At 44.7% G+C, this 144,179-nt stretch overlaps 1 protein-coding gene across 1 annotated transcript; it reads right to left on the reverse strand.

Moving 5' to 3' along the window:
- Positions 1 to 23,783: 23,783 nt before the first annotated feature.
- CEP192 (centrosomal protein 192) lies at positions 23,784 to 111,072 on the reverse strand. The gene is made up of 42 exons (XM_079718011.1): positions 110,902 to 111,072; positions 110,096 to 110,221; positions 101,110 to 101,285; positions 98,521 to 98,570; positions 96,233 to 96,353; positions 94,614 to 94,762; positions 90,417 to 90,777; positions 89,849 to 89,992; positions 86,657 to 86,721; positions 85,251 to 85,460; positions 82,774 to 82,897; positions 82,048 to 82,166; positions 76,717 to 77,545; positions 76,503 to 76,629; positions 70,745 to 70,916; positions 68,614 to 69,490; positions 67,512 to 67,660; positions 65,849 to 66,079; positions 64,352 to 64,477; positions 64,016 to 64,159; positions 63,850 to 63,913; positions 63,289 to 63,428; positions 63,097 to 63,189; positions 62,426 to 62,544; positions 61,339 to 61,515; positions 59,801 to 59,891; positions 59,457 to 59,633; positions 56,351 to 56,611; positions 55,978 to 56,093; positions 54,338 to 54,447; positions 51,515 to 51,665; positions 47,198 to 47,373; positions 46,467 to 46,590; positions 44,923 to 45,028; positions 44,055 to 44,262; positions 41,713 to 41,792; positions 40,744 to 40,839; positions 33,791 to 33,910; positions 33,290 to 33,411; positions 31,712 to 31,838; positions 31,201 to 31,259; positions 23,784 to 24,225 (listed from the first exon to the last, which is right to left on the reverse strand). The coding sequence occupies exons 1-42, from the start codon at positions 111,066 to 111,068 to the stop codon at positions 24,087 to 24,089; spliced, it is 7,323 nt and encodes a 2,440-aa protein (XP_079574137.1). The 5' UTR covers positions 111,069 to 111,072; the 3' UTR covers positions 23,784 to 24,086.
- Positions 111,073 to 144,179: the final 33,107 nt, after the last annotated feature.

Below are 144,179 nucleotides of genomic sequence, written 5' to 3' on the forward strand. Positions count from 1 at the left end.
GCAGGGTAGAATTTAATAGTCATCAGCAGTGGTATTTTTGGAGAATATTTAAATTACATGAAAATATGTTCAGGATGGAATGTTAAGTTTATAAAAAGTATACAAGTTCGATGCATGATTTTATAATTAAGTCTGGAAAGAATCTACAAAACTGTAAATAGAGGTCATCTCTAAAGGTAGTGGAATTATAGGTAATTGTAGTCATTTTTATTTTCTTCTTGTTTCTTTTTTTTTTTCTCTTCTTTGTTTCATAGTTTCCTAATTATCTTCAGTAAGTATATAATCAGGAAAAAAAGGATTTCAGAGACTAGATCCGTGACACTGGTTTCAGCCAGGCCTGAAAGAATCTCTGGAATAAAGTCAGGTTCAAATAGAGGGTGGAACCCAGTCTAGGGCCAACCCGGGCCCCCATATGCCTGACAGGGGGACCAGACAGGAACTCCCCCAGGCAAGTGCAGCCCCCAACGCAAAAGGGCACCCGTCCAACCCCACCCCAGGGACCAAACTAGACAGAAGCCCAGCAGGCCCCACAGTGTGTGGCCACCACAATCCCCTCAGAGGGGACAGCACCACCCAGCCACTCAGGGGTGTGAAGGGGCCAGGTCCCACCTGCTGCCGTGGGAAGGTTTGCAAAGGGCTGGGGAGCCGTCCTGCAGGACCCCGGACATCCGCACCTCCTGGGGCCTCACTTCAGGCCCCATAACCTCAAACACTTAGGTCCATCCGGGATGAACACAAGAACTGCACGCCGATACATGTGGTTGATTAATCCACGCCCCCTCAGAGTGAGACAGAGAATCTGAGAGATGTATCTTTTCATTTCACCCCACTTTCAGGGACTTGCTGGGTCCTGCTGAGCGGGGAGGGCCTGGGCCACCTCAGTCCAGCCCCACAGGCCTTGGGTGCCCCTCGGAAGACAGGACCAACACCCGACAAACCTCACCCAGAGAAGACCAGCAGAGGTGGTTCCACAGAGCCCAGGACCACAGGCATCAACTCTCTGGCTGATTCCTCCTGGGAGGACGAGGTTCAACATGGACAAAACAGAGCCACCAACGGCCCAATTCTCGAAACCAAGGCTGTGACCACAGGCAGGACAGGCACAGGAGCAGGGTTTAGAAATGGGGGTGGGGCCCGGAGGTGGGGTGTAAATCAGAGCCATGGACAAAGGGAGGAAAGAAGGAGGAGCCCTGGGCCCTGCTTGGGACGAGGAGAGACTTGGTCTCCCTTCGCCCGCCGTGAGTGGTCCCTGAGGAAGGGCCAGCCAGCCCCAGGGTCACAGCCCAGGCCCCAGCGTGACGTGGCCACCTCCACCTTTGCTCATGAGACAGTGTTTCTTCACTCCGGCATTTCAGGCTTCTTGCTGCCTGTCTGTCAATGGCATGGTGGCGGTGCCCACGTCCCAGGGCTGCTGGGGGGCTTCAATCAGCTAATATAACGCTAAGGACAGCCTGGCACAGAGGCGGTGCTGCTGTCGCTCTGACCGCTGCCCGGGGGAGCCCTCCAGAGCACGGCCTGGCCTTCCGCCTTTGGAACAGTGGGATTTCACTCTCGAAATTCCCTCCCAACTCTGTGCAGAGACTGCTGGCCCCAGGACCATGGACCGACCACCAGAGGCCCAGTCCACTTCTGGGGAACCAAGGAGGCAGCGCTGGGAGCCTGCAATCCACAACCCCAGGGATGGGGGGGGATCACCTTGCCACACCCCACCATATGGCTGGATAGCGGGGTGGCGGGGGTAGGATGGGATGGGGCCTTTTTGCAAATTGGACAGAGCAGGCTTACTTTAAAGAGAAATTCTAGGTCCATTTAGGGACCATGTCGCTCACACCCACCCAATTCCTGGCCAGTCCAGGCTCTGAATCCTGTCTGCACAGAGAAGATCCTGCGAGTCATTTGGCCAGGGCCCAACTTAGGAGGTGGCTTTGTAATACAAGCAGTGTGTCCGCCAGCAACTAGAGCAAGACCATTAAGTTCATTACACCTGTCACTCTGCCAGCTGACTATCCACACGCCAGGGATGAAAGTACACTGTGCCCAAGGAGTGTCACCCAGCCCCCTCCCAGGCAGCTCACACACTTATGTCAGACAATTTGTTCTCAATGCCTGCACCTGCAGAAAGAACAGCAGCCAAAGTTTAGTTTTGTCGGAAGCTGGACCCTGGATGGAAGACGAGGTGCCATGTCCCCTGATGCAGAGGAGGGGAGACGTGGGGGTAAGGGGCCATCGAGGGGCAGGGCCACCAGGCCGGGAAAAATACAGAGCTGCTCCCTGGATTCTGCCGCCTGCAGCCCTGGTGAAAATAAAAGCAAGAGACACACCCTTTTTGCTTCCAAAGCAAGTCACAGAATTCCAGGCAGCGCGCAGAGACCTTCCACACACCCACGTACTGCACATCCTGCAGGTTCCTGGGTGCCCAAGGCCCTGCCCACCACCGCTCACAGCGGTAATTTATTTATCCCTGTCATGTAACGTGAGCAATCTGTCTGAAGCTTGGCAAGCACCAACTTGCACTGTCATATAAACTGTCTGACAAACTTAAAGTTTCATAAATGCTTCTTTTTTCCAGCAGACAATAAAGCATCATAAGAAAAAAAGTTATCTCCTTTTCTGTTCCTTTTCTCTCTTCCTCTTCCAAAATAAAGGCGGGCGGGGGCGGGGCTGGGAGAGAAAGAATGAGAAAAAAAGAAAGCCAACCACAAAAGAACTCATGCAAACAGAAATGATCCCTCAGCAGGATTCTTAACCTTGAAAGTCTCAACAGTTTTCCAATGCCAAGGAAATGAGTAAATGAGTGGGGGAGGGGTGTCACCGTGTCTTTTGGTCTTGAGGGGGTGCAGAGCAAAATCTGCAAAACAAAAGTACGGTCATTAAAAATTAATAAAGGGTGTGGACAGCAGCCTCCACCCGCTTCTGCTCGTGGGGATTTGAGCCAGACACTCTGCGTCCTCATTAAGTGGTGTCTGGCAGGCTGCCGGGGTTTTAGTGGGTTCTGGGAATGCCAATATATTAACCAGAGGACTCTTTGCAAACCCTTTAGAGTTTTTATTCTAGAAAAGTCAACCATTTGGCACAGAGCAGCCTTATTTTTGTCCAGGAAAGCGCTCTGCTGCCAATCAAGGGAGAAATTATAGCTATGTTCTTCGTAATTTCCAAGACCTATCTGGAAAACAAGCTTGGTGGAAAGAAAAGTCCTTACAAAAACAGCTTAAAAGGCCAAAGTACCATTTTTAGTGGAAATTCAAAGAAAAGCAATCCATACTCAAATCACATGGATAGGAGACAACACAAACATTATTGCCAAGTCCTCCTATGATAGAGAGAAAAACAGTATTGATGGGAAATACGAACCCAATATTTCTACAGCAATTAATAGTACAGGTGCTCACCTGTGTCCCCTAGCTGCCTAAAAATAAAGCTAATAATGCCACCAAAAAATCTCCCTAGCACATGGCAGGTCTTGTGGCCTAAATTTTCAGATGGAGTCAGAAGCTATACATTGCTATTTAAAAACTGAAGATTCACTTTCCATCACACCCATGGTATAGGTCACGGTGTAACTCTAAGCTAACAAATCCCATGTAGGCAGAAAGTCACTTTGACATGTGAAAATACTGGCTTCCAGGAGAGTGCTCTGAGACCTAAAAAAGGAGGGGGTGGAAGCAGGGAGAGAGGGCACTGGGGACCCCGTAGCATTCCACACCGTTTACATTGAATAGCCATAAATCTATATGAAGTACGTCAAACGTTTCTAAAAATTTTCCAGGTTAACATGGAATGATCTTTTCATTTCTTTCTTCCTTCTGCATTAACTCTCACCCAAAAGAATAGACACATCACAGAGACGCCATAAGCCCAGACACAGAAGAAAGATAGGAATAAACTTGCAAAGGGCCACCAGGAAGATCTGACCAGTCACAGTTGCCAGTGTCCCTGCCCTGAGCGCTGAGTGGTTGGTTTTACGTGATGACAAAAAGCCATGACCTCCTGCCCAGACCATGAGGGTGACTGCACAGGGATCTGGACAAGCTTAGGGGTTTCTGCTGGACCGCAGGCCAGGAACCGCACCCAGGGCACTAAGTCACCGTCACCCCCCTATGCTCCTGTCAGGCTGGGAGGCAACCCTCCAGCAGCCCTGAGGAAAAGCCAACCACGTCCCAGGAGTTGCGGGCCGCTATGCCAGGCTGCTAAGTCAACCCACACTGCAGCCCAGGCCCAAACTGTAAACACCTCTGCAGGCGGGCGGGTCCTGCTCTCAGCGCCAGGCAAGAAAACTATTCTTAGAGCACTGTCAGCATTGGGGGGGTGGGAATAAATATTTGTCTATACACTCTGGCAAGTGGGGGCAGGAGACTTTGACTCAAACAATACGCCAACAAATGGGCACAAAATCCCTTAATAAGCATCTGGCACTGGCTGGGTTCCTCTGCAGGACTGTGGTCATGCAAAGGGCCCCAGAGAGGATTCGAGAGACAGCCCTAATACCTGCTGGGAAAAGCCTTCTCCATCGTAAATACAAGCCTCCACAAACCAGAACCACAGCCAAGACTCATTCAAGGGTAACAGCAGAATGTTAAGAAATTAGAGGGGGCTTTTAAAACAAGGGAGGAAGGCAGCTACAAGTCCATTGCAGCAAATCCCTTACTGGCACTTACAGTCTCAGCCCTAATTCCTAACAGTGTGTTCAATGTCAATAGCAAAGTGAAGCTCTTAAAAGAATTAAGCTCTCAAAGATCATGAGGAATATACCCCCATGTTTTAAAAAGCACTTCTTTGCAAGAGCCATCAAAGAGCATCCAAGGATAGGAAACCAACTATTATAATTCAATACATGTACATGGATAATAATCAGATCTACTCCTTTGTACATGGAATTACTCAAATTTGACATGACCCTTCACTGAACATAAAGAACATGTTCAAGAGAACAGTGCAGAGTACAAGGGCAAATGTACAGGTGACAGTAAAGGCAACATAAGCCCTGGGAAGACTATAAACACTCTTATGCAAATGCAGACCTGACTGGATGCAATGGCAGTTTCTCAGTGCAGATCCTCCAGGACCTGTCCTGTAACTCACACTGTCCTGCAGCTTCAGGGGAGACAGACTGGGAGAACACCCTCTTGGCTAGCCAAACAGGCAGAAGGACCATTTTAAAAGGAATCTTCCTGGTCTAGCCCCCAGGGATGCACCAACCTCCATGCCAGCCACAGGACCACTTATTTCCAAGAGCCAGGGCAGCTCACCATCGCCACCCACCTCCACTGCAAGAAGCCTACTAACAGCAACTCTGGAATCAACACGGTGCAGCTTACCTCACCTCATCCCACAACACCTACACACAGTAGGTCATCCAAAAATATTATCACCATCATAACTAACATTTGGAAAGCAGCACTGAACTACAAGCGAAGGATCCAGGGATGCGAAGTTGCCAAAAAAATTAGAAAGGAGGAGAAGGGAGTAGATGGGACACAGAGAAAGAGAAAAGAAGCAAATCAGAATTATCCAATTTTAGCTAATTAGAAGAGTCTCTGGAGAAAACAAAAATTACGCTAGTTTATGTGTCCACCAGCACTCAGTAATCACTCCTGCGTCTGGGTCCCGGCTCGCTACGAGTTTCCCGCTGTGCCAACCCGCGCGCGCTCACCCGGGAAGCGGCCCGACCTACCCGCCTTCTCCAGGTGCCACCCACCCCGCCGCGGTCCCCTTCGTGCTCCAGAAACCTCCGCCTCATCGGAAGCCTCCTCCTTTACCAGTTTAAAAAAAAAAAAAAAGTTTAAAACCAAGCATTTGCCCTCGGGGCCAGCGCGGCGAGCTGCCCAGCACTGAGCCCAGGTCTCGGGCGACGCACTTACGGGGCGCGCCCAGCCCCCGGGGGGCCGGCGGGGGTCCCGGGAGGCGTCCTCTGCGCTGCGCCCCGCAGACCGCACAACAAAGGCAGGGCGGCCGGGCTGGGTGCTCGTCGCTTCCTGTTTATTCCGCCGTGAGGGTCACAGAAATTCTGCCCACGCCCGCTTCCTGCGGGCTCGGGGCTCAGCCTGAGGGCCAGCGGCGCCGGGACAAGCTGCCTCCCAACCGCCGCTCAGCGCGCGGGGTGCCCGGGACGCAGGGTGCCCGGGACGCGGGGTCCAGGGTCCCGCTGCTCCGCGCCTCCCTCCCCGCAAACTCTGGCAATGCCCGCACAACCTGCCCGCGGACCCCGTCCCCCGCCGCGGCGGCGCACAACCGTGCGGGCACCGGGAAGCAGACTGTGCGGTGGGGACCGCCCTCCTGCGCCCGCCCCCGGGAGCGCCCCGGGCGCCGCCGTGCCCACCGCGACGCCGCCGGGACTCGCGGGGGTGGGGGTCGGCCCGCCGACGGCGCGGCTCGCGGACGTCCAGTTCCGGCGCCCCGTCCTCCCGTCCGCGCCCCCGGTCCGCGCGGCACCGAACTTGGCCGGACGCCGGAGCTCTGGGTCGGCACCCACCTGCGGCCGCGGCTCTGGAGTGAGGCTGCCGGGGCGCGGGGCGCGGGGGGGCCGCTTTAAGGGCCGGGATCGGCCCCGGCTCCCCGCGTTCCCCGCCCCCTTCCACGCTCCCCGGACGCTCAGCCGGCCTGGCGGCGGCAGCTCCTCCCCGGTTCGCAGGAGATTCCCGGCCCGCCCGGCCGGCCGGCCGGTCCGCAGCGCCGAGCGGGGAAGCGGGAGACGGTGCCGCGGGCGCCGCCTCCGCCTCCGCGCCGTCTGCCTCGCTGTCCGCCGGCCTCTCCGCTCTCCCCATCCCCCTCTGAGCGGGACCGGCGGCGGCCAGGCGGGGCGGGGGCGGGGTGGGCTGGCCGGACCCCGCGCGGGCCGCGCTGACCTCCGCGGGCCGCGGGCACCGAAATGGGCGAGCGGGCGCCCAGGCCGCGGGACCCCCGGCTACGCACGCGGCGCGGCTCGGCCTCGCTGGGCGCGCGCCCACCGCCGGCCGGACGGGGAACTCCATCCCGGAGCCGGGAGACAACGGCGGGGAGCGGGGGTGGGGGGGCGCCGCGGGCAGCCGGCCTTCAGGCACTAGCCAAGATGCACAGTAGGGCTGCAGGGCCCTTAGTGGGACGGATGAATCCTCCTATCCCCACCTAGTCAGCCCCTTCCCAGATGGGGAGCTCAGGTGGATTCTTCCCACTGCGACCCTTTCTCCTTGGAGGACCTACATCTCTCCTAGGAAGGCCTTTGGGACTTAAACTCCACTTGAGTGCGGACATTATACGTGTTGTCTTCCAGAAGTACTAGCATTCACACTGGCCAACCTGACCGTGTTTGACAGGGGTTTGGTTACTGCCACAGCATACGGGCATTTTAACCCAGCTTTATTACAGCCACCAAAATTAGACAAATTAATTGCCAAAATTAACCCCCCTGCAGACATATCAAAATATACCAATCTGGGGTTTCAGGCAGGGTATAACAGAAGGGCAGCTAATTAAAGCAGCTAATTTTCAATGTCTCCACCTCCCCACCAAAAGTTGGCCAGCTCATGCTTCCATAATATCAGAGAAAAGAATCTTTTGAAATCTACATTAATTTATCAGTAACATTTTAGTTAGTGAAATGTTAGCTTAATTCAACTTCCTTTAAACAGTCCTCAGCTGTCCTCAGCTATGATGGTAACTGCTGTGTAAGATTTGATCCGTGCTCATAGGTGATACAATATTAACTACCATTTATTGTGCCAGGCCCTGTGCTAGGAATTTTACGGAGATTATCTAATTCAATCCTCAGGACAACTGTGGCAGCTAGTACTTCCCCATTACACAGATGAGAAAGTTGAGGCTGTGAAAGATTGAGTAACTTGTCTCCAGACCAAAATCCCGAACTGGTTATGCACAGTGCAGGAGCTGAACCATACTGCCACCTACAGCCGCGCTGACATCCCTCCTGCTCAGCTCAGCCCAGCTCCCAGGGAGTCCCAGGCCCCAGGCAAATGAGGAGTGTCTACAGCAGTGGGACAGCTTTGAATCTGGCCTCCACAGAAAACTTCTTTAAATGAGAAGTGAGCTGATCAGTGCTTAATACAGGTAATCTGAATCTTGACAAGCATCTACTTGCTAGCTTATATTTAATGTGCCAACTAACAGCAGCTATGGGGTTGGAGAAACTGTTTTCTTGCCCTCTTGAGGTCAACAGAGAAATGGCGTTTTCCTTCTAAACCTGAAACTGCCCATGGACAGTGGAGAAAATGTTTTTTCCAAGAACAGGAAACAATTTGTTCTTCTGTTTCACTTGGGCATCATTTCCTTGTGTACGATTTAACCCTCTTAAATTGAGACCCGAATTTTACATCTTAGCCTCAGCTTTACCATTTATGATGAATCTTAATTCATTCTGCATTCCCATTTCTTGCTGTCTTCCCTAATTTATAACTAGAAACTGCAGGTCTCTGTTTCTATTTCTGGAAAACAGCTATGGGAGGAACGCTGTCCTCGTATTTGTTCTGCATTTCAGCTACCCCCTCCCACAGCCCTGCACACACACACACTCGCCACAGCAGTGGCAGAGCCAGAGGCGTCTGGATGCACGTTTGCTCTCTGTAAAATCCGCCAGCTCACCTGACCATTAGTAACCTCTCGTGTTCCTGCCAAGGGCCCAGGCAGAGGCCAGGAGAGCAGCACTTGCTTTTGCTCTGAAGAGTGGAGCACATGTGTCTGTGGCGGCCAGAACTGCACCTGCTGCTTAGGAAGGGCCCCAGAGAGATTGGGGAAATGAATGGAGCCTCGTATTGTGATGGACAAGAAATAATATTGAGGTAAAATATCACTAAACTGGGTGGAAATCAACTGAAAATGGTTTCAAGGAGTGGGATGTGAGAAACATTCTTTGTCAGTATAAATCCACTGCAGTTTACCTGGTGTCCATTAAATCCCGACTGTACTTGGTCTACAGAAGAAGGTCAGTCATCCAAGGAGACAAAAATACAAGGGTAACCATGAGCAAATGTTGAAAAAAGATTCTGAGGGCCCCAACCGACCGCAAGATAAATGTGACTCGGAGAATATAATTCGGTTATTTGGATCTCATGTATAACATTTGGATGGGACTTAAGCTATCCAAAAAAGATCCACCCTACTCGTTGTACCTTTTAATTTAATAAGAAATGGAGAAGGAGTGAGAGATGCTTGCATTGAGGGTAATTCTGCTGGGGAAGTGAAACCCCATCCAGATAAATACGGGATGGGACACGGATGAGCTCAGCTCCAGGAGGGAGGCCTCTGTCCCGTGTGTCTCAGCCATGTCACGGGCACATTTCGTTGTGTTGTCTGCACCGTCAAACTGTCTCAGTGTCCAATCTGTAAACTGTAGATAACAATTCCCTCCTCACCTGATCTGCTGTGAGGTTGGCCATGTCCGCATCTCCATGCAAATACCCCCTCTGGGATCTGGCTGCCCCCACTGCTCCAGGACCCACAAACCTCACTCCCCCCTCTATGAGTGTAGATTTAAAATCACCAAAGACAGAAAGGAAAATATTTTGCAGGTGACTTCTGCTTTCAGCCTTGCTGCAGTACTCTCCTTGGGCCAAACAAAAAACATCTGTTCCCTTTCTTTGAAGGGGAGCGGGTATAGAAAAAGGAAGAATACGGCAAGTAAAAGATGTAAACAATCACCTCGAAGACTGTCCATCCAGATGCACTTAGGTGTGGCTGCTACGCATCAGTTATCAAAAATGATGGAACAACTCCTGAGCGATGAACGTTATTTTCAAACCACCTGCAGATAGTAAAGTGTAGTGAACTTTCCTTGGTCTGTTAAAGCCACAACAGTTCACAGCTTCTGCCTCCTCTGGTGCCGTGGTGACCCCCGCTCACTTCCCCCATGCCCAGCAGAGCCCCTCAGGGCTGGCTGGTCCCTTGCTGAGTTTGGGGCCTGCTCTCCGTTGCAGTGACCAGCAGCTGGGTAGAAGGTGGCTGCTGCAGCCCCCACCCTAGCACACTGCTTTCTGACACACAGTGAGTCAGCGGGGTACAAATGGCCAGTGAGTTCAGTGTTCAGCACAGGACCTGGCCCAAAATGTCCTCATTAAGTATCAGCTTCCTTCATCCTTTCTCATCCTTGCCAGCAGGGACAGGCTCTCCGGTGACTTTGTACTGGGTCAACTTAGCCACAGCGGGCCGTGCGCCCCAGAATTCCCTTCCTTGGGGTTGCAAGTGTTGAAATAAATTTCTAGGCCGAAGATGGAGACACTCATGCCTGGGGTGACCTGTCAGCACACCAAAATGTAGATGACTTTCATGTCCTACAAGCGCTTGTTTGACCAAAAATGCAGGGCATCCAGCCAGCCGTCCCCAGATGCACTACTAGATCTGGGCCTCCTCACCCCAAACAAGGCGGGCTCTGCAGCCCCCACTGATTGCGTGCTTCCTCTTTGTCTCTTCTTCGTTCTCTATTCTTTATCCTGTGAGAGCTTCTTGCCTTCTGCCCCATTTTGCAATTTGAAAGGTCCACTTCATAAAACATTAAAGTTTGTTTGTATTACCTGAATTGTCCTCTTTAGTCTTTTTCTAAGGCAGGTTAGGGATGCCATAGAGAAAGTTGTGGGCGACGCAGAAGGAGGGGTCGAGCAGTGGCCAGGACCTGCCAGGAACGCAGGGCGCCAGGCACCAAGCAGCCTGCACACCCCTGACCTGCTCTCCCTGTGTCCCCTTGTCCCCTTGTCTTGGGTCAGCGATGCGTTCACAGCCCCGTGGCGAAGGACGCCAGCACCTTCTGCCAGTCGCCTGTGTCCTTTAGGCTGAAGGGATAAAAGACAGACAGGGTTTGTTTGCTCTGTGGGCCCAAGTGGTGCTGTGAGTGCCAGTCTATCCCTGCCCCCCCTTCACAGCCAGTTTTCCTGCCCACCTGCCAGGTCTGCCAGGCCCTGATTCAGTGCCCTTCCGTGCGCTGCTCACTACCACTACTGCCTGTAGTAAGTACCGACTCCGTGTCACTTACAAATGTTCTGCTTTTGTGATCCAACCCTGACCAACACAGTATTGTGGGCCAGGGTATCTCCCCGTCTCAGCCAGAGATCAACTGTTTGTGGCGAACATAACCCCCAATCTAGCTTCTTTAAGGAAAGGTATCCCCCCAAAACACTCAAACTCTTTGAAAGGTACTTTACAAAAGAAGGTACGAAATAGCCAGTAAACACATGAAAAGGTACTCTCTCATTAGGGAAATGTAAATTAAAACCATAATGAAAGGTTTTAAATGACTGCAAAGTTTAATCCAAGGAGACTGATTAACAGGAAACAAAAATAAATTAATCTCTCCTTCTGACCTTTCAGGTGTCAGTAAACTGATTGGAAAGGTTCTTCGGCAAACTTCCCCACGTTCCCGTAATCACTGGGCATGAGCAGCTGCCCTTCTGAAGCAATCCTAAAATTCGTCTTAGTCCTATAAATACTCAGGACAGGGTGAATTGTAGGCTGAGAGGTTCATATTTCAATGGCTGACAGCATATTATTTACAGTATATCAAAGTGTCAGTGGGAAATCAAAGTAGAAGTTGGGAATTCTGGTAAGAGTCTTTGTTGTACAAGAGGAAGAAATAGGTCCATTGTGTTAAAATAATTCTGTGCTGATGCCATCTGTTGAGCACAGAGGCACCCCGACCAGAAGTTACATACTTATTTCATCCTTAAAAGCAAACCTTGAATCTCACGTATATTAAATGATGTGTCAAATCACACGACCACCACGTCCGGGGTGCTGGGTCCCGGTCCTTCTGCCACACCACGGCTGGAAGACAGCCGTCCACAGTGGCTGCCCATTCTGGCCTCTCCAACGCTTGGGTATCATTTCACCCTCACACACACACACACACGTAGCATAATGTTATTGGAAGAAAAAGCAGTTAAAACCAATAAAATAACTTGCTGCTGAAACCACTGTGGATGCTTCAGTATTGGTCATACACAACGAGCAGTGTCTGACTCCAGATCGGGGCCAGGAGCAGGAACATCTTCTGAGCCCATCATTTTAGAGCTAGGGCTGCAAGTCCAGTCCCTCCAGAGTCATTTGCCCTCACCCCCACCCCCTTCCCCATCCTCACCTCCTAGAGTCAGGCATGGACAGGGCCCGGCGACTGCAGACGGAGCAAGGAGCCCACGGCAGAGGACCGGAAGCATCCCCCACCCTGGGGTCGTCCCCACCTCCCTCCCCATCACCCCTCCCTTCATAACCACCACCACTGCCATATACTTTCCCTCCGCTGTGTCAAGGGGGAAAGTCTGAAGACCAACAATAATAATAAAGATACCTAAGCTGTAGGAGTATCAGTTTTTCCATCCAGCAAACTTCGTGACTGCCTCCTATGAGCAGAGGTCAAATCCTCAAAACATGTCTCATTTGACCTCCATTATTTTATAGGGTAAAAGTAGGAAGATTTCACCTAAAGATTTCAAATTTCTGCTTCTCTGGAGAAATGCGAAGACCTAGCTCCTCAGCCTTGCATTCCCAGCAGCGGCAGGGCCAGAGCTGGCCGCTGCTGCCCTGTGGGTGGGGTTCCCCACCCCCCAATCTCCTGCCTGGTTTTAAACGAGGGAGTGATGTGCAATGATTCAGGTTTTATTTTTCTGAGTTTTTATAGTTTCCCCTGGCTGGATTGTGGACTTAGTTTGGATGGAAACTCAGGTGGCTACATCCAGAATCCAAGTGCTCCTCAGCAGCAACCCACCCCCATCTCCCTCGTCCAAGCCACCGATTCTCCCACCAGCGGCCCCGAGCCTCCCCCTCCTCTCTGTGCTCAGTCCCCATGGGCAGCCTGACCAGGCCATACCAGGGGCTCCAGGGGCTCCCATCTCCCTGGGACCCAACCCAAAGTCCTGCCCCCAGCCCGGCACCCCGGCCCCTGGCTCTGGAGCCAGGCTGCTCTTGCCCAGTCCCCTCTCCTCTTCCCCTGGCCCCCTCACCCCTATCCTCACCCCCCTTGTGTTGTACTCTTCACACACTCGTCCCAACACAGTGGTTGGTTTGCTGTCAGCTGCCCCAGGTGCCCAGGAACCGGCACCATCCAGGCTCAGGCTGCTGGGTGGGGCCGGGGCCGCAGGGATGTGGCCGAGTGTTTGAGAGCCACCAGGAGAGGGGCCGACACATGGCTGGGCCAGATCACTGTGAGAGGGCCAGGCAGGGAGGCTGGAGCTCAGGCCCAGCTGGTGGACACTGGGCGGGAAGCACGAGCTACACAGACGCCCGAGGACTTACTATGCCACTCCAAGTTCCTTCTGATTGGATGCAGGGCGTGAGAGGAGCCCCAGGGCGATGCCGGGACCTCACCGCTGCTCCCCCTGCATCCAGAGTGCAGCCCCAAAGCTGCTCAGCTTAGAGAGGGCCAGGGGCTCGAGCTGCTGGTCCAGGAGACCCTGTGGCCTTTAACAAAGTGAAGATTTTCTTTCTCTGAACTTTGCGGGCAGGCCTCTTTGACAGAAACCAATTCAAAGCCTTGATGTGTCCACAACAACTTCGTGTAGGGCAGCAGGATAGGATCTGGAGAGTGATGAAAAAGGAGGACGAGGCTCCCGGGCAGCCTGATGCGGGCACTGACATTTGGGGGCTTCTAGAAGAGTCAGCACAGTAGGACCATAAAGATGTTTCCTCACACTGTCCTGAGGACGTGTTGCACTGGATGTGGAGAGATTAAAAATGAAAGCAAAGCTTGTCTCACAAAGCAGGCTGGGAGTGAGGGGAAGGGCCAGAGCAGAGGCTAGCGCAGCCCTGGCCATGGGGATGACCAGAACAGAGGTCATTGTGGCGTGGATGTCAGACCAGCCCCCACTCAGTGAAGCCAAGGATGTGCTGCAAACGACCCGCCTGCAGCATAAAATACCTGAGAGTCCTCCTCGATTAAGCCAGGGAGGAGGAGAGAAGCTAGAAAAAGCTTTACGTTTTCAGAGACTAAATCCTTCCCATAGACCACAGAAAACAGCCCAATGACAGAAAAATTTCATTTTAATGGCCACTCGGGTTGAATATTATCACTGTTGCCTGCAAGTAATTCTGTTTTAGTGTGTGAGTTAAGCCCTCTGCTCTTACAGACAAGGGTCCCTTCTGCCAATGAGCCGTGACTTGAGGCTGTGTAATTGGTGTAAATGTGTTGTAATTAATTTAAAAATTAAATTTACTTTAAAAGTTGACTTTGGGCTTCCCTGGTGGTGCAGTGTTTAAGAATCTGCCTGCCAATGCAGGGGACACAGGTTCAAGCCCCGGTCTGGGAAGATCCCACATGCCGCGGAGCAACTAAGCCCATGTGCCACAACTACTGAGCCTGTGCTCTAGAGCCTGTGAACCACAACTACTGAGCCCGCGTGCCACAGCTACTGAAGCCCGCGTGCCTAGACCCCATGCTCCTCAACAAGAGAAGCCACCGCAATGAGAAGCCCGTGCACTGCAACAAAGAGTAGCCCCCCTCGCCGCAACTAGAGAAAGGCCGTGTACAGCAACGAAGATCCAACACAACCAAAAGTAAATAAATTAATTTAAAAAAGAGGTAAAGGAGGGTATGATGCCATTGTCATATCAAATAGAAAATACCAATAAACAGATAGAAATTATATATTAAAAAAAGCAACCAAATGGAAATTCTAGAGTTGAAAAGTACAATAACTGAAATGAAATTTTCACTGGAGGGGCTTAACAGTAGATTTGAGCTGGCAAAACAGAGAATTAGCAAACTTGAAAGTAGGTTGATAGAGATTAGTAATCTGAACAATGGAGAGGAAAAAAAATGAGGAAAAATGAACAGAGCCTAAGAAGAATATGGGACATCATTAAGCAAACCACTTATGCATAATGGGAGTATCAGAAAGAGTGGAAAATATTTGAAGAAATAAAGAACTGAAAATTTCCAAATGTATTTAAAAAAAAAAAACACTCAACACCCAGGAAACTCAACAAACTCCAAGTAACATAAGCTCAAAGAGATCCACAAACTGACACATTATAGCAAGAATGCTGAAAGTCAAAAACAAGAAGAAAATATTGAAAGCAGCCAGAGAAAAGCGACTCTTCACTTACAAGGGAGCCCCAATGAGATTGACAGCTAACTTATCAGCAGAAACAATGGAGGCCAGAGGAAGTGAGATAACATAGTCAAAGGGCTCAAAAGGAAAACCGTCAACCAAGAATTCTATGTCTAGCAAAGCTATCCTTCAGAACTGATGATGAAATAGGACATTTCCAGATAAACAAAAACTGAGAGAATTTGTTGCAGCTGACCCACCTTACAAGAAATAATAAAAGAATTTCTTCAGACTAAAAGCAAGTAACCCCAGACAGAAATTCAAATCCACAATGTGAATAAACCTTGAAAACCTTATGTTAAATGGAAAAAGCCTGACACAAAAGGTCACATATTGCATGATGCTGTTTTAAAACGTATCCAAAGTAGGTAAATTCATGGAAACAGGAAGGATATTAGTAGTTTCCAGGAGCTGAGGGAAGGGAAGAAGAGTAACCACTTAGTAAGTACAGTGTTTTCTGCTGGAAAGATGAAAATAGTTTGGAACTAGATAGAGGTAATGGTTGCACAACATTGTGAATGTGCCAAATGCCATTAAATTGTTCCCTTTAAAATGGCTAATCTTATGTTATGTAAATTTCATCTCAACAAGATAATTGAAGCAAAATTTTTAAAAAATAGAGAAAAAAACACAGAGATGAACATGATGAAAAGTAATACGAAGGAAAAAAGAAAGGAGATCCAATCTATAGATTACAAGTTTAAGAAAGAAAACTCATTATTTTTTAAAAAAACTCATTTCTCTGGGATTTTTAAAATGTAAGTTCACTTTTTAATATTTCAGACATACCTAAAAATATAGAGAATATAATAAGGGCATATATACTACCACATGGCCATGTTTGTTTCAGAGCTTTTTCTTAAGAAATGAAATGTACAACCTCCCTTTGACCCCTCTCTTATTCGAGGCCCCTTCCTCCCTTCCTAGAGATAACTCTTAGCCTGAAGGTAATTGTCAAGAGTTATGAAGAATCTGAAATTTTACCCCATTTGTAAGCTGATACTATCGCCTGTTACAGTTTCTTGGATGCTGACAGAAGGCATGCGACTCCAGGGTCAGACAAGGGACCATTCATTGCCCACAGCAATAGCAGTATTAGCATTTTTGCACCAATATTCTGAGCCCCAATTCTCATAGGGCCATGCCAAGAGGGCCAGATGGCACCTGCCAGCACAGTGGGCTGTGTTACAGGAGAGGAGCTGAAGGAGACACATCTCTGTCTGGCAAGTCTGTTACCTACATGAACATCCTTCTAAAGATAGTGCAGAACACAAGGCAGGCAGGGCCTCGCCTGCAAGATGTGCTGACATGTAGAAGGTCAGAGAACTGTCTCTGGACATCGGTCCGTTCCTCTCCATCCAGGTTTTTATACCTATGCTGCATATAAACATATTCTGAAACTATATACATGCTTATATGGCTTTGTATGTTTCTAAACTTGATATAAATGCTATCATAGTGTACATTTGACCTTTTCACTCATTTAAGCGGTCAAAATTTATTCAAGTTGGGCTTCCCTGGTGGTGCAGTGGTTGAGAGTCTGCCTGCCGATGTAGGGGACACGGGTTCGTGCCCTGGTCCGGGAAGATCCCACATGCCGCGGAGTGGCTAGGCCCGTGAGCCATGGCCGCTGAGCCTGCGCATCCAGAGCCTGTGCTCCTCAATGGAAGAGGCCACAACAGTGAGAGGCCCGCATACCGCAAAAAAAAAAAAAAAAAAAAAATTTATTCAAGTTGACACATCGTTTTAGTTAATTTATTTTAACTGGTAATAGTATTTCACTACGTGAATAGATCATATTCTTCTTGATGACATTTAAGAGTTACCATTTTTTTCCACTCTTACTCCATTACTACAATCAACATCCTTGCTAACGTCTCTTTGCACACAGGTGGGAGACTTCTTAGTGTTTAGACACTCAGTATATAGACATTTAGAATGGGATTGCTGGGTCTTAAGTTATATTCATCTTCAATTTTTGGTTGCTTTTTTCTAAGCAGAACCTTGATGAAATTACATTTTTAGTGGCCATCTGTGTGCCTTCCTACCGGCAGCCCCATCTCCTTTTTGGATATTCTCTCATCTTGCCTGCTGCTGCCCTCCCACCCCATTCACCATGGGGGCGACACTTACCCCAGGTGAGGCAAATCAGATGCTCCCATGGGGCTTACATGCGGGTTTAAGGAAGTGGACACAACTGGACATCCAGTTCATCACAGAAGGGGCAGGTCTGCTGGGCCCCAGCTGTGTTCCCTGTGCCCAGGTCCCCCGTCTGTGTCCAAGCCTAGTTCTGGCTCCGCCATTGAGAACATGCACCAACAAAGCCCCCCTGTGTTGAGTGCAGCGTGGAGTCCTGTTGCTGGCAAATGAGAACTCTGGTTGATTGATTCTGGGGAAAACAGAGAGGTAAGGAGGGAAAAAGAAAGAGGAAGAGTGAGGAGCAACACAACTTTTGCTTTTTTTTTTTTTATTCAGAGAGCAAACTTTGCCAAGTAAGCAGGAAAAACGTCTCTTCAGCACTATTAGAAAAGCTTTACTGGCAAAGTTTTAAACATGTAAAAGGATAATAAAAACAAAGCAATTACAATGTACTGCCTACCAAATAACAGGCCATGTAGCTTATTTTGCAAAAAGAAGATTGTTGCCTCTGGTTATGAGTTTTTTTTCCCAAACAAATATCAATACTATAATACTTTTTACATAAAACTTAATAACCTTTTCCTTTGTTTCCGAATGTAAATTGCTTATTTGACTCCATTAGTAAATAGAGATAGATTTTTGGTTAAAAAAAAAGTACCTTAATGTGTTCTATAAAAAGGAACTAAATGATGTGAGGGAATAGCAGAAAGAGACTTTTTCCTTATAGAAACCAAGATTGCTGCACAACAAAGTACCCTAAAACATTATTTTGTGCACATATGCATGGGCCAGGAATCTGGGGAGTGCTCAGCCAGGATGACCCAGGTGCAAGAGGGTTTCTTGCTCACCTGTTGGCACTGCAGGGCCTGTGGCCTCTCTCTCCCGACAGGGCTCTTAACCTCCACAGCTTCTCACAGTAGGATGTTTTCAGGATACTGTATTTGCATCTCTTATGTGGTATTAACATACATACATATATGTATATGTATACATACATATAGCTATATGTAATGGTGCTTTCATTTTTATAAAATAGACTCCCAAAGGTTGATTGCTGGGTGAAAGGATTTTAATTTTTTGTAGGTATTTGTAGATTACATCCCCCAAATGTTTTAGCAGTTGCACTCCTACCAACAAAGAGTGTTTCATATTCGTTTTAATTTTTGTCAATTTCATGAGTTTTAAAAAATGGTATTTATTACTATAATTAGCATTTCCCATACCAATTTCCAGCAATTCACTCACCAGCAATGTAGGGATGCATGACACATTTTAATTTTCAATCTCACGGATTAAAAAAAAGAGTATTTCATTCTTGCTTTCATTTGCATTTTCTCAACCAATTTTCAGATGTCTACTAGCCATCTAAAATTATCATTCTGTGAAATGTCTATTTATGTTCTTTTATCCACATTTCTATTGGATTGGCTTTCCCTACCAATTTATAGGATTTCTAGCACTCGCGGTGCTAGAAATAAAGTGTTGTAAACGTCTTTGCCCAACATATGGTTTGTCTCTTGTCTTTATTTATGGTGTCTTTTTGCTGTTCAATATGTTAAACTTGTGTGTTAAAATACATCTGTTGGGAAGATGGAAAAGCCCTGGAGATGGATGGTGCTGATGGCTGCACGACAATGTGAATGTGCTTAATGCCACTGAATTGTACACTTAAAAATGGTAAGATGGTAAATTTTATGTTGTGCATATTTTACAACAATTACAAGAAATTCACCTGACTTTCCCTTATAACTTCTGGGTTTCCTTTCCTGCTTAGGAAGTTCACTCCCATCCAAAGTTACAGACATATAAAATCTAATATAGTTTAATCTTATAGTTTTAATTTTTACATTAAAATTTTCAATCCATCTGGAATTTACTTGTAAATATGGTATGAGGTAGTGGTATTCCAGCTGTTTGTCAATTATACCATTTTGATATTTCTCTTTATTTCCATTACTACATCTATTTTCCGGCTTTATTTTTATGTAATAACTAGAAATTGCTGTTTTTCTACCAAAGTCAACAAGTTATTTTCTCTGAGCACACTATGAGATTTCTATAATTGATAGGACTTCTAATCACTCCTTAGGAAAATAAACAAACACATACCTAAATACATACATAAATTAAATCATGCCCAGTGAAGTTATCCTTTAGATAATTAATTTGCACTCTTCTAAACAGATGAGGAAGAGTATTTTCCTAAAAGTCTGCACTTATGTAACCAAAATGAAGTTGAATTTTGCCAATTAATCAGTATGAATGATAAAAAATGAGTGTTGAGTCTTGGATTATTTACTTTCACTAACTTACAACAGATCAATTTTTACATTGTATATACAACATAATCACTCTTGAATATTAGCCTCATGTTTTAATTTTCTTCATTTCATAGTTTAACAGAACAAGATTAGAATTAAAATAATACAACTGTAGGTGTGTGGCCACGGCACACGTGTCCCATGTCTCTTTCCAGGGGCGCTACTGCCAATGAGCTAAGACTGCTTTGGGCATTTTCAGTGGACAAGGCTGGAAATATGGATTTTTAAAAAATCATGAGTGCAAGCTAATATTTCTGATTTAAATTTAACTTCAAAGGGACTTAATATCTTGACTTATCTTTGAATTATAACATCACATTTGTCTTCTACTAAAACCTTGGTTGCTAACAACCTCAATCTATTTGCTTTATCCTGATACGTATGTGTATATATGGAATTTTAAAAATATATTTAAATAAACCTATAAAATACAGAAATACGTATTTATGTTATATATTTTATATAAAATATTAAAATGGGCTCTCTTCATGTCCAGTGACTTCGGTGTAGAAACAGGCAACCCTCTTAGTGGCTTTAACATCGACATTAAATAACAAAGGGGAAAGCAAACTTGTAGTGGGACCGAGTGACCCCAAGTGAACAGAAGGCACAGGGCTGGTTAACCCTCCTCCTCCCAGAGGCAGGGCAGGTGTGGGCAGCAGCCCTACAGGTGAGGCTGACGGGAAACCTTCAGACCTCAGACCCGCTGGCATCTCCCCCACAAAGGCCCCCTGGGGGACCGGCCCTGCTTCCTGGACACCAAACTGAAACACACGTCACAGCAAAGCCAAGGAGGAGCGTCTGCTGAGAGGCCGCGACACCTGTAAGGACCTCGAGGGTCTCCACGCCCGAGCTTCTTCAGAAGGAAAGGTAGAACTTTACTGCGAGGTGTCATTTCAAAACCTTCTGAGAAAGACTACTGTCAATACCCTAATTAATAAGTGACACACTCCATTAAGTTTACTGAATATTGGCAGAAAAAGTGGTGGTCGGATTTTTAAATCTCTTATTAAAACAATTCCTTTGTTATGTTTACCTCTTTAAAACATTTTTTATTACAAAAATAGTTAATAGTTGAACCTGGTGGGAAGTGGAGACAGTCCAGTGGAAGGCAGGCCTCCTCCGGCCTCAGGGCAGGGTTGTGAGGACAGAGCCCAGGGGGCCCGGGCGTCACCCTCTGCCTGCCACTCCCAGAGCCATCTGCCATCCACTTTTGGTGTTCACAGGAAGGTGGGTCCCCTCCACAGGGGTCTCCTCAGGGCTCAGCTGCAGGGGACCCCAAGAAAGCGGCCTTGGGCAGGTCCACCCTCTTTGCTGGAGGCGCCCAAAAGAAGCGGGGGAAGGGTGGCTCCTGGCAGCCACCCGTTGCGCCTGCCTAGGTGGGCTCTGCCCCCAGAGTCAGAGCCAGCGCACATCAGACCAGACGCAATTACTCACTTACTAGAGTAGGAAAAGTTAAAGTTTGCTAACGTTGTTTTGGCAAGGATGTAGAAAAACAGGCAGGAGACAAGTCAGCAATGTCCACTCAAATTATACTGCCCCTGACCTGCCTTCCACCTGCTGTCCATGCTGCAGTGCTTCACCCGACAGGTGTCCTTGGAAATACGTGAAGTGACAGCTGCAGATGGAGAGTTTTAGTGTCACTGTTTGCAGCAGAAAGACTGAAATGGCCAATGTGTCCATTAAGACTCCCAGTTTGTCATTTGATTTTGGTTATGCTTTTTCCACCCAGAAAATTTTAATTTGTATGTGGTTGAGTTGATCTCTTCCTTATATGACTGTCAGCTTTTATTCCAAAATTAGAAATTAATAACTGATATTGTTTTCCATATTTTCTCCTGGGACTTTTATACTTTCATTGTTAACCTATGATTCACCCGGAAGCTAATCCGGGATAACCCATCTTTTCCCCACTGAGGTGCCACTTTTACCTTGCACTGAATTTCTGTATGTATTTGGGGCTTTTGGATCCATCCTGTACATGCTAGTCTCACCCGGCTACTTGCAGTCCTGTCGTTAGGATCTCAAGGGGTATTCGTGCTACAGAGGAGCACACGGTAGCAATGTGGGCACGTTACCCCCTGCCCAAACCTGCTGTAACCTCCAGTGAGATTTTAAAGTTTTCTTCACGTAAATTTTACACATTTCTTTATACGTTTATTCATAGGGGTTTTATTTTTTCCATTACTATTTTCTTATATAGAAAAACTGTTGATGTTTGTGTATCAGTTATGTAATCCAGTCACATTACCGAATTCTTTTTATGATCTTTAAAGGAAACCCTCTTGGAATCCCAGGTCGACAATTACATCACTGTCCCGTGCGTTTCACCTCCTCCCTATCTACCTCACTGGCCGCTGGGCAGCCCCAGGGCCGTGCCTCATACAGCAGTGGGCTGAGCAGTCCCGGCCTGATCCTGACCAGCCCTTCCAGCGTTTCTCCATTCGCACAACCTGCTTTTGACTTGAGATATAAAAACATTATTGTGTGAAGCAACCTGTCATCCATTTGTAAGACAGTATATTATCCATATGCTCTTGATATTTCCATGGAAATACTTAGACACAGAAGCTCAGTGGATGCATCCACTTGTTCAAAGCATGAACCCTCTCCCCCACACCCCCATACTTTACCCACTGAGGCTTCAGAGGTGAACCGCCTTTGGCACAGGTGCCCATCAGTCGGATGGGCACCTTCCCCGAGCACCTGGAAGGCAGGTATGGAAGGTGGCCCTCCCTCCACCAAGAAGGACAGGTCTGTGGAAGCACAAGGGAGGGGGGACCAGGCCAAGGAGGAGGATCCGAGCTGGCCCGGCTCCGGTGGCACATGGGCCTCCCCTGAGTTTAGGAAGATGGCTCCAGAGAAGCTGACGCAGAGTCGCCCTTGTGCCCGAAAGCACAAGGGCAATGGTGGCGGCTGTGGGTGGCGCCCTGGCGTCTGGCGTGGCGGGGTCTGCGTCGTGCCTGCTGGCCTCACAGCTCTCAGGGAGCAAGTCTCACATGCAGCCAAGTCCACAAGGTGGCATTTCCTCAGGCCGACCCCACAGAACAGCGGTTTTATGGGTCATCCCAAACGCAGGGAGAACCTCCTCAAGCGAGCAGCGTGGGGCTTCCCACCGACCTGAGGGCAGGTCAGCACAACAGTGGTCCCGGGCCTGGGTCAGCCTTGCTCATGGAGCAAACACGCAATCGCCTGCCTCCACATGCATCCGTGCACCTTCTGGGGTCAGCACCGGGCGCGGGAGAAGTAACGGTTATTACACCCCTGGGAGGATTGTGTTTCCAGCCGCACTCTCACCACTGGCCTCTCCTCACCTCGTGTCACAGCCCGTGCTGCTCCGAGATTGTGCCTGCCCCTGCGGGGCGTCCTCGCCGCATCCCTCCTGTCTGCACGAGCGTCCACGGGGGTCGGAGACGGGAACACGGCCCAGTGCTCAGTGGGCTCAGGGCACAGTTAAAGACTTACAGGATCCCCTGTCCCAGATCTTTCCCTGGGCATGAAATGAAAAATCTAAAGAGGAAACAAAACAGGGAAGTGTCCACTTTAGGAGAGCGGACACTGAAGAGAGCGGACACTGAAGGAGAACAGTTTTAATCACAAAGGGATCAACAGTTGTGGGACTGCCTCTACCCTTCACCTGTGATTACTGACCCATGTGGCAGACGTGTAAGACTGTCTTAAATCTGTGCTCAGGAAGGACAGTGTTTCTCTGTCGTGGTTGTAAATGCTGGGGGTTAGAGCCCTCTTGGCAGCTTTGCACACCCTCCGAGGTCCTTCTGCTCCATCGATAATACCCGGCTGCGACCCCCACGCTGCTGCACAACCACTCACCAGCAATGGCCACAGAGCAATTAATACACATGTCTCTCCTGGTAGAACCAGGGAACGTCACAGCAGGAGAGCGCTCTGTCCCCTCGGGAGGCTCACTGCCCTCACTCCCTGTGCCCCGGGTCCCTCTGGTACCTGACGGCAGTGCCCTTCTACACCGGATTCTGGAGTTGTCCCGCCAGCTTTAATTTCAATAAACGCCCTCTTAAAATATACCATCAACCTCTCCAATGTGTCTGCACAGAACATGGCGCCTGCCCCACTCCGGAGAAAGACAATTTCTTTGAAAGGAAGCTTTCCTTTCTACTCTGGGCAATTAGCTAAAAGACAAAGGAACCGAGAAGGAATTTCTTAAGGGAAACAGAACTATAATGGAGGAGAAAAATCACAGAACAGACCAAGGCGCTTGGAAATAATTAGCAGAATAAAGTGATATTCTAATGTCTACATGACAGCATATAAAAAAAACAAATTCAATGGAAATTAAGTTTATTTCTGGATATACCAACTAAAATATACACCATATTTATTCAGAATATCATAATCAATGCAAAAATAGAACTCTCTTCTCCCCTGTAAAAGTTAAATACAATACTATAGGATAGTTACATGATTGTTTTAGTCAGGTCTTCAGTATTAGCTTCTCAAAAGAACAAATCTATAGTTATAGACATCCAATTTATCACACAAAATATATACAAAGGCGTAACTGTAGTACAGAAAAAAATGAAGTCACCAAAATATAACTTATGTCATTTACTTTACACAAAGTGGACTCTATTTAACTTTTCCCAAGAGCTTCACCAATGAGTCGAATGGCGACACTCTTGCCTTCATCGGTTTGAACAACGAGCAAAGCTTCAAACTTGCCCACGGACCTGGGCTTGAACTGCACAGGCATGTTGATGTAGTGCTGGGCTCTGCAGAGAGAAAGGGGTGTCAACACTGAGGCCACGGCACACGGAGCCCCTCCAGCCTCACGACGCCTGGCAGAGAGCGAACACGGTCAAGGAAGCAGGAGCCAAGAGGCCCAGGGCCTGGTGCTGCATCTGTAGAAGCAGGAGGCCACCGGCCCCCCAAAGGTCAGGGAGCACGTGCCACCGACCGCCCCCGTGGCAGCGGGACCAACGTTTACAGGGCTGGTGGGCTTTGCGCCAAATTTCATATGAAACCTTCCAAAAGTCTTCTTGAAAACTTATTTTCAGATTCTATCGAGGCAGGTAATGAACGCCCTGTGTTTAAAAGTAGTACATGGCGGGGGGGGGGTTGGTTTTGCTCATAAAACGAGGTCCCAAAAGCTTCAAAAATACACCTTTATTCCCAGGGAATTAGACAAAGGCACTTTCCCACACCTGTGTGATGTCACCAACTTTCTGTCTTAATCGTTTTTGAGTGAAACTTTACAGCTTTCAGACTCTCCTCAGAGGGCAGGGGTCCCGCCCTTGATCTCGACCACACGTGTTCAGGATCAGCCATTGGATCTGACCTGTGCTTTTGTTTCCAGCATGTTTCCTGATGAACCCAGCACAGTGGGCTAGAAATTCAGAAAACAGTCTAAGTATTTCAAAGCCCTTTTCCTGCATGTAACTGATAATGCAGAATATACATATTTAAAGTCTGGGTCATTTCCCCCCAATGCATTTACCTCATTTCCCCACATCAAAGTTAAGGTGCCTTTAAAATAACTGGTACCTTTCGATGTCACTGACAAAGGACAATTTTCTCTTTCATGTTAGCATCTCAATCCTCAGAATGACGTAGTACAATCTGCCAACCTAAGAGGCCTTTTAACTTATGAATTACTAAAAGCATTAAAATACCCCAAGTAAATCTCTAGAGGATCCCATTACTAACATGGAATAAAGAACCCCATATTTAACTGAGGAAGGGTGTTGAAAAACATATTATGACAAACATGTATCCCCTGCTTTAGATTTACAGACACTGAATAAACGGGGGGTGCAACTTAAAAAGAACCACAGATTCACACAACTCCAGCACCAGCAGTGCGGCGAAGCAGTGACTGTGCTGTTACCAAGAGGGCTTTACACTCTCTCCACACACATGCACACTCACATACACAAGCACGCACACTACCAGCCCCCCCACAGCACACACTCACACCCCCCCACATGCACACACACACATACACACGCGCACACACACACACATAATAGGAACACATAATAGGAAAGCACATAGACACAACGCAGAGATCTAGTTCAAAACCTCCTACCATCCAATGACAAATTTTGCAGCAGAGGCCCCAGAGCAAGCAGCAGGAGGTACAGAGGCAGGGCTGGCACGGTGCCTGGAACCCCCCTCACCCCTCATGCCTGTGAACCTACAAATTACAGCAACCGTAATTTTTCTTTAACTTGAAACGAGCACTTTGCTGCTCCTTGGCTTCCCTCTGAAGGACACAGCAGGGCCTGGCCGCTCAGCCACAGGGGGTGGCTCACCAGGACCTGCATGCGCTGCTGTGAGCCCAGCAGATGGGGCCTTAGCTGCAATGTCTCAGCAGAGATTAGACTTGAACAAACAGTTAACAGAGGATGCTTTCGGGGCTAAGTGGGAACACAACAAATTCTTCTTAAAAAGACATGAGAAAGAGATGATCACCTAGAGCCCAAGACAGAACCTTTACCAAAAAACTGCTCATTGATGCTCCTCTTCCATTAGCTCTTTCACAATCTACCGCTTTCCGTGGACGACATAAACGTGCCCAACACACGCCCTCCCCCAGCACCTCCACCTAAGGCAAAACCCCCAGGACGTGAGGGGCTCCCACCTACTGATCTGCAGTCAGCTGACAGTCCCCACCGCATGAGGACAGCCCGGGAGAGGGGCCTCCTGGGAGGGCAGACCTGCGGTGACGGAAGCCGCGCTACTACTCGGGGAGTGGGATTCACGGGTCCCAGGGCAGGCGGCCCCTGAGGAAGAGAACGTGACCACGGGGGACAGGGAGGGGCTCCCCAGGAGCCTCGGCACAGACTGTCTACCTGCCGAGGCCAGTGCCGCCATACCGGCCCCCTACAGTTCACGAGCCCGTCCAGGGTCCAACAGTCTCGTTCTCGGGACAGGTACAAAGCCCTCCACGCCTGCACTGACAGCAGCCCCTGCCCCAGTTTGCGGGAGAATTCTCAGGTGAGCTATGGGAGCAAACCGCTACTTCTCCGAAATAGAAAGAAGTCATTCTTACATATGAAAAAACCAGCTTTCCGACCTTCCTTTACGTAAGACTTAAGCCTATGGACATGTCATAAGAGAAGAGTTTTCTACGACTTAGAGTTTACTTCACCTGGTTGAACAGATCAAAGTTACTGCTTTGCACGCATGGTTTTCTTATTCATATTTCATCAAGTTTATACTGAGTTGCTAATTATTAAAGTTGATGCTGGAATCTGTAACATTACATATTTATCCTAAGTTCCCTAATGAAATGCATCAGAATAACTTAAGTACCTGCCACCAATAAAGTATAAAATTACCTTATTTAAATTTCTTTTCAAAGTATAAAAAGTTAAAAACATTTTAAAGTAATAACATGCTTGAAGAGTATAAGGAAACAAAATGTATCTTGTGATGCTATTTTAAATGCTAGCTTATGTAAACTGCCCAAATTTTGCTTAATTACAAAATATTTTCTCATGTTTCTAAGTTCTCTTAGATGTTGTGACATGACCTAGGCTGCAGAGAAAAGCGGTGAGTGTCTAATTCAGGACAGCTTAAAATGTTCTATCACTGGAATGGCAAGTCACCAAGTTCAACTCTATAAAAATGTCTACTTTTAGATTACTAGAATGAACACATTTTATGTCTTAAAATTGGTTTTTAGACAAGTTGAAACTAAGCAAAACGCCATCTCATTTATAAAGGTTCCTCGTTAGGAATGCTTTAGCATCACGCCTGTTGCGTCAACAGCACTGCAGGGAGCTGTGCGTGAGGAGGAGGAAGTGCTGCTGGGACATGAGATGGGCACCCAGGCGCATGAGGAAGAAGGACGCTATCCGCTGGTCACAGGGGTAGGAGGAGGAAACTGAAGGTGGCAATTATGAAAATACTCTGACATGTTAACTGCCAAAACTACATTTCAATTTAGGTCGTGTGGTCTCCTGTGAAGGTCTAACAGCTCACTGGCGACCACAAACTGCCTGTGGGCCTCACTCAGCTGGCTGGTCCCTATAGCCCTGCTAGGCCAGAGGCTGCCGCATGTAATGCTATTGGCGTTGAACACAAACAGGTTCTTTTTCTACAAAGGATCAAGAAGGAGCTGATTTACAAATTTCAGCTAAAATATAATTAAATTTTAAAAAATCTGTGAAAGCAAATTAAGCAAAGAACATAACATCAGAAGAGAATTTGAAACTACAGTGTATTTAATGATGAAAGCTGGAAAAGGAATGTTTATCTCCAGTTAAGTTGACTGCATCATCCTTCAGCCATAAAATGGGCAAGTGACATAAAGCCAAGTAATTTAACAAGTTATTATAAGTAATGAGTCCTTACCAAAACTGTAGATGAGCTGAATGCAAACACTGTTTTTTAAAAAGCTGTTAGGCTCTTCAAGGGAATTTTTTTTAAATCTGAAGGTTTCTTGAACTTTTTTTAAAAAAAGATTTTTTTTAAGATAAAAGCTCCTTGAAACAAAAATCTTAAGCCCCTCCAGTAAGCTGTGACAGGTATACGCTGGTTTGCACAGAAGTATTCCACCCCCTCTGCTTCACGTTTAAAGACACACACCTGCAAAACACTGACCAAGCTCAGGGATGTGAACCAGACAGAGTAAACGGGAAGCAGAGTTAATAAGGCCGTTAGGATAAATTTCAAATTCAGATAATAACGGTGTTCAGGACAGATCACTTACTCAGTATCAGTTTGTACTCCGTTACTAAAGAGTGTCACAACTGGGAATTTAAACAACCTATTTTTAAATAGGTGAATTGTTTCTGCAGCTCTGCCTCAGTTCAGCAGAGCCAACCTACTCTACCAACTGTGGAATGTCACCAGTCTCAGGCCGTCATGGGAGGGACCCACAGACAAGAGCTCAGGGCAGAAAAGCGGGAAAGCTCAGACTTAGGAGTGCTGTAAACCCAGGTCCCTCTCATCCATGTTCTCACTGAAGGGACTGGCTGGGAAAGCACCGACAGAAACCGTGATGCTCTATCGATGTTGTGGGTCCTGCTGGGGCTCCCCAGGACCACCTCTCACATACTCCTGTAATGAGTCCAGGCTGCCAGTGGCTTTTCATCTCCATTTCACAAATTAGAAAACTGAGGCTCAGAGAAGTTAAGTCCATGGTAACTTTCTAGGTATATTCATTGCTGACTCTGCACAACTCGTGCCTTTAGGTTGGGCTCCTGAGAGGCAGGTTTCATAGCACATGGGATGGGGGAGGGGGGACGAGAAGGGGAAGAAAGGATGAGAGGTGGAGAGAACGGTCCCCACGACTCATCTTCCAGTATCTGAAGGTAAGTGTAAGCTTCTGAGTCAGTGCTGCTGGGCTAGTAACTAAGAGACAGCCCTTGAACGCCTGCAAGTGGGCCAAGTTTACACAGAATATAACATGTTTCTGGGACAGTCTCTTGATGCTAAAATGAAAGATCTTATAATAATTAAATTGTTTAAAGATTCAAAGATGAAGATAAAATTATTTTTCAGTATTAAGTGCAACAGAAGTCTACTGTTAAAATTCTAAATAACAGTGACAACCCAGTTTGAGATTTCAGCCTTTATGTACATCATATGGAGAAAGAAAATTAGCAAGACCCTAAAACAATTAACAAAATGGAAGAAAGTACATACCTATCAATAATTACTTTACATGTAAATGGATTCAATGCTCCAGTCAAAAGAGCAGCTGAATGGATACAAAAACAAGGCCCGTATATATGCTGCTACAAAAGCCACTTAAGGGCTTCCCTGGTGGCGCAGTGGTTGAGAGTCTGCCTGCTGATGCAGGGGACATGGGTTCGTGCCCCGGTCCGGGAAGATCCCACATACTGCAGAGCAGCTGGGCCCGTGAGCCATGGCCGCTGAGCCTGCATGTCCAGAGCCTGTGCTCCGCAACGGGAGAGGCCACAACAGTGAGAGGTCCGCATCACACACACACACACACACACACACAAAAGTCACTTAAGATCTAAAGACACTCAGACTGACAGTGAGAGGATGGAAAAAGGTATTATATGGAAGCAACCCAAGTGCCCATCAACAGATGAATGGATAAAGATGTGGTACACAGTGGAATACTACCCAGCCATAAAGAAGAATGAAATCTTGCTATCTGCAATAACATGAATGGACCTGGAGGATATTATGCTAAGTGAAATAAGTCAGAGAGAGACAGATACTGTATGATTTCACTTCCATGTAGAATCTAAAAAACAAAACAAATGAATAAACATAACAAAACAGAAATAGAGTCATAGATACAAAGACAAAACAGGTGGTTGCCAGAGGGGATGGGGGTAGGAGGAAGAAAGAAATAGGTGAGGGAGATTAAGAGATTCAAACGTCCAGCTCCAAAATAAATGAATCACAGGTATGAAACGTACAGCATGGGGAATACAGTCAATAACTATGTAATATCTTTGTGTGGTGATGTATCATCTTAGATTTAGTGTGGTGATCAGTTTCAAATGTATAGAAATAAAAACATATACGGGCTTCCCTGGTGGCGCAGTGGTTGAGAGTCCACCTGCCGATGCGGGGGACACGGGCTCATGCCCCGGTATGGGAGGATCCCACATGCCGCGGAGCAGCTGGGCCCGTGAGCCATGGCTGCTGAGCCTGTGTGTCCGGAGCCTGTGTTCCGCAACGGGAGAGGCCACAACAGTGAGAGGCCCGTGTACCAGAAAACAAACAAACAAACAAACAAAAAAACCCATAGAAATACAGGAACTAACAGTGTTGTAGGTCAATTATACTTCAAAAACAAATGCATAGAAAAGATCAGATTTGTGGTTACCAGAGGCAGGGGGTTGGGGGAGGGAGAACTGGATGAGACAGTCAAAAAGTACAAACTTCCAGTTGTAAGGTTAAGTATGTACCAGGGATGTGATGTACAACACGATAAATATACTGAACATGTTGTACGTTATATATGAAAGCTGTTAAGAGAATAAATCCTAACAGTTCACATCGCAGGAAAAAAAATTTTTTCTATGTCTTTAATTTTGTATCTACATGAGATGATGGTGTTCACAAAACTTATTGTGATAATCATTTCATCATGTACGTAAGTCAAATCATTATGCTGTACACCTCAAACTTACACAGTGCTGTATGTCAATTATGTCAATAAAACTGAAAGAATATATATATATATATACATACACCTTAAAAATAAATAAAAACAAACACATTTAAAAAAAAGAAAATAAGCAAGGACGACAAGAAAATGAAGCCCTGATTTAAGAACAATACAGGGTTATTTGAAGAACTGGACAACTGGAAAATAGGATAATAAAATTTTGCCAATTAATCTGGGAAGGTTTTTGTCCTAATTAGTAAAAATTTAAATCCTTGATTCTCAGTGTAGTGAAAATAACATGTGATGCAGAAATCACTCTAAAGTTAATCACAAGATAATTAAGGTTCTATGTAAGTATATGGCTGTCAAAATACTGGGAAACAGGAGTCACGCACTAAGTCCAAACACTGCGCAAGTTTGAGTTGCTACTTGCCACACGTACCCACAGGTCACGGACTGTTTCCCTAGCAGGTTCCTTGTCTCCTTCACCACGTGCTTGGTGCTCTGTGGTGCTGGTGAGGAGGATGAGGGGTTGCAACAGAGAGAGACGTCACAGTTCTAACCCCCAAGAGCAATCTCAGGCTCCTGAACACAAAGACCTGCACTAGAATGAGAACATTTTGGCTTATGATAAACTCACCTCAAAGTATATTTTGAATGTTTGACGTAGAAAGGCTCTCTGGGACTTAAAAACTTGAGCTGGAATTTAATATGAAACATTTTATTAAGTTATACAAGTTAGATATTTGTGCATACTTAAATCAACATACCATACATTTGCTTACGTATAGCCACAAAATGAGGTAAAATGATAAATGCTCATGAAAACACTTAAGGGAAGTTTAATGAGTTTATTCTAGTTCTAACTGGAGTAAATGTTATCCAGAAATATGTTGGTGTGATAGTACAGAAGAAAACAAGAGGAAAAATTAAAAAATGAAAATATGAAAACAAATACTAAATAATTTTCAATTTTCAGGTAAAGGATCATGAACTTCCCGAGTTTCTTTTCAAATACGGTATTAAGCCATTTTAAAACTTAACTATTATAACTTAATCTATAAAACAAGCTTCTAATTATCAGGAAAATGTTTATCAAATAGTAGACTACACTTACTTTTCCAAAACCCACAGCAGGATTTCCAACTTACCAAGTGTGTAATAAAAGAATTATTTCGCAAATTGACTTTCAACGTCCTTGACTCCCCAACTCTCGTTGGCAGAAACCGATACACATCTTCTGGGGCATAAACTCCACGGTGGGTGAGGTCAAGCTGCCTGCTATGGAGATAGGTCTGAAGGTTAACTATTTAAAATCCATAGTAACTTAAACTATTTGTATATATTACATTATGAAGTGTGGCTTTAATTTGTTTTCTCCCGCAACTCAGTTAAAGTAGCTCTGTAAAGGCGACTGACTAACGTGTGTTAAGACAAACTGCTGGCAGCAGGAAGCATCCAGGGGTGCGGGGAAGCAGCTGAGACAGCAGTAGCGCCTCCTCCTCCCTGAGAGGAACTTAACATATTTTCCTTACAAGCACCTTCCTCCACAACTAAGTTAGACCTAAATGTTAGTTAACTAAGGATTATAAGAAACATTTTCATGTAAGTCAGAAAGAAAAAGACAAATACCATATGATATCACTTATATGTGGAATCTAAAATATGACACACATGATCATATCTAAGAAACAGAAAGAGACTCATGGACATAGAGAACAGACTGGAGGTTGTCAAGAGAGAGGGGGGTGGGGGAGGATGGAGTGGGAGGTTGGGGTTAGCAGATGTAAGCTTTTATAGAGAGAATGGATAAATAACAAGGTCCTACTGTATAGCACAGGGAACTATATTCAATATCCTGTAATAAACCATAATGGAAAAGAATATTAAAAAAAGAATGTATATATATGTATAACTGAATTGCTTTGCTGTGCAGCAGGAATTAATACAACACTGTAAATCAACTATACTTCAATTTTAAAAAAAGTTAAGAAAAAAAAAACACATCCCTGAAAAAAAAATTTTTTTTTTCATTAGGTAAAACATTTACATACTATCATTAAAGCTTTGTAAGCTGCTGGTATAACATACATTTTTCGAAGTTTTTAAGAATCTACTTTCATACACTGTTTTGTGGAATGTAAATTGGAACACTACTTTGGGAACATTCTTTGGCAGTTTAAGGTTAAATAAATTTCTACCATATGACCCAGCAATTCTACTCTTAGATATTTTTACCCAAAAGAAATGAAAAAATATGTCCACAAAAATACACATATAATAATATTCACTGCACCTTCATTCACAAGGGCTCCAAGTCAGAAGCCACCAAATGCTAAAAGGAAAATGAAACAATCGTGATGTGCTCCTATGATGAGGCATGAGAACTCAACAACAAAAGGAACAAACCATAGGTACACTCACCAACACAGATGATCCCGAAATCACTACGTTAAGTGAAAGCCAGACACAACTTGAGTGCACATGTGCATGAAATTCCACAGAACTATGGCAACACACAGGAACAGAACAAATCCTGGGTGAAGGTGGGGGTGGCTGCAGAGAGGCATGCATGTGAGGATGCTCCAGGAGAGAGAAACGGTCTCTACCTGGCTGCAGTGGGGGTGACATACGTCAATCACAGGTAAGCCACTGGGCATTTTACTGAATGTAATAAAACCTCAATAAAGCTCTGGGAAAAATTCATGAGAATGACAGAAACAACATACCCAGGTAAGAGAGCAGACGCCTCTGATACAGGTTGTCTTCGGGGCTTAAGTAAATTATCTATTTTAATGAGGCTCTTTGTGGAAATGCGTGAATTTTCAAGCTCACGTTCTGCTTTGACACTCTGTATAAAAAAATCACAGGGTGGAGAAGGAGAAATAAACATATGGACACTTACCTATTTGAATTCTACTACTTCCTTCTTAATTTTTAAAAAGGAGATTTAGGATTTCTAAATTTCTTTAATCACAAAATGCTTTATCTTGCACTGTTTCTTTCTCTCTCTTTCTCACACACAAACACAATCTTACCTAATTAAGGCAAACAAATTTCATAGAGCCAATCAATAAAGACACGTAAGAAAACTAAGATGATAAGAATCTATAACAGAATCAATGGGATTACAATAATACCAAAAACAACAGGCCAGTTTTTCATGCCAGTTTCCCTTGGTGTCTTTAAAACACACCAAATAATATACTTAAATTCAGTGTAACACTCACGTGTCCAGAGAGCTGGAATCTCAAGGTGTGCTTCAGGTGAGGCTCTTTAAGAGGGTGACACTCAACATCCCAAAACTGGGCATAGTCCCCTCTATCTCTGGGCAAAAACGTGATGGAGACCTACAAACAACACATCCAGGAGAGAAATTCAGACACTGAACCTTACACACATGCAGTTAGATTACCAATTCAAAGTGTGGTATTGAAAAAATTGAAGGGAAAAATGTCCTTGCTTTGGCTAATTTTGCCACTAATCAGATCCAAGTATACTTTTCTTTAAGGCTTTAAGTAACATATTCCTCAAAATGTAAATTTTTTAATTAAAAAAAAGTTATTAATTACTGTAGCTCTGTAGTACAGTCTAAAGTCAGGAAGCCTGACTGCTCCAGCTCCATCTTTCTTTCTCAAGACTGCTTTGGCTATCTGGGGTCTTTTGTGTTTCCATACAAATTAAACAATTTTTTGTACTAGTTCTGTGAAAAATGCCATTGTTATTTTGATAGGGATTGCACTGAATCTATAGATTGCCTTGGGTAGTTTGGTCATTTTAATAATATTAATTCTTCCAATCCAAGAACACAGTATATCTAGCTGTTGTGTCATCTTTAATTTCTTTCATGAGTGTCTTAGTTTTCTGAGTACAGGTCTTTTGCCTCCTTAGGCAGGTTTATTCCTAAGTATTTTATTCTTCTTGATGTGATGGTAAATGGATTGTTTCCTTTTCCCTTTCTGATAGTTTGTTGTTACTGTACAGAAATGCAACAGATTTCTGTACATTAATTTTGTATCCTGCAACTTTAGCAAATTCATTAATAAGCTCTAGTTTTCTGGTATAGAAAATCTCCAGGATTTTCTAAGCACAGTATCGTATCATATGGAAACAGTGAGTTTTACTTCTTTTCCAATTTGGATCCCTTTTATTTCTCTTTCTTCTCTGATTACCGTGGCTAGGACTTCCAAAACTATGTTGAATAATAGTAGCGAGAGTGGACATCCTTGTCTTGTTTCTGACCTAAGAGGGAATGCTTTCAACTTTTCACCGTTCAGTATGATGTTACCTGTGGGTTTGTCATATACGGCATTTATAATGTTGAGGTATGTTCCCACTTTCTGAAGAGTTTTAAATCATAAATGGATGTTGAATTTTATCAAAAGCTTTTTCTACATCTATTGAGATGATATTTTTTTGTTTTTAATTAATTGATTGATTGATTGATTATTTTGGCTGCTTCGGGTCTTCGTTGCTGTGCGCAGGCTTTCTCTAGTTGCGGCGAGCAGGGGCTACTCTTTGTTGTGGTGCACGGGCTTCTCATTGCGGTCGCTTCTCTTGTTGCGGAGCATAGGCTCTAGGCACGTGGGCTTCAGTAGCTGTGGCACACAGGCTTAGTTAGTTGCTCCACGGCATGTGGGATCTTCCCAGACCTGGGATCAAACCCGCGTCCCCTGCAATGGCAGGCGGATTCTTAACCACTGCGCCGCCAGGGAAGTCCCTGATCATATGGTTTTTATTCTTCAATTTGTTGATGTGGTGTATCACACTAACTGATTTGCAGATATTGAAAAATCCTTGCATCCCTGGGATAAATCCCACTTGAACATGGTGTATGATCCTTTTAATGTATTGTTGGATTCAGTTTGCTAGTACTTTTTTGAGGATTTTTGCATCCATGTTTACCAGTGATATTAGTCTGTAATTTTCTTTTTTGTGTCATATCTTTGCCTGGTTTTGATAACAGGGTGATGATGGCCTCATAGAATGAATTACAAAGTGTTCCTTCCTCTGCAATTTTTTGGAATAGTTTGAGAAGGAGAGGTGTTAACTCTTCTCTAAATGTTTGGTAGAATTCACTATACTACAAAGCTACAGTAATCAAAAACAGCATGGTACTGGCTCCAAAACAGACACATAGATCTATGGAACAGGACAAAAAGCTCAGAAATAAATCCACCCATCTATGGTCAATTAATCTACAACAAAGGAGGTAAGAGTATAAAATGGAGAAAGGACAGTCTCCTCAGTAAGTGGTTCTGGGAAAACTGGACAGCTACATGTAAGAGAATGAAATTGGAACATTCTTTAACACCATACACAAAAATAAACTCAAGATGGATTAAAGACCAGAAACCATAAAACTGCTACAGGAAAACAAAGGCAGAACACTCTTTGACATTAATCATAGCAGTACTTTTTTTGGATCTGTCTCCTAAGGTAAAGGAAATAAAAGCAAAAATAAACAAATAGGACCTAATTAAACTTAAAAGCTTTTGCACAGCAAAGGAAACCATCAACAAAATGAAAAGACAACCTACTAAAGGGAGAAAATATTTGTAAATGATATGACCAGTAAGGCGTTAATATCCAACATATATAAAAAGCTCACACAATTCAACATCAAAAAAATCAAACAACTGATTAAAAAATGGGCAGAAGAACTGAATAGACACTTATTCAAAGAGGAAATGCAGATAGCCAACAGGCACATGAAAAGATGCTCAACATCACTAATCACCAGGGAAATACAAATCAAAACCACAATGAGATATCACCTCACACCTGGGAGAATGGCTATCATCAAAAAAAGAACACAAATAATAAATATTGGCGAGAATGTAGAGAAAAGGAAACCCTAGTACACTGTTGGTGGAAATGTAAACTGGTGCAGCCACTATGGAGAACAGTATGGAAGTTTCTCAAAAAACTAAAAATAGAACTGCCATATGACCCAGCGATTCCACTCCTATTTACCTAAAAAAATAAAAACTAAAAACACTAATTTGAAAAGATACATGCACCCCAATGTTCACAGAAGCACTTAACAATTGCCAAGACATGGAAGGAACGTAAGTGTCCATCAATAGACAAATGGATAGAGAAGATGTACTAATATATACATGCGTGCGTGTGTGTGTATTTATATATATATATATATATATATATACACACACACAATGGAATATTACTCAGCCATGAAAAAGAATAAAATCATGCCATTTGCAGCAACATGAATTTGGAAGGCATTGTGCTAAGTGAAAAAAGTCAGAGAAAGAAAGACAAATACTGTATGATATCACTTATATATGGAATCTAAAAAATGCAACAAATAAAAAATAAGCAGACTCACAGATGTAGGCAACAAACTAGCGGTTACCAGTGGGGAAAAGGAAGCGGGGAGGGGCAACATAGGGGTAGTGGATTAAGAGGTAATAACTCTTTAGGTATAAATAAGCTACAAGGATATATTGTACAACATGGGGAATATAGCCAATATTGCACAATAACAAATGGAGTATAACCTTTAAAAATTGTGAATCATTATATTGTACACCTGTAACTTATATGCTATTGTACAATATTTAAAAAAATAGAAATAAAATGTTAAAATAATGCAAATTCTTAAAAAAAAGTTATTAAAAAATTCTAGAGTACAAGACCTAAATGAGGAAGGTCTGACCCCCCCAAAACACAATGCAGACTTCCATGGAAATGCTTATGGGACCCACTGCTGGCCAAGTGGTGAAGGACTAAGGCCTCACACCTCACTGACTGCAGGGGACAAGAGGGTCCACAGGAAGGGGTGGGTGTGGGAGCAGAGGCAGAGGAGCCAGGACGCTGTGCCCACCAGAGCAGCTCTTACCCTAACTCACTTCAGAACATCACCCCGACCACACAGCTCCAAGTCAAATACACGAAATCTGTGTGTGCAGCATGTCAAAGGTCAACAATGAGGAAGTTGAAGTATTTTAAAACAGTATTTTATAAATTTTACCAGCGTTAAGAGCTTTTTAATTAAATGTTTAGTGTTAAAAATACTGATTCCTAGTTAGGGTAACAATAAATCAGTATCTTTGAGTCTGGACTTAACATTAAAATGCTTCATTGGCCTAATTTCTGTGGACACGGAATCTAAGAAACAACTGGGCCTGCAGGCTGGGAGCACAGAGGCAGGAGCTACCGGGGTGGGGGACATGGATGACAGGGCAATGGGAGGATTCAGAAAGGATGGATACAACCATGCCCTGAATGGTGAAAGCACACAACCATCTGGAGCCACCGGAACCACAGCACCACACTTCCTACAAACCCCACTTACACTTCCTCTAACACCAATGAATAAAAAACAGAGGAGGGAAAACCCACTACTGCATGTTCTACACCAGGCCCTAACATGCCTTAGGTTCATTTAGTCTCATCTCACACTGACCAATGTTTCATACAATTATGGTGTGTGTCTCAGTTGTAACGAACTAATTTTTTCCTTCTGGATCAGTACTCTATACAACCACGATTGTGCTCTTTGGTAACACTTCCCTAAAGGGTCCCAGAGTGATGTGCTGTGCACGTAAATTAAGTATCCAGACCTAGAGCGCATTTGAGAGATGTGATCTGACAATGTGATGAGCAGCGACTTCAGTCCAGGATACACAGTGATGCACAAAACAAAAACCAGAGACCTCACGGAGGTTACATTTCCATGTCAACTATTATATGAGGAGAAATTCCTGGGAGACAATCTAGTCCTCATTTTTCTTTTCATTTTTCTTTTTTTCAGCTTTATTCATATACCACATAATTCACCCATTTTAGGTGTAGTCAGTGGTTTTTAGTGTATCTCCAGAACTGTGCAACCATGCCCACAATCTAATTTAAAATACTCTCAACAATCCCAAGAGAAATCCCATGCCACGAGCAGTCGCCCACCATTCTCCAACCTCGCTCCCAGCCCCAGAAACCAGTAATCTACTTTCTGCCTCTACAGATTTACCATTCTAGATATTTCCCATAAATTGAACCCTACAATACTGGCCTTTTGTGGTTTCACTTGGCATGTTCATCCACATGATAGCATGTTATCAGTACTTCATTCCTTTTTATTGCCAAATAAAATTTCATTGTATGGACACACCAGATTTTGCTTATCACTCGATAGACACTTGGATTATTTCCACCTTTTTGAGCTATTGTAAACAAGGCTGCTATGAACATTTGTGTACAAGTTTGTTTGAACATTGGTTTCGAATTTTTTTGAGTATTTATCCAGAAGTGTGATTGTTGGACCATATGGTAACTCTACCTTTAACTTACTGAGGAACTGTCAAACTGCTTTCACTGTGGCTGCACCCTTTTCCATTCCCACCAGCAGTGTATGAGGGTTCCAATTTCCCCACATCCTTGTCAACACTTGTTATTATTATTATTTTAAAATCACAGTCATCCTAGTGAGTATGAAGTGATCTCACTGTGGTTTTGATTTGCATTTCCCCAATGACTAGTGATTCTAAGCATCTTTTCATGTCTTTACTGGCCACTGGTATATCTTCTTTGGAAAAATGTCTATTCAGAGTTTCTGCCCATTTTTTAAACTGGGTATTTGTCTTTATATTATTGAGTTGTAAGAGTTCTTGATGCACTCTGGATACAAGTACTTTGTCAAATACGTGATTTGTAAATGTTTTCTCCCATACTCTGGGTTTTCTTTTCACACTCTTAATCGTGTCCTTTGATGTACAAAGTTTTACACTTTGATAATTCATCTATTTTTCCTTTTGTTACTTGAGTTTTATCGGTGTTACATCTAACAAACCAATGCTTAACCCAAGGTCTTGAAGATCAACAGTTACCTTCTAGTAGTTTTACAGCTTTAGCTCTTACACGTAGGTCTATGGTCCACTTCAAGTTAATTTTTATATATGGTGTGAGGTAAGGGTTGAATTTAATTCTTTTGCACGTGGATATCCAGCTGTCCCAGCACCACTGTTGAAAAACATTCTTTCCCTGTTGAATTGTCCCTTATTGAAAAATCAACTGACCATAAATATGACGATTTATTTTGGGACTTTCACATCTATATCACATATTTTATAGGTCTATCTTTATGTCAATACCACACTGTTTTGATTACTGTAGCTTTGTAGGTTTTGAAAATGGGAAGTGTGAAACCTCCAACTTTATCCTTTTCCAAGATTGTTTTGGTTATTCTGGGGCCCTTGCACACCCACATGAATTTTAGGACCAGCCTGTCAATCTCTTAAAAACAAGCTGGGATTTTCATTGGGACTGTGCTGAACCTATAGATGGGTTTAGGGAGCACTGCTGTTTTAATACCGTCAGGTCTTCTGATCCATGCACAGATGACAACTTTCCTGCTGGGGCTTCTCTGTACCTTCCTTTCAGATGCAGAACTTCTGTTGAGCAACGTTTGCTCCCTGCTTGGCTGCTTGTGTGAAATAAACTACGCTGGTAGAACTCTGTGTCTTTACAAGAAAGTCAGAAACCCTCTGGAAGCCTGTTACACAGACCCAGTGAAGCACACAGAGTTTGTGACTCTGTCATTGCTCAAAGATTCTCTCATGGTCAGTTATGAGCTCACAACTATGTTCTAAACCTTATTACGAGTTTGAATCTCTGAGGAACTGGACCCATATCAAGTAAATGCCATAGTTTAAATGAGTTTTGGCTATTAGAATGAAAAAGGAGAAGTGTATTACTGAGGCCACGTGAACAACTAGCATCCCTGTGAGATACATGAAGGGGCCAGGTCAGGGTTACCAACAAACCAGAACTTACCAGGGCTGTGGTACTAAAGGGACCTGTCACACTTGCCCCTGAAGACACACTGTTGACCCCACATGAACACTGAGTGGTCTGCAACACTGGTAGAGTTTTCTGTGCTACCAGAAGCGTGTTCTAAGCACTGGCAACCTGAAGCCACTTGAAGTGCTTACATCAGAATGTAAACCAACCACACCACCAAGCACGTTGTTTTGTTTCACACAAGATGTCCCATTGAAGAAGCAGAGCGCTGACCTGTGCTGCAGCTGCTCCTGCAGCAGCCTGGCTGTGAGCAGCACTGGTCCAGGTGGAGCGAACTCTTCTGGGTGGAAACAACGAGGCACTCCTGGCCAGCCAACACTGTGTTCTTACCAGACAGCTGTGAAAAGGCGTCAGAACTCACCTTCTGGACTCCATGGCTTTCCAGTACACCAGAAATAGGAGAACATCTGAATGCTGCATAGGTAGCTCTAAAAATATCTCCACTTTCATCAACTCCCTAAAAAGACACCATTTAAACAATCAAATAAAAAAACAAAAAAGTAAGCGGATCTATTCCAGTGACACCATTGCCTTCACGGTCATTGAGGTCGAACCAGCCTGTTTCACGGTGGGCCAGGAGCACCCTGGGCTTGGCTCACACCAGGCCTCACCTGACGCAGACCCTCATCCCACCCCTGGCGGCAGTGCTCTGTAGGAGGCTGTTCCCGCATTGGAGGACTGCCATTTCCTCAAAGACCCTGAAGACCCTGCTGAGCATGTGTTTCAACACTCCATACGATACCTGTACTTTATTTCTTGTCAGTGGGCCCAGCACTATCTTTTACACACGTCTTGTTAACGTTATAGCTCACAACCATGATGGTCAAACCAAGAAAAGGGCAGAGCGGCCACATCACACGTGACCACACACTTGGCTCGGGTGGTGCCCAGTGGCAGACACCACTTGCAGGGCACACAGGCTAAGACTCACTGGCAAGGAAGGTTCAATCCCGTCTCCTGCACTTGCTCCCACTAGCTGAAAACACACAGCAGCACTTGGAACTCAGGATAGAAAAGCACACACACAACGCCCTGGTATAAAACTTTTATATATTTTTCAAAATAGTTATTTCAGATAAAAAGCAGGGTTGCAGGAGAGAGCATGAAACAGAGCAAGCATGTATTTTCACATACATTCTCTAACTTGACTCTCAAAACCACCTTGTGAACACGACTGGGCAGGTTAGCCCCACTTACAAAGATAATCAAGTAAATGAAGCAGGGGAACAAAAAACCAGTAATCTCAACGTATGCTCATAATTCAGATTTTTAAACATCCTGCATAAAGTTAAACATTAAAATGAGTATAGCTGAGGCAATTATTACTGACCTTGACGTAAGGTGGGGCTAAGGATGACAGGTGCCACCTCACTTCCATGTCACCGTGATTCTCAAGTTCCAGGTAACTTCCTAAAAGGAACACATTTAACAACTCAAACTCTTTGAGGGGTAAATAAACAAGCAGATTTGTGGGATAATGTGTGGAAAATACTGTGTTGACCTCATCACAGGGAAAAAATACACTTAGATCCCTTGGAGTCCAACAGGAATAACATTATTTTCTAACAAAGTCCTGTTTGACAGATGCCCTATCTTGTATTTAATGGAAGTGCAATGCAAAAAGCTACTGAAGAACTACAGCAGGGTCTTCACCATGCATGAACCCCTGGTGCTGCGCAGGTAAGAGGCTGCACAGGGTCAGAGTGCAGGCAGAGCCTGGCCCATGTCACTACGGCCCTTGGCCAAGATGCCGCACGAGGTGACCTGCATGCATCAGGCCTGGTGGTGGCCAAGGGAAGAAAGTCAGCAGGCAGATGTGGGGTTTATTCTGAAGACAGACTGCAAAGGATGTGCTGATGGATGGGACGGGTGAACAGAAGGGAAGAGACATCAACTGTAGGGATTTGGCTCAACCAAGTGTGCAGGCAGTGGTGCCACTGCTGACATGGGAAAGGCTGGAGAAGCAGGTTTCGTGGATGTGTGGGGTGCACATCTGGGGCTCAGGGCGAGCAGAGAAGGAACGGGATGCAGGAGTTAGGAGCCGGAAGAGGAGGAGGGAGCAGCACAGGCTCGGGAGGGGCCTTGAGGCAAGGTGAGCCCCGAGAGCTGCTCCAAGGGGGAAGGAGTGGCTGCCAGTGGTAAGGTCAAACTGACACAGACACACAAAAGATGCCCTGGATTTGGCAAAATCAAGCTTTCTAGTGACCTTGATGGGAGCAAGTTAAGGACCTGGTGGTGGCAGCAGCTAAGCTGCTGAGGAAGCGAGGGTGGAAGCACAACCCTGGCAGGAAGGGGCCAGGGAGGAGGGCAGCCGCAGCAAGGCGAGGGCCCGAGGGCACCCTGCCCATGGGTGACGGCAGGCAGGCTGCGTCCTGACGGAGACACGCTGCATCCTGACGGAGACACTTCGTCAAAAGGAAGAAATGCTGACAAGGGGGTAGGAGGCCCGAGGGAGCCCTGCCTGAGACGGCAGGAGCAGGTGGGCCCAGGTTGCCAGCGCAAGGGTCACCTGGGATGGTCTCTAGATTTTCAACTACGTGAGGCAAAGGCAAGAGCCGGAAAGAGCAGGAGCAGGGATGAGGGAGCAGCGGGGGCTACGAGAGAGAGGCCTCAGCTGCTGGGCGGAGGGGGGGCGTCAAGAGGGGAGGAGGGCTGCAAGGGCTGCTGGGGAAGCCTGTGCTCAGGGCATCTAGAGGCCCAAGTCACGCAGCGCTCAGGGGCAGAGACAGGGCCGGGGAGACAGTCGGGTTTAACCAGGGCTGGGATTCTGCCAGACGGGAATGCAGAAGGCGAGGGGCACAAGGCAGTCACGAGTGTTTGTGAGGAGTTACAGGGACAGAGCACAGAAGTCGAGGAGGGATAGGGGAGAAGTGCGCTGTGGGTGGGGCGATGGGCAGGGGAAAGGCCTGGAGGTCTGAATGTGGTCAGGCAACTGCTGACCCCTGGAGTTAGTGAGCTGGGAAGAGCCAGAGTGGGTGATGGGCAGAAGTGACAGGCTTGAAACTGAGTGAAAACACGGTACAGATCCTGGTGCCGACGAGATCCAGGAGGAACCCTGAGGGCAGGAGACTGAGCTGCAGTGGAAGACACACCACGGGAGTTGAGGAGCTGGGGGGCCAGGCGACAGGTGGCCCCAGACCCTATCTAAGTTGTCCATGTGCAATCCTAGACCCTGAGGCCGCGGGGAGAGCGCCCACAGGGGCAGAAAGCACTACTCCGGCCCAAGAAAGCTCAGAGGTGCTTCACACACCGCGTCACCATCCCCAGGCCCTGGGTGGTGGGTGTTAATCACAGCTGGGGAGGCTAGGCAGGTTTGGAGCCTGTAGTCACAGAGTAACTGACAGAGCCAGGCTCCACCCACCTTCTTCTCGTCTTCAGCCACTAACTTAGTAGCAACTCTGGTCAAAGACCTAGTGAGAGTCGGGGAGGATGGTTCTGATAAAAAAAATCTAAGCCTCCTGGAACAGAGAGTTATTAAAGGCCTAAATTCAACATGGTACAATTTTTAAGCATCTGCAAATCCAGCTCATAACTGAAACGATTTCCAGTGACTACTTGATTTTCTCTTGAAGTAGCGGGAAATCTGCACCTATCACAAACTACAGTTAACTAAGAGCGTTAGATCCAACGTACTAGCAGAAGTCTGAATTACGTAACCCTGTGATACAATACCTGAAGTCTCACCAGGTTCTGTTGTAGGAAAAGTAACAGTCTTATTTCTTATCTCAACTCTTGTGGAAGGTGGTTTTGTCACTGGTTTTACCAGATGATTAACTGAAGGCTCTGTTTCTGGGGAAAGGATTCCAAACGGGCTGGAGGTCAAACAAGTGAAAAGTTCTTCTTGGGTCAAGTCTTCTCGAATTTGAACCTTCACAATTTTCTGAAATGAGCCAAACAAAGGGATAAGATGCAAGTGAAGCTGTTGTTTTTTTTTTAAAAAAAAATTCCTACTTTTAAATTATGGTAGAGAAGTAACGCCAGGGCTTCCCTGGTGGCGCAGTGGTTTAGAGTCCGCCTGCTGATGCAGGGGACACGGGTTCGTGCCCTGGTCCGGGAAGATCCCACATGCCACGGAGTGGCTAGGCCTGTGAACCATGGCCGCTGAGCCTGCACATCCGGAGCCCGTGCTCCGCGACGGGAGAGGACACAACAGTGAGAGGCCCGCGTACCGCAAAAAAAAAAAAAAAAAAGTAATGCCAAACAAATGAAACACTGGTGAATTTAGAAATTAAAGTCCATTCAGATCCCAAAGTAGCTCTTTGACTTTATCCTTTCTCCCAACTTCCCTCTTTTTTCCAAAGCAAAATCTTCAAGTTAATGATGGCTTCCAGGCCCCACTCTCCACTGCTGCCCACCCAGGACACTTGTTCAGCTCATTAGTGGAAAAACTCTGCACTAAATACTCTATTTAAATAAGTCTATTTGGGCTGAAAGGACACCTCAATTCGATTTCTGAAATGTAAGTGCTATCAGTGAGGATTACAAAACTTAAACTGCAAAAAAAGAGAAATGTTGATCAAAAAAATGTTTAAAAAATTACCTTCTGTCCATTGTCACAGTGTACATAGATCAAGCCACTCCACGGGAACATTGAATGTTTTGTGGATAAGGAGGAATTAGGACTCACAAGAATTTGTAGCTTGCTCCTTAAAAGAAGAATTGAACACTGAGAACCAAGAATACCCTGTACTGGAACAGCAGTAACCACAAGAGTTACAAACACTGTCCTGTCAGTCACCAACTATTTCCTCACTGCTCAGAAAGAGCAGAGAACAGAGGTAAGCTACCAGGCACATCTGATTTGGCCTCAACCCCAACCCAGCGGCTGACAAAAAGCTGAGTGGTGTGAACCCAAGAACCCAAGGGCAAAGCTCATGTGAAAATGGACCACATCACAGAAATGCCATCTAAACAGCAATTCAAGTTAAACATTTCTGGAGCAAAAGACCAGTAACACAAAGGCTCTGAGCCGCCGATGATACAGAACGAGCCGTTACGGTCACACAGCGTAACTGGAAGGGAAGAGAGGGTGGGAAAGGGGGTTGGTCAGGTTTTCTGTGCTCACTGTTCTCTTCAAGACCTATGGGATGTCAAAGACTTAAATGTGGACGATGTAACTGGATTTGTAACTTAAGAGAAACCACCAGTTATAAAGAGAGGTCAGTACCCATGTCCAAAATGGCCGAGCAAGATGACCTCCCACTGCTAAAAGCTCAACACGCAGGGTGATGGACAAGTCTCTGTGAACAACCTGTCCTGTCATCTCCCGGCTTTTCACCCATTAACGGACAAACATTTAATTGACTGCTTTGGTCCTAGGAACCTTTCTCTGGAGTGTCCCCAACCACACCTTAACCCAGTCTTGGTCAAATAAACTCTCCTGAAACGCATACGCCATCATTTTGCAAAAGCAAATAAACTTCATGTTGCTCTTGTGCAAAGTTGCTACTCCCAAATGCGAAGCAACTTTCAGATGTGCGTATTCTGTGCCAACCCAGACACAGTCCCTGAGAAGCTGCAGAGCTGAGGCTATATCCCAATTATTAAGCTGCACAGAGAGGGCAGCTGCTCATCACCATCTGGCCCCCAAAGACTTCTTTTTACCTTAAAATATCCTTTGTAGAAAACGGCAAGCTAGATTATGGCTCAGACATATCAGAAACCAGGAATCTGTGTCTGTAAAATGTCCTTAGAGAAAACCAGCAGAATAAGCTGCTAGACCCAAGGTGACAAAGGCAGGACCACAGGGGCTTTGGAGACCACTACCCTCATCACATGCACAGCCGTATCCCTGTGCTGTAATTCTGTAGGCAGAGCTACATCAGCAACTCTCCCCCGCCTCACACGTCTCTCCACCCTGTTAGGCCGATACCGCAACTGGCTGTGGACATGGTCTCCACCCGCTAAGAAGCATGAGTCTTGAACTCACTGTGGTCCCACAGAACCATGCATGGTGCTCTTTACAGAGTCAGCACACTGCAAAATTCTACTGAATAAATTAAAATGGCCTATTATTTGATCCTTAAAAAGTCACCATGCTAAAGCACCTAAATAACACCCAGGGGAAAGGGAGATCATACTTACTCTGGTGCGATAAACCCATGTTGTGGTGTCACTGTAAGACAATGTGCTGGCCAGTACAGCTCAAATTTCAGTAACCTAACAGAATTGTTTAAAATCTGGAAACGTCCAGTTTTTGCCATATCACCTATGACAACAGATAAATGTTACTTACATTTAGCATTTGTGAAAAAGACAAAGGGTAATAAATAGTAAAAATAAATCCTAAATAAAAACACTACCATACTAACACATTTTGTTTTCCCAACTGCCCAATTACAGAATTTCAAGTTCCTCGTAAAGCAAGACCTTTATTTACTCTTGGAAACTACAAAGACACTGAACAAAGTTTAGTAATGAACAAAGAAGGAAAAGGAAATCTGATAATTGTTACTCCCTGTCTTAGGCACAGACATAGGTACTAGATTTGTCCCTACTCTGGACCAAGAGTATCAAAGTTAAGGGTAAAAGAGGCCAAGTGCCAACTGTATTCTCAGTGGGGGATGGGGGGGCAGGGGGCAGGAATTAAGACCCCCGGATGGGCAGCTCTGCCACACGGAAGCTTGGCCTGGGGTCTGAGGCCTCGTGTCAGGACGACACTCTGGTTGGGTCTGTAGTAGGCAGGGGAGGCCTGGGCAAGCCACCAGCCACATCTGCACAGAGCCCAGGTCTGTCCTACGAGAGCCCTGAGCACAGAGCAAGTACAGCCCGGGCCCCAGAGGGACTTTCTGTCCTGTCGTTGAGGACATACTCACAAGAAGGGGTGACTAAAATCAAGCATTCAGGCTGGACAGCCCACACTTCTTCCGAGGCCGATTTATCTTGAGGTGGGCGAACAGCTTGTGAAAGAAGTGGAGACCCCTGAGGACCTTTCACTGGTAAAACATCCAAAGAAATGTTACCACCATGTGTCCCACAACTGCCAGATTCACTAGAGAGAGAGAGAGAGAAAAGAAATTAAAAATGATAAAGCAGACTGTGTCACATTTTTATATTAATTATTCATAAATCTGAAAACACTTAGATAAAAATAAAAGTGCATCATATATTTTTCAGTGAATAAGAATCCTTCACATTGGGGTTTTCTTAAAGAAGTGTATAAAAAGTAAAGTATAGTATAGGTTAAATATTACTAATCTTTAATTACAATCTGCAATGATTTGTTTCCTGCCTTGACTTCTGCATGCCATCTGAGGTCTCTTAAAAGATTTACTAGAGGGACTTCCCTGGTGGTCCAGTGGCTAAGACTCCGTGCTCCCAGTGCAGGGGGCCCGGGTTCGATCCCTGGTCAGGGAACTAGATCCCTCATGCCACAACTAAAGATCCTGCATGCCATAACTAAGACCCAGTGCAGCCAAATAAATAAATAAATGTTTTTAAGAAAAGATTTACTAGAAAACTACCCAGGGCTTCCCTGGTGGCACAATCGTTAAGTATCCACTTGCTAATGCAGGGGACACAGGTTCGAGTCCTGGTCCGGGAAGATCCCACATGCCTCAGAGCAACTAAGCCCATGTGCTACAACTAGTGAGCCTGGGCTTTAGAGCCCGCGAGCCACAACTACTGAGCCCAAGTGCCACAACTACTGAAGCCCGCACGCCTAGAGCCTGTGCTCTGCAACAAGAGAAGCCACCACAATGAGAAGCCCACGCACCGCAACAAAGAGTAGCCCCTGCTCACCACAACTAGAGAAAAGCCTGCGCACAGCAACGAAGACCCAACACAGCCAAAAAATAAATAAAAAGAATTTCCTTCCTTAAAAAAAAAAAAACAAAAAACTACCCAATATTAAGAATTTAAGAAAAACAACAAAACTCTTCAAGTATCTATAACTGAATAATAACTGGCTTTGCAACGCTAACACCAAAAAACTTTAAAACAAAATCTTCTTGGCAAAAAACTACAGTTAAGAAATGCTAATAAAGTTTAGGAAGTTTTTTTTACTAAGTGTTGAAATTGGGTTTTCTAATAAGCCTTAGATTACTAAAAAATTGTAATTCAATTAAATTTCGTAATCACGTGAACACATGACAACTGAAGTTCACTGGTGCGGTGACCAAGTTCACCTACCACACAGCGGGGCTACACCTGGACTCCAGTCAACACTTGGCGGACAGAGAGAAATCCCTCTCTTCACCCCTAATTCACTGCCCTCTGACCGCCCCCCTTTCCAATCAGACCTATACCGCCCCAGAGAAACAAAGGGGACACCAGCCAAACATCAGAAAACAATTTAAAAAACAAAGTTGAGGGGCTTCCCTGGTGGCACAGTGGTTGAGAGTCCGCCTGCCGATGCAGGGGACACGGGTTCGTGCCCCGGTCCGGGAAGATCCCACATGCCGCGGAGCAGCTGGGCCCGTGAGCCATGGCCGCTGGGCCTGCGCGTCCGGAGCCTGTGCTCTGCGGTGGAAGAGGCCACAACAGTAAGAGGCCCGCGTACCGCAAAAAAAAAAAAAAAAAACAAAGTTGATTACTGTTTTTTTTAGCTTCCTAAGAACAAGTTCCTCACAACTGAAGTAACTGTCAAGGTAATTTTTAATACATGTTAATACTATCTTTGACTACCTTAGAAAAAAATTAACATGAACAGCATAAGGATTAAAGAAACCAAGCTGGCGTGAGTCAGAGGCACTAGGGTGACGGTAATGGGGGGAGTCAGCCCTCAGCTGGTGCCACTAAGACTTACTTGCTGGTGTGAGTTGGCAACACTGGGCCCAGGGAGACAGACCATGTGAAGACAAGATTGGCTGAAACAGGGGGAATGAGTAAAACGTAAACATATTGAAAATAATGGGGCCAGGCTTCTCAGTACTGGAGAAAAAAGGTACAATTATGGGAAGGAGGAAAGGAATCCATGTGTTATGTTAGATTAGAATTGGAGGTATCAGTGTAAACTCAAGATTTTAACACATTTATAAACAGAAGTAGATATAAATTGAACGTGGATTTGTATATAAACTCATATATTTCCTAGCTCTGTCCACTGAGCGGGCCTAGAAGCAAGGACACCTCAATAGCAATGAGCACGTTGCTGCCCGTGTCCTCATTTCCAGACTGGACAGGCAAGTGAAGGACGAGCCTCGACCATCCTGCTGTGCCTGTGAATAAGGAGGTGCCCAGAGGTGTTGTGGGCACAGGCAAAGGACCAAGGAGCAGGCCAGGGGACGAAATAATGACAACAAGGATTAATCTTGAATCCACGAGTCGGCCCTAATATATGTGAATAAGAAGGAAAAGGAAATTCCTTCCTCAAAGTAGAAAGATAACTAATAAATGCAGAAAGATGGGATCAGAAAATCACCATTTAGCAACCAAGACAGACATAATATGATTCAGGAAGCAATCCTCACTGGGTGCTCAAAGTTTCACGAGAAACAAGATCATTCATTGTCTCCAAGTTGTGGATTATAATATCCCTTCAAGATATTTATTAACTTCACAGTAGAGAAACCTGGCAAACACCACTTAAACGAAGTGATGAAAATATTGCTAGTAGCAGGACAAATCAGCATTGTTCGCCACTGAGAAAGCTTCGCTGAGAAACAAACAGCATCATTCTGCGTGTCCTGAAGCTGTGAACTGAAATCGAGAATATTTTACAAAGTAACTGGCCTGTATTCTATAAAAACATCAAGGTACCTGGTAAGAAAGAGTTAGCAGCTAGCTGGCCTGCAGCCTACTTTCTCTTTTTACCAGAAATGACCAGAGAAAAAAAAGAAAGATGGCTTGGTCAAATCGCCTTGTAATCTTGCAAATGCCGGATACCACAGCAAATGCACTCGGGTCCTTAAAACAGGCAGCACCTGGTCTGTCTCACATTGCTTGTGGTAAAGAAATCTGAAACTTACGAATTTATGTGGCACAGCTGTTTGAAAAGCATCACATAAGTTACATAGTTATCAAACTATAAAATACCTTTCATGATCAAAATAGTCTCTTGTGTGACGCACCACACCCACAACTTTGGACCTTGTGTTAAATCTAAGCCAGAGGGGAGTGTTGATGTTACAAAGTAGATCTAGAAAGTACCATGGGCAACCCCAGGTTTCTCTGTGTTTCACCCCAAATTAGTATTGAAGCTTCATTCTGGAAAATACCTTTGATTCTGTGGATCGTACTTGATAAGCAAACCCTGTGTGTTTTCTCTGTTGTGCAAGACTGAGGAGCTCTCTTTATTGAAAGAGAGTAAATGGACAAGCCAACCAAACGCACGTGTGATCTCAGATTAGATTCTGGACCAAAGAGGAAGTGGAAAGAGGCAGTATCTTGTTTGCTGTTTGCCTTAACTACACAGGACATCACTGGGAGACTCCGTGGACCAGATGGTGGTCCTGTATCACCGCATCAGTGTCCTAACCTTGACGGGCTTGCCGTGCCTATGAGGGGGAGCATCTACAGCCAATTCAGGGCTACTGGTCATCATGTCTGCAAGTCACTCCTAAATGGTTCAGAAAAACCTGTATATACATGAAAGACCATAAGGTAGATGTGGTAAAACGTTATCAACTGCGAAATCTCAGTGCAGATAGCATATGGGAGTTCGCTATAATTAATTAATTAATTAATTAATTAATTAATTTTTGGCTGCGTCGGGTCTTCATTGCTGCACGTGGGCTTTTCTCTGGTTGCAGCGAGTGGGGGCTACTCTTCATTGCCGTGCATGGGCTTCTCATTGCAGTGGCTTCTCTTGCTGTGGAGTATGGGCTCTAGGCATGCAAGCTTCAGCAGTTGTGGCACATGGGCTCAGCAGTTGTGGCACGCAGGCTCTAGAGTGCAGGCTCAGTAGTTGTGGCGCAGGCTTAGTTGTTCTGCAACATGTGGGAACTTCCCAGACCAGGGATCGAACCCTTGTCCCCTGAACTGGCAGGCGGATTCTTAACCACTGCGCCACCAGGGAAGTCCCTCTGTATTGTTTTTAAACTTTTCTGTAAATTTGGAATTATTTCAACTTAAAAATAAAGATGAAATAAACAGCTTGAGACAAAAACCCAACAAAGTACAAGGTAAAAGATCAGCTCTATTGTGAATCAAATAATCTTGAACTCAGATGAAAGATGTTTTGTTAGTTTTACCTTTTAGATTCCAAGCTAGGTCTGGAAGAAGGTGGAAGAAACTCTCTGTTAGAAATAGAATCTCTAAATTCTCCAATTACTGAAAGTTTAATTTTACGCATGTTTCCATAAAAGAGCTGGACATCACTGGGCCGCTGGGGAAGGTCATATACTGAAATAGAAAGTAATGTTTGAAATACATGAATCTGCACATAATCACACCACCAAGTAACAGAAGCACTCATATATTTACATATTTTCTTGTATCTTCTTAGTTGGGGGTAGGTGACATTTGGATTTTTAACATTACGGATTAGCATCAATCACTGGCAGCTCAGGCTCTGGCCCTGGATTTGGATTACAGCCACGCCAACGCTCAGCCTGGGACCTCTGGCAGCTTCCTTCACCAGCCCGAGCCTCAGTCTCCCCACGGGAAGTACGAGTAACAACCTCTCTCAGGGCTGTGAGCACTGTTCTGACCCCCAACATAAACCAACCTGGTCAGTTTCCACAGCTCTCCGAGGCATCATCACCTCTACCCCAAATGAGGGGCCAAAACACAGAGGCTGAGAGCACACACTTCATAAGTGGCAGTCTCATAAAAACTTAAGTAAATCCAGAAACAGGCAGTATTATATAACTACATGTATTTAGATTGATCAGACAGTGTTCAAGGTTTATCCAAAGATAAACCTACCTGAATTTATATATACAAGAAATTTTAGAGAACATGCTTGTATTCTACGTATAAATTAGATATTAAGAATTAAGTATTTTTAAGATGGAAACTCAGAACACAGGAAGTGTAAATTAAAATTTATATTAAACAATACATCTGACTATAAAAGTTTAATTGTGAAATTATTTGCCACAGTAATTACAAATTTTACAAAAGTAAGATCACTATGAATGCTTGTTAATAGTAATACGCTCAAATGTTTTTCAAAATAATCATGTAAAAAGTTCAACCGCAACATTCTTATAGGGATCCATTACACCAACCAGCACGAAACGAAGTGGGGCTGCTTCCTCCCCTCACCTGGACAGCACGCACACCACCTCCAGGAGCCCAATACTCCCTGATGTGCAACCTGGCCCCAAGGACCCACCTGAAGCCCCCACTCAACCCCATCACAGGGGGGTCTCAGCACGTCACCTGAGTGCTTGGTCAGGTTTGTCAACACAACCCGTAACACACCCACTTCCTGAATGTTTGCACATGCAGCTCCCTCTGCCTGAATACCCTCCCCCACCCTGGTCCACACCTTCTCCTCCTTGTCAACCCCCTCCCCGCTTTCTCAGCGGAGTGCCCCTTCTCCGTGGCCCCCAGGTCCCTAAGCACAGTTCTGTCACAGCACTTTCATGCTGTATTTCAATCACCTGTCTCCCCCTTGGCCTGTGAGCCCCTAGAGGCAAGGGCAGCACCTTCTTCCCCTGTGACTCATGCCCTGCACTCCCCACCAAGTCCACTCAGCCATAGAGATGTGAAGCTGCGAGGGCTGCACGCTCACACTGCCTAGTTCTCATTAGCCTTCACTGCTGCTGCTACGTGTGTGGGTCCATCTCCACGGCTCAGTTCAGGTTAACTCTTTCACGTGGATCCTTCCTCTGAGGAAGGGATATGGAAGGTGAAGCTCGGAGGAGCTGAGGTGGCAGAGATGGGCTATGAACTGAGGTTCAGCTCCAAATCCAACGTTCTTTCCAACCATTTCAAATCTTCTCATTATTTTTAACTAACCCACCCTTGAAGCAGATGATCTAGACTCCCAGTTTGCTGAAAAGATCATAAACTATTCTATATCACCTCTACATAGGCATAAATATCCTTTTCCTTTATCATTTCCCACTTCAGAAGGAGTGTGTATTTCATCATTAAAAAACTAGAAAATAAAAATGGGGGGAAAAGACACTACCACCTCAAATTCTACCACCAGAATATAACCACTCTTAATATTTTGGTGTGTATACTCCTGCAATTTTACCTAGGTAACTATAAATAAGACATTAAATTATTTTTACCAGATGAGCTGGTGCGGAGTGCAGGGCATGAGTCACAGGGGTAGAAGGTGCAGCCCTTGCCTCTAGGGGCTCACAGGCCAAGGGGGAGACAGGCGATCTTATATGCAAAATTTTTAAATAATTCTTTTCTTAATAAATTGAGGAGCTTTCCATGTCATTTAATATAGAATCATACTGTCTGAATGCCTTCAAAATATTCTATTGCGTAATTAAATGATCCCCTACTCTTGGACGTTTAGGTTACTTCTAACTTCTTCCTATTATAAACAATACTGTGGTGAAAATCTGTACACATATTTTTATACAATTTGCATGTTTCCATTCTTATAGTTTATATGAGTCATAGATACCATTAAACACCTGAATTGCTCAGCTCAAATAGGGCTAAACATCTAGATTAGAGTCACACTACCGCTATCACATCCTCCATAAATTGCACAGCAGTCTCAAGAGCAGAGAAATCTCAAAATGAGTGTAAGTTTGCAATCGTGAAATCTTAAACAGTAATAACTTGAGTTTAATCATGACCATTCTCCTCCTCTATTCACAAGTCCACCCAAAGACTAGGTGCAATAACATATTAATAACATCTAACATTTACAAGGCAAAGCCCTCTCATCTGATCTTCACAAGAACTCTGTGTAGAGAACACAGACATTATTCCTCTCATTTTACAGCTAAGGAAAATGAATTTCAGTGATGCAATCTGTCCAAAGTCATACAGCATAGCTGTGACTCAAATTCAGCCTGATACCACATCTAAGCTAACACTCTTCCTCCTCACACACTGGACCCAGAAGATTTAAAATACATTGAAATTCCTACCTTCAGTTACAAGCAGCTCGTCCTGAAATGCTTCCGCGAAGTCAATGTTCTGCAGCATGCTCTGGGTGGGAAGGACCTGCTTTCTCACCCCTGGTGTGTGCAGCATGGCTCTGCCAGTAGAGATTTTATTCAGAAGTCATTTTACATACAAAATAACCTTAATTAGATTTTATTCATGCATCTGGAAAATCCCACTAACATCATGATACATTAGTTCATAGATATTATGTCCTAAATCCCAATATAATTAAAAAAAAAACAAACTTGTTTTGGAAATTCCCTTAAAAGTTATACATGGTAGTACAATCATCAGTTTCAGTTAAACACATCAAATCAACAACTTCCTAATAGAAGAGTAGAAAGAAGATAAAATTAGATTCTTTGGGGATTTCAGGTCATACATTTTCATTATTTGTGATAATTTGGTCAGTTAGAAATTTGTCTCAGAAAAAATATGCCAAGAAAATGATACAAATAAAACATCAGAAGGGAATATTTAAATTACCATGTAATTCTGTTACTTTGACCTCTTCTAGAGAATTTTGAGGTGAGAGAACTAAAAAGTAAATTTCTCTATAAAACACAGATGTTCACAAACGAAAGAAATCTCATTACTATAAATTAATGGCAAAAAGGAGTTATAAAGGAGTACGCTGATTTCTATATCCCAATAGAGAGAAAGGAAAAAACCCAAAAAACCTTGTGATCTAATTTTTCTAAATGCCAGTTTCTATTTCTAAAATACTCAACTGAAGAAAAAACCACATTCAAAGTTGAGCTCTTCACTTCAGGTCTGTGCTATCATCATGTAGCAACTCATCACTAAACTCTTCTTAAACATTCTAACAGTCTTCCACAGATTAAAAATAAAACAGTTTCCTGAACCGTGTATCAGAATAAAACACAGCAGAGCACAAAGGACTGGAAGAAGGAAAGACTGGCCCACGCACACGCCCGCCCTCCCGGGAGGCAATGACTTCCTGCGAATGATGAATTGGCAGGAGTTTCACTTACCTCATACTCAGCTTTAGGCTAGGAAAAGAGATTTTGTGACACAAGAACTCTGAATTCAACACACAGAATGTCTAAATCACACCTAGACCTAAATATAAATTTGACAACATTCCAGAATATTAAACTACATTTAGATCAGATGTACCAAATTTTTTACAAGTACAAGCTTAAGTAGCTAGAGTTAGACACCCTACACATGTCTAAAATACGGCTTGATCCTTTGAAATGATTCTCAACACTCCCAGAAATGTTCCAAGGCAGGTGCGTTTACACAATATACTCTTTCAGTAGTTCTTAAATCTTTTCTGAAGCTGATCTGCCATCATTACAAAGACGGTCCTACGATGAAGTCCAAAGTCCTCTCTGAGCAAAGGAGCAGAGGCCACTATGTACGTCCAGAAAAAGATACTGCAAGTAAACCTGCAGACGAGTTTCCTACAGGTATTTCTACCTGTATTTCTCCTACAGGTAGCTTATCGGTCACAAAAATTTTACCAAGATTTTTCATCTGCCAGTTCACTAAAAGTAGTGAAACATCTTCTATAAATTCCAAATCCCAAACCACTGTCACAGCCTCTTTATTTCCACTGAATGGTCCCCACCGTCATGTAAGGTAAGTGACCCACCTTCGGTACTGCTGTCTTGAAATTTCATCTCCACCAAAAAAGTATACAGTTGACAGTTCTGTGGTGTTTTTACAATTGTTTTCTCTGTCTGATGGATTATATATTATAGTAACGTCCTGATGCCAAGAAAAAAATCAGGAGTGAATATTAAATATTTCTGAGTAAGTCATTTCACTCTGAATAAACTGTCACAGGGACACAAACAGTCACTATAGACAAAGATGCACATGAAGAGCATTTCCAAGATCAGATAAGTCCTTCCACTCCTACATTCCTTTCAAATATGATTTTAGCTCTCCGCCATAAAATACATAATTATTACTTTAACCTAAAAATAAGCTCATATTTTTAGTGCAGAGACTTTCATACTTACTTCTTGTGTTCTTTCCTTGAGCACAAATTTGTCTGGAAAAATCCTTAATACTCGAGGATTCAGCAAAACTTTTTTCTGAGAATCCTTAAAACCTACAGCTTTAACAAAAGCTGCTCGAGAGCCAGTGTTACGAACAGAAAAAACAATTCTACTTTCTTTGCCAGGCACTAAGTCATTCACTGTTACCACGTAACTGTCAGATAACTTTTTAACATCTTCCAAAATCAGGTTACTTGTGCCTCCATATCCAGACAAAGGTATCTAAAAATACAGAACACATACACCCAAAAGTATTTTTATGTAAGCAGAAAATAGAAATTACATTACGGTCAGAGAAGACAATAAAAGTAGATTTACTACAATTAAAATTATTAACCTTTGTGTACTTTGGCTAGTAGCTTCCCCACAGTCAATCTCTAGCCTTATAGTAAGGACTATGTTTTAAGGGAAAAACAAATCAAAGAGCTGCAAAATTATTTACCTTCCAATATGCCAAGCTTAGATGATAAAGGAACAATAAAAAGATTAATATTGATATGTTTGCTTAAGCAGTGTTCAGCATGAAAGACACTGGTATTTATAATTTATTCTGAAATGCATAAAATAAATTGATAGATGGTTAAATATGTGATAAAAGAAATATAGCACAATGTTAACTGTAGAATCTAAGTGGTAGGGCATGCGAGTGTTCACCATGTAATTCTTTCAAATACCCAATAATTCTGAATTTTCAATATGAAAAGTTTTGGGGGCAGAAAAACCTATGAGCATATAATCCTGTTAACTTCCAGTCTAGCAGAGTCAGAGGACTGTGCCAAAGGGACCAAAGAGAAGCCCAGAACTCAAACAAGCCTCAGAGCACAGCCAACCCGGTAGTGAGGGGCAGAGTGGAGGCTCCAGTGCTGACCAGGGCCACCCTTGAGCTACAAGGCTCCCATGGGGCTCAGCACTACCAGGAAACAAGGATTCACAGAACAGACTCTATGAATAGGAATGTAAGAAATAGGTACCCTGCTAGGAAACAAACGTTTCATACCCTTTGACATGCATTCCCTTAAAAATGAGCTTTCATTCCTAATTATTGAAATAAGTTCCAAAGAATCCTTTGCAAACTTAAAAACATCAGTAGCTTATTTCAAGTTGTTATGTACTAAGTAACATTTTGAAAAATTAAATTCAGGCTGATCAAAAATCAGTATTGCTTGCCCTTTAGTACAAATTAAAAGCATTTTTAAAGGGCTTCAGATGTGAAGCTCCTGCAAATCCCACCTCATTCAGGGTGAGCTCTGCCAGTTTCAAGAGCCAAAAGTGTTTCTAATTTTTCTTTTCCCACAGAGATCTGCAAGCAAATCTTAGGCAAAAAAATAGAAAGTAACAGGGAAAGTCAGCTTTTGAAAACACTCAAAATCAGTATTCTTCCTATATTTTCAAAGTCTAAGGAGGGGGCTTCCCTGTTGGCGCAGTTGTTAAGAATCCACCTGCCAATGCAGGGGACACGGGTTCGAGCCCTGGGCTAGGAAGATCCCACATGCTGTGGAGCAACTAAGCCCATGCGCCACAACTACTGAGCCTGTGCTCAAGAGCCCGCAAGCCACAACTACTGAGCCCACGTGCCACAACTACTGAAGCCTGTGCGCCTAGAGCCTGTGCTCCGCAACAAGAGCAGCCCCCCCGCCACAACTAGAGAAAGCCCCGCGCACAGCAACGACAACTCAACACAGCCAAAAATAAAAACAAATAAATTAAAAAAAAAAAGTCTAAGGAGTCATAAATAATTACTGACTAAAAGGTTAAGAAAAAGAATGATTAAATAAAATGAAATCTGACTAATGCCCACTGACCCAAAGTTTCAACCAGAGAAACCGCTCGCTGCTCTAGAGTAGGCTTCTCAAGGACTTCCCTGGTGGTCCAGTGGTTAGGACTCTGCACTTACACTGCCGGGGGCCCGGGTTCAATCCCTGGTCTGGGAACTAAGATCCCGCAAGCCTCGTAACGTAACACAAATAAAATAAAATAATAAAAATAAATAAATAAAATAAAATAAAATCCATCTAGAGCAGGCTTCTCAGCCTCGGCACAATGGCCCCTGGGCTGGGCCATTTGACATGGGGAGCCCTGTGCACTGTGGGTATCTGGCCGCACCCCTGGCCTCTATTCACCAGGTGCCAGTTACACCTTTTCCCACTTCCAGTGTGACAACCACAAATGTCTCCAGAAATTACCAAGTATCCCCTGGATGGTGAAACGGTCTCTGGTTGAGAACTGCTGCTCTGCAGGGCTCATTCTGAAAATGGCCATTTACACCTTTTAAAACCTCTCCTCACCAAAGCTCACGGGGCCATGTGAAGAGTTCCACAGAGAGTGTGTCCAGCTCCAGCATCAAATAAAGGTAAATTTGCCATAAATATCCATCCTTTTTTAAAAAACTTTTAGGTGTTGTTAATCTTGTAATTTATCACATGTCCACTCTGACACTAGGAAACGACCAACATCGTAGTCCCAGCCCCACTGCCAACTAATTGCTCGGTTTTTAGCTACTTTCAGGGAGCTCAGGCTTCATCCGACTACCCTGTCCTTCTTTCCTCTCCTCCAGGATTCATCACTTTTCTCTCTTAGTGCCCTGAATCTAGCTAAAGAAATGACTTGAAATCTTTTGAAATTATGCTGGGAAGAAACAAAATAGAAAAGCTCTTGTCTTTGCATCCCTGGTGTACGGAACAGAGTCTAACAAATGACGTCAACAGATACTCTGCTGAACTGAAAGAATAAAATTTACTTGGAAAGTCAACATCTTAAACATTTCCATCTGGATTTACCAAAAAGTGGATTTCTGAAAAGTTGAGTACATTTCAAAATTTTCAAACTGAAATGAAACTTACAAGCATTAGACAAGACCATTACTTACAGGAATACTATAGTGGCTGCTTTTAAAATAGGGTAATCCTACAAGGTATATAATTACTCCCTAACTTGTTTGTAAATCTAGGTAATCACATATTTTGACTTATAAAAAGCGGAGTATATGTAATTTACCAATATTTAACCAATAGTTACAACATGTCATAAACTCCATGGGAGGGGAAAGAAAGCTATAAAATTATCTTACTGTGAACTTAAAGCCTGGTTGTGATCGAATTCCAAGTTGTTTAATTTCTAGTTTGGCCAACATACAAGATAATCGAGTAGGTGCAAATAACACAGAGATGTAAATGTCTTCTTTTGGACGAATCCTGATCTCACAGTTACTGGTCAATCGCTCTTCTGAACCAAAAGTGTGCTGAAACTACAATTAAAAAAAAAATCTCTGCATAAAACAGAGCAGCAGCACAAATAAAACATACCATTAACATGAACTCCTCGAAGACTAAGAACACAAGATGGCCTACACGTGTTAAGTGTCCTGGATCTAGACAGAACGTGAAACAGAACAGAGCCATGCACTCCACAAACCTGAAAGCAGTCCTGGTCTTGTCCTCTAACGAGCAGTCGTAAATGTTGGGCTGAAGATGTAGAATTATTTCTTAAAGCTAGTTTCTGAAGCCTAGAAACAATGACACATCTTAAATGTGGTTTTCCTCCATGGATATTGCTACAATCATAAGAACAAAGCCAATTAAAACTGCCTGCAGTGTTTGGAGATGGACTGACTGCACAGGGCCCTTGAGCAGCCTGGAAGTGCCTCCACAGTCCCAGAACTCAACTCTACATTTGTGAGAACATATGCTCAAGACTCACCTTATCAGAGAAGATTTTGGGTTTAATCTCTCTCCTGTTATAGCTCCTTAGCTGCCCTTATTATTCATACTCTATGTATAGGAATTATCTGTCTTATAAAATAGTAATCAATGAAAATTCAGATTACCAAATTCATTAAGTCATTAAAGTCAATACCATCCTCAGCTCCAAAACCTATCTTTCATGGAAACAAGGGTCCTAAGCACATTGCTCAGATTTTTTACTTTAAGAGACTCATTTGCACAAAGTAGTCTTTTAAACAGCATACTGAACTAACCTTACTTTAAAAAAACTTACAGTGCAAGTAGAATGGATGTATGAATAGCAACTGGCTGGCAGGATGAAAATCCTTCAGTCTTTGAAAATATATGAATCCTCTCTTCATTGGAGAATACAGAATACATGAATAAATCTCCATTTTACTCAAGTTTTGAAGACTGGCAGTTAAATTATTTAAGCTGTGGTCTATGCCTTGTGCACCTTGTGTTAAAAGGGAAAGGCTGCTGAGTTTAACCTCAGAATAAAATCAAAGACCTTTGGTTATCAGCACACCTGAGAAAAGCCTTCCACAGGTACAATGGTTGGGAAAGACTTTCTGAAAAATATTTTTTTCATAAAAACAAAGCCAATTAAAACCAAGTGCAATGTTTAGAGATGGACTAACTGCACGGGCATAGGAGCTACTGAGGAGGGCACAGTTCCTCAAACTCACAGCCATGCAGGACATTTCAGGAGTCTAGCTGAGAGGGGTCTTCACTGAGAGCTGCGTAAAGAACACGTGCCCCTTCATCAACTAGACTCTAACTCCTTAAATAGATGCAACGTCTCTGATTATTTCTTCTTCCCACCAGTCTCCAGGGCTTTCCAGAGAAGGAACGAAGACACACTTAATTGCCTAAGTTTGGTCATCAGCACAGAATTCACCAGAGAGCTTAAGAAAACTGAAACCTAGGGCTTCCCTGGTGGTGCAGTGGTTGAGAGTCCGCCTGCCGATGCAGGGGACGCGGGTTCGTGCCCCGGTCCGGGAAGATCCCACATGCCGCGGAGCGGCTAAAAAAAAAACCAAAAACTGAAACCTAATTTTTTTGGCTTGTATTTTAAAAATACGTAAAAATTTTACTAAAATATTTGTATTCATGATAGGATGAATAATGAATATGATAGTTTTATTTCAATTCTAAAAACATTAACATGGTCATCATCAACACAGGGAAGAGTAGCATTAGGTGATAACGGCTACGGTGTATACTCACTGTGTCCTGCCCAGGGGGACACCTCCCCATGCCAGAAACTGCTTGTTGGATAAAATCGAAGGAATATCTGAGCAGCAAGATGCAGGCGTCAGAGGCTTGTTTCCTGAAGAAACTACTTCACCTTTTAACATCACTTCATACTGAGGGCCAAACGACTGCACAAATATTTTCAAGATCCTAACAAAGAAAACCATCTAAGTTCAATATTCAGAATTCAATTCTTTCTACAACTATTGCCCTATGTGCTTCCTTCGTCCAAGAGACTGAGCTGGTCGGTGCTGAGGCTACACTGCATTCTCACCCTCACAGCTTACATTCCAGAGGAGAAAACAGACAGAGAAGGAGACGGGTACATGCCACAGGTCCACACCACAAGCACAGTGGGAGAGAAGTGCATGGGCCACGGGAGACAGGGAGGGATCTGGGAAGGGATGAGGAAAGCCTCCTGGGTGGGGGCGCTACCCCGGCGGGCAGGGGCAGGCGAGTCCTCCCGGCACAAGTGTTCGCGTCCGAGCAGCCAGCACCTCTGCACCCAGGGCCCAGCAGGCGGAGGACAGTGAGGCACTCGGCAACCAGGCAGGGGCTCAGGAACCAGGCAGGGGGCTCAGCAACCAGGCAAGGGATGGGCTACGTGCGTCTGAGGACAGCAGGCTAAGCTACATTTATCAAGCAAGTTCAAAAGATGGTGACAAGGGTGCTCCGACCACTGTAAAGTAATATTCACTTATGATTTGGGTGCCAAAAAGTCACTGGCCTGGAAAAGGGGTGGGGAAAAGTAGCTTTAACAACTGACAAGGTCAACTGATGATTTCCTTGGTGAGAGAGAAGAAGTTAGTGAGAAACATCAAGATTGACGTGTTATTATTTACTTTTGTCAGAATATATTTGAAAATAGTGATTTCTTACTTTCTAGTCAGCTAGCTGGGTTAAAAGGAGATTTTCAGTAAGCAGAAAGATCTGAGGCTAAAGGAAAGAGGTGAAGCGGAGCTGTACAGGTGAGGTGAAGCGTGTACTCTGTCACTCAGGCTGTGGACCGGAGCACATCTAAATAAGCACAAATTCGCCATGATCAACAGTCCTACATTACCTTTCCTCACAGGCTTTGGGATCCTTTGGAGAAAATGAAACTATAACTTCGTGCTCTTCTCCAGGTTTAAGGAATAGTTTCTCTGGATCCACTGAAAAGTGACTTCCTTGATCTGGGATCTAAGTATTTACATAATTATAAGTCAACGCTGACTTGCAGACACGGCTTTCACACACTCACGCGCCTTGTCTCCCTCACTGACCACAACTGGGTATTTTACTCCCTCCCTGCCCAGCAATGACCCGCCATCTTCCTTTCTTGGAAAGGATACGTCTTTCTTCTCTTCCATAACAAACTATCCCCTGCCCCATCCCTAATTCCTGGCCACCAACACCCCCTCACTCAGCCACACAACTCAGAAATGATGTCTACACGTGTGGCTCCCTCTCCTTCACCCAGCCACAGGATGACTCGGTCTTCAGGAACTAATCTAGAGCTTGGTTCTTGTACCTATTACATTAGACATCCCAGCTGAACTTCCTAATCATCTGTTTTATGCTCGTGTAACACCAGCTCTGAAAGCCCGGGCTCATATTCTTCTGTCTGACCACCCCTGCCAATGGCCCCAGCCCTCGAACAAGGTCAGCAGCAAAGCAACCTTCAGAACCCAAGGAGACACTCACAGTCTCAGCCCGAGGAAATAAGTTACAGCCTCCGACACAAATTCTTACCTTGATGTCCAAGTGGACATCAATATTCCCAGCATTTTTCAAAGGTAAGTACTGCCTTGTTGAGGAAGCCACACTGGCAAACAAGTGCATAGTCTAGAGGATGGGGTAAAACAGGCATTCTTTAAAAATGTCACACTTGGAATGAAATCAACCTGAACATAAAGTAACAGCAAAGTGAGGAGTTTAGGGTACCTGTAGGTCTTTCGGAGCGTGTATCCTGGCTATTCCTGTTCTTGCTCGAAGATTGATACTTTTAATGACTGGTGTAGGGTTTGGACTATCAACTTCTATATCAACTCTTGCCACGAATTCTTCTGCTGAGTCTAGAATCTCTATAAAAGGTCATTCTTTTAGTTCAGACACCAGAGTTATTTAATTCTAAATGCCACACATGGTCCAACACTATGCCATCAGGGGGCACAAAAAAATCTTACAATGACTGTTTAAAGAACTCAGAGAGGAACAGAAATGAGTGGAGGAGAAAAAGGAAGAAAACATCTAATTGGTAGATGAGATAACATCAATTAACAAAAAAGACCCCAAAACGTTTTCAGTGGTACTTGCTTGGGTTATCCATAATTGGATGGGTTTGACCCAAAATAGCATGCTCTCTGCCCAGCTTTAAAACAACATAAAATATCTGACAAATTACAATAAATATTTGACAATTTACTGACAGGAGAAATAAGCCTCAACTTTGTAGTTTATTTAGCTACGGAGTAAAGAAAATCCCATAAAACGTAAACATGATACCTGAAGAAGTCATCTGTTTCTTTGGACTATGGAAAAGAATCCAAATTATCAGAAATTCTGGATCCTGTAAAATAAAAAATTTTTTTCATACACAGTGAAAGAAAAGTAGTTTGGAAACTTAACTTCCTCCTTAATTCTAAAACAGTCCTTCAATCCCCCAGCTCACCTGTCCGTCATCGCTGGCAGGCATCATATGGTTGATCACCGAGGGGGCGGCCAGCTGAGCAATCGCATGGGCATAAGGAACAGCTTTCAGAGCTGCGTGGATGGGTTCCTTGGAAAAGGTGAAGCAGCGCCAGGCTATGGCGTTCTGTCAGAAACAGGAGAAGCCGCTTCAGTAGAGCCAATGGTGTCATGTTGGTGTGATGCTAAATTTGTTCACAGATCCTTAACAAAAATATCTACTTTCCTAAGAGAAGTTAACCAAGGATGCTACTAGCTACATCTACAACTCTAAGTCAGTGTGCTCTGTAAAGGCTTCCTCCCCGAGCACAGTACTTACAGCATTAATAATAAGTCTAATTGGGATGTTGGCGTGCGTCTTGTTTACCAGCTTTAAAGGCAGAGCTTTCCAGCTTCCATAAGTCAAGTCACCAAAATCAAGAACATCTTTCTTTTCTGTTTCTACCTAAATTATGGGAAAAAAGGGATTTATAAAAACAATATATTAATAAATATCACAGCTTATGTTCACCTCACTGCCCTTTCCAGCCACAAATAGTCAACATTAAAGGTAAACTTACCTAAGACTCCTGGGGCTATTTTACAATTTCTATCTTCTACACAAGTAAATTATTTTTCTGAGGTAGTCCACGTACCCAAATATACTACAGAACAAAGCAATAGCTTAGCTGCGTTACTGTGAGAAGACAAACTGACGACTTTACAAAACACACAGTCTCCCTTCCACTAGCTCTACTGTTACACTATCGACTTCTCAATTCCCTCCAAAACATATGCAGGCATTTTTGGATTTAGTCCAAACTCTGACAATACTGAAAATGTTTACAGTGATATCTAGGGACTTCGCTGGTGGTGCAGTGGTTAAGAATCCACCTGCCAATGCAGGGTTCGAGCCCTGGTCTGGGAAGATCCCACATCCCACGGAGCAACTAAGCCCATGTGCCACAACTACTGAGCCTGTGCTCTAGAGCCCGAGAGCCACAACTACTGAGCCTGTTTTGCCACAACTACTGAATCCTGCACGCCTAGAGCCCATGCTCTGCAACAAGAGAACCCATCACAATGAGAAGCCCACACACCACAACGAAGAGTAGCCCCCGCTCACTGCAACTAGAGAAAGCCCGTGCATAGCAACAAAGACCCAATGCAGCCAAAAAATAAATAAAGTAAAAAAATTTTAAAAAACAAACCCCAGTTATTCCGATGTGTAGCCAGGGCTGACAGCCAGTGTCCTAAAGAGGCCTGCAATCCCACAAGCATTTTGTTGCCCCAACCTGACTAGACCCAATTTCTTTCACTTCCAGAAAATAAGCAACTGTACAAGAGGAAATTTTTCAGCGAGCAGAGTCTTCAGGTACAGAAAAGAGAGGATAATCTGAATCTGGTGTTTTCCTCCACGCACATCAAACTATACGACAGAAACCAGCTGGAAAATAGGGTTTAAACGTTATACTTTGCTTACAAACATCTTAGCGAGCATATCTGCACTTCTATAAAACAAAAGAAATAATCTTAATTTTTTTTTTTTTTTTTTTTTTTTTTGGGGCCTCGCTGTGCGGCTTGCCGGATCTTAGTTCCCTGACCAGGGACTGAACCCGCACCCTCGGCAGTGTAAGCGCAGAGTCCTAACCACTGGACCGCCAGGGAATTCCTGAAATAATTTTAAATTTTGGAATAAGAAAATATTAAGAGTCAATGTTTAGCTCAATTATAACTTTCTGGCACATTCATCCACAAATTCATCCACAAATTTTACTTCTAAGGTTGAACAGCCTCATTAAAATGCCAGGTATGACAAAGACCTGCTTACAGTCACCTCGATCACGGGGGTCTCGGCAATGGCAGTGAGGACAACCCTGCTTGCCAGTGCTTCTGCCTGTGCCACTGTCTCTGTGTCAGCTGAAAACAGCCAAGAAGCAATGCTGAATATACATCGGAAAATCCCAGGATCAGACGGTATGAAGAGCACTTTTATCTCTTCTGTGGCATGAGGTCTTATGATGACTTTATTCTTGAAAACTAAACAAGGATAAGCTGAAAGATCCACCTTAAAAAAAGAGCCACATGGTCCGTTAAGAAGTAACTTCACAAATGAAAATCAGGAAGAAGAACCAACTAGTTTAAAATCCCTTTTCATAGTCACTCAAACTACCAAATCTGGATATGTTAGCTCTTGAAAAATACCCAGGCCTCATAACTCATTACCTGGAAAATACAGTTAGTCAAAATTATAAGGACTTTTTTTTTTTTGGCCATGCCACACAGCTTGTGGGATCTTAGTTCCCAACCAGGGACTGAACCTGGACCACGGCAGTGAAAGCACCAAGTCCTAACCACTGGACCACGAGGGAACTCCCATAAGGACTTTTGAAGATACATTATTTTTACCTTCACTTTTTTTGAAAAGGGTGCTGAAAATGGCAGCACCTCCAGCCTTGGACATCACCCTTGGACCTGCCTCCCACCCTGGACATCACCTGGGACCTGGTCTCTGCAGCTATGTAACATAGAGGGTTAGACTGATCTTCAAGATTCACTGTCAGGCCTCCAAGTCTACGATTCTGACTCACTCCAATCCCTCTCTCCTCACTGTGAACAGGGATCTTCTTTTCTACTCCCACTTCCAGAGACATCATTACTTCCTACATGCTCCTAAAAAGGCCTCCAATCTCACCACCTTTCACCCTCAACCCTTTCCTCCAACCACCTGCCTTTCCTCTACCCTCAGGATCAGAGGGGAAAAGCTGGGGAAAGGGAGAGGGAGAGAAGACAGTCTCATTTTATCAGGTAAATCAAGGTTATCACTAGGACGTAAAAGGCGAGAGTAAACCCGTCCACCAATGTTTGTCTGCAAGAAGCTGCTGACGTTGTTTCCCACTCTTCCTACTCACCGAGGCCCGCAGGGTCTAGAGTCTAGAACCTCAGCAGCTGTAACTGATCATGCGAGAGACCCCTGCTCTAATGTTAAAACTGAGTTTCCAGGTATTTCAAAAGATCATGTAAGAACATGATCAGATAAATTAACTTACTAAACGAAGGCATAGGTTGCAAGAGTAACTTGTTTCTTTTTTTTTTTTCTTTTGGAATAAACGACAATAACTTATACTCAATCACATTTAACAAAACCAACAAATAGAGACCAGAAACTTGGAGCTCCAGTCAGTGGTTTAAGCCAACAGCACAAAAAGCACATTTACATGATTTTATAAACAAGTTAACAATGAAACATAATGGTTAATTAATAAATAGTTAACACCTGATGAAATATGAGAAACACATTCAGATTTCACTTTCACTGGAAGTACTGCAACAAAAGGGGAACCAAGAAAAAGATATGATTCCAACAATTCTGTGCAAAGTATATGGTGGTGGACATGCCCCCTGGTATAAAAGGAAGTACTAATACTAGGCAAAGGAGAGCTCCAGCACTAATCGTACTGCAATCGCTAAGTCAGAGGAGAAAGACACAGAAAGCTCACCTTTTCACCGTTGACACTAACACTGAGGACCCCGATGCTGACCTGCAGCCAGTGGTCGGTGGGATTCAGGACACTAAGGTAGGTTTGTGACGCGATGCCGATACAGCAAGCATGAGGAAACTTCAATTCCTCAGGCACTCTTACTTTCCCTGGGTAGAGTTAAAGCAGAGTCAAAATGCATACCCAACACCCCATCAAAAGCACAACTGGTTAAATGGAAATTTTTACAGAAGACTACCTGTTGACACCGAGAGCTATGGTTTTATAAAGTGCCCCAGATCTAAATAGGAGTCCCCAACACTGCATACGCCTCAGCAGAGACTGGTCACTAATTTTCTCCTGAGGCAACCAGCCCATGAGGAAAAACAATCAAAATTGATCAAACTAAAAAATTTACAGCTAATCAACTCTTAGATGTTATTGCTATCAGTAATCTCTTCCCTTTTTCTCCTATAAATATAAGCCACTGCCTAACCTAATGAGAAATGACGGAGGCTCTAACTGATTTTTAACATGGTGACCAAGGTTTTCACCATTCTTACGGGGTCACTGTGGAATTTCCTTCTGAAGAAAAAGAAGGCAAAACTGATCGTGCTGCAGTGGCCATGAGCACCGTGTCAGGAAAGCACAGCACCGAGCTCTGCTCCCAAGAGTGACCATCAGCACGAGCACAGGCAGCTCAGCCACTATGGGCGGGAGTGGAAGGGTGCTGCCTCTCACTCCTACACGAGTCATCCCTGAAGACTTAAAAGCTGGCAGGAGACTCCCTCCTTCAGGCGGGTGATTCTATACTAGACGTTTCCTAGTTGAAACAACAACAGAATTCCAAGTTTGGAGCACAAGAGAGAAACAGAAAGACAAAGGCAGTGGGAGTTTTACCTGCACTAAGTTTTTATGTTTTTCTAAGGCCATTCAGGGACGCTTGCACAGAAATACGTTATGGTCTGTGTTCCAAATTCAGGATAAAGAGAAAAGTTTACAAGAAATTCAGGCTAATCAGTATCTCCTTGAAACAAACTAGTTTTATGGTCCCAGTTGAGAAAATTCAGTTTTTAAATAGCAGCAACCAACAACAAGCAGTAGCAGAGAAAAAGCATCTTACCAAATCCTGACATCACTCCTGAATCCCATGGATCAATTCCACAGTTTGGACCAAGAGACTGCACAGTAAAAGGTTTGGCTGTACTTAGAAGACTCTGATTGAAGGCGTTAGAATACGGGTTACAAAGGGAAGAGGCAGCCATCAGCTCCGAGCTGATGTTCTGTCCAAGACAAAGGCCCATGGGCACGGAGTTCTGGACGTGCTCTCCTGTGACGACAGCAGGATGACAGCTTCCCGGGAGCCCGCAGGCTGTGGTGCTGCCGGCCTGGCACCGAGGCAGTGCTCCCGAGCTCAGCTGGGAACAGGGAGCCATGGTGAGGGGACGGCGTGCTGAGAGTGCGGGGCCCGAGGTGGGCATGTGCTGCCTTGAGGGAACAGGGCCGCAGCCCTCGGTGCTGGGGAAGGAGGTCTGGGGAGGGCCCTGGCCGACAAACGCACTGTCGGCAGCAGATGTGTCTATAGGAGTCACGCATCCACTGTCGGGCACAGGCCCCTGGCGGGACACGGGGAGGCGCGGCGTGGCTGGCAGGGCCCACTGGCTGAGGCCCAACTCCCTTGGCAGAGCCAGGCTGACCTGGTCCAGTTCACTGGGATTTGAGGTCACACCTGCCACAGTGGTTTCTGACAGATCTTCACTTTTGGAGGAAAGCTCTCTTCTCGATCTAAAGTTTGGTTTTACATCTTTAAGTTCGCTACTCAGAGAAGTAGTTTCAGTTTCTTTTTCTGTGTCCAAGTTCTTCTGGATAATATACGGTAACGCTCCTTTTCCTCTACTTTGAAATGGACTTTTTTCTCTCAACTTATCTGGAGCCTGCTCCTGAGACGGAACTGGACTGGCCTGAATAATTGTGGTGCTCAACGCACTGGTGACATCACTCTGTGTGACAAAAAATGTTTAGAAATTATCCACAGATAAAGTGAGTATTACAAATGCAAACCATGCTGATATACTCTCAAAGAATAGAGATCTACATAATGTTACCTCTGAAAAAAAGGATGGCTTATACAAAGTACTTCGGTGGCTGTGAAATGCAGGATTAAAAGTTAGAAAATCTGCACTCATTGTTCTTCCTAATTTACAGGACAAGAAACGAGTGGTTTTGTTTAGTAACTTAGTGGGTAGGTTTAGGCACAGCTTAGCAGAGGAGGCCTGCACTGCACACTGCAAGTCATATGCAGCTCATTACAAACTGAACACTGTCACGTTCACAAAACACACCTAGGTAGTAAAATTCTAGCTTCTCCCACACAAATCTCTCAGACCTCTCTGCTTCCCTCCCACCCCCATGGCCATGACCCTGGCCTGAGCCTGTGCTGCCCCTCACCTGACAACTCCAGCCACCTGGTGTCAAATCCTCCTGGTTCTAACCTCACCCCCCAGTGCCGCCTCCACTGCAAGGAGCTTTCAAAACATCAACACAGAGCAGGTCTGTGTCCTACTTAAGAGCCTTCCAACTCCCAAATGTTACATCCACGATGTCGTGGTCTGGCCTCCCCTCCTCTCTCCACGTACACGATTCACCGAAGCCATTCCAAACTTCTTGGGGGTCCTCAAATGCAGCGTGTTTTGCAATTCCCTGCCTCCCCCATGCCTGATTCCAGACAGTCCTCCCACCAAGCTTCACTGGACTCGCCACCTGGTCAGATTATCACTCACCTCCTGAATCTCTCACAGTGCATTTCACTACACGGCGTGTCTTGCACGGCCTCCACCAGACTGAGAGCTTTTTTTTTTTTTTTTTTGCGGTACGCGGGCCTCTCACCGTTGTGGCCTCTCCCGTTGCGGAGCACAGGCTCCGGACGCGCAGGCCCAGCGGCCATGGCCCACGGGCCCAGCCGCTCCGCGGCATATGGGATCCCCCCAGACCGGGACACGAACCCGTATCCCCCGCATCGGCAGGCGGACTCTCAACCACTGCGCCACCAGGGAGGCCCAGACTGAGAGCTTTTTGATGGCAGATGCTAAAATATTTGTACTTGTAGTGCCTACCCAGCACGAGCAAAACGCACACACACTTATTATAAAGTTAAAAGAGCAACAGAAACTAGGCCTGAACTCGAGTCTGAGTCCTACATCAGTAAGACTTCAGCTCCAGAAGCCTGAGTAAAGAAATAACAGAAGTGCTCCCACCTGGTGGTCCTTAAGGCCACGATCTGAGGCCGTGGCGGGACAGGTGCTCTCTCGTTCAGACATGTAAGTCAGCCTGCTGATGCTGGCCTGTGGACACGTCAGCTGGGATGACTCCCTCTCACAGGGGTGCTTCTGCAGATGAGCTGCTGAACTGAAAGACTCCAGGGCACACCTGGAAGAGAGAACACCTGTGCCTGGACTTGTCCATCCCTTCATTTAACATCGTCTACATTGGCAGAAAGCCCTTCCTGCTTGCCTACAACCCTGTCAACCTGCACTACCGTCTGTCCCAGCTGCCATATACAACTCAGGCTAGACTCATTCTTTTCACCCTTAATTATCTAAAACTGTAAATCATAGTCCTACTGAATGAAGTATCTGGTAAGCTACTGAAAAAGAAAAATGTTGTGGCAGTTTCATTAATAAATTCCATATACAGTCGCATAACAATGTTAGCTGTTCATTCAACAAAAATTTACTGAATACCTAATATAGAGTAATGAGCAGAGCACTCGCCAATTTCTGCCCTCAAAGGGCAAAGATGAAAACAATCAAAGAGATGGGAAGAGCCACACCATAGGAGCAGTGCAACTCTCGGCTGAACTATCAAGCATGCATAGCAAAAGCCCCTTGACTCAGGTGTTATACATCTAGAGATTAATCTTAAGAAAAAAATTAGTGCTAATTATAAAGATTCGCTAAAAGGATACATCATATATCACTATCAATAATAAAGTAGGCAATCTTAAACATCATGTAGGAGAAAGGAGGCTATTGAAATTATGGCACAGACACACAATAAAACACTATGCAGCTGTTTTAAATCATGCTGTTGACTACTAACCATTGACTCAGAAAGATGTTCAGAATATATTAAGTAAAAAAAAAAAGTTATAAAGCAATAAATAATAAGCTCCTGCATCTATTTAATACATGTGCCATATTCTGTCAGTCAGTCCCCAGCACAGGGCAGGCCAGCCCAACAGAGGAGAGGGCCAAGCTGCCCCTCAAGGCAGAGTGCAAAGTCACACTGGGTGGGAAACACCGTCACAGCCGCCTCTGGAAACAGCTGCCGCACCCACTGAATACTCTACCATTTAGTTTCAAGTCAGCCCTTAATCTGACTGAATTTTACCCATCATTTCTGTGCACAAAGTTCAGAATACTCAGGTGGCCAACGGACACAGAGAGAAAATCCTATTTTGAATTCTGGATTTTTAAAAGGACCAAATCAAGACAGCCCTGACACAATACTAGTTAGTGAATCTCTAACCAGTGGAGACAAAATATTAACCAAATTGCTTCAGGCCCTCTTTAGTCACTGAATAACGTGCACCTGCATGGGTTCTGTATTCACATGCGCACACACACACGCACACACATACTCACACAGACACTATGGGGCAGCAGGAAAAGAGTTCTGGGTACTGGGGTACGTGCTGAGTCTAGCTCCTTTGGTCGAAATGAACAAATGCATTTAGGTTGTATTACTTCAAGCAATGAGAAGTGAACTTTAACAACACACAAACAAAAGAAGAGAAACTTCAGTCCGATGTCAGACTCCAAAGGAAGCCAAAAACTGCCAAGGTGCCAGCCACACAGAACCTCAAGGCAGTTCTGGAATTAGAAGCTCTAAATCAGCATTACGGACCTGCTGGAAGCTGGCTGGACACTGGAAGACCAACCAGAAGAAAACTGGTGAGCAGCAAACTCAGCAGATAAAGGGCTCTCACCAGAAAGATGTGGCCACTCAACAAATCAACATTCTGACCAACATTTCACCGTGAATATTAAGAAACTTAATGAATATGGGACTTCCCTGGTGGCACAGTCGTTACGACTCCACACTCCCAATGCAGGGGGCCCAGGTTCGATCCCTGGTCAGGGAACTACATCCCACATGCTGCAACTAAGAGTTCGCATGCCACAACTAAGGAGCCCACCTGCCACAACTAAGACCCGGCAGAATCAAATAAATAAATAAATATTTTTAAAAATTAAATAAAAAACTTAATGAACTGGAAAAACCTGAAAAAAATAAAAACATGAAACTCATTTTACCACAATAAAAAAGGACAAGAAGGATTTCAATAAAAAGAAATGAATACAAAATGAATGTCCACATTGGAAGCCACGAAAGCATAGCTGATGCTACAGAAAATCAGTGACACCAAGGATAAACACTTGAACAGCTCGGCTACCCCGCAACACAGGGAGAACACATAAAGACACGAAGATGAGGGACTTCCCTGGTGGTCCAGTGGTAAAGAATCTGCCTTCCAATGCAGGGGATGCGGGTTCTATCTCTGGTCAGGGAACCAAGATTTCACATGCCTCAGGACAACTAAGCCTGCGCGCCACAACTACTGAGCCTGTGTGCCTCAACCAGACAGCCCCTGTGCCGCAAACTACAGAGCCCATGCGAGCCCGCGCGAGACAACTAGAGAGAGAAAACCTGCCTGCAACTAGAGAGAAGCCCATATGCCGCAACGAAGAGCCTGCATGTCACAACGAAAGATCCCACGTGCCGCAATGAAGACCCAACTCATCCAGAAAATTAAAAAATTAAAAAATTTAAACAAACAGACCCGCCCCCCCCAAAAAAAGCACAAAGATGAGGAAAAAGAAAACAGGAATGGATGCCCAGAGAGGGAGTACCAGCTGCTGAGTGCAGGAGGAGGAGGGAGTCACAGGCAACAGGAAACAGTCTCCTCAGTGGAAGAGAGAACTGTGCACAGGAAAATCGGCCACAAGACGCCAGCATGTTCATTTAAGTTGATGAGAAAAGGAGATGAGTGAAAGCAGGAAGATAAAATGGAGCTGGATGCTCGGCCTCGGCAGGAAAGCCTATCATGCAGCAGGAGAAGGGACAGGAGAACGAACCTCAGAACCTGCTGGTGTCCAGCTTCTTTCCCCCTAAGCCTGCAGTCTGGAGGTGGCTGAGAGGTGGGGGTGTGGGTGCAGGTGGCTGACCCGTGGGGAGAAGGAAACCCACCAACAGTCACTTTAGAAAGGTCAATGTGACGCTCTCATTCAAAATATCTGACCAAGTTCATGAGAAAGTTCAGTATCCCCCTAAGATATGTTTCCTACACTTAATGAATAAGTGTATTTTCTTAGGAGCAAAAGAACAGGTAGGTCCAAAACTGAGACCATCCAGCCCAGCATTCTGTCTCTGATTATGTAGTAAAGGGCAGGTGAAGGAAAAAAAATCATAACAATATGTCTTTATAGAGCACTTACAGTTGTTATTAAATGCCTTCATATACAATTTTTTAAAATGTCAAGATTATAGAAAACAAGATAAAATTGGAAAGTACATGGGGGTTAAGAAACAAAAAAGAAAATACTATAAGGAATCTAGAAATCAGAAATGTGAAATGCAAACAAAATGAAAAAGTAAGAAAGAGGCAGGTCACTGTGGTGATGGCAAAGTTCTATGTCTGATTGGGGAGGTGGTTACACACATTCACACCTGTGATAAAATGACATAATTCTACCCACTTGCCCTGCCCAGGACAAGTGATTGCACAAGTGGTGATTCTGTGCAGCATCTGGGGGAGCTGGGGAGGGACATGAGGTCTCTCTATACTATCTTTGCAACTTCCCGTGGATCTACAATTATTCTAAAGTAAGTTTTTAAAGAAAGGATTACAAAGAAAATAAATGCAGATCCCACATATGCAAGACTAAAGTTCCTGGGGTCAGGACCAATATCTTAATAAGTAATTTAAAAAAAAACCTTTCCTAAATAAAAGAATGCTTGACTCCACATACTGAAAGGGTGCTGTGTGACAAGGCAAGGTGGCCATGAGGTCAACATAGAGACAGAGCCTAACAAGGTTACTAGACTTGAAAGATCTTATTAGACTTGAAAGCATCTTTGGCATAAAGCGTACAAAAAGATCAAGTCAATTCTGAGGCAAAAACTGTTGCCATACAGAAAGTTTATTTTATTAAATCTATGGATATTTTCTTTTATGGCTTTATAAAAGATCTTTTATCTGTTCCTCTATGGAAAGATTTTAATAAGCAGAAAATTTTACCTAAGCAGTGAAATTATCATAAATGTTCAACATTTTGAAACAAATTGAAATTATATTTGATATCCAAGTTACCTATTATGTGTTTCCCAAGCTGCTCCTGGATTTTGCATATTCATCAGAAATGGTGTGGGTAAGCTAGAGCTAAGTATCCGGGAGAGGAAAATATACAAGAAAGGAAAAAACCTTCTAAAGACTAGGAACTGTATAACTGATGTCACAAACAAAGGGCTACCCACTCTCCCTAATATGTCAAGGGCTCCGAGAAATGGAGACAAAAAAGACTAACAGTCCATGAGAAAAATGGGCAACAAACATGAATAAATATATGATACAAAAGGAAATATAAAGGAAAAGATGCTCATCATCACTTATGATTTAAAGTTATAATGAAATAAAAGTTATACTGAAATAGTTTTTTTTCACCTATCAGACTGTCAACAAAAAGTTTGATAAACATTCTGTTGGTGAGGTTGTGGGAAACAAGCTCTTTTCTAAACTGTTGGTGGAAAATTAAACTAACACAACCTCTACAGAGGGGTTGTACTAATTTAAATAGGAACATGAATGCATATACTCTTCGACCCAACAATCTCATTTCCAAGAATTTATCCTGTAATACATCTGCATGCGTGCAAAGTAATACAGATAAGGCTGGGATAAGTAACCTTGTGTAGCAAAACATAAAAAGTGTGTAAAGGATCCTCTATTGACTATAAAGAGGGATGAAAATAAGAATATACACTCATATCTGTGTATGTGCACAAACAAAGACCAGAAGGAAACCTAAGAAACCAGCAACAGCAGCTCCCGGTGAGAGGACTGGAGAACAAGGCAGACAAAGAGCTTAATGGAGGGAAACACACACACGTGCACATTTATACACAAATACACAGACACATCTGATGAAGCATTACATTCACACTGTTCAAAGTTCTATGGACACACACATATACCTGTATATGTGTGAACTTTTGAAACAATGTTGACTTAAGGCATTTCTGAAAAATTAAAAATGTCTTATAACTTGAAGCTTAAGTTACCCTACAGGTTGTGCGAAAACATGTAAAATATTAGGATTCTTATCCTAACCTTTGAAAAAGCACTTATAATCTCATTAGTATTAAGAACACATATTAATACTGTAAGATAAAAAAAATCCAAAATTAAAAGTTATTTAAAACGCTGATAAGAAAACAGTAGAATGCACACCTTCAACAAACACGGGTGGTAAGAGTGCAAGTCTTTAAGACTCTTTTAGAAAATAGTTTGCTAATCCAGAGAGCCTGAAAATATTCTTATCCCTGACTTGGTAATTTCACTTCTGAGGAAATCAGTTAAAACACAGGAAAAATTTTATAAGCAAAGTTGTTCATCTCAATATCATTAAAATGGCAAACAAACAAACAAAAAAGGTAAAATATATTATCACCAGTATCGACCAGAAGCACCAAATAAACTGTGACAGATTAATTATGCAGTCTATAACATTAATTTTCTTTTAAATGCAGGAATTATTTTAATAAGTGAAAAAAGCAGGGTATGAAAATTTGCAAAGAAAAATATCTTGAAAGAAATTCACAAAATATTTATAACAGTTACCCCTGAGAGATGAAGCTATAGATGACTAATTTTCTTTACACTTTGTTCCAATTTTCCTACACTGAGCATGTATTTTATTACTTTAAAAAAAAAAAAAAAGGTTAAGCACCTACCCTGATAAACTATTTCCAGAAATCTCACTAGGAGAAGAATGACTCAGTGGAGAAGTGGAAGGTCGGAAGCTATCCTGGTCGTCCTCCGAGCCATGTCCACCACACTCAGGAGAGGGATTTTTCAAATCTACCAGAAAGGTGTATTTTCCAATGAGAACAGAAAAAAAAAACACTGTGTAATTTTTTGAACATGACCAATTACTCTGACACTTACCAACACTTTCAGGTGAGATTATGGAATGGTTTTGAAAAGTCACATGCTTTTCACTGTTACTTGTCTGACTAACATACTCATTTTGCCTCTGATATTTTCTACTATTTCGTGTGTCTTCATGCTCTTCTGACAGCCAGAGGGATGCTACCCTGGGGTTCCTGACTAATGAGCTATCAAGGGCTGGAATGGATACGGAGGCAGCTTTTTCACCGTCACCAGAATCTGGTGATTTATGGTCAATGGAATGTGTCTTCACATCAAGCCCTGCACCCTGTCTCTCTCCCGTATTTGTAAGAACTGAATTTGAAGAGTTTATCGTTCTCGGTGATGCCTGGTCCACGCTCTCTCCACTTTCACCATAAAAACCAGCTGCTGTGTCTTCTTCTGGCTCCCTTACACTTATGCTAGTAGCACCCAGGTCCACTGCATGGATGTCATGTGTAGTCTGTTCTTTGGACAAAGATAAATCCCAAATATCAGACACATCAGCTCTTGAAAAGTTGTCCATTCCACTTTCATATCTACTAATTTCTGTTTTTTTAAGGTATTTCTCCATATCAAATGCGTTGGATCCATTACTTTTTTCTAGCTCATTAGGTAAGAAATGAGACACAGCCGAACAGTGCTTTTGTTTACCATCGTCCTGAGAAGTCTTCTCTCGGGTTTTATTTGAAAGTGCCTTGATCATGGTGGCGAGCTGGGAGGGGTCAGCGTTCACTGATGCATCTGCGATGGCAGAAGCAATGGTGCTTATCCTCAGCACAGAATCACCACCGCTAGGCAGTTCGCCTGTATGTCTCTGGGGTTTGCTGTTGATGAGGAAAGTGTCCTAGAAATGAGAACGTTCACATCAGTTCCATGCACAAGCACATATTAGTTTAAGCTTTATTTGTAAGTGCTACATAAGATCTGACTGCAGCAAGAAATTAATGGTATATCAGTTAAACCTCCTAATGAAGAAAGACAGCTGCTATCAACTTGATTTGTAGAGTACTTGGTCACTTACAAAATCAGATCATCAGTTGTTCCAAAAAAACCCTTCAGGAGTTAAAGAAATGCTAAAACTGAATCAGAAAATAATTTAAAACCAAAAAATTAAAATACTGAAATTGAGAAGCCATTGAGCCACAGTGACTGCAATTATGATTCTTGGTAATTTCATTCAATTGTTAGAATTATTTATAAGCAAGACACAAATAGAAACCAGGGGTAAAATAATGAAATGGAACCAACAGCAAAGCAATATTTTAAAAATGCAAATTAAGACTTCTGCCTCTAGTAATAGCAGACTAAGTGATGCAAAACAACTCTTGCTGACAGCAATTAGACAGCATATCCGAAAACATCTCTTAGAAGGCGCTGGAGAGCCAAAAAAGGAATAAAAAACTATGGGGCCAAAATCCAAGAGAAGAGAGAATCCCATAGAGGTGAGCCCAGTCCCGGGGATGCTCCGCCCCAGGGGAGCTGCTTCAGGAAGAGGCTATTGCTAAGACATCAGGAAGCTTAAGAAGCTAAGAAAAATTTTTTTTAAATGATAAATTTTTAAAAAGAAGCTAAGAAAAGCTGCTCTATGGGAGTAAGGGTACAAAAATCAGGTTCAGAGTTTGCCAGTGATGAGGGGAAGGTGGTGACCATGGTAAACATCCATGCTTTAGGACGAGACCACAGAGGGCTACTCCCTAGGAGTAAAGGTGGCCCTCAGGAGGACCGGAGGCCCAGCTCCAATCAGCTCAATCCCAATAACTGAATTAAAGCAACCTGAGACTGCTACTGTTCCTCGCTCAGAAGCAGCCAAAAATCCTGTCTGGAAGATCTCCCATGGCCTCAAATATTTCAGCAACTTTTCCTGTAAAAGTCCACTCCTCTATCAATGAATGACACACAATGTTCCAAGGTAATGTGGCCCACATCACAGAAAAACACAACTGTGGGGCATGCAGACAATGGATTATCAGAGTCTAAAACACATCTAAATCTAAAATCTAAAACATACTTAAGGAATTAAAAACAACACTGAGAACTCAACGGAAGACTAGAAATTATCAAGAAAGAACTAAATGTAAATCTATAATTAAAAAATACAATAAAAAATTAAGAATCCAATGGACAGGGGGTTCCCTGGTGGCACAGTGGTTAAGAATCCACCTGCCAATGCAGGGGACACGGGTTTGAGCCCTGGTCCGGGAAGATCCCACATGCCATGGAGCAACTAAGTCCATGCACCACAACTACTGAGCCTGCACTCTAGAGCCCGTGAGCCACAACTACTGAAGCCCACGTGCCTAGAGCCTGTGCTCCGTAACAAGAGAAGCCACCGCAATGAGAAGCCCACGCACTGCAACAAAGAGTAGCCCCCACTTGCCATAACTAGAGAAAGCCTGCACGCAGCAATGAAGACCCAACACAGCCAAAAATAAATTAAAAAAAAAAAAAAAGAATCCAATGGACAGGTTTAATGACAAATTGGACACAACTGAAAAAAGAATCAGACTTGGAAGAGAAGTCTGAAAAAAATACCCAGAATGAAAGAGAAACAAAAAACACAACAGAACAGAAAACATAAAAGATACTGAGAAAGTCTAACATACTTGTTAACGAATATACACCATATAAAATATGCTTCAAAAATAAAGGTGAAATAAAGATATTTTCAGAATGACAAAAGCGGAGGATTCATTACCAGTAGCCTCTTAGAAAACGAAATTGTAAGGGTATTCTTCAAGCAAAAGAAAACTAATCTTAAATGGAAGGTCAGAGATATATATTGGTTGTATGTAATAATAGTAATCACCATCAACATCATCATAATGTCTTATGGTGTTTAAATAGATAATTAAAATATAAAACAACAGGCGCTTATAAGACTAGAGTGAAGTAAACTGAATGTTTTATGGTCCTTGTAATGTTAAGGAAGAGGTAAAGAAAACCAAAAAAACCCTATTTTTATTAAACATTAGTAAATGAAGGAGACAGGTTATAATTTCTTGGGTAACCAAAATAATAGGAAAACATATAATTACCAAATTAATAGAGGAAGAAAATTGGAATAATATAAAATACTTCAGCAATACAAAAGAATACAAAAAAGAAAAATACCGAAGTCTAGGTGAAATAAAGTGCATAAAGAGAGCAGGTTTAAATCCCCATATATTAGTAGCTCCAGTAAATATAAGTGGAAAGAAGGATTATGAGAAACTGAAAAATAAAATCCAATGCTATGTTTTAATAAGAGAAACAGCTAAAATATTCAATACAAGGCTATAGAAAGGTTAAAAGTAAAATAACAGAAACAGATATAACATGCAAACACTAACTAAAGAAAGCTGGTATTAATTATGTTAATATCAGACTAGACTTAAGGCATAAAGCACCACTACAGACAAACGCAGTCATGCACAATGATAAAAGGTTTGATGCACCAGAAGAGAGCAATTCTAATACGCTTGTACCTTGAAAAATACGGCCTCAAAAATTTTAAAGCAAATACTGGCAGACTATAATAAACAAAAGACAAATCCACAATCAGCACGAGATTTTAATACCTAAGTAACTGAAAGAACAAACACGACAATTTAAAACTACAGTTTAATCATCATGATTTAATAAATTTCACCTAAATGTCATACAATTACATGACAGGCGTTCCTCTCACGTGCAAAGAAAACATTTTCAAAATCTGAACAAATGCTGAGCCATATATCATGTCTCAACAAATTTCAAAGGACTAAAACCAAAAATTCTGACTACAGTACAACTGCCTAGAATCAATATTTTTAAATGTGGAAAATCCCCAAATGTTTGGAAACTAAGCAATACACTTCCAAAAACTGATGGGCCAGAGAAATTAGAAAATACAATGAACAGAATAATGAAAATATGACATCAAAACATATGAGATGAAAAAAGAAAGTAGGGGATGCCACAAAATCCCTGCTTTCGGGCCTCCCTGGTGGCGCAGTGGTTGAGAGTCTGCCTGCCGATGCAGGAGACGCGGGTTCGTGCCCCGGTCTGGGAAGATCCCACATGCCGCGGAGCGGCTGGGCCCGTGAGCCATGGCCGCTGAGCCTGCGCGTCCGGAGCCTGTGCTCCGCAACGGGAGAGGCCACAACAGTGAGAGGCCCACGTACCGCAAAAATAAATAAATAAATAAATAATACAGAGAGGAATTAGAACCTAAATGGAGGGACCTGTAATCTTCTTGGATTAGAAGATTCAATATTATAAAGATGTCAATTTCACCGTTCTATAGATTAAACACAATCCCAACTTAAAGCTCAGCAGGGTTGCTAGTTGGTTGTGAAAGGTGACAATCTGACTTCAAAATATATACGGAAATGTAAAGAACAAGAACAGCCAAGATACTTTTAAAGAAAAATAAGAGGGGAAGACTTATTCTGCTAGATATCAAGAACTACTATAAAACTACACTATTTTAACAGTGTCATATTGACATAAGACAGATCCCAAATATCCATCAACAGTAGGGTGAGTATATCAACGACAGAATATTCCTAATAGAATACTATACAGCAATGAAAATTAGCTATTATACTTATCACAGTTGTATCTCGCAAACGCTAAGTGGAAAAAAATGAAGAAAAATATATGCTACTGGGACTTCCCTGGTGGCACAGTGATTAAGAATCTGCCTGCCAATGCAGGGGACATTCGATCCCTGGTCTGGGAAGATCCCACATGCCACGGAGCAACTAAGCCTGTGTGCCACAACTACTAAGCCTGCGCTCTAGAGCCCACGAGCCACAACTACTGAAGCCCACGTGCCTAGAACCTGTGCTCCACAACAAGAGAAGCCACCACAATGCAATGAGAAGCCCACGCACCACAACAAAGAGCAGCCCCCGCTCACCGCAACGAAGAGTAGCCCCTGCTCGCTGCAACTATAGAAAAGCCCGCACGCAGCAACAAAGACCCAATGCAGCCAAAAATAAACAAATAAATAAATTTATATTAAAAAATATATATATATGCTACTACATGATTTCTTGTATATAAAGTTCACAAACGGGTGAAACTGATACAGTGTCATAGGTCAGACAGGAGGAACAAAAAAATGGCTCCTGGGCTGTGGGCAATGCTCTCTTTCCTGACCTGGGAGTACATGGGTGTATAAGCTGTGATAACTCACTGACCGTAAGTTTGTTTTATAAACTCTTCATACATTTATTGTACACTGATAATATTTAAAGGATACTTGTAATAAAATTGAGTAAGAAAAATGTTATGCATTTTTTACATGTGACTTTATCTTGACCTTGTATGAGAATTATGACAGCGAGGTTTTAGCTTTCCTTCATGAAAGGCTTAAAATACCTCTGTTTTCCCTTTATTGGCAGTTAATGTCACATCATTTTCATCCACTTGTGAAACAGTCTCCAGTTCTTCAGCCTGAAGTGTAACTGATCCTTCACTTAGCTGTGCCTTTAAATCTCCTGTAGAAAATATGTAATATTCAACTTACATCTATACACTATCTCACAGAAACAATCCGTGGGATAAGGACCACTAAATATCCCAAACCCCCCCCACCCCCCACTGGAATATAGGCTCTTTAAGGACTAAAGCACATTTTATACAATTTCATGATACAATGCATGAGGCATTATACTAGCAAAAAGTAGCTGCTTGATAATTGTTATGTTAACCAAGAACGTCTGATTTTAAATATTCATCACAGATATTTATATTTATACTACCACAGCCCAAATCTGAAAACTTCTCTTTAAAAGTCCACCTAAATAATAAATATAATAGCTATAATTCATTAACTCAGTAGTTTAATAGGCCAAAGTTAACCCAACCACTTGAACAGAATATATTTCATTTACTTTTGTTTTTACAAAAGGATTTAGGTGAATTTTGGCTGACTTGTTTCTACTTTAGATTGAAAAGGCAATGTGAAGTTATATAAAAATCAAATCTGTAACTAATACTCAAAAAATTCAAAGTGGTATATACATTACTTTCTTCCACATAAAGAACATGATCACACAACCACTAACTTACAGGTTAAAAAAAAAACTTCATTTAATCCATTACCTGAAAATAGACCATGGTTAAGATGAGCCATTTCTTTTTCCAAATTACTTGATACATCTGATTTTCTTATTAGAGCAATAGGTTCTCTCTTCTCTGGTGATCTAATAAAATAACCAAATGATGGCTACAAAATAAACATGCCAATTATTTCCTTAATTTTCAACTGCTTTGAGAAATTCTAGACTATTTTATCCTAATAGTGGTAACCTAGCTAAAATGATTTCAACAAAATGATTCTGATTTTTCCATTTAAACGTAAGTTGGGACTTCCCTGGTGGTCCAGTGGTTAAGAATCCACCTTCCAGTGCAGGGGACACGGGTTTGATCCCTGGTCAGGGAACTAAGATCTCACATGCCATGGGGCAACTAAGACCCTGCACCACAACTACTGAGCCCACATGCCGCAACTAGAGAGAAGCCCACGCACCGCAATCAAGACCCGACACAGCCAAAAACAAACAAACAAAAAAATAACATAAATTAGGCTTCCCTGGTGGCGCAGTGGTTGAGAGTCCGCCTGCCAATGCAGGGGACACAGGTTCGTGCCCCGGTCCGGGAAGATCCCACATGCCGCGGAGCGGCTGGGCCCGTGAGCCATGGCCGCTGAGCCTGTGCTCCGCAACAGGAGAGGCCACAAGAGTGAGAGGCCCGCGTACCGCAAAAAAAATAATAAATAACATAAATTACTAAAAATGAACTTTCCAAGTCCAGACAGGACCTTTTATTTCCTTACTGCTAGCTATCTTTAATCATCAGAATGAATATTGTCAAATAATTTGCCCTTACTAAGAAATCCAAATTAAAACAACCCAGAAATGACACTTCGTTCCTCCAGTAATTGTTACTGAGCACCTGCTATGTGTCAGGCACTGGTAATAATCATCAGTGACATGTCAGTGAGAAAAAAGATATAAAACTTCCTGCCTTCCTGGAACTTACAGTACTTACAAGGGTATTTTATTTTACACAATAAATATGTCCTTGAAAATCTGTATTAAGATGAGATACATTCCTACTGCCCTAGATGAGCGTTCAGAAGGTCACATTCAAGGACCTTGCTCAAGGGCAGGGAATTCCCACCTGGCTTCCTTCCAGAGCTCTCACGATAGACCTGAAGAGCAAATTCACTAATGCACTCAATTTTCGATCAATCTTCACTCGAGGATTTCCTCCCTTGATCCAGCAACATGAACCAAGGAACATTTCATAACTAATACAAAATGACAGATCCATCTTTCCACCGTGCGGTGTTTTGTCCAGCTGTTCAGAAAGGAATTCAGTTACGCTTCACTTCTCTTATAATGTCAAAACCAATCCATCCAGGCCTAAGTATTTACTCTCATTTTTTAATTCTCTGCATAGACAGGACCCACAGTTCAGTTTCAAATTTTCCTGTAAGTCAACTTCTAACACCCTAGCTGTTTAAAATTATACTCTTAGTGAAATCCTATTTTAATATACACTCCCTCCAACAGCACTATGTCCCTACATGGAATTCACCAACAGGTCCTTCGACTCTACATGCAGAGGAAATCCTGAACCCCAGAACTTTTCTGTTTCCATACTGCCATCCTAGGCCTCGGCCTTCATGGCACCTCCTCCACGTGCTAAGCCTCTGCCTGCTTCTCCTCCTCTGAGGCTCAGGAACCTCCTCCACCCGGCTCCTGTCACATCTGGAGATGGGCCGGGCACCCTGCCTCCAAGCACATCTCCCCAGTTCCCTTGAGATGAACCCGAGCCCTGCAAGGGCCCCTCATGACCTGGCCCTTGTCTACTTCTGCCATCAGACCACCGACGCAAAGCGCTCTCTGCTCCTCCGATATGCCCTCCAGCTCCCACCTCCAAGACTTTTCTGGGAACATGCTGCCTCCTCTCCACCATTCGGGCACCACCCCGGTGCCCCTCCTCAGACACCACTCTGACCCCCACAGGCGACACAGCTTCTCCTCACTCCTTCATACAATCTACCACTATCACTTGCATTTAAAACTTTTTACATGTACATCTTAAAAAACCAAAACACTCCTATATTTCAAAACATGTTTTTAGACCAGAGGTTTAAAAAATGAATCTTTGAATTCTTCCCACAACCAATGATATAACATCAGCAACCAATGAAACAGCAACTAACAGGGATGGAGTACTTAATGCACTTGAGGCCGTGCTAAACGCTGTACGCGCACCATCACAGTATCCCCCCAAAAACTCTGTAAGACAGTACTGCATTCTAGAAATTGGAAAATCAAGGCACAGAGGAGTTAAATACATTGTTCCATGCCACAGAACTAGTTAAAAGACAGAGCTAGGACTGCAGTCAGGGTACAGCCACTAAAAAACCGAAGCTTTTTACCACTATTCCACCACGGAGTCCCTATCCTGTCTCTGCTTTAAAGATACTCTGATCTAGCCACACCATCATAACCTTCAAAACGTAAGGGCAAGTGAATTTAACCACTTCTAGCACACATGGTACTTACTCTTTTCACATTGTAACCACCACCAAGGCAACCGAGAGCTTCAGACCTTTGAGCAAAGAACTCTCCTAAAGACAGACGTAAATAAGTGGCATCGCCTTTGTCCAAATCTGATGTGCTAAGTGATCTCCTCAACAGACCATAATTGACTGAAGTTCCCCACGATGTATCCCCTAGGGCAACTGAAGTGCTCTGGGCATCTATATTTTCTTCCTAGGAAGAAAGTCATCATTTCATTTTATTTCTCCAGCAAGCCTTCTGTTTTTCTAATATATAAAAATACAAATTTCACTAAGGAAATTTAAATATTTAAAATTTTTGAAAATGTGGACAGGGCTTCCCTGGTGACGCAGTGGTTGAGAGTCCACCTGCCGATGCAGGGGACACGGGTTCGTGCCCCGGTCCGGGAGGATCCCGCATGCCACAGAGCAGCTGGGCCCGTGAGCCATGGCTGCTGAGCCTGCACGTCCAGAGCCTGTGCTCCGCAGCAGGAGAAGCCACAACAGTGAGAGGCCCGTGTACCGCAAAAAAAAAAATGTGGACAAATTCAAGCTGAAGCAGCTAATAAAGGTAATGAAGTCCAGAAAAAGAGAAATTTTTTAATCCCTGAGTTATGATATACATTGTTTTAACATATTGCTTAAGTCAAATACTGATTGTTATTAATACAAATCTTTAGAAAGGAGTACATCTTCAAATAACAACGAATAGCACTACCTCATTTTAAAACATGGTAAAAAACTATATCTTTGGGGCTTCCCTGGTGGCGCAGTGGTTCAGAGTCCGCCTGCTGGTGCAGAGGACACGGGTTTGTGCCCCGGTCTGGGAAGATCCCACATGCCGCGGAGCAGCTGGGCCTGCGCGTCCGGAGCCTGTGCTCCGCAGCGGGAGAGGCCACAACGGTGACAGGCCCGTGTACCGCAAAAAAACAAACAAACAAAAAACAACTATATCTTTGAAGCCTATTAAGGCAATTTTAAGTGAACTAATAAACACTATTTCAGTATGCCAGCTTTTTTTTTTTTTTTTTTTGCGGTACGCGGGCCTCTCACCGTTGTGGCCTCTCCTGCTGCGGAGCACAGGCTCCGGACGCGCAGGCCCAGCAGCCACGGCTCACGGGCCCAGCCGCTCCGCGGCACGTGGGACCTTCCCGGACCAGGGCATGAACCCGCGCCCTGTGCATTGGCAGGCAGACCCTCAACCACTGCGCCACCAGGGAAGCCCTGCCAGCTTTTTTTCAATTAATAATTTAGAATCTGAAGGAAAAGGCAGAAATTGTCTAAACATGGGAAAAATCAAGATATAATTCTATACTCACTATATATCTATTCAGAAAGAAATGAACATTTTGCCTACATTTAAATACAAGAAAAATTCTAAACTTTGGTTAATGTCAATAAAATACAAACCTGCATAAACTGATGCTCTTTATTAAATTCTTCTTCATCTTGTGCAATCAAATCCAATGCATCAGCTTAAAAAAGAATAAGTTTTATAATTATATTGCACTGATGCCTAATTAAATACTAGCATATAAATACAACGTAGTTAGGAAAATGAAATATTAAAGAAATAAAACTGAAAGAAGTATGTGAAAGCTTCCATCACAGAACTGATGCATCTGTATTAAGCACATTAAGAGCGTGTGTCCTGAAACTTTTGGTAATAAACACCCTACTGTGATTGATTTCATCAGGTACTAACTTGCCCTAACTTACTAACGGGGCTTTATAATGTAAGCTTTTTATAAAAGATTCACATTAACTTCAGCCTTGCAGTTTGGCACACATGAGTTAAGGTACCTGCCCATGAATACCCATGGAATTTCATCTGGAACATCAGACAGACAAGCCACTCTGTAAATTTGTCATGAAGATGTCTGCTGCGGTGCCAACTACTTGTTTGTCCCAACACCCGAGACTGTCCTAGTTTTTGAAAGGAAAAATCCCACATACCAGCAAACCCCACAGCTTGGGCAAACAGGGACAAGTGTTCACCAAGTATCTGCCCTCAAAGTTCCGACTGAGCAACTCAGTTCATCTTAGGGAAACCAATGGGCATGCAGCCCTCCATCTCTAGGCCAAGGCCACAAGGCTGGGGTAAGTGAGCAGAGGGCCAGGTGTAACACAATGGGGAGAGAGGACAGAGGCAGGCTGAACAGCAAATGATCCTGCCCAAGGCATTAGAATTTAAAAGGATTTTAAACATGTTGGCTGAATCAGAAAAGTCTGCAGGCTAGACTCTGGACTTCCCATCTGCTGCCCATTCTGCCTCTGCCTGGTGCTTCCAGACAGTGGCTGGAAGGGGAGGAGTGAACAGCAACCCAGAAGGGACAGTCCACTCGTGGCCCAAACAAGAGAGATGTCCCTACTCTCATGAGTACATCAGGGGCTAACCCAATCGAAACTACCCTTCTGGAAGCCCTGAGGGCCCAACACTAACACCTTGAGAGACAAAATGAGAACAGACACAGGAGGCTGTTTCCAGCCTGGAGAGCAGAGCACCAGAAGTAGCTCAGGATTCTGACTTGTCAGGGTAGTGCTGGTTCCTTACTTTGCAATCCCACCACCTCCCACATAAACAGGTTCTGAGCCTACAAGTCTATGAACGAGCATCGGGAGGGCCAGGAAGCTCCGGAAGTCACATGCAAAACAGTTATCTTCCACAGGAAAAATTTTTCTATGAAGATTCTCTGTGGGGTCTATGACTCAAAGTAAGTTAAAAACCACTGCTCTAAAGTGTGAAAAGTATCAACCAACCAAATCTAAAAGCCAGGAGAGGGTAAATAGTAAATAGGATCATAAGAAGGTAACCCAGAAAAACTTAATTTACTTCAATGAGTTAAAATGTTGTATTTTTTAAATCATTAACTAAACAGCTCCAAATGCTATTTTATTATACTCCTGAGTACTTTTTCTCTGGACTTTAAGACTCTTCAATTAAAGAAAAGTCTACAGTGACATTGTTACCACGTATGCTCATCAGAAATCACTCACAGATTATGAAAAAGCAGAACTTCATTTCTTACAAGAATCTCTGCCCAATTTTTTGCCAAATCTGCAACCACAGTCCTCTCCAGTGCAACCTGAACTCTTTCGTTGTTAAATTCTGAAGCAGCAATACCGTTCCCCATCCCCTCCCCCACGTTTAAATCCTAGGCCACAAGCAGAAGTAGCAACTCACATGGCTGAGCTGTCAGAAAGGAGGAGGCAGAAATGGGGAAGTGGGAACGGGGAAGTTTTAAGTATTCATTTAAAACTACTTTGAGGACTTCCCTGGAGGTCCAGTGGTTAGGACTCCATGCTTCCACTGCAGGGGGCATGGGTTCGATCCCTGGTCAGGGAACTAAGAACCCACAAGCTGCACGGCACAGCCAAAAAAATTAAAATTATTCACTTATAAATAAATAAAACTGTCTTGTTATTATAAAATTATGCCCTTGGTCCAAGCTTCCTCTTCTGAGTATCTCCTCTTACATTTCTTTTCCCTTCGTATAAAGTCTCCCATTCCATTCACGCTCCCCCAGCCCAATTCCCCTTGACTAGTTCATCCTTTCTTTCCTTCCATCAAACTTTTCCATAGTTTTCAATAATCATTTTCTCCATTTCCTCACCACCAGTGCTAGTCATCCTTTCCTACCCAACTTCTGTTCATTCCCTAACCACACAGATGGTTTCATGGAATTCCTCCACTATCTATTTTATCATATTTCTCCTTTAATGGTAACATGCCCACATAGTTCTAAATGCAGAAGGTATAGGTACATTCTGCTTCAATAAAGAGTTCTTAGGGCTTCCCTGGTGGCGCAGTGGTTGAGAGTCCGCCTGCCGATGCAGGGGACACGGGTTCGTGCCCCGGTCTGGGAGGATCCCACATGCCGTGGAGCGGCTAGGCTTGTGAGCCATGGCTGCTGAGCCTGTGCGTCCAGAGCCTGTGCTCCGCAACGGGAGAGGCCACAATAGTGAGGGGCCCACGTACCACAATCAATCAATCAATCAATCAATCAATAAATAAATAAATACGACTGGCTCCTCATTGTCTTTCCTCATTCCAGGTTTAGAGGCGCTCAGGCCCTAGAGGCCTCAGCGGCACAGCAAATGTCCACAGGCCAAGGCTCACAATGCCGTGCGTTCTGCAGCATTTCCCTTTCACTGTCAGAGATTCTGCTAATTAACAAATCTAACTGAGGTTCCTAATGCTCTCATCCTCTAAGATTTCATTTATCTTCCTCGACACTCTTCTCCCATTTCTTCATTACTGAGCTTTTACTCTAAAATGGATTGGCTTTTGTAACTGCTCATTTATCAGAATAGTTCTTTTGTTCAAGACAATTTATAAAGTGAGAAAGTAAAGACTAAGTTGCTACTAACTGCAACACACATGCTCTAAAGTGACTCGCTGTCCTTACTTAGGGAAAGGCTCAGCTCAGTCCACAGTGATTAGCAATGACTGACTCAAGCCTCTGTTCCTAGAGAAACAAGTGAAGTGCTAAGTACGTATCCAGAAGGGATTTGATGTGGCCAACCAAGATGTACAGGGTAATCTCAGAACACCATCAGAAAATGAAAATGGTTCAGAGCAGAGGCTATCAATACACTTACAGCCAGATCTGAAGTCTTCATTCATCTCATCACTTAGAGACACATTTACATCTTGTTCTTTATCGAAAGCTGTGTAATAGGCAAGATCAGTGACCCATCTGCCCTCCTCGTTCTGATAGACCACACTCTGTGATAGATCCGTTTCTAGAAAATAAAATTCCAGAGACATCCAATGACACATGCAACAAATAAAATGATACAATATTCTTAAATAATTTTATTTAGTTGACTTATCTTAGTTATCAACAGTACTGAAATCTGCCCAAAACTAGTTAAAGGAAAATCCATTTCCCCAAAAGAAAAGTATCTCTCTGATGGTGAAAAATCCAACCTTAATCACAGTAAAAGTCCATCATGGAGGAGAGGGAGGAAGGAAAAGATGACTAATACTTAGAAAGGCACATTTCCACCAGATCTGTGAATAAAGACACCATTTTTTAATCCACAGAACACTTAAATATTTTAATATGAAAGATTAGGGAAGTTTCACTTGGAAATATATCCTATTCAAAATGTGTATAAGCATTTTACATATTTCTTACATTAAAAAAAAAAAAGGCCCACTTACGGTCCTTGCTCTTTCCAACGGACTCATAACATTCACACGTTTGCCTTTCACTAGTGGGTGACCACAGAGCATCAGCAGAATTAAATGCATTGTCACTAACAGACTTCAAAGATGCTACATCCACATTTTTTTGAATGGACACTTGAGGCATCTCAGTGTCCAAAAATCTATCCACAGGCAAAACTGTTTCTGAGTCTGATGCCAAATGCTTATTTTGATGAGGAGATCCTGCATCCAGCTTTAAAGGGTCTATCAAGCCAAAATCACCTTTACTGGCATTTGTGTCGTGAAAGTAAACAGGGTTAAGTTTCGCATTAGCAGCCCTGAGAGTCTTCACCAGAACTTCTTCTCTTCCGCTTTCCTTTAAAAATTAAATAACAGACCAGAAATAAGTTTTGTTTTTCATAACTCCTTCCAAAAAAACCAAAAAAGTTATACAGTTGACATAAAATATTTATTCTAGAAAGGAACCGACTACACAATATTCTTCCAGACTATATGTGAACCAATCGTAAGGAACTTACCAAAACCAAAATTCAAAATGTGGTCATGGCAAACACACACCAACAGATTCAGATACCAAAAGTGGGGCCAATATGCTCACTAAGGCACAGGATGTTAGAAATGTCAGTTTAACTTTTGTAATTATCACTGAAAGTCTTAAAAGGATGGGAAGCCCATCAGTGTGACCAGACTCATAAAACTAATATTATTAACAGACCCTGAAAACACAAATATTAATAACTTTAAGTTATTTTATTTTATTTATTTATTCATTCATTCATTTTTGGCTGCGCAGGCTCTTAGTTGTGGCGCATAGGTTTCTCTAGTTGTGGCATGCGGGCTTAGCTGTGGTATGTGGGATCTTAGTTCCCTGACTGGGGATCGCACCTGGGCCACCTGCATTGGGAGCATGAAGTCGTAACCACTGGACCACCAGGTAAGTCCCTTAATAACTTTTAATAGGAGTAAACAGCAAATACTACAAAAGACCCTGAGGAGTTCAAGAACAACTGCCTCAAACCCGGCAGATTAAGCCAGTGCCTCAAAACCACGCTCTCCAACATACCTTCCCAAAGGGCACTGCTCACTCTTTCCTAAAATAACAACTGCTGAAAGGGACTCGCATGCCCACAACCCTCTTCTCAGACACTCAGCCACCACTATCTCAAGTGCCAGTGAAGCCTTAAAACAGCAGTCTTTTCTGCTATAAGATGTATAACAACAAAAACAGCCTCACAGGCAAGGCTTTTCAAAGTCAGAATACTAAAAGGAGGTAGCTCTATACAAAAGACAAGACACAAGACTTTGAAATAAGATCATACACTTAAATTCCAGTGCCACCATTTATTAACCGGGTGATTTTGCAACAACGTTATACAAAAAATAAACCATCCCTACCTTATCTCAAAATAAACTCCAGATGACTTAAAGATTTACATGTAAAAGTACTAGGAGGAAATACAGATGGATAGTTCTATATTCTTCAGTGAATAATATCTTCGTAGTATAAAACTTCTGTGGGTTAAATTGAATCTCCCAAAAAAGATGTGTCCAAGTCTTACCCCCAGGTGACACCTGCAAATTGTGACCTTATTCAGAAATAGGGTCTTTGCAGATGCAATTAAGTTAAAGATCTTGAGATCATCTTGGATTTGGGGCAGGCCTTAAACCCCATGAGGAAGACCTCAGAGGGACACAGAGAGAGAGGGACAGGCCACATGAAGATGGGGGCGGATACTGGAGTGACGCTGCCCTGAACTAAGGAACACCAGAGCCCCAGAGCTACAAGAGGCAGGAAGGAGCCTCTGGTGGGAGCTTAGCCCTTTCAACACCTTGTTTTCAGACTCTGGCCTCAAGAATTGTGAGAAAATAAATTTCTGTTGTTTTAAGCTAGCAAAATTCTGGTAATTTGTTCTGGCAGGCCTCGGAAACTAACAAAAACACTAAAGCCTGAAATACATGAGGACCAGCAAAGGGAGACCCTGTGAGGACACAGGGAGAAGCTGCCATCTCCAGGCTGAAGAGAGAAGCCTCAGGAGGAACCAGCCCTGCTCACACCTAGATCCGGACTCCCAGCCTCCAGAACTGTGAGGAGATACATGTCTCCTGTCCGAGCCAAAAAACAAAATAAAAAAATAAAGTCCATAAAGATCAAAATATATCCTTAACATAGAAAGCTTATAAAAACAAGAGTTAAAATATGAATATCCCAATAGAAAAAAAGACAAAGGAGACAAAGAACTGACATTTAAATTAGACAACTATTTTTCACGTAGGATACTAACAAAGACTAAAAAGAACCAGAACGTAGGAAACCAGCTCTCTCCTCTGCAAAGCGCCTGAACACTGAATAAAGAATGCAGTCAGACAATCTATGTGCTCTGCGGGCCAACAGGGCAAAGCTACCACCTGTGGGACTGTGACTGACCATGGCCATGCGACAACCCTCCCAGGTGGAGGCAGAGGAAACCTGGAGTGAAGCCACTGGTTGGCGACCAATTCTAGGTAAGGGTTTCCTACGGAGCAGAGCAGCGCCCTCGCTGCTATTGAAAGTCACAAGGGTTTGTCCAAAAAAAGGGGGGGGGGGGTCGGGGGAATACAGCTGCTCTGATAGTTTTGAAACCTCAATACAAAATAGGTCTCTGTTGGGACTTCCCTGGTGGTCCAGTGGCTAAGACTCCATGCTCCCGATGCAGGGGGCCCAGGTTCGATCCCTGGTCAGAGAACTACATCCCACATGCTGCAACTAAGAGTTCTCATGCTGCAACTAAAGATCCCAAGTGCCACAACTAGAGATCCCACATGCTGCAAGGAAGATCCCACACGCAGCAACAATAAAGACCCAGCACAGCCAAATAAATAAATTTAAAAAAATAAAAATAGGTCTCTGTCTACACTTGGACAGTGTAACTCAGCAAAACTTGAGAGTGAGAAATGTGAGGAGAAGGGAAAAAATAAAAGTAATCCAAAGGTCTCTTAGGAGGTGGGGTTTCAGGAGGAGGCAATGAAAGTACCTGAAATCCCACAGACTACTTCCTGATAAAAAAGGGGGACAAGGAGGCATCTGGCCAACACCATATTCATCAAGATGGTCAAACAGCATCACCAACAGGAGACAAGTGGGCTGACAGGTCTCCCAATGGGACACAGAGTATACAACAATGCTTGTTTAGAGTCAATCTGTTCAAGGGGAAAATGTTCAATCTAATCAAGAGGGAGAAAGCAGTCAGCTATATCTACCATATGGGTCATTTTACAAAACAACAGGCCTAGATTTTACAAAAAGTTTAATGACATGAAAGAACTCCAAGTCATGGCAACCAAATACAAGTGTAATCCCTGATTAAAGCCTGGATCAAAAACAACAAAAGTAAAGGACATTTGGAGACAAGTGGATAAATTTGAATATGAACTGTATATTAATTTAAATCACAATATCAAAGTTAGATAAGAGAATTGTGATTATGTAGGAAAAAGTCCTTATTCACAGGAGGTAAATGCTGATGTATTAGGGTGAAATGTCATAATATCTGCCACTTACTTTTTAAAAAAAATAATTTATTTATTTAGTTTTGGCTGTGTTGGGTCCTTGTTGCTGGAGTGGGCTTTCCCCAGCCGTGGCAAGCGGGGGCCACTTCCCGCCGTGGCGCACAGGCTTCTCACCGCGGTGCCCTCTCCCATTGTGGAGCACGCGCTCCAGGCGCGCGGGCTTCAGCCGTTGTGGCACGCGGGCTCTAGGGCGCAAGCTCAGCAGCTGTGGCACACGGGCCCAGTTGCTCCACGGCATGTGGGATCTTCCTGGACCAGGGTTCGAACCCATGTCCCCTGCATTGGCAGGAGGACTCCCAACCACTGTGCCACCAGGGAAGCCCTGCAACTTACTTTTAAATGACTCAGTAAAAAAGTACTTATGGAGGGACAAAGAAAACACAAAGATGGCAAAAAATGTTCACAACTGGCTGATCTGGACAAGGGTATACAGATGTTCAGTGCACCATTCTTTTAATTTTTCTATAGGTGAGGGAAAGGTAAGCAGCAGCAGGAAAGGACAGGAAAGGTATTTCTCATCAGTTTGTATCTGGGGAAAACAGAGTCCAAATAAAACCAAAAGCTTAAGTTTTATTAATATCCACTGAGTCCAGTAATGATTTTCTAATGTCAAATTTCTGAAAAACCATGAAGTTTGGAATATACCTGACTAGGATCACTTGCAGGTAACTTAAAATAATTTTCTGGAGATTCCTGTCCTTCTAGGCCTTCATACATCATTCCTGGAATTGCCAGTTGCTCAAAATAAGCCTCCAAATGATCATCATAAAACTCTTCATCATCGATATCATCATCTAGTTGGTAAAATGGAGGAGGAAATAGGACAGGCTTTAAAGTAGTGACTGAACTGTAAGTAATATATAATCAAAAAGGTTGATAAAACATATGGGTCAATAGTCTATGTGATTTTGTCTTAACATTTGACATGAAAAAAACCATTGTAATTTCAGTCTATAAGTCATCATGAGCATTCTAATATAAACTAATATTTAACCTTCATTGAGAAGACAGCACAGAAGCAAGTCCTGGCATACATCAAAAGTTAGAATATAGTAAGTGTGGCAATGGAAAAGGGCAGATTATTCAGAAAGTACTGTGGCAAGTGAGTAACTGTCAAAAAAGAAAAGATAAGCCTGCCATGGAAGTAAAACCAAATTCCAAGTGAATTAATGATTAATTGTAAAATGAAACCTCAAACAGTATCTGATCTTGAAAATGAAGAAACAAAAAGATATAACAAAGCTGAATACTCACAGATATGATAAAAATTTTTTCCACCTCCACGAAAACCAAAAAGTTGCAAATAGACAAATAAAACAATAATGGCAGTGCTTTTCATTGTTCTAACACCCAGCCGGGCAAGGGAGGATAAAACTAGAACACTCAATCACTTATAACAGTATTGTAAGCCTTTTCAAGAGGATAATTTTCCAATCATCTCTGAGAATCTAGCCTACTAAAACAAGGATCTGCATAAATTCAGGTCAACAATTCCTCACCAACAATTCCATAATCTAAAAATACCTAAAAACTAGCAGCAAAACCTGCCCTGATTTTATAGCTTCTATCTATCCCACTTGGCTCACCAGCCTGGCCTTCAAAGCCATGGATAATTTGGTCTCTGCCTATTTTCTGGGTTTATTCCCCAATTCATACTCCTACAGGTGCTATAAACCTGCCACACAAAAGCACTGGCTATTCTCCAAACATGGTCTATATGCCCACACCTTAGTGCCTTTGCTGAAGCTGTTCCTGCTTTTTAAATGTACTTCTCTTCTGGCATCTACATTAGGGCCTATCACAGGCCTCCTTTTCAAGGAGGAAGAATCGCATCCTCTTTAAATAAAGCCTCACAGATACCTTCCTCAGTCAGAATTAACTTGTCACCCTCCTATGACTCCCACACAACTTGTACCATTGAGATACACTTCACACAGTCGGAGGTCAACTATGCATCTCTCCTGCCACATGCAGTCCTTTCAGAGAGCAGGGGCTAAATATTTCATTGTCCCCTAATTTCTTAACACAGTGCTTTATACTTTATACCTTAATGATACTCAACTGAGGGATAAGCATAATCCTATCAGGATTGCTATAGAGAAATAAGTTTAAAATCCCATCACTTAACACAAGTGGCCACTTGAGTGCTCGTAAGTAAGAGGTAAAGGAGAAGGCAGAGAAACAAAAAGGTGCATAATAACTACGGATACATGGAGTGGCAAGGTCAGGACAAGGAAAACACCAGTTGTGTTTTGTGATGCTACCAGAAGAATCTTCCAAGCTGGCAAGTGACATCAGTTTCTCATTTTCTAGGAAACTATTATGGCTTAAGTCATTGTTTGGATTCCTTTCTTCAAAATGTTTTCCAGCATCAGGAACAACAACCTGTAAGAAATAAAACTGTAATGAGAGCAGCACACTCACTACTGTGAAGACCACAGCACAGGCTGCAGAAAGGCCCATCAATGTGCTCAAGGTCTGTGGTTCACAGTTCAGGCAATGAAGGGCTACCTGTTTTGCACGTATTAATAACTTTCTTCCTGCCCCCATGCCACCCCCCTCCCCTGACCCACCCAATGAGACATCCTTAAAGTTCCAAGGTTTCACACTGTGTGCACGTGCTCTAAGGACCTGGTAATATAGTTCGTGTACTAACACACAAATGAACTGGGGCAGCTCAAGGCCTGGACAGGAGGTGCAGGTAACAGCAAAGCTGGACTCTGCAGCCCACCCTGGACAGTGGACGTCCCTGCTCCAACTAGGGGCCACAAGGCACATGGCAGTTTGCTAGGACACTTCAAGGCCCAGAATAAAATGTGAAGTTCCTCAAGTGTCAATCTTATTTCACCATCATATTAAATATATATCAAATAATACCATCTCAAGAATTAAGACTGAAAAATGCACGTTAACGTTTTGGGAAAAACACGGGCTCTCAACCCATTTACACACTTGTAGAGCACAGTGCTGAGTTATGCACTCAGTTTGGACAATGAGACCTTCGCTGCCATGGCTGCCAGGACAGCTCACGCTAAACCCAAGGCCAATGCAGTGGTGGCCCCACTGGTCTAGGTTTTCTAGTGTATTTATTTTCCCCCTGCTCTTACTTCTTCACCTTTTGTATCAAGTATCTCATGTGTCTATACTTGTCTTCCTGCTTTCTAGTTTTATGGTCCTTCTCTTTGTTATCAATGATTTCTAATACTTTTAGGAAGTTAATTCTTCAACCATCCTAAGGAAATAAAATTACCTATCACAGGAAAAGTTATGATCTCTCTCTTAGAAACCATTTTTCTCAGTGTTCAAGAAATCAAGCCTTCTGACTGAATTTCAATTTGACTACACCTGAAGTTCCTCTAAAAAGCATCACTCACATATATAAGTTACTAGTGGTTACATAGAGGGAGCAGTGTACAGAGCAGGGGTCAACAAACGTTCTCTGCAAAGGGCCAGACAGTAAACATTTCAGGGTCTGCTGGCCATGCAATCTCTGTCACAACTTCTCAACTCAGCTGTTGTGGCACAAAAGCAGCCATAAACAATATAGAAACAAATGGACACAGCTACTTTCCGATAAAACTTTACAAAAACAGGCAGCAGGTTGGATGTGGGCAATGAGCTAGAGTGTACCAACCCCTGGCACACGGAAACAACTCTTACTTTAGACCTCTTTTAATCATTTGACAAAAATAATGTTAAAAATTCTTACGAAAGTAAAATAAAATAAAAATTGCATTTCCTTTTTGTAAGTTTTAAAAGTATCAATACTTGGTTCATACTTTATAAACAACTCTCATAAATATGAGATGGTTTATGTTGAACACAAACTGTTTATCTGCTCAGTGCCTGTCCTCTGAGGAGCCCGTCTCTTTTCACTTCATGTGGTCCGGGGGGTGGGGTGGGGGTGGTTTCAGTCACATCCCTCTATCTATGCACATAGATGCACTGATGCACATGCACACACATGCACACACATGCACACACGCACAGAAGCGGATGTAGGGTCCAGCATCATAAATCAGAGTTTTATCCCAACCCACCCGTTGGCACAGTGATTTACAGAGGGGAGGACGGACCCAAGTGAGCTCATTAGAATTGTGCTTTTTTTAAAAAAATTTACCCTAAAAGAAAGATCATGTTCTTGTTTTTTTTCTTTTTCATGTTCTTGTTTTTTTTGATCATGAACGCTTGGGTTGCCTACAAATGAATTCAGCTTCCCTATCATTCAACAGATTATCAAGTGCCAGCTATGTGCTGGACACTCAGGATGCAATACATGAAACAAAGAGAAACCCTCACTCCACGGGACCAACATTCCAGAGGAGTTGGCGTGGAGTGAAGCAGAACAGAGGTGCAGACAGCCCTGGAGACACAGGAAGCCCCAGATCAGCCCTACTGTCAGCTTCCCGGTTACTCGTAGCAGTAAGGTGGATTTCTGCTATTTACAAGTAGAAGACTTCTAGCTAATATTAATACTACTTAGCATTCATATTTGTGAAATAGGTACTTTCACTCTCCTAATACTAGAAATTGATAACATATAAAAGATTACCTTGTTCTCCTTATTCATCCAGGATCGTGAACAAAAATCAATAGGCGAGTCTGTTAAAGTAAACAAAAACAAAAACTAAGACCAAATTATTAATATTTTATCAACCAAATACCCAATAACACTCAAAAATAGCAAATTAATGAACTATACATTTTTTTCCCTTTAAATAGAATAGAGCACTTTTAAATGATGGTATAGGAGCCTATCAGTGGTCAGTTAAATTAAAAACCTGTTAGGGTGGGGAAGCTTAAAAAATTATACATATGCCAAAAACACCTGAATAGGAATCTAACAAGGCTTTAAAGCTAACTTCTGCTTTACAGAGGATGTGGGGAAGAGAGAAGAAAAATGACACCACGAGTGATCAAACAGACAATGCCAAACAGCAGGACAGCTCCAGAATGACAGACCTAAGAGACACCACGACAGATGGAGCAAAATACAATGGAACCTTCCTTGAACCCCAGTCCAAGCAAACCAACCAAGATAATTAGTAAACTGAATATGGACCAGAGTACTATATGATAATAACAGAATTATTTTGGTTAACAGTATTAACATCACTATGGTTATGTAGGAAAATGCCCGTATTTTTAGAGACGTAAGCTAAAATATGTAGGAATAAAATGATGTCTGGAATTTTTTAATATCAGAAAAAAAGGTAATAGAAAAACAGAAAAGATTAAGCAAGTGTGACAAAATCTTGTACTAACTGAAACTGTGAGAGAGGTATATGGGGAGGTTTTTTTTTAACTGATATAAAACTTACATACCATAAAATCACCCTTTTGAAGTATACAATTCAGTGGTTCTTAGTATATTTACAAAGTTGTTCAACCATTATCACGAATTCCACAATATTTTCATCATACCAGAAAGAAATCCTGTACCCATAAACAGTTACTCCCCATTCTCCCTGCCCCCCAGGCCCTAGCACCACTAATCTACTTTGTCTCAGTGGACTTGCCTGTCCTGTACCTACAGATTCACCTTCGGATAAATGGAGTCGCAGCATGGGGCCTTCTGAGTCTGTCTTCTTTCACTCAGCATGCTTTCAAGGGTCATCCTATTACAACAGGTATCAGTACTTCACTCCTTTTTATGGCTGAACAACACTCCACTGTATGGACATACTGCATTTTATTTATCCATACATCAGCTGATGGCGATCTGAGTTGTCTCCACTTTCTGGCTACTCTGACTAATGCTGCTATGAACATTCATGTACACAAGTTTTAGTGTTGACACACGTTTTCATTTCTCTTAGGTGTATGCCTAGGACTGGACTTGCTGGGTCATAGGGTAATGCTACGTTTAAAGTTTTGAGGAAACGTCAAACTATCTTCCACAGCAGCAGCACCATTTTACATCCCGACGAGCAATGGGTGAGCGTCGCAGTTTCCAACCAATACTTGCTATTTCCCATCTTCTTGATTCTAGTAATTCCAGTGGGTGTGAATTGATCTCTCACGGTTTTGAATTTCCCTGATGATTACAGCTGTTGAGCATTTTCTCATGTGTCTATCGGCCATCTGTACAACTTCTTTATAGAAATGTCTACTGAACAGCCTCTGCCATTTACAGTACTGGGTTATCTGTCTTTTTATTGAGCTATAACACTTCTCTACATATTCTGGATGCTGGTCCCTGATCATATACATATGATACATATGATTTGCAAACATATTCGCCTATCTTTGGGATGTCTTTTCACTGTCTCAAAAGTGTCTTTTGAAGCACAGAAGTTTTCAATTTTGAATAAGCCCAATTTGTCTTACTTTCTTTCATTTCTTGTGTGAGGAGTTAATCTAGTCTACTTTCACACACATACGACATTTTTCATCAAGAGAAATACAAACATCCTGTCAAAATTTCAACTGAGGAACGAAAATGACTGCTGACAAGAATACAAATTAATTGGTAGGGCAAATGTGACAGGTGTATTAGAAACAGCCTCCTTGTCTTGAACATGAAGTGTGCTGTGACCATCAGACAGCATGTTTTCCACAGGAAAGGAGATTTCAGCTTAATCAGTATGGATAATTAAGAGATTGATTAAGAGATCCTTTCCTATAAAAGTATTATAAACATGGTATTAATAGGTAAGTGTCAAACCAAAGCATTTTCAGTTTATGGTATCATAGTTTAAGATAAACACTGGTCCACAGACAAAAAAATAAGAAAGGAGATTAAAACTGTATGATATCACTTATATGTGGAATCTAAAAAATATAACAAACTAATGAATATAACAAAAAAGAAGCAGACTCACAGACAAAGAGAAAAAAATAGTGGTTACCAGTGGGGAGAGAGGATGGGGAGGGGCATTACAGGAGTAGGGGATTAAGAGGAACAAACTATTAGGTATAAAATAAGCTACAAAAATATATTGTACAACATGGGGAATATTGCCAATATTTATAATATTTTATAATAAATGGAGTATAACCTTTAAAAATTGTGAATCACCATACTACACACCCGTAACTTCTGTAATTTTGTACATCAACTATACTTCAATTAAAAAAAGATTTTTAAAAAGGAAATTAAAATATATACATTAAGGAATGATTTCTAATAGTTCAGTACCTCGCTCCTGCTCCAGTGGTGAAATCCCATCAGAAGGATCTTGGCTCTGAAAGGGTTTTGCAGCTCTAACGTGCTCCTCTTCCGTTCTTCCTCTATCACTTTGAAAAGCTGACTCTTTGAGGACAGCACCTGACAAATGTCGACCTTCTGTCTGATTCTTTTTCTTAGAGACAGAACTTTTAAATTGGGGAACAGAATAATAATGAAATATTAGTTATCTTAGGTATATCTATAAAGTACCCATTAATCAGTTATTTCTTAAAAAGAAAAAATGGATACAGTGAAAAGAAACATTTCTGGAACCAGGCAGGCGTCCTGCGGACGATACCATCATTTTGGGTCCAGTGATGTACATCTACCGAAGTCAAATATATTGCTAGTCTGCCTCTCAAGTGATAAGAGGCAGAGTTTTCTCTTTCCCAAGTAAGTATCTGTGAATCTACCACATCTAGAGAAAACCTCAGCTTTTCAAAAAACAAGACAGACTTAAAGGATATTGTATATTTGCCAAATAGCTACTGCTTGGAACTACAAACGCTTTGAAGCTGTACTTTAGCCCCTGCCACTGTTCTATCATCATCTTCCATTTGGATGGAAAGGTTCTTCCTTAGAGGCAACTTTCCACCCAACCTACTGCAAAAGCTCTTGGGTCTGTCCCCACTCACCATAGGCATTTCACCAGCAGATGGAACTTCAGGAAAAAGTTGCTAAATGCAACAAATTCATCATGTGACAAACCCAGGGCCAGACTTAAGTCTGGCCAGGATGAATGAAATGAAAATGGCTCTTACACAGACTCCAAGTCCTAACCCTCTGCCCCTGAGGCAAACTCTAACTTGCCTCCCAGTTTCTCCACCTCTTTATTGCGGCTGTAATACACAGAGAGCCAACCACTTAATCCAAAGGTGCATATGCAGGCAGGTATAGGAAAGCTTCACCCCAATCAAACACAAGTAAGTAAAACAGAGGGTAGAGGGGACTTCCCTGGTGGCACAGTGGTTAAGAATCCGCCTGCCAATGCAGGGGACACAGGTTCGAGCCCGGGTCCGGGAAGATCCCACATGCCACACAATAACTAAGCCCGTGTGCCACAACTACTGAGCCTGTGCTCTAGAGCGTGTGAGCCACAACTACTGAACCCGTGTGCCACAACTACTGAGCCTGTGCTATAGCACCTGCGAGGCACAACTACTGAGCCCGTGTGCCTACAGCCCGTGCTCCGCAATAAGAAAAGCCACCGCAACGAGAAGCCCGCGCACCGCAATGAAGAGTAGCCCCTGCTCGCCGCAACTAGAGGAAGCCCGCGCAAAGCAACTGAAGACCCAATGCATCCAAAAATAAGATAAATAAATTTATTTAAAAAAAAAAAAAAAAAAAACAAAAGCCAGGGGCGGGTGGAAAGGCTATAAATGGATACAAAGTCATGTGGTAAAGAAAACAGAAAAAGAGGTGTGGGGGGGTGGTACACAGCAAAGGAAACCACAGGATGAAAAGGCAGCCTACTGAATAGGAAAAGATATCTGTCAGTCATATACCTAATAAGGGGCTAACTTCCAAAATATACAAAGAACTCATACAACTCAATAGCAAAAACACAAACAACCTGATTAAAAAATGGGCTAAAGACCTGAAGAGACATTTTTCCAAAGACATAGAGCTGGCCAACATGAAAAGATGCTCAACACTGCTAATCACCAGGGAAATGCAAATCAAAACCACAATGAGGGACTTCCCTGGTGGCACACTGGTTAAGAATCTGCCTGCCAATGCAGGGGACACGAGTTCGAGCCCTGGTCCAGGAAGATCCCACATGCTGCGGAGCAACTAAGCCCGTGAGCCACAACTACTGAGCCTGCACTCTAGAGCCTGTGCTCTGCAACAAGAGAAGCCACCAAAATAAGAAGCCCGCACGCCACAACGAAGAGTAGCCCCCGCTGGCCGCAACTAGAGAAAAAGCCCGTGCACAGCAAAGAAGACCCAATGCAGTCAATAAATAAATAATTTAAAATAAATAAATAAATAAAACCACAATGAGGTATCACCTCACACCTGTCAGAATGGCTGTCATCACAAAGACAACAAACAGCAAGTGTTGATGAGGATGTGGAGAAAAGGGAACCCTCCTACACTATTGTGGGAATGTACATTGGTGCAGCCGCTATAGAAAACAGCATGAAGGTTCCTCAAAAAATAAAAAATAGAACTACTATATGATACAGCAATTCTGCTCCTGGGTATTTATCTAAAAATGAAAACACTAACTGGAAAAGATATATGCACCTCTATGTTCACTGGAGCACTATTTACAATTGCCAAGATATGGAAGCAACCCTAAGTGCCCATCAATAGATGAACAAAGAAAATGTAGTCTGTGTGTGTGTACACACACATGCAATGGAATTAGCACTCGGCCATAAAAAAATGAAATCTTGTCATTCACAACAGATGAAACTAGAGAGTATTAAGCTTAGTGAAGTAAGTCAGACAGAGAAAGACAGATACTGTACGATCTTGTTTATAAATGGAATCTAAAAACACACAAACAAAAAAACCAAGCTCATAGATACAGAGAGCAAACTGGTGGTTCCCAGAGGCTGGGGTTGGGGGAGAAATGGGTGAAGGGGGACAAAAGGTATAAACTTCCAGTTATAAAATAAGTCCTGAGGGATGTAATGTACAGCATGGTGACTGTAGTTAATAACACTGTATTGTATATTTGAAAGTTGCTAAGAGAGTAGATCTTAAAAGCTCTCCTCACAAGAAAAAAAATTTTCTTGTAAGGTGACATGTTAATGAGACATATGGTGGTGACATTTCCCAAAGGTATACCAACATCAAATCAAGCTGTACACCTAAAACTAATATAATGTTACATGTCAATTATATCACAAATAAATAAATGAGAATATGAGGAAACAAAAAGACAATAAAGGTCCCTATGTAACATATTTTTAAGAAAAGGGGTGGTGGTGGGGGGGAAGCAAGACAGTAAAATGAAATAAAGAAGTCAGGACATTTAGTTAATTTTCATATCTTAAACCTCCCCCTGCCACTCCCCACCCCCCGAAAGACATGTAGTGTGACCATTAAAATTTTAGGACAACAGAGACAGTTGAGGGCACTCTAAATTAACCACCACCATCACCCCCCTGCAAAACTCAACTTCCTCAAACCTACAGCTATCATTGTTTTTAAAGGCCCATCAAAATTTTTCAAATTAAATCTTAAGCAAAAGTCTTTCAGGCAACCGTCCCAGAGAGCCCTCCATTTCTGCTCCCCAACCCACCCACGTACATCAGCAGTGCCAACACGACCCTGTGCACCCAGGAAGAAGGCTCTTCTCCAGATAAGGCCTAAGAAACGCCTGTGCAGAGTGGAGTGGCCAAGAACACCACACTGAACACCTGGCACTTACCGAAGACCCCAGCCTGCCCGCCAGGCTGTGTGCTCCCTACCTCTGATCTCTGTTCCTCCACTCCTCTCCACTCCTCTCCACTCCTCTCCACTCCTCTCCTCTCCTCTCCTCTCCCCTCCTCTCCTCCACCTACTGGCCCCTTGAGAACCCACCTTCCCGAGTGGTCATCATGCTTACGGTCTTGCTTCCCAGCAGTCTATTCTCCACTGGTAGCCAGAGGGGGCTAATCAAACCAGAGTTGAGATGGAACCCTTGGTGGGTTTCCCACTTCACCCGGAGTCAGAAGCTTTGCCCACCCCATGCCGCCTCCTTCCTGCTCATGGACACACCAGGGATGCTCTCACTCAGTGCCCTCCCGCTGCTGCACCCTCCCCTTGAAAGGCTCCTCTTCCTGAGGCCAACGGGGCTGACTCTCTCCTTCAAGTCTCTGCTCTGAACTCACACCTCCTCAAGGAGACTCACAATGACAACACCTTTCAGCCCTCCTAACTTCCCTCCTTATCATGTTCTGTTTTTTCCTATCACTTTTTCCCTTCCAATATACTGTAAAACTGGTGTATTTTGGTGTCTTTTTGTGTAATGTCTGTTCTGTCCACTGCTATTTCCCAAGCCCTTGGAGAGGTAGCTGGCACACAGTAGGCACTCAGTCAAAAACACATGTTGACTGAAATTGAAACTGTGATTAAAAATCTTCTAACAGGGGCTTCCCTGGTGGCGCAGTGGTTGAGAGTCCGCCTGCTGATGCAGGGGACACGGGTTTGTGCTCCGGTCCGGGAGGATCCCACATGCCGCGGAGCGGCCGGGCCCGTGAGCCATGGCCGCTGAGACTGCGCGTCCAGAGCCTTTGCTCCGCAACGGGAGAGGCCACAGCAGTGAGAGGCCCGCGTATCGCAAAAAAAATAAAATAAAATAAAATCTTCTAACAGGGCTTCCCTGGTGGCGCAGTGGTTGAGAGTCCGCCTGCCGATGCAGGGGACACAGGTTCGTGCCCTGGTCTGGGAAAATCCCACATGCCGCAGAGCGGCTGGGCCCGTGAGCCATGGCCGCTGAGCCTGCGCGTCTGGAGCCTGTGCTCCGCAACGGGAGAGGCCACAGCAGTGAGAGGCCCACGTACCACAAAAAAAAAAAAAAAAAAAAAAAATCTTCTAACAAACAAAAGCCCAGGACCAGATGGCTTCACAGGCGAATTCTATCAAACTTTTAGAGAAAAGCTGACACCTATCCTTCCCAAACTCTTCCAAAATACAGCACAGGGAGGAACACTCCCAAACTCATTATGCGAGGCCACCATCACCCTGATACCAAAACCAGGTGAAGATCTCACAAAAAAGAAAACTACAGGCTAATATCGCTGATGAACATAGATGCAGAAGTCCTGAACAAAATACTAGCAAACAGAATCCAACAGCACATACACCATGATCAAGTGGGGTTTATCCCAGGAATGCAAGGATTCTTCAATATATGCAAATCAATCAATGTGATACACCATATTAACAAACTGAAGGACAAAAACCATATGATGATCTCAACAGATGAGGAAAGAGCTTTTGACAAATTCAATACCCATTAATGATAAAAACTTTCCAGAAATTAGACATAGAAGGAACCTACCTCAACATAATAAGGGTCATACACGACAAACCCACAGCCAACATCATTCTCAATGGTGAAAAACTGAAACCATTTCCTCTTAGATCAGGAAAAAGTCAAGGTTGCCACTCTCACCACTGTTATTCAACATAGTTTTGGAAGTTTTAGCCACGGCAATCAGAGAAGAAAAAGAAAAACAAGGAATACAGATCAGAAAAGAAAAAGTAAAACTGTCACTGCAGATGACGTAATACTATACACAAAGAACCCTAAAGATGCTACCAGAAAACTACTAATCAATTAATTTGGTAGAGTAGCAGGATACAAAATTAATGCACAGAAATCTCCTGCATTCTTCTACACTAATGATGAAAAATCTGAAAGTGAAATTAAGGAAACCCTCCCATTTACCACTGCAACAAAAAGAATAAGATACCTAGGAACAAACCTACCTAAGGAGACAAAAGACCTGTATGCAGAAAACTAAAAGACACTGATGAAAGGAATTAAAGATGATACAAACAGATGGAGAGTTATACTATGCCCTTGGATTGGAAGAATCAACATTGTGAAAATGACTATACTACCCAAAACAATCTACAGATTCAATGCAATCCCTATCAAACCACCAATGGCATTTTTCACAGAACTAGAACAAAAAATTGCACAATTTGCATGGAAACACAAAGACCCCGAATAGCCAAAACAATCTTGAGAAAGAAAAACGGAGCTGGAGGAATTAGGCTCCCGGACTTCAGACTATACTACAAAGCTACAGTAATCAAGACAGTATGGTACTGGCACAAAAACAGAAATAAAGATCAATGGAACAGGACAGAAAGCCGACGATAAACCCACGCACCTATGGTCACCTTATCTTTGATAAAGGGGGCAAGAATATACAATGGAGAAGACAGCCTCCTCAATAAGTGGTGCTGGGAAAACTGGACAGCTACATGTAAAAGAATGAAATTAGAACACTCCCTAACACCATACACAAAAATAAACTCCAAATGGATTAAAGACCTAAATGTAAGGCCAGACACTATAAAACTCTCAGAGGAAAACATAGGCAGAACACTCTATGACATAAATCACAGCAAGATCCTTTTTGACCCACCTCCTAGAGTAATGGAAATAAAAACAAAAATAAACAAATGGGACCTAATGAAACTTAAAAAGCTTTTGTACAGCAAAGGAGACCATAAGCAAGACAAAAAGACAACCCTCAGAATGGGAGAAAATATTGGCAAACGAAGCAACTGACAAAAGGTTAATCTCCAAAATATACAAGCAGCTCATGCAGCTCAGTATCAAAAAAAATAACAACCCAATCCAAAAATGGGCAGAAGACCTAAATGGACATTTCTCCAATGAAGATATACAGACTGCCAACAAACACATGAAAGGATGCTCAACATCACTAACCATTAGAGAAATGCAAATCAAAACTACAATGAGGTATCACCTCACACCAGTCAGAATGGCCATCATCAAAAAATCTACAAACAATAAATGCTGGAAAGGGTGTGGAGAAAAGGGAACCCTCTTGCACTGTTGGTGGGAATGTAAATTGATACAGCCATTATGGAGAACAGTACGGAGGTTCCTTAAAAAACAAAAATAAAACTACCATATGACCCAGAAATCCCATTACTGGGCATATACCCTGAGAAAACCATAATTCAAAAAGAGTCATGTACCACAATGTTCATTGCAGCTCTATTTACAATAGCCAGGACATGGAAGCAACCTAAGTGTCCATCGACAGATGAATGGATAAAGAAGATGTGGCACATATATACAATGGAATATTACTCAGCCATAAAAAGAAACGAAATTGAGTTATTTGTAGTGAGGTGGATGGACCTAGAGTCTGTCATACAGAGTGAAGTAAGTTAGAAAGAGAAAAACAAACACCGTATGCTAACACATATATATGGAATCTAAAAAAAAAAAAAAAAGGTTCTAATGAACCTAGGGGCAGGACAGGAATAAAGACACAGATGTAAAGACTGGACTTGAGGACATGAGGAGAGGGAAGGGTAAGCTGGGATGAAGTGAGAGAGTAGCACTGACATATATACACTACTAAATGTAAAATAGCTAGCTAGGGCTTCCCTGGTGGTGCAGTGGTGGAGAGTCCGCCTGCCGATGCAGGGGACATGGGTTTGTGCCCCGGTCCGGGAAGATCCCACATGCCGCGGAGCGGCTGGGCCCGTGAGCCATGGCCGCTGAGCATGCGCGTCCGGAGCCTGTGCTCCGCAATGGAAGAGGCCACAACAGTGAGAGGCCTGCGTACCGCAAAAAAAAAAAAAAAAAAGACACATGAAAATAGCTAGCTAGTACGAAGCAGCTGCATGGCCCAGGGAGATCAGCTTGGTACTTCGTGACCACCTAGAGGGGTGGGATAAGGAGGGTGGGAGGGATACGCAAGAGGGAGGGGATATGGGGATATACATATGCATATAGCTGGTTCATTTTGTTATACAGCAGAAACTAACACAACACTATAAAGCAATTATACTCCAATAAAGATGTTAAAAATAAAACGAAAACAAAAAAACACACATTGAGAAAATGAATATAGAGTTAACAACCTTAACATATAGAAAGTGCTTATATCTAAATGTCATCAAGAGGTAGTTCACAACAAATATATAAGTAATGAATAAACATTAAATTATGTTCAATCCCATAAATCCTCGATTATGAATTCAAACAGAATACTTTAAGACTGCCTGTAATACCACCATCAAGACATAACCACCATTTACATTTTGGTGTAAAGCCTTCCAGACTTTCTTCTATTCACTTAGGCATGTGTATAAATTCTTTTACTTCTAAAATTGAGGATCAGGGGCTTCCCTGGTGGCACAGTGGTTAAGAATCTGCCTGTTAATGCAAGAGACATGGGTTTGAGCCCTGGTCGGGGAAGATTCCACATGCTGCAGAGCAACTAAGCCCGTCTGCCACAACTACTGAGCCTGTGCTTTAGAGCCCGCGAGCCACAACTACTGAAGTCCGCGCGCCTAGAGCCCATGCTCCGCAACAAGAGAAGCCACTGCAATGAGAAGCCTGCACACCACAACGAAGAGTAGCCCCCAATCACTGAAACTAAAGAAAGCCCAGCAATAAGGACCCAATGAAAGAAGGGAGGGAGAGAGGGAGGGAGGGAGGGAGGGAAGGAGGAAGAAAGGAAGAAAGAAAGAAAAGGAATAAATAAATAAATAAATAAATAAATAAAATTAAAATTGAGGATCAAAAATAACACCACCAAATGTCAGGGATGGCTCAGAGAAGCAGGCATTCTCATGCACATCTTCTAACAGGAATGTAAACTGGTACAAATCTTCCAAAGAGCAATGTGGTAATCCGCAGTGGTCTTTAAAATTAAATATTCTTAACTCAGCTATTTTGATCCTAGGATTTTATCTGAATAAAATAACCTACTAGATGCAAAATGTATGTATAAATAAGGAAGTTCACTAAATTTATAGTAGTAAAATTCCAATCATCTAAGTGTCTAACGTGGTGCAGCCATTAACATTATGATACATACCTACATTAATTGTAATGGAAAGATGACACAATCATTAATTTTTGAAGGTTATAAACAGTACGTACAGTTTAATCCTATTATTGTTAAAAATTAATACATATGTACATGTGCATAGAAAATAGTCTAGCAGACTAAATAAAAAGATAATCAATGTCTCTTCTCCAGTTACTGGATGACAGGCCTTTGTTGTCTGCCTTATAATTGCCTGTATTTTATAATTTTTTCAATGAGCATGTTTTACTCTTGGAATCAGAAAAAGATTTTGAAAGACTAAAAATGTTTGCGATTAATATCATACAAAGAAAACTGTTAAAATTCTTATAAACGATCAGAGACACAATCACGTGTTCATTTTCCACAAGACTACGTGAGACTCACTCTTAACACAGTGAAAGCAAGATGAAGTAAGAACTCACTCATCATCCGGGAAGACAAGCTGTAACCTCTCTCTTGGTTCAGCTTCACTCTGGCTACTGGGAGACGACTCTGATGGAATTGAAAACTTCCCTTCCACTAAATAAGATGCCTGGACATCAGAATTCCTACACACAAAAATTCTGTTTTAATTGTTAATAACTAAATTATACACATTTAAAATTCACCATGACATAGGACTGTATGACTGTAAAACCAACCACCAGGGGGGTAAAAACAAATAGGGTCCCCAAGGTTCAAAACCATGTGGAAAGCACTGAAAACCTGTGCAGCAGCAGAATGTGTGTATTAAACAAGAGAGTCGTGGAAATCTTAAAGCTAAAGGTTTTTAAAGAGTTAATCCAAACCCCTTCAATCCAAAGGTAAAGATGGTGCTCCATAGAGAATGTTTAGGTTAGGAGGACGGGAAAGTGTTTAGATATTCAGGCATAGGTAAACTTTACACGTTACACAAGATGAGTGAACTATACACATCACATTTGGGGGTGCAGCTCAAATCACCAGCCACCGGGAGGCTGAACTAATACAAAGCCAATATACCACGGACAGAAAGACCATTGGTAGGCCAAAAGGTCACTGGCGTTCAATCCCAAACCTACCCACCCACCACTGATAAGGCGATAGAACAGGAAAGAGATGGTTTTATCTTCTATGTTGATTTTATATAAATGGTCATCTGCCTCAGAGAAAGCTAAAGCTCAAGCTTGGCTGAAAAATTTCACAGAAGTATCAGTATATAGTAGGCTTTAAGAATCTAAAAAAAATCATCTGTTCAAACAATTCTTACCTGTTATCAGCGCTGGATCTATTTCTAGCAAGCGTTGAAACAGCAACGGGCAAGCCAAGATTTGAAGAAAGAGTGACATTTTCCAAAATCTCACTATTACCACCAAGTAATGAATTGGTTAAAAAGCTTGGGAATGACTCATCAGCTATACCTCGAAAATCTTCCATCTCACTGCAACAATAAAAGTATTCTTATAAATCATATATTACCATAAAACTTTTTCAAACGATTAAGAGTACAAGTCCCATAAATCTTAGAAAACTGATAAAATCCTTTTTTTGGAACAGCTCTAAGAGGGGATACTATAGCTGAGAATATAAACATCAAACTATCTTCTTATAATTAACATAATAATGAAACGCAACAGCTTAATTTACTCTTGGATTTTGAATTTATCGAATAAAGAATCGAAGAAGGCACAACACTAATGGCATATACAGACAATTTCTGGGCATCATACAAGCTGGGCACACATTCTAACAGGGAATAGAATAAATAGAACTAGCAAAATCTAGTCCCTGATTTCAAAGATTAAGGATGAGTAAATGGTTTAAAAAGTGAGTCTAGGGACTTCCCTGATGGCGCAGTGGTTAAGAATCCGGCTGTCAATGCAAGGGACGTGAGTTCAATCTCTGGCCGGGGAAGATCCCACATGCCTTGAGGCAACTAAGCCCGTGTGCCACAACTACTGAGCCCGAGTGCTGCAACTACTGAAGCCGCTTGCCTAGAGCCCATGCTACACAATGAGAAGCCACTTCAATGAGAAGCCCTGCACCACAACGAAGAGTAGCCCCTGCTCGCCGAAACTAGAGAAAGCCTGCACGCAGCAACGAAGACCCGACGCAGCCAAAAAATTCAACAAACAAACAAACAAATAAATAAATAAAGTGAGTCTACGGCATTCCCTGGCGGTCCAGTGGTTAGGATTCAGTGCTTGCACTGCCGAGGGCCCGTGTTCAATCCCTGGTCAGGGAACTAAGATCTCACAAGCTGTGCGGTGCAGCCAACAACATCAAAAAAAAAGTGAGTCTGTTCAAAGAAAAAATTTAAGTTTCGTAAAGTATATTTGGGGACTTCCCTGGTGGCACAGTGGTTAAGAATCCACCTGCCAACACAGGGGACAAGGGTTCGATCCTGGTCTGGGAAGATCCCACATGCCGTGGAGCAACTAAGCCCGTGCACCACAACTACTGAGCCTGCATGCCACAACTACTGAACCCCACGCACCTAGAGCCAGTGCTCCACAAGGAGACAAGCCACCACAATGAAGAGTAGCCCCCGCTTGCACAACTAGAGAAAGCCCACACGGAGCAAAGAAGACCCAACGCAGCCAAAAATAAATAAATAAATAAAGATAAAAATAAAGTATATTTGGCACATGGACAAGGCAAAAATGGTAAAAGTGGCACACAAAGGCTAAGTCTGGAAAACACTGGCACAGTCTGTACTACTGATAGAGAACCTACAGTGCATGCTGGCCACTCGTTCGATGGACCCTGATCTCAGAACTCAGGAGACGTTACTCAATTTTAAAAATATTTCAGAGTGCTTATCATGTAAGGGCTGTGTGGAATTCAGTGAAGAAAATAATTAAATCAGGAAAGACTCAAGAGATGAGAGGATATTGGCCCTATACCTTGAAGAATGAGCAGGACATTTCAGGCAAAGTATGAGATAAGAGGGCTGTTAAAGGTGACAAATGAACATAAGCAATGGTGGAAAAGAATTAAAATTTATTGCATACCTACTACCTTAACTCACTTATCCTCGTTTTACAAAAGAAGAAACAAACTCAGAGACTAAACTAGCTAAACTGACCCAAGGTTGTGCAATTAATAAGATTCGCGCCCAGGTATGACTCCAAACTCTGCTCTAAGTTCTGAGGATGTGGTGGCCATAGCAGGTGCTCCACCATATTTGGGCAACGGGTGAGTAAAACCACGGAGCCAGATCCTACAAGCCTTAAATGGTGTATTAGGAAGTCTGGCCTGATTCCATCAGCTGAAAGGAGAGGAAGGGAGAGGGCTTAGCGCCTGGATGGATATTCTAAAAGCTGCCACTACTGATGAGACAGACGACAATGCAGGACTGTGCTGGGGTCGGTGGCAAATCACTGACGTGTGAGTTTAGATATTATGGGCTAATTTACTCTAAAAAGTAGGAAAAGCCTTAAGACCACTAGAAACCTACTAAACTCACCTGATCACAGATGAAGGATTCACACTCCTGGCAGAAGCCTAGCCCTCCCATTCCAACACCCGCCTCTCCTCCTCGACACTGCTGCATCTCTCGGGGCAGTCCTCCCCATGAGCACAAGAAGCCTTCCTCGACCTCAGCCCTGCTATCCCCCAACAGCTACCGCCACCTACATCCGCACTCCCTCTACCACCCAGACCTCCAATATGAGTCACTACCGGCCACCCAGCTCCACGCCTCATCCAAGCCCACTCCCAGCTGGCTTCCGTCCCACCGCCCTAACCAAGGGCTTGTCAACATCACCACTGATCTTCCTGTTGCCAAACCCATAACTCCACGATCAATTTTCAGTCCTCCTTGTCTTGGACCTAACAGAATCGAATTCACACTCCTTCCTCACAGAAGTACTTTCTTCACCTGGTTTCCAAAGCACCACTGTCGGCTCTTCCTCCTCCTTCTCTCCCGGACCTCCACACAGCGAGGGCTCCAGGGCTGGCTCCTGGGTCTCCTCCATCTACCCAGCCTCTCTGGATGAGTGCCCTCAGTTTGAAAGTTTTAATTCCCATATGAAACTTGTATCTCCAGCCTGGGTCTCTCCCCTGAACCTCAGATGTTTAACCACCTACCTGACATTTTCACTTAGGTATCTAACAAGCACCTAAAACATCAATCTTGATTCCATCTCACTGCAACCCCCTCAAGGAAAGCCTGCTCTTCAATCTTCCCCACAGAGAAAACAAGTCCATTCTCTAGTTGCTCAGACCAAACCATCAGTGTGCAATCCCTCAGCAAATCCCAATGGCTACACCACAACCATATAACCAGAACCTGCCATTTCTCACGACTCCTGGTTGCTACCGCCATGGTCAAGCCACACCCTCTCCGACCAGGACCCTCCCTGCAAGAGCCTCTATCTTCCTCCCCAGACTACCCTCCACACACTCAGGTTACCCAGTCAAACAAGCCAAACACTCACTGCTTAGCTCAGAACACTCCACTAGCTTCCCATCTCACTGAGAAAGTCAGTCTTGCTGGCAACAGGGGACTGAGTAACTCTGACCTGGGACCTCCTGCTCCTCTCCCTCGCGCCCTCCACCCCAGCCACCCTGACCTCGCTGCCGTCCCTGGAACCCACGGAGGCTCCTGCGCCTTCAATTCTTTCAGGTCTTTGTGTAACTGTCCACTTTCCCACCAGCGTGTACAGTCAGGCTCGGCATGCCAATCTCCTTGCCCTGCTTCCTTTTTTCTGTAGTGCTATATAGTTCACCAGTTTAACTATTCCCCACCCCACGTTAGAATGTAAGTGCCATGAGGGCAGGGACTTGACCTGTTTTACCAATGAATCTAGAGCAGTGCCTTGCACAGAGTAGACCCTCAATAAATTTGCTGAATGAATGAAGATGTTCAAACTGGGTCAAACCCAGCAAACTTATCACCAGCTATCACGTAAGCACCCTCCTCTCAGACCACAGCCCAGTGTTTTCCTCTCTTCGACATGTCTAACTATCTACATTTCCTCTTCTCGATTTCTACAAACACTTTCAAACTCTCCCACACTAGGGACACAAGAGGTGGAAAACCTGTCCCCACCCTTCCTTTGCACCTCTGCACCACCTTCTCACCTTCTCTCCACAGCCAAGCATCTCACCTGACAGCCTCCCCTTCCATGTTAGGGACACCCAGGATCCTGACCTCAGCTCCATCACGCAGTGCACATCTTATACAGACAAATCTCAAACTCAAATGCCTTCAGGAACATGCACCGTCAGACAACAGGAAAATACAGACTCCACCTGAACCCATTTAAACACAGTAAAAACACTGTTGCCGATCAAAACACATCTAGTGGAGCCTATTCCTGAGGGCAAAACAGGCCTTGTCTAAAACAATCCCTGAGTCATTCTACATCTTTCTGACTCTACTACCATCCTACCCTACTGAAAAACCTCCTAACCAGTCTTCACAGGCCAATTCTTGCCACTCTACAATTAATTCTCCACGTGGCAATCAAAGGGATCGTAAACCATAAGCCAGGTACCATACTCTTCCTGAAAACTTCAGTGAGCCACCTCATCTGCACACCCCAGCCTCACTCACCACATAACGGCTTTTCTGTTCCTATAATACTCAAGCCCATCCCCACCTCGGGGCCTAAATACTATTCTAGATGTCTGCACAGCTAGCTCCTTCCTGACATTCACCTCAAATCAAAGCTCAACTTCTAAGAGAGTTGATCCCTTATCATGAAGTCAAATGTACCCCAGAGTCCATAGTCATTTTAATTTCTGCCAGCACTGATCACTGTCTGTTTTTGTATTTGTCTGTCTTCTTCCACTAAAAAGATTTCTCCCTAAGAGCAGAAACTTTGCCTATCTGTCCATCAATCTTCAAACTCCTGCACAGGGGACTTCCCTGGTGGTCCAGTGGCTAAGACTCTGCACTCCCAATGCAGGAGGCCCAGGTTCGATCCCTGGTCAGGGAACCAGATCCCGCGTGCTGCAACTAAGACCCGGTGAAGCTAAATATATAAATAAATAAATCTTTTAAAAAATAAAATAAATTCCTACACAAGTCTTCCAAGTAACCTCCTCACATCTAGTCTTGTAGTTACTAAGTTACTCATTCACTTATAAATATATATACCACATCAAAATGTATACCATCTCTTTAAGGGTTATCTCCACTTAGAAAGAATCAAATCCAAGAAAATCCAGATATTAAGCAAAGATCATTCATGCAACAATCATTATCAAAAACAAACGGTGAAAGACACTCTGCCTGGCTGTGTGAAGCAACAATAAGGTGGCTCCCCTCAGAAAGCTGACAATCCCTACCCACTATGATACAGTGCTAAGTGCAGGAATAGAGCTTTGCTGTGGGTGCAACAGTAACACAATCCAGGGGAAGATTCCTCCAGATGCAATCTACTGCCCAGTCTCTCTTTTCCAGAAAGGACTACACTTGTTCTAAGCCATCTATGGACATGCCAATGTCCATCTATGGACAATACAATATTATCTTTCCTTTTACTGCATTTGAACTAAGCAGCCAGCTTTGGGATTTCTCTTGGTATGTCCTTAAAGCAGTAACTTCAAAACATCCTGCTCGGGCTTCCCTGGTGGCGCAGTGGTTGAGAGTCCGCCTGCTGATGCAGGGGACACGGGTTCGTGCCCCGGTCACGGAGGATCCCACATGCCGCCGAGCGGCTGGGCCCGTGAGCCATGGCCGCTGAGCCTGCGCGTCCGGAGCCTGTGCTCTGCAACGGGAGAGGCCACGGCAGTGAGAGGCCCGCGTACCGGAAAAAAAAAAAACAAAAAAACATCCTGCTCGAGTTTACTGATATTTAATTGCTTTCATTTCATGTCTGGATACATAAAATATCATCTGCTGTAGTTGTCGACTGGAAGCCTATGTGCACAACTGAACACACTTAAAAGTATGAGCTGTGGGAAAAAGCCAAAGTCAAACTTCCCCAACGTTCTAAGATACGCTTTACCATTAGGTAGGCATCTAGCATAACAGTTTTCAAAGCTTACCGTAAACTGCCCTAAAAACTGGAATCCGGAGAAAAAGTTGACCTTGGAGCAGTAAAAATTCTAGTCGAATTACCTCCAAATGGTAACAGCGAATGAAAACACTGTCAAGAAAACAGCTGTCCTCCAGGCGACGGCCTCGAAAGGGACCTCATGCTTCAGCGAACAAAGTCTGCCGTCGGGAGAAAACAAAAGCAAAGCGACCTCAAACACTGTCACCTTTCCCGTTTTTCCGTGAAACGACCCGCAAGAGGCCGGGAGCCACGGTGACCCGGCCGCACCCGCCGGTCAGCAGCGCGTCACCCCCGCCCAGCCCGGCCCGCGAGCGGGGAGCGCCGCGTTGGGGAAAGAGGGACCAGGCCCCGGACAAAAGACCCGAGTCCCGGAGGCCCCGCTCTCACGGCAGCCCGACTCGCCCGCCCCGCCCGCCGCCCCCCGAACGACCCCTCACCGAGCCCGCGACGCCGGCCGCGAGCGCCCAGCCGGCGGAAGGTCCACAGAAGAAAGCTCCGCCGTCCAGCGCCTCCACCAATGCGCGTGCGCGCGTCCCCACACGGCGGGCGGCCGTACGGTGCGCCCCTAGGGTTTACGTCGGTTCGCTACAGGGACCGAGGGGCGGGGACTCCAAGCCGGCTTTGGATTGGACGGCGCGAAGGGGCGAGCCCGCTGATTGGACGAGGGCGGGCATCCCGGATTTGAAGCGGGAAGCCGCGCCCGGCCCGGAGGCGCCGCGCCTGGCGCCTCGCCCACTGAAGGACGCCACGCCTCTCTTACCTGGTGCTGCAGAGCAGCGGCACTCGCCTAGAGCACAGAGAACTACTTCGGGTGGACCAGGCATCTGACACACCCCGAGTTCGGAAGTGTTGGCACTGTGCCTAGGGGAGCGGATGCTGACGTGTAGTTACGTGCCGCACGTTTACACCGACAGTGCTGCGGTTAGGAATTCATCCCCAGGGTCCGCGCTACACCAAGTCGCCCATGGGGCGTAGTAAGGTTGGTTCCGGGTGAAGAGGGGCGAGGAGATGAGACGGTGCGTCCCTAATTACCTTCCTCCATTTCCCGTTCTCCTTAGGCCACGAGTCCCGTCACCAACGCCTGCTCACCACGAGGCCCTAACTACTGCTTTACTGAAACCACACCTTTCACAGGACTCCAGTCCCTGCCTTTGTGTGGCAGGTTCTGGTCTGACACTTGTGAAGACCTTGACCTGGAGGCCTCAGCCTGAGACTCAGAGGGGATGGAGCTTGTGCAGCGTCTGGCAGCTTAAATGAGACACGAGGCCAAGGAAGGAGGGCCGCCTCTCTGCTCCCGCTCCGCTCCTGAGTCAGCTAGTGAGTGCCGGTTACTTCCTGTCTGAGCTGTACAGATTTAGCATTAACTTTAGATATATGTTTTATTTTTAACACTGGAGGCTCTTACATCAAGCAAAATTGATCTCCTTGGTTTATTTTTTAAACATTTCTATGTAAAATAACACACAAGTATAGAAAAGCACCCTCCGCAAAGGGAGGGCTCAGTGAATTACAATGGGCGCTCCACTCTGGGGAGCAGTAGTTTTTCCCTCTGTAAAGGCCCAGATGCTTCTGAGGAGCTCCTCTCAGCTTCCTTACTCTGGCCCCAGACCTCCACAGCGGAAATCCCAAAGGGACTGGATTCTTCCAGCCCTCCAGCGCCCTCCACTACTTTCTGATTGTGCTGCCACACTAATTTTGAGTTGTTTGTGTGTAAATCACTGCACTTGGAATATACATGGGGTAACTGATTTCATTCTTATAACCAAATAAGTTAGCACTTATTCTTCTCCCCTTTACAGGGGGCTGCCAGGGTGCTGGGGACGTCCTGTATATTGAACTGGGTGTTGGTAACAGATGTGTCTATATTTACAAGAAACCATGAAGCTCTACGCTTAAGATCTGTGCCCTGTACAATACACCAAGTAAATTTCAATTAGAAAGAGATGCAAAAAAAAATTTCCCCACAAAACAAACTTCAGGCCCAGGTGGCTTCCTCTGATTTCTACCAAACATTTAAGACAGAAATGATGCCCGTCTCCTACACACTCTTCCAGAGAACAGATACAGAGGGAACACACCCACACTGCTTTCATAGGACCAGGAGAATACTGATGTCATACCAGCAGCAGATATTACAGGACAGGAGAAATCACAGGCTAAACACTTCTGAATGTCGATGTCAGAATCCAAAAGCAAATATTAGCAGTGTAAATCTAGAGGTTTTCAGAAAGGAAGGAAACTGGGATTTCGTGGCGGTATTTCCAGTGGTTGATGTGGACAGGATCACTGGGTGTTTGGGCGCTGCCTGGGAATGTGGAGAGAAGGGACAATGCCATCGGTTCGGGTTAGTGGAATGAACATTTATTTGGTGACAGAGATTAGGAGGGCCTGGGTCATCCTCAGAGACAGTCCTGGGATGGGGTCTCTAGGCTGTGGCTATGGCAGGGTCCCTCTAGGAGGACATGGGCCTCTCTCCTGTGCCACTGCAGGGTCTAGGGATGGATGAGGAGTTTGTAGGGGCTGGATTTTGATGAGGAAAGAAGAGCAGGGAAGGTGCGCCCTCAGAGCCAGTGCAGCCACGGCCCCTCCCCAGCCAGGCCGTAGCCCAGGCTACTCAGACAGTGCTCACATCAATAGGCGACAGTGGGGCACGCCAGCTTCACCCACTAAACCACCAAGCACAGCCCAGCAGGCCACTGTCCTCATTAATCAGCACTAACTGTGCATCCAGGGCTGGTTGTTGAAGACCCAGCTCATTTGTGAGAGACGTACCATGTGGGCAGCTGGCTTGGAGAGACCAGGGCTCTGAGCCACGTGGAGACAAGCCGACCACTGGTCAGACCACCAGGAGGCTCACCCGGTGTGTGAAGATGCTGAGGGAGGAGGGACGTAGATGGGACCCCCTGATCCTTCAAGGGACCTTCTTTCAGGGATATTTAACAACTGTGGGATCAGGGATCAACATGTAAGGGAGGCAGCGGGTCAGGCATGGGCCCTCCTGTTGGCTCAGACCCCTCCTGTCCTTGGAGCAACCATGGGGCAGGCAGGAGGATTGGGGGGATGGAGGGAGGAGAGCCCTGGGCTCAGGAGTCCAGGGCACCATCTAGAGGATTCAGGGGTTCAGGGATTTCTGTCCCAGGGAATCAACTACATTCCTGTCCCACATCCATCTGTCATCAGCTTTGCGACTCTGGGAAAATCACTTAAACTCTCAACATTTTAGTGCCATGTACCATTAAATATGGATCACAGCACCTGCCGTGAGTTCCCCACGGAGCTGATGTGGGGATCACAGGAGATGATAACAGATATTCTTCACAAGCTCTAAAGCATCACACCCATAACCTTCCCCGCTCCCCTGGCCTGTGGCATCCAGGTCCCCTCTCTGGAGGCAGCACTACCACATTTCTTGCTTATTCTTCCAGACATTTAATATTTGAACACTTAGGTAGCACTTATGAAGTACCCATCATTTTTCTTCAGGCTTTGTATTTACTAATTTTTAGCCTCAGAACATAATACAAATAAGCAGGTCCTATTAATGTTTCCATATCACTGGCCAGGGAACTGAGAAACAGAAGGGCTAAGTAACTAACCTTCCCAGGTACACGTGGCTTTCAAATAGGATTTGATTTCAGGCCATCAGGCACCAGCACCCATACTCTCCCTCACTATGTTGTGCTGACTTTGTACTTGTCTCATGTAAATAAAGTTATTTTCCCCATGCGATCAGCCTGTTGGGTATTTTAAGTGCACGCTAAAATGCAAGGTCCATCTTCGTAAGCCCTACTTTGATTCAGGGGGCCCCCCGGGCAGCTAGTAATAAGGAGATCTGAAGTTTGACCTGTGAATTAGTTAAGACTTTTGCCAGGAAGATGTCAACACCTCTCGCTATTGTGAATGTATTTCCTAGGAACTCGTTACAGGAATATGAAGAGAAAAAGACAAGGATTCAAACCAAGAATACATATGGGGATTGATCCTCAGTGAAGAAAATATACTGGCTGGCCCTCACCGTCATTCAACAGCTCAAAATGAACATCTAGTCCCAAAGGGTTGAACCTCAAATATCATCCCATACAAGCCACTCCATTGAAGTCACTGTGGGAATTCCATCATGAAACTGATCAAGAGTAATGACTATAAAAATGTTAAGTCATATTATCTTTTTATTGAGATATAATTCACATTCCATCAATTCACATTTTTTTTGAACTGATTCGGCGGCTTTTAGTGTACTCAGGTTTTGCAATCAACATCTCTAATTCCAGTACATTTTCATCATCCCCAAGAGAAACCTCATACCTAGTATCAGTCATTCTCATTCTCTCCTCCCCTTTCACCCCAGCCCTGGGTCTTTCTGTCTCTATTGATTTTCCTATGCTGGACATTTCATAGGAATAGAACCACACAATGTGCGGACTTCTGTGTCTGACTTTTGCAGTAAGCAAAATGTGTTCAAGGTGCATCCAGGTTGTAGCATGTATCTGTCCTTCACCCTTTTTATGGCTGAATAATAGTCATTGTATGGATATAACACATTTTATTTTTCCATTCATCAGTTGGCAAATAGTTGGGTTGTTTCCACTTTTTGGCTATTATGAATAATGATACGACAATATAACACTCATGTACAAGTTTTTGTGTGAACATATGTTTTTTATTTCTCCTGGACATATACCTGGGAGTGGAGTTCCTGGGCCATATTGTATCTCTGTGTTTAACTTTTTGAGGAACTGCCAAACTATTTTCTTTTTCATATTTGCACCAGCAATGCTTAAAAGTGCCAATTTCCCCACATCATTGCCAACCCTTGTTTTTAAAAAAATTATATGCATACTAGTGGGTGTGAAGTGGTATCTCACTGTGGTTTCAGTTTGCATAATTTTGACTAATAATTTTGGACATGTTTTCCTGTGCTTATTGGCAATTTGTGTCTCTTTTTTGGAGCAGTATCTATGCAAATTCTTTTTCTCATTTTTAAAATTTGGTTATTTGACATTTTATTGTTGAGTTGCCAGTGTTCTTTACATATTCTGAATACTAAGCTTTATCAGATATATGATTTTCAAACATTTTCCTTCATTCTGAAGGTTGTATTATGTCTTTCTTGATGGTGTTCTTTGAAACACAAAGGATTTTAATTCTGATAAAGTCCTATTTCTTTTTCCTTTTGTTGCTTGTGCTTTTGCTATCATATTTCAGAGTTCATTGCCAAATCCAAGACTATGAAGATTTATCCCTTTTTCTCTTCAGAAATTTGTATAGTTTAGCTCTTATATTTAAGTCTTTGATCCATTTTAAATTCAAAGTCTATTTTGTCTGATATTGGTATAGACACTCCTGCTCTCTTTTGGTTACTATACAGTTTGGAATTTGAGTTTGGAATTCCTTTTTCTATCCTTTAACTTTAAACCTGTTTGAGTCTTTCGATCTCAAGTGAGTCTCTTGTAGACAGCATATAGTTGGATTATATGTTTTTACCTATTCCGCCAATCTTTGTATTTTGATTGGAGAGTTGAATCCATTTACATTTAAAGTAATTACTGACAAAAAAAAGAGACTTATTTCTGCTATTGTGCTATTTGTTTTCCATATGCCCAAAGCTTTTTTGCCCCTCATTTCCTGCATTCCTATCTTTCGTTGTGTGTGTTTAGCTGATTTCTTACAGTAAAATATTTAAATTACTTTCTCACTTCCTTTTGGGTATATTCTATAGCTATTTTCTTTGTGTTTACCATGGGGATTACCTTTAACATCCTAAAATTAAAACACTCTAACTTGAATTTATACCAGGTTAATCTCAACAACATCCAAGTTCTTGAAGCTAAAAGAGCATCCTACTATCTCAATGCAAAAGACCTTCTCCAAGACACATTATAATGAAATTGTCAAAAATCAAAGGATAAAGAATTCTAAAAGCAGTCAGGGGAAAAAAGATTTTAACTTACAAAGGAACCCCCATTACACTATCAGCAGATTTCTCAGCAGAAACCCAACAGGCCAGGAGAGAGTGGAATGACATATTCAACATGTTGAAAGAAAAAAAATGCCAACCAAAAATACTCTATCCATCAAAGTTATCCTTCAGATATGAAGGAGAAATAAAGATTTTCCTAGGCAGACAAAAGCTGAGGGAGTTCATCACCATTAGACCTGCCTTGAAAGAAATGCTGAAAAGAACTCTTCAAGCTGAAATGAAAAGACAGTAATCAGCAACATGAAAATGTATAAAAGTATACAACACATTGGTAAAGGTAGATATACAATCAGAAAACTCTAAATCTGTAACAGGAAGGTGTGTTAGCCACTTAATTATAAAAGTCAAAGGAAAAGAGTGTTTAAAATAATTATAGCTACTGTAATGTATTAACAAACACACAATATAAAAAGATGTAAATAACGACATAAAAACCATGAAGAGTGGGGAGTAAAAAGGTAAAGTTTTTGTAGGCAATTGAGGTTAAGATGCTGTCAGCTTAAAAATGGACGATTTAAATCTATGAGATGTCTTACATAAGCTTCATGGTAAACACAAAGCAAAATCTAGAGCAGATGCACCAAAGATAAACAAAGGGGAAACAGCACACCACCACAGAAAATAACCAATTTACAAAGGTAGACAGAAACAGAGGGGAAAAGGGACAACGGGAATACAAAACAACCAGAAAACAGTAAGATGGCATTAGTAAGTTCTCAATAATTCTAAATTCAGTGGATTGAATTCACCAATCCAAAGGCATATGGATAGATTTTTAAAAAAAGATGCAACTGTATGCTGCCTACAGTAGAATCGCTTCAGCTTTAAGGACACATATAGGCTCAAAGTGAAGGGATGGAAAAAGATAGTCAATGCAAGTGGAAAGCAAAAGTGGGAACAGCTGCAATGATATCAGAGAAACTAAACTTTAAATTGACAAGAACAGATACTACACTTGATCTTAGCCAAAAGGCTGAGATGAAATAGACAAAATAAACTTGAAGCTGAAATTACTGTCAAGTATAAATTTTACTAATATAGTAATTCCAAAGGACCAAGGAGCAGGGCAGTGGCTTTATTGAGAACCCAGGATTTCCGAGTGTCCACTGTGCCGAGTCACTTTTAAATCATCACCACAGCCCTATAATTCAGAGATTTAGGTGAAGTGACTTGCCCAGGGTCACACAGCTATGTGAGAGTCTTCTGGAACCAACAGTAACTTTTGCAAAGGCATCTCTTGCAAAGGCATGCATCTCTTGCCACCATCTGACACTCACATTCTTTCTTTTTATAATATTCTGTTTCCTTGGGTCAAAGAATCCGACCCCTGAATTAAGGTTAAATAGGAACTAGTGGCAGATCAAAAGCCAAAATCGCTTCAAGATATTCTTTTAATTCCCCCAAGTAATGCCTTTAGTCACAAAAATATAGAACAATATAGAAAATTACAAATCAAGTGACCTTAGTGTTCACAGGCAAGCACTAACACATTTTAATGTACCATGATCATATTAAAATAAAAATAACTATGAAACATATTCTGCGGAGAAGCAGACCCTGCGGCAGGCAGCGGGAAGGGACAGGAAGGCTGCCTGGCGCCCAGGCCCCCGATGGCCTAGATCTCACCCCACAGCGCACTGTTGATGCGCCGGAGCGCTGATTCCTTCTCGGAGTCTAGGTCTGCGGCGGTGACCCGGAAACCCAGCTGAGGGGGTGAGGGCAGCCTCAGAGGCTCCCCTCGCCTGTGCGGCAGCAGAGGAAACCTGCGTTTTCGAGGCCTGGGACTGTCAGATGTTGGGGAGCAGTCCCTCCAGGGCCGTTTCTGCCCTCTTGTTGCCTCTGCATCCTTGTCAGGCTGGCTTTTTCTCTGGGAAACCACCGGAGCTGCAGAGGGCGACGGAGGGCCCTCCTCGCTCCCTTTCTTTGAGGACTTCTGGGGCAGCCCTTGCGGTATGGCGGGACCCCTCCTACTGTTCACGGGCGGGAAACCTCGGGTGGAGCTATACGAGCTCGTGATGGCGTTTCTTTTAGGGCAGGAGATCATACAGGAGGTGTGGGGTGTCCTGTTGGAACTGTCTTCTGCCCTCTTGGCGTGGAGGTTTCTCTGCAGAGGTCCAGGCCTGGGCACGAATAAAGTGACCCCCAGGGGCCTAAATGCAGATCGTGTGCCCCCGGTGCCATCGGGGCCGCTTCTCTGGTCGTTGTTCCCCCCTATGACTGTGGGGACGTCCTCCTGCTTGGCCATCCCTTTCCCGCTCTCTCCCAGGGCCCTCAACGCCGTCTGCTCTGTGCTGCAGTTTGGGACACAGCTGGGTGTCGTGGGCGGCACTGGCTGCCCCCGCGCCACACTGACAGTGTCTGGGTCCGCTGCGGACACCGAGCTACGGGACATCATGGAGGTGAGAGCACCCATCACCGCCTTCTTCCGATGGCCTCGGCTGCAGATGGTCCTTATGGACCCCCAGAAAGGAGCGCAGGGCCTGCGGGATGGTAGAATGGGGTCTCAGAGACTCTGTGGCAAAGCCCAGATGCAGAGTCACTGGACACTTGTGGGCTGGCCTGCGAGTGGATAGGCGGCCATAGACAGCTGGGTGACCCGGGCCGGCCACGGGAAGTCTGTGGGCGCGGGGAGCGGGCTGGGGGCAGCCGAGCCCTCCTGGCAGGTGCTGGTCCCCCAGTGCCCGGGGCGGGGGTGAGGGGCAGGGCCTACCTAAGTAACTGCCCGTAGAGGACTTGGGTGAGATCGGTCCTTGGATAGAGGCTGGGCGCCGAGCACTCTCCTTCAGCTGCCAAGTCGGCCAAAAGCGGAGTGTGCACTGTTTGGCCTGTTGCTGGGATTTATAGCTCTGCAACCTGTGAGCGAACAATGGGCTTCCGTTTGCGGGACGCAATAGTTTAGCGAGGGGTGGTGCATGCGCAGAGTACACGTCAGGCCCTGGGGCGCACAGGTGATGATGCGCGCCTGGACCATCTAGCGCTTCTGAATCTCCCGGGGTCTGAGGGTTGGAGGTGTTTGCCTTGAGGGTGATGAGTTGCTTGCCAGGGCAGCTGCCCCTTCTCCCCCGGCCGGCTCTAACTGTACAGGATGGGTCCCCGGCCACCAGAGCGGGAAAGCTGGAGAGCAGGGTACCTGGCTTAGCAGCCGCTGCCCAAGGTGGCAGCTTTGGCATCAGCGCCTGTGCGTCCGCCTGCCATCCCGCCTAGTAACATTGGAGGGGAGAGCTGCTAAGAACAGAAGTGCAAAAAAAAAAACAAAAACAAAAAACCCAGAAGTGCCCAAGCCACTCAGATCCTTCTGGGGTGATAACGGAAGGGGCAGGCAGGGCGGGCTGGGAGGGACATATATACCAGGTCCAAACCCAGAAAGATCTGAAATGCACGAGTCAGAATGAAAGTCCAGAATCATCCTTGGGCTTTGGGCTGAGCTGGAAGTATAGCCAAACTTTTCAAGGTCTCCAGCTCCTCCTGCAGTTTTTGCCTGGTTGGGACGTTGCCCCAGAGTGGTTAGAGTTTAAGGAGTCGAAGGAGGCATACATTTCCATCCTCTGGATCACTGCTCACCAAAAAATACATAATGCCCGGCACATATGTAATTTTGAATTCTCTAATGAACACACCAGGAAAATGAAAATGGTGAAGTCAAAGTAAATAATAGATTTTTAATTCAGTATCTGCAAAATGTTAGAATTTTTACATGTGTCATGAGAAATGTGGTCATATTACAAGGGCTCAAGAGCCGCATGGAGCAAGATAGAGGACAAAAAGCATGAACTTGAAACTCTAAGAAGTGAACACTAACAGGCAGATGGGGCCTGGAAGTCCAAAGTTGAATAACAGCCCGTAACAGGGTGATTATGGTGGTTTTTTTCCTGCCTCTGTCTCCCAGCTTACGCAAGGCACACAAAGTCCAGCAGCAGCTGAAAGTTAAAACCATGGGATCAACCTTTTATTTCTAGCCAGATAAGTGAGAAAGTGGGGGACTTGCATGTTGAGGAGTAAGGGGGTCATCCCCATTGGTCTTTTTCTCCCCAGTTACCACATCTCCCCTGCAACCTCAGTGATGGCAGAGGCCTTCACTGAGAAATGGCCTGTGTCTCTGGACAAAGGAACAAGTAAAGAGGCTCCTATTGTCTGAAGAGTGTGGGGGAATGCCCGTTATTTTCCTTTCTTTTCTCTTGCTATTTCACCTGAAAGGTCAACCTGGCCATAGGGAACTGCATGACAGCATGGAGGCTGAAACACTTTGAGGAACGTGTAGGAGGGGCCCCTGAAGCCTGAGAATGTGGGTAGAAGCCCAAAGAGGAGAGAGCTAGAGGAGGAGACTATTTAGGTCTGTGTATGAGCCAACATAAGTCCTGGGATCCCCCTGAGCCTCATGCACAGACAGACCCAACGAGGCAGAGTAGAGGGTTGCAGAAGTGAACTACAGTATAAACTGCAACTCAATTCCAGATTAACCCCCGAGTGGTACGTGCACCATGTGGACACAAACAGCACAGCAGTGTCCTGAAAACTGCACCAAGACTGGAACAACTCAGAAGACAAGGCACAATACCTGTTTGACCATAGGTTCGTGAATTGCTTAATAAAAACAACAGAAAAAAAAAAGTAACAATCTCCAGAGGATTTTAATAGGAACCAGAGTCTTGAAACATAATAAGCAAACTTTCCAAGATACCACACAAAATCACACAACAGAGCATATAAAGAACTAGGAAAATGTGACCAATTCTAAAGAGAAAAATGCAATCAACAGACCCAGCCCTGAAAGAACCCACATGGAGGAATTAGCAGAAAAAGCATCCATTACAACGATGCTCAATGAGGTAAAGGTAAATCCTCTTGAAATTAATGGAAAGAAGTTCTTTACAGAGAAGTAAAAACTATGAAAAAGAAGCAAATGGAAAGTTTAGAACTTGACATGCAATATCCAAAAGCAAACATTCACTGGATGGGCTGAATAACAGAACAGAGAAAACAGAGGAAAGATTCAGAAAACTTATGGATCAATACAAATGGCACAATCTGAAAAACAAAGAGGAAAAATGACTGAACAAAAAATTAAGTCTCAGAGACATGTGAAACAATATTGCAAGTTCTACCTTTTGTGCTGTTGGAGGGTATGAGGGAAACGTGCAGAAGAAAATATATGAGGAAAAGTATAGTTGAAAACATCACTGATTTAAAGACACAGATCTAAGCTCAAAAAGCCTCACCCTGACACACAATCTGATAAAAAAAAACCAAGGTGAAGAATAATCTTGAAAGCAGTCAAGGAAAACAACCTGTTATACATTACAGAATGTCAACTTGAAGGACTGTGATTTCTCATCAAAAAACATAGAGACCAGAAAAGAATGGAATAACATCTTTAAAGTATTAAAGGAAAAGACCAAACCAGGATATTATATCCTTAAAGCAGGGATATCCTTAAAGACTGAAAGCCAAACAAAAGCCAAAACGAAGGCTGATGGAGATGAGAGAAAACTAAGAGAGTTCATCACCAGACGATTTGCTCTAAAACTATTACATGAAAGGAACTTCTTCAGGCTGAAGTGAAATGACACAAGAAAGAAGTAAGCTTGCAACTTCGGGAACAAAGGAAGGGCAACAACAATGGCATGTGTCTGGAAAAATTATCCTCGACTTTTTTTTTTTTTTTTTTTTTTGGCCGCGCCTGCGTTGCTTGCGGGATCTTAGTTCCCCTACCAGGGACTGAACCCGGGGCCCCAGCAGTGAAAGTGCTGAGTCCTAACCACTGGACCACCAGGGAATTCCCTGTATATGTATGAAAGAAGGATACCACAGTCTCAGAGGGTGGCGTTCAAGTCATAGAAAGGTGACCCATATGACAGCTATAACAAAGAGTGGAAGGTAAAAGAATCTATATGGATGTAAGGCTTCTGGATTTTATTGAATTGGTAAAATATTAACTCTAGACTGTGAAACAGTACGTATACATAGTGTTATTCCAAGAACAATTAAAAAATGACAAACTCAAGAAAATTGGATCACCTCAATAGTCCTATATTTAGGAATTGTGGACAAGATAGCTAAAACATTCACGTACGTGTTTTGTGAAAAGTTTTTCTCTTGGTTAATTGCCTAGGAGTGGGCTTTTGGGTCATATGGTAAGTATGGCCCTCTCAGCCAGCCCTGGCCACCACTTCAGGTGTCACCCCAGCAGGATCTGGGTGGTGTGGGCACTTCCGTTCTTAGCGGCTCTCCCCTCCAGTGCCGCCAGGGGAAAGGGCAGGAGGACGCAGAGGCGCTGCTGCCAAAGCTGCCGCCTCTTGTGGGAGCTGCACAGCCAGCAACCTTGCTCCACTTTGCTGGGCAGGGACCCCGTCCAGTACAGTTAGTTCCCCCGACAGCACTGGGGCCAGGCCAGGGGAGAAGGGCCAGCTGTCCTGCCAGGAAGCTCATCACCCTCAAGGCAAACACCTCCAACCCTCAGACCCCGGGAGATTCAGAAGCGCTAGACGGTCCAGGCGCGTATCCTCACCTGTGCGCCCCAGGGCGTGACGTGTACTCTGCGCATGCGCCACCCCTCGCTAACCTCTTTATTGCGTCCCGCAAACGCAAGCCCATTGTTCGCTCACAGGTTGCAGGGCTATAAATACCAGCAACAGGCCAAACAGTGCGCACTCTGCTTTTGGCCGACTTGGCAGCTGAAGGAGAGTGCTCGGCGCCCAGCCTCTATCCAAGGACCGATCTCACCCAAGTCCTCTACGGGCAGTTACTTAGGTAGGCCCTGCCCCTCACCCCCGCCCCGGGCACTGGGGGACCAGCACCTGCCAGGAGGGCTCGGCTGCCCCCAGCCCGCTCCCCGCGCCCACAGACTTCCCGTGGCCGGCCCGGGTCACCCAGCTGTCTATGGCCGCCTATCCACTCGCAGGCCAGCCCACAAGTGTCCAGTGACTCTGCATCTGGGCTTTGCCACAGAGTCTCTGAGACCCCATTCTACCATCCCGCAGGCCCTGCGCTCCTTTCTGGGGGTCCATAAGGACCATCTGCAGCCGAGGCCATCGGAAGAAGGTGGTGATGGGTGCTCTCACCTCCATGATGTCCCGTAGCTCAGTGTCCGCAGCGGACACAGACACTGTCAGTGTGGCGCGGGGGCAGCCAGTGCCGCCCACGACACCCAGCTGTGTCCCAAACTGCAGCACAGAGCAGACGGCGTTGAGGGCCCTGGGAGAGAGCGGGAAAGGGATGGCCAAGCAGGAGGACGTCTCCACAGTCATAGGGGGGAACAATGACCAGAGAAGCGGCCCCGATGGCACCGGGGGCACACGATCTGCATTTAGGCCCCTAGGGGTCACTTTATTCGTGCCCAGGCCTGGACCTCTGCAGAGAAACCTCCACGCCAAGAGGGCAGAAGACAGTTCCAACAGGACACGCCACACCTCCTGCATGAGCTCCTGCCCTAAAAGAAACGCCATCACGAGCTCGTATAGCTCCACCCGAGGTTTCCCGCCCGTGAACAGTAGGAGGGGTCCCGCCATACCGCAAGGGCTGCCCCAGAAGTCCTCAAAGAAAGGGAGCGAGGAGGGCCCTCCGTCGCCCTCTGCAGCTCCGGTGGTTTCCCAGAGGAAAAGCCAGCCTGACAAGGATGCAGAGGCAACGAGAGGGCACAAACCGGCCTGGAGGAACTGCTCCCCCACATCTGACAGTCCCAGGCCCCAAAAACGCAGGTTTCCTCTGCTGCCGCACAGGCGAGGGGAGCCTCTGAGGCTGCCCTCACCCCCTCAGCTGGGTTTCTGGGTCACCGCCGAAGACCTAGACTCGGAGAAGGAAGCAGCGCTCCGGCGCATCCTCGGAAGCCTGGCTCCTGACTGGCCCGCTCCTGCCTCTGCTGCGGCTTCCCTTCCCTGCTCCATCTCTGGGGGGCCTGATTGGCAGCAGAGAGGAACCCTGTATTTGAAACGGCAAGCTCCAGCCTTCGCCTGTGCTCCAGCACCCCCAGCTAAGCGCAGCCGCACAGAAGCATCTTCTGGGGGTGCTTCATCCACAAATTCCACCGTGGGCACCCATGCCAGCACCCAGCTGGGTTTTGGGAGCAGAGCGGCTGCCCAAGATCTGAGCTGCATCTTTGCAGCTCTCAGAATTACGGCAGGAACCAGGGCCCCCCTTCCCTAGCACCACACACAGCAATGGGGGAAGCGTGGGCCTGAACTCCGGGGCCCTCTCCTCACCAGAGCTACCCCCATGGTCACCACGGGACCCAGCAATAAGAATAAGCTTCGGTTTGAAGACACTACTGCCCCCATCTTAAGTCACATCCCTGGGGGCACACCCAGGCAGGGCCCCCCCCTACTTCCAGCGGAGGGCCCAGCCCATGCCCAGCCAAGGCTGCCTTTAGGGGCGTGTTGGTTCCGGCCTCTACTCCTAGCAGCCTCACCTCCGCAGTGGGCACAGCAAGGTGCCGCCTTGCTGTTAGGGCAAGGCCCTTGGCTGGACATAAAACCACTGGGCCATCGACCAAGTCATTCTCCTCCAGGCCGAGATTCATTATTACCTTGGGGTGTAAGAGGAGAAAGTTGGCCTGAGCCAATAAGTTCGGGGAGGGTCCTCCCAGGCTGGGCCTCGTGTGGACCCTGTTTCGATGTGAAACGGATGTCTTAGCCCTAACCTCTGTAATCCTGGAACAAACTGGGAACCCAGAGATACAGCATTCCGTTCCCACCCCCGGCCTGCAGTCTTCCCCCCAAAGGTGGATGGTCCCAGCGGGCAGAGTCCTCAGGACAGTAAACAAGAGGCCCTAGCCTCGTCCCCTTCAGTCCTGGAACAAGGGGATACCCTTGTGGTGTCTTCATAACTTATAATAAAGCTTTGTTCTTGTTCTTTTGCATAATCCTCACGTGTCTGTGATCTGTAGATCAAGTGTGGAAAAGCACTGGCTTGTGTGAGTGGTGACATGGAAAGCCAGACCTGTTTACAGTTTCCTGTGGACCCACGCGTAGGGTGTGGAGAATAGCACAATGTGATGGCTACAAGGACTGACCCCTGAATAGTAAAAGTGTGTTTTGAGTTTAAGTGATGCAGCCCAGGATAAAATGAGCCCAAGGTAGGGATAAATAGGGAGGATCATCCTTGTCTGTTGGAATTGCTACTTCTCACCCACCTCTGACTTGGAGGGGGCTAGGTCATCCCGAGTGTACAACAGGAGCCCGCACTCTACACACTAGTCTTTTCTAATGCAGCAAATCCCTTTTTTATTTTCTACTTTTTTACTTTTAGAGTCCTAGGCAAATCACCTACATACATATCTCCCCTAAAGAGTATGGGCTTGGCATCAAACTTTCTGGAATGGGTCAAACAAGGAAAGCTTTAATTCTAGGATGTGACATCTCCTGGAGCAATCTGTGACATTCTGCTTTAAAAAAAGCAGAAGGACTCCATGAATACATCTCTTCCCTTTTCCAACAAATCAAGATGAAAGGGAACTATTTGCAGAGGAAAGAAGCAAACATTAATTTTAATTATAAAAGATTACAAGACTTCCAGTTTGCGGCGCCTCTTGTCCCTCTGAGGGAGGCACAAGTGCAAATGAACATATCTAGGAGACAAAAACAGACTCACAGATACAGAGAAAGGACTTACGGTTGACAAGGGGAGGGTGAGGGAGGGAAGGATTGGGGGTTTGGGATTAGAAGGTGGAAACTATTGTACATAGGATGGATAAAAATCAAGGTCCTACTGTATAGCACAGGGAACTATATTCAATATCCTGTGATAAACCATAATGGAAAATAATATGAAAAAGACTATACATGTGTATAACTGAGTCACTTTGCTGTACAGCAGAAATTAAACACAACGTTGTAAATAAGAAAAAATATAGATATATTTGAACAGGGGAATGACATGTCCCTGACGACTTCTTTAGCATCTATAGCAAAGTTTGCAATGAACGAATTCAAATCTTTCCCTAACCCTTTCACATTTAGCTTTTAATTTATAGAACCAAAATACTGAGGAGGATGTGATTTAATGTCTCAATAATTCCCAGCCAGTAAGACTCCCTTATGCATAAAGGACACATCACTAAAATGTAAAACTGTTGTGATTCAAAGGACACCATTAAGAAAGTGAAAAGACAAAAGAAAACGACCTGTTATACATCACAGAATGTCACCTTGAAGGACTGTGATTTCTCATCAGAAAACATAGAGACCAGAAAAGAATGGAATAACATCTTTAAAGTATTAAAGGAAAAGACCAAACCAGGATATTATATCCTTAAAGCAGGGATATCCTTAAAGACTGAAAGCCAAACAAAAGCCAAAACGAAGGCTGATGGAGATGAGAGAAAACTAAGAGAATTCATCACCAGACAATTTGCTCTAAAAATATTACATGAAAGGAAATTCTTCAGGCTGAAGTGAAATGACACAAGAAAGAAGTAAGCTTGCAACTTCGGGAACAAAGGAAGGGCAACAACAACGGCACGTGTCTGGAAAAATTATCCTCTTCATTATTTTATACATGTATGACTTTTTTTTTTTTTTTGGCCGCGCCTGCGTGGCTTGCGGGATCTTAGTTCCCCTACCCGGGACTGCACCCGGGGCCCCAGCAGTGAAAGTGCTGAGTCCTAACCACTGGACCGCCAGGGAATTCCCTGTATATGTATGAAAAAAGGATACCACAGTCTCAGAGGGTGGCGTTCAAGTCACATAAAGGTGACCCATATGACAGCTATAACAAAGAGTGGAAGGTAAAAGAATCTATATGGATGTAAGGCTTCTGGATTTTATTGAATTGGTAAAATATTAACTCTAGACTGTGAAACAATACGTATACATAGTGTTATTCCAAGAACAATTAAAAAATGACAAACTCAAGAAAATTGGATCACCTCAATAGTCCTATATTTAGGAATTGTGGACAAGATAGCTAAAACATTCACGTACGTGTTTTGTGAAAAGTTTTTCTCTTGGTTAATTGCCTAGGAGTGGGCTTTTGGGTCATATGGTAAGTATGGCCCTCTCAGCCAGCCCTGGCCACCACTTCAGGTGTCACCCCAGCAGGATCTGGGTGGTGTGGGCACTTCCGTTCTTAGCGGCTCTCCCCTCCAGTGCCGCCAGGGGAAAGGGCAGGAGGACGCAGAGGCGCTGCTGCCAAAGCTGCCGCCTCTTGTGGGAGCTGCACAGCCAGCAACCTTGCTCCACTTTGCTGGGCAGGGACCCCGTCCAGTACAGTTAGTTCCCCCGACAGCACTGGGGCCAGGCCAGGGGAGAAGGGCCAGCTGTCCTGCCAGGAAGCTCATCACCCTCAAGGCAAACACCTCCGACCCTCAGACCCCGGGAGATTCAGAAGCGCTAGACGGTCCAGGCGCGTATCCTCACCTGTGCGCCCCAGGGCGTGACGTGTACTCTGCGCATGCGCCACCCCTCGCTAACCTCTTTATTGCGTCCCGCAAACGCAAGCCCATTGTTCGCTCACAGGTTGCAGGGCTATAAATACCAGCAACAGGCCAAACAGTGCGCACTCTGCTTTTGGCCGACTTGGCAGCTGAAGGAGAGTGCTCGGCGCCCAGCCTCTATCCAAGGACCGATCTCACCCAAGTCCTCTACGGGCAGTTACTTAGGTAGGCCCTGCCCCTCACCCCCGCCCCGGGCACTGGGGGACCAGCACCTGCCAGGAGGGCTCGGCTGCCCCCAGCCCGCTCCCCGCGCCCACAGACTTCCCGTGGCCGGCCCGGGTCACCCAGCTGTCTATGGCCGCCTATCCACTCGCAGGCCAGCCCACAAGTGTCCAGTGACTCTGCATCTGGGCTTTGCCACAGAGTCTCTGAGACCCCATTCTACCATCCCGCAGGCCCTGCGCTCCTTTCTGGGGGTCCATAAGGACCATCTGCAGCCGAGGCCATCGGAAGAAGGCGGTGATGGGTGCTCTCACCTCCATGATGTCCCGTAGCTCGGTGTCCGCAGCGGACACAGACACTGTCAGTGTGGCGCGGGGGCAGCCAGTGCCGCCCACGACACCCAGCTGTGTCCCAAACTGCAGCACAGAGCAGACGGCGTTGAGGGCCCTGGGAGAGAGCGGGAAAGGGATGGCCAAGCAGGAGGACGTCCCCACAGTCATAGGGGGGAACAACGACCAGAGAAGCGGCCCCGATGGCACCGGGGGCACACGATCTGCATTTAGGCCCCTGGGGGTCACTTTATTCGTGCCCAGGCCTGGACCTCTGCAGAGAAACCTCCACGCCAAGAGGGCAGAAGACAGTTCCAACAGGACACGCCACACCTCCTGCATGAGCTCCTGCCCTAAAAGAAACGCCATCACGAGCTCGTATAGCTCCACCCGAGGTTTCCCGCCCGTGAACAGTAGGAGGGGTCCCGCCATACCGCAAGGGCTGCCCCAGAAGTCCTCAAAGAAAGGGAGCGAGGAGGGCCCTCCGTCGCCCTCTGCAGCTCCGGTGGTTTCCCAGAGGAAAAGCCAGCCTGACAAGGATGCAGAGGCAACGAGAGGGCACAAACCGGCCTGGAGGAACTGCTCCCCCACATCTGACAGTCCCAGGCCCCAAAAACGCAGGTTTCCTCTGCTGCCGCACAGGCGAGGGGAGCCTCTGAGGCTGCCCTCACCCCCTCAGCTGGGTTTCCGGGTCACCGCCGCAGACCTAGACTCGGAGAAGGAAGCAGCGCTCCGGCGCATCCTCGGAAGCCTGGCTCCTGACTGGCCCGCTCCTGCCTCTGCTGCGGCTTCCCTTCCCTGCTCCATCTCTGGGGGGGCTGATTGGCAGCAGCGAGGAACCCTGTATTTGAAACGGCAAGCTCCAGCCTTCGCCTGTGCTCCAGCACCCCCAGCTAAGCGCAGCCGCGCAGAAGCATCTTCTGGGGGTGCTTCATCCACAAATTCCACCGTGGGCACCTATTTGAAACGGCAAGCTCCAGCCTTCGCCTGTGCTCCAGCACCCCCAGCTAAGCGCAGCCGCGCAGAAGCATCTTCTGGGGGTGCTTCATCCACAAATTCCACCGTGGGCACCCATTTGAAACGGCAAGCTCCAGCCTTCGCCTGTGCTCCAGCACCCCCAGCTAAGCGCAGCCGCACAGAAGCATCTTCTGGGGGTGCTTCATCCACAAATTCCACCGTGGGCACCCATGCCAGCACCCAGCTGGGTTTTGGGAGCCCAGCGGCTGCCCAAGATCTGAGCTGCATCTTTGCAGCTCTCAGAATTACGGCAGGAACCAGGGCCCCCCTCCCCTAGCACCACACACAGCAATGGGGGAAGCGTGGGCCTGAACTTCGGGGCCCTCTCCTCACCAGAGCTACCCCCATGGTCACCACGGGACCCAGCAATAAGAATAAGCTTCGGCTTGAAGACACTACTGCCCCCATCTTAAGTCACATCCCTGGGGGCACACCCAGGCAGGGCCCCCCTACTTCCAGCGGAGGGCCCAGCCCATGCCCAGCCAAGGCTGCCTTTAGGGGCGTGTTGGTTCCGGCCTCTACTCCTAGCAGCCTCACCTCCGCAGTGGGCACAGCAAGGTGCCGCCTTGCTGTTAGGGCAAGGCCCTTGGCTGGACATAAAACCACTGGGCCATCGACCAAGTCATTCTCCTCCAGGCCGAGATTCATTATTACCTTGGGGTGTAAGAGGAGAAAGCTGGCCTGAGCCAATAAGTTCGGGGAGGGTCCTCCCAGGCTGGGCCTCGTGTGGACCCTGTTTCGATGTGAAATGGATGTCTTAGCCCTAACCTCTGTAATCCTGGAACAAACTGGGAACCCAGAGATACCGCATTCCGTTCCCACCCCCGGCCTGCAGTCTTCCCCCCAAAGGTGGATGGTCCCAGCGGGCAGAGTCCTCAGGACAGTAAACAAGAGGCCCTAGCCTCGTCCCCTTCAGTCCTGGAACAAGGGGATACCCTTGTGTTGTCTTCGTAACTTATAATAAAGCTTTGTTCTTGTTCTTTTGCATAATCCTCACGTGTCTGTGATCTGTAGATCAAGTGTGGAAAAGCACTGGCTTGTGTGAGTGGTGACATGGAAAGCCAGACCTGTTTACAGTTTCCTGTGGACCCACGCGTAGGGTGTGGAGAATAGCACAATGTGATGGCTACAAGGACTGACCCCTGAATAGTAAAAGTGTGTTTTGAGTTTAAGTGATGCAGCCCAGGATAAAATGAGCCCAAGGTAGGGATAAATAGGGAGGATCATCCTTGTCTGTTGGAATTGCTACTTCTCACCCACCTCTGACTTGGAGGGGGCTAGGTCATCCCGAGTGTACAACAGGAGCCCGCACTCTACACACTAGTCTTTTCTAATGCAGCAAATCCCTTTTTTATTTTCTACTTTTTTACTTTTAGAGTCCTAGGCAAATCACCTACATACATATCTCCCCTAAAGAGTATGGGCTTGGCATCAAACTTTCTGGAATGGGTCAAACAAGGAAAGCTTTAATTCTAGGATGTGACATCTCCTGGAGCAATCTGTGACATTCTGCTTTAAAAAAAGCAGAAGGACTCCATGAATACATCTCTTCCCTTTTCCAACAAATCAAGATGAAAGGGAACTATTTGCAGAGGAAAGAAGCAAACATTAATTTTAATTATAAAAGATTACAAGACTTCCAGTTTGCGGCGCCTCTTGTCCCTCTGAGGGAGGCACAAGTGCAAATGAACATATCTAGGAGACAAAAACAGACTCACAGATACAGAGAAAGGACTTACGGTTGACAAGGGGAGGGTGAGGGAGGGAAGGATTGGGGGTTTGGGATTAGAAGGTGGAAACTATTGTACATAGGATGGATAAAAATCAAGGTCCTACTGTATAGCACAGGGAACTATATTCAATATCCTGTGATAAACCATAATGGAAAATAATATGAAAAAGACTATACATGTGTATAACTGAGTCACTTTGCTGTACAGCAGAAATTAAACACAACGTTGTAAATAAGAAAAAATATAGATATATTTGAACAGGGGAATGACATGTCCCTGACGACTTCTTTAGCATCTATAGCAAAGTTTGCAATGAACGAATTCAAATCTTTCCCTAACCCTTTCACATTTAGCTTTTAATTTATAGAACCAAAATACTGAGGAGGATGTGATTTAATGTCTCAATAATTCCCAGCCAGTAAGACTCCCTTATGCATAAAGGACACATCACTAAAATGTAAAACTGTTGTGATTCAAAGGACACCATTAAGAAAGTGAAAAGACAAAAGAAAACGACCTGTTATACATCACAGAATGTCACCTTGAAGGACTGTGATTTCTCATCAGAAAACATAGAGACCAGAAAAGAATGGAATAACATCTTTAAAGTATTAAAGGAAAAGACCAAACCAGGATATTATATCCTTAAAGCAGGGATATCCTTAAAGACTGAAAGCCAAACAAAAGCCAAAACGAAGGCTGATGGAGATGAGAGAAAACTAAGAGAATTCATCACCAGACAATTTGCTCTAAAAATATTACATGAAAGGAAATTCTTCAGGCTGAAGTGAAATGACACAAGAAAGAAGTAAGCTTGCAACTTCGGGAACAAAGGAAGGGCAACAACAACGGCACGTGTCTGGAAAAATTATCCTCTTCATTATTTTATACATGTATGACTTTTTTTTTTTTTTTGGCCGCGCCTGCGTGGCTTGCGGGATCTTAGTTCCCCTACCCGGGACTGAACCCGGGGCCCCAGCAGTGAAAGTGCTGAGTCCTAACCACTGGACCGCCAGGGAATTCCCTGTATATGTATGAAAAAAGGATACCACAGTCTCAGAGGGTGGCGTTCAAGTCACATAAAGGTGACCCATATGACAGCTATAACAAAGAGCGGAAGGTAAAAGAATCTATATGGATGTAAGGCTTCTGGATTTTATTGAATTGGTAAAATATTAACTCTAGACTGTGAAACAATACGTATACATAGTGTTATTCCAAGAACAATTAAAAAATGACAAACTCAAGAAAATTGGATCACCTCAATAGTCCTATATTTAGGAATTGTGGACAAGATAGCTAAAACATTCACGTACGTGTTTTGTGAAAAGTTTTTCTCTTGGTTAATTGCCTAGGAGTGGGCTTTTGGGTCATATGGTAAGTATGGCCCTCTCAGCCAGCCCTGGCCACCACTTCAGGTGTCACCCCAGCAGGATCTGGGTGGTGTGGGCACTTCCGTTCTTAGCGGCTCTCCCCTCCAGTGCCGCCAGGGGAAAGGGCAGGAGGACGCAGAGGCGCTGCTGCCAAAGCTGCCGCCTCTTGTGGGAGCTGCACAGCCAGCAACCTTGCTCCACTTTGCTGGGCAGGGACCCCGTCCAGTACAGTTAGTTCCCCCGACAGCACTGGGGCCAGGCCAGGGGAGAAGGGCCAGCTGTCCTGCCAGGAAGCTCATCATCCTCAAGGCAAACACCTCCAACCCTCAGACCCCGGGAGATTCAGAAGCGCTAGACGGTCCAGGCGCGTATCCTCACCTGTGCGCCCCAGGGCGTGACGTGTACTCTGCGCATGCGCCACCCCTCGCTAACCTCTTTATTGCGTCCCGCAAACGCAAGCCCATTGTTCGCTCACAGGTTGCAGGGCTATAAATACCAGCAACAGGCCAAACAGTGCGCACTCTGCTTTTGGCCGACTTGGCAGCTGAAGGAGAGTGCTCGGCGCCCAGCCTCTATCCAAGGACCGATCTCACCCAAGTCCTCTACGGGCAGTTACTTAGGTAGGCCCTGCCCCTCACCCCCGCCCCGGGCACTGGGGGACCAGCACCTGCCAGGAGGGCTCGGCTGCCCCCAGCCCGCTCCCCGCGCCCACAGACTTCCCGTGGCCGGCCCGGGTCACCCAGCTGTCTATGGCCGCCTATCCACTCGCAGGCCAGCCCACAAGTGTCCAGTGACTCTGCATCTGGGCTTTGCCACAGAGTCTCTGAGACCCCATTCTACCATCCCGCAGGCCCTGCGCTCCTTTCTGGGGGTCCATAAGGACCATCTGCAGCCGAGGCCATCGGAAGAAGGCGGTGATGGGTGCTCTCACCTCCATGATGTCCCGTAGCTCGGTGTCCGCAGCGGACACAGACACTGTCAGTGTGGCGCGGGGGCAGCCAGTGCCGCCCATGACACCCAGCTGTGTCCCAAACTGCAGCACAGAGCAGACGGCGTTGAGGGCCCTGGGAGAGAGCGGGAAAGGGATGGCCAAGCAGGAGGACGTCCCCACAGTCATAGGGGGGAACAACGACCAGAGAAGCGGCCCCGATGGCACCGGGGGCACACGATCTGCATTTAGGCCCCTGGGGGTCACTTTATTCGTGCCCAGGCCTGGACCTCTGCAGAGAAACCTCCACGCCAAGAGGGCAGAAGACAGTTCCAACAGGACACGCCACACCTCCTGCATGAGCTCCTGCCCTAAAAGAAACGCCATCACGAGCTCGTATAGCTCCACCCGAGGTTTCCCGCCCGTGAACAGTAGGAGGGGTCCCGCCATACCGCAAGGGCTGCCCCAGAAGTCCTCAAAGAAAGGGAGCGAGGAGGGCCCTCCGTCGCCCTCTGCAGCTCCGGTGGTTTCCCAGAGGAAAAGCCAGCCTGACAAGGATGCAGAGGCAACGAGAGGGCACAAACCGGCCTGGAGGAACTGCTCCCCCACATCTGACAGTCCCAGGCCCCAAAAACGCAGGTTTCCTCTGCTGCCGCACAGGCGAGGGGAGCCTCTGAGGCTGCCCTCACCCCCTCAGCTGGGTTTCCGGGTCACCGCCGCAGACCTAGACTCGGAGAAGGAAGCAGCGCTCCGGCGCATCCTCGGAAGCCTGGCTCCTGACTGGCCCGCTCCTGCCTCTGCTGCGGCTTCCCTTCCCTGCTCCATCTCTGGGGGGGCTGATTGGCAGCAGCGAGGAACCCTGTATTTGAAACGGCAAGCTCCAGCCTTCGCCTGTGCTCCAGCACCCCCAGCTAAGCGCAGCCGCGCAGAAGCATCTTCTGGGGGTGCTTCATCCACAAATTCCACCGTGGGCACCCATTTGAAACGGCAAGCTCCAGCCTTCGCCTGTGCTCCAGCACCCCCAGCTAAGCGCAGCCGCACAGAAGCATCTTCTGGGGGTGCTTCATCCACAAATTCCACCGTGGGCACCCATGCCAGCACCCAGCTGGGTTTTGGGAGCAGAGCGGCTGCCCAAGATCTGAGCTGCATCTTTGCAGCTCTCAGAATTACGGCAGGAACCAGGGCCCCCCTCCCCTAGCACCACACACAGCAATGGGGGAAGCGTGGGCCTGAACTCCGGGGCCCTCTCCTCACCAGAGCTACCCCCATGGTCACCACGGGACCCAGCAATAAGAATAAGCTTCGGTTTGAAGACACTACTGCCCCCATCTTAAGTCACATCCCTGGGGGCACACCCAGGCAGGGCCCCCCCCTACTTCCAGTGGAGGGCCCAGCCCATGCCCAGCCAAGGCTGCCTTTAGGGGCGTGTTGGTTCCGGCCTCTACTCCTAGCAGCCTCACCTCCGCAGTGGGCACAGCAAGGTGCCGCCTTGCTGTTAGGGCAAGGCCCTTGGCTGGACATAAAACCACTGGGCCATCGACCAAGTCATTCTCCTCCAGGCCGAGATTCATTATTACCTTGGGGTGTAAGAGGAGAAAGCTGGCCTGAGCCAATAAGTTCGGGGAGGGTCCTCCCAGGCTGGGCCTCGTGTGGACCCTGTTTCGATGTGAAACGGATGTCTTAGCCCTAACCTCTGTAATCCTGGAACAAACTGGGAACCCAGAGATACAGCATTCCGTTCCCACCCCCGGTCTGCAGTCTTCCCCCCAAAGGTGGATGGTCCCAGCGGGCAGAGTCCTCAGGACAGTAAACAAGAGGCCCTAGCCTCGTCCCCTTCAGTCCTGGAACAAGGGGATACCCTTGTGGTGTCTTCATAACTTATAATAAAGCTTTGTTCTTGTTCTTTTGCATAATCCTCACGTGTCTGTGATCTGTAGATCAAGTGTGGAAAAGCACTGGCTTGTGTGAGTGGTGACATGGAAAGCCAGACCTGTTTACAGTTTCCTGTGGACCCACGCGTAGGGTGTGGAGAATAGCACAATGTGATGGCTACAAGGACTGACCCCTGAATAGTAAAAGTGTGTTTTGAGTTTAAGTGATGCAGCCCAGGATAAAATGAGCCCAAGGTAGGGATAAATAGGGAGGATCATCCTTGTCTGTTGGAATTGCTACTTCTCACCCACCTCTGACTTGGAGGGGGCTAGGTCATCCCGAGTGTACAACAGGAGCCCGCACTCTACACACTAGTCTTTTCTAATGCAGCAAATCCCTTTTTTATTTTCTACTTTTTTACTTTTAGAGTCCTAGGCAAATCACCTACATACATATCTCCCCTAAAGAGTATGGGCTTGGCATCAAACTTTCTGGAATGGGTCAAACAAGGAAAGCTTTAATTCTAGGATGTGACATCTCCTGGAGCAATCTGTGACATTCTGCTTTAAAAAAAGCAGAAGGACTCCATGAATACATCTCTTCCCTTTTCCAACAAATCAAGATGAAAGGGAACTATTTGCAGAGGAAAGAAGCAAACATTAATTTTAATTATAAAAGATTACAAGACTTCCAGTTTGCGGCGCCTCTTGTCCCTCTGAGGGAGGCACAAGTGCAAATGAACATATCTAGGAGACAAAAACAGACTCACAGATACAGAGAAAGGACTTACGGTTGACAAGGGGAGGGTGAGGGAGGGAAGGATTGGGGGTTTGGGATTAGAAGGTGGAAACTATTGTACATAGGATGGATAAAAATCAAGGTCCTACTGTATAGCACAGGGAACTATATTCAATATCCTGTGATAAACCATAATGGAAAATAATATGAAAAAGACTATACATGTGTATAACTGAGTCACTTTGCTGTACAGCAGAAATTAAACACAACGTTGTAAATAAGAAAAAATATAGATATATTTGAACAGGGGAATGACATGTCCCTGACGACTTCTTTAGCATCTATAGCAAAGTTTGCAATGAACGAATTCAAATCTTTCCCTAACCCTTTCACATTTAGCTTTTAATTTATAGAACCAAAATACTGAGGAGGATGTGATTTAATGTCTCAATAATTCCCAGCCAGTAAGACTCCCTTATGCATAAAGGACACATCACTAAAATGTAAAACTGTTGTGATTCAAAGGACACCATTAAGAAAGTGAAAAGACAAAAGAAAACGACCTGTTATACATCACAGAATGTCACCTTGAAGGACTGTGATTTCTCATCAGAAAACATAGAGACCAGAAAAGAATGGAATAACATCTTTAAAGTATTAAAGGAAAAGACCAAACCAGGATATTATATCCTTAAAGCAGGGATATCCTTAAAGACTGAAAGCCAAACAAAAGCCAAAACGAAGGCTGATGGAGATGAGAGAAAACTAAGAGAATTCATCACCAGACAATTTGCTCTAAAAATATTACATGAAAGGAAATTCTTCAGGCTGAAGTGAAATGACACAAGAAAGAAGTAAGCTTGCAACTTCGGGAACAAAGGAAGGGCAACAACAACGGCACGTGTCTGGAAAAATTATCCTCTTCATTATTTTATACATGTATGACTTTTTTTTTTTTTTTGGCCGCGCCTGCGTGGCTTGCGGGATCTTAGTTCCCCTACCCGGGACTGAACCCGGGGCCCCAGCAGTGAAAGTGCTGAGTCCTAACCACTGGACCGCCAGGGAATTCCCTGTATATGTATGAAAAAAGGATACCACAGTCTCAGAGGGTGGCGTTCAAGTCACATAAAGGTGACCCATATGACAGCTATAACAAAGAGCGGAAGGTAAAAGAATCTATATGGATGTAAGGCTTCTGGATTTTATTGAATTGGTAAAATATTAACTCTAGACTGTGAAACAATACGTATACATAGTGTTATTCCAAGAACAATTAAAAAATGACAAACTCAAGAAAATTGGATCACCTCAATAGTCCTATATTTAGGAATTGTGGACAAGATAGCTAAAACATTCACGTACGTGTTTTGTGAAAAGTTTTTCTCTTGGTTAATTGCCTAGGAGTGGGCTTTTGGGTCATATGGTAAGTATGGCCCTCTCAGCCAGCCCTGGCCACCACTTCAGGTGTCACCCCAGCAGGATCTGGGTGGTGTGGGCACTTCCGTTCTTAGCGGCTCTCCCCTCCAGTGCCGCCAGGGGAAAGGGCAGGAGGACGCAGAGGCGCTGCTGCCAAAGCTGCCGCCTCTTGTGGGAGCTGCACAGCCAGCAACCTTGCTCCACTTTGCTGGGCAGGGACCCCGTCCAGTACAGTTAGTTCCCCCGACAGCACTGGGGCCAGGCCAGGGGAGAAGGGCCAGCTGTCCTGCCAGGAAGCTCATCACCCTCAAGGCAAACACCTCCGACCCTCAGACCCCGGGAGATTCAGAAGCGCTAGACGGTCCAGGCGCGTATCCTCACCTGTGCGCCCCAGGGCGTGACGTGTACTCTGCGCATGCGCCACCCCTCGCTAACCTCTTTATTGCGTCCCGCAAACGCAAGCCCATTGTTCGCTCACAGGTTGCAGGGCTATAAATACCAGCAACAGGCCAAACAGTGCGCACTCTGCTTTTGGCCGACTTGGCAGCTGAAGGAGAGTGCT

The sequence above is a fragment of the Hyperoodon ampullatus genome, assembly GCF_949752795.1.
Source record: "Hyperoodon ampullatus genome assembly, chromosome: 13".
Classification (NCBI taxonomy): Eukaryota; Metazoa; Chordata; class Mammalia; order Artiodactyla; family Ziphiidae; genus Hyperoodon; species Hyperoodon ampullatus.

Bases quoted from the DNA above. Each gene is read 5' to 3' on its own strand.
- CEP192 (XM_079718011.1), bottom strand. From the start codon at position 111,068: ATGGAAGATTTTCGAGGTATAGCTGATGAGTCATTCCCAAGCTTTTTA. The intron at 56,094-56,350 runs GTAAGTATGAAA...TCTTGGCATCAG, and splicing joins TCAAGGAAAGAACACAAGAA to GACGTTACTATAATATATAA. The intron at 44,263-44,922 runs GTAATTTTTTAA...GGCTCATTTCAG, and splicing joins ACTGTGACAATGGACAGAAG to AAAATTGTGAAGGTTCAAAT.